This window comes from Peromyscus leucopus, chromosome 4 (assembly GCF_004664715.2).
Source record: "Peromyscus leucopus breed LL Stock chromosome 4, UCI_PerLeu_2.1, whole genome shotgun sequence".
In the NCBI taxonomy this organism is placed as follows: domain Eukaryota; kingdom Metazoa; phylum Chordata; class Mammalia; order Rodentia; family Cricetidae; genus Peromyscus; species Peromyscus leucopus.
The window spans coordinates 38,739,609-38,883,787 of record NC_051066.1 but is presented as its reverse complement, the minus strand read 5'-3'; the positions used below and the strand labels follow the sequence as shown (position 1 = coordinate 38,883,787).

The window sequence follows — 144,179 nt, the reverse complement described above, 5'->3', positions numbered from 1 at the left end:
CTCTCTCCTTGTCCCACCTACTTCCTGCCTGGTCACTGGCCATCAGTGTTTTATTTATATAGAGTAATATCCACAGCAGTACATTTTTTGCAAAAGGATTATGGCACCCAACGTGGGGCAAGAGTTTCCACCTAAAACCTGAGAAAAGATTCTAAAACGGAGCTAAAAACAGCTTCCTAATTGTCTCTCTCAAATGAGCAGCAGCTGCCCGTTTGAGTTACTGGCGGGTTCCTGGCATGTGTGCTCGATCTGCAGTATGGCGGGAATGAGGCCTTTGCAAGTGGCCCATTAAGCTGCGTGGTGGATTTAGCCTTTGCTAGTACAAAACAAAAAAGGTTTCTGGGCTACACGCTGCTTGGATAAAAGCATAGACTCATGATAGCTCCCAGAGCTGGCGGTAAACGTACCACCGCCATGTTGGGAAGCTGAGGTGGGCGGAGCCAGCATCCATAGCGCTGTTTCAGTCTTACAAATGCTGCAGTTTAAAACAATAGATTCACAATAAGACAGATTCAGATGGAACAAGACTTTAAATGCTTTACAATGTGTGTAAAAATGTACATAGGCTTGGAAGAGAGAGGAAAAGGAACATAGACAGTTATATAAAGAAATAGAAAGTTTTAAAATAATAAAGTCTTTAAAGAAAAGTAAAAGTAATATAAAAAATAAGCCATGTAAAGATGGATATCACACAGAGAGTCTGGATTATATTGTCTTTGGGATTTTTAACTGCAGAAAGACATTTGATTGTAAAGACTGCTCAGTTAAATCAATGTGTATATTTTAAAGGTATTTCAATTTTGAAATTTATGTCTAAGGATGTTTTGCTTTGGAAAGGAGACTCTGCTTTTGTTTCTACAGAAAGCCAGAGGCTATGGATTTGTTCCAGATTAAGATACATCAGGTTTGACCAGCCAAGACCACCTGAAAGGTCTCTGATGACACCATGGCCCAGATGATTCAACATCCAGAATTGTTTCAAGGCAACTGGCTCAGACGATACAGCCTCACGGACTACTCCATGATCCTTAAATATTCTTTGTGTTCCCATAAAATACAGCACCCCCCTCCAGCAGGAAGTAGTAAGAGAAGCTACGCCCAAATTCCCAAATATACCAAGCTGGCTTTGGAGATGTGTAAAAGTTAAAACCTTCCTTTTTAAAAAAAAAAAAAAAAAGAAAAGGGGAAGTGCTGTGGGATGATCTGTATGTCCTGTGGGAGCCCTTCTTGGGTTCTTTGTGGTGTTACCCAGCAGGTACGTATAGAGGATGATTAGGACCATGGGCCTGAGTGCAGGTGTTTGAGATTGGTCGTGGCTAGGCAGGAAGTATAGGCGGGACTAACAGAGGAGAAATAAAAAAAAGGACAGGAAGGCAGAAGGACTGGCTGCAGCCGCCGCCATGACCAGCAGCATGTGAAGATGCCGATAAGCCACCAGCCACATGGCGAGGTATAGATTTGTAGAAATGCGTTACTTTAAGATATAAGAACAGTTAACAAGAAGCCTGCCACGGCCATACAGTTTGTAAGCAATATAAGTCTCTGTGTTTACTTGGTTGGGTCTGAGCGGCTGTGGGACTGGCGGGTGACAGAGATTTGTCCTGACTGTGGGCAAGGCAGGAAAACTCTAGCTACAGGATTACTATGTGTAATTCCAATAAAAACAATTAACTTGACTACCAGACCTGTATATTTGTTCATGCAAAGATAATGCCACGTATTGCTGACACCCCACTTCTATCTCCAAAGCCAGCAAAGGTAGGCCAAGTTCTCATATCATATCACTGCTATCTCTAATTCTTTTTCTTACTTGAATCCCTAAGGATTCTTGGGATTACACTGAAGCCACCTATATAATGCAAGGAAGTTTCCCCATGCAAGTCTTTCCTTTAGCCCTCCCCCTTTTTCTTTTCAGTTTCTTTTGCCTTATAAGATAATATACTCCTGGGCTCCTAAAACATGGATTGTTTAAGGAAGCCATCATAACGTTACAGCACCAGTTAGTGGCACAGCTGCACAGAGAAAAAGACTTCATGATGTCTTAAATCACAGCAGGTTTTCTGCATATACTTAGTAGACTATCCTAGAATTCAAAGGAACTGTACAGAGATGGTGAGCTGTTTTAAATGGACATATTCTGGCAGTGTTGGTATTTAAGGCTTTTAAGTACATTGATGAGAAAATGAACTAAGTAATCCTCTTGCTGAGACAGGAAACAGGTTTCCAGGGTGACAGAAATGATACAAATTTTAAACTGAAGATGGTTAAATAAAAACTATAGAATCCTGTATTAGAGTTAGAAATATAGCCGGGCGGTGGTGGCGCACGCCTTTAATCCCAGCACTCGGAGGCAGAGGCAGGCGGATCTCTGTAAGTTCAAAGCCAGCCTGGGCTACCAAGTGAGTTCCAGGAAAAGGCGCAAAGCTACACAGAGAAACCCTGTCTCGAAAAACCAAAAAAAAAAAAAAAGAAGTATCAGTACAATTTGTAATGCATTTTACTTTATAATCTCATTACATATGTGTGCGCATGTATTTATGTTTATGTGTGCATAATTTCTTAGCAAAGTCCCTGAAAGGACCGGTCCAGTAGCAATAACTTTTAGAATCTAGATTGTAGTTTCTAATTTCCAATGAAGTTTGGCTCATTAGAAAATATGTGCTGGATGGGAAATGTGATTTAGACCCACCATTCAGAATTCAAGATGCAACTAAAATATCTTGTTATATAAGGAAGAAAATATGTTATCAAAGCCTGGTGACATTTGCACCAAAGAAATCTGGGTTTGGAGCTGGAGAAAGCTCAGGGGCAGAATGTCTGCCTACAGCTTGTGAGGCCTTGGGTTCAATCCTCCGTACCGACAATAAAATCAAGATTTACAATGAATTACAGTCATCACGGACCAAAGCTAAAATACTTTAATAACTCTAATAGATGGAAATACATCAAATATGTCTAAGTCTAGGCAGAAGAAAATACACCAGTGTTCACTTCATTATTTTAAACTGACAAATAAAGGGGAAGGATTAATTGAATGATTGATTCATCTTGTTGTAACCAAATAAGGATACCTTTTATAATTGTTTTAGTTAATAAATGAAAGATTGGTATCATTTTGAAAGATTAGATCTCATTTTGAAAAATCAAATGAACTTTTCTTGACAGTAAAAATCTTGGCTGATAGAGACAATAAAAACATCTCCTTTCACTGACAGAGACAGAGAATCAAGTATTATAGGAGGTACAATCACTGAAAAATTAGGGTCCTCTTTTTTTTTCCAGACAAGGTCTGACTCTGTAACACTGACTGGCCAGAAATTACTATTTTGATCTAGTTGGTCTCCAACACTCAGAGATTCACCAATCTCTGCCTCCTGAGTGAGTACTGAGGTGTGTGCCACCGTGCTCAGCCCCTAAAAAGCAGTCTTGTCACAAGAATCTAACCTGGTTCTAAGAAATGCCCTAAATCTTTTAGTGGGTAGATATGTGGGGGTGTTACAACAGTTTTACGTAGTATTTGAAATTTCTTAAAATGAAAATATTTTAAATTTAAATAAAAATGGGGAAAAGTCGGAGTATAATAGCTCACACCTGCAGTCCCAGCCCTGGTGAGGCAGGAGGATTTCCATGAGCTCCAGGCCAGTACAGGCTACAAGACCTTATGAAGGAAGAAAGAAAGAGAGATGTGAGGGAGGAGACAGACAGAAGAGATGATTTTTCAAAAGGAAGAAGTGTCTGGTGTGGTGGCACACACCTTAATGTCAGCGCACAGAAGGCTGAGGCAGGTGGATCTCTGCGTGTTCAAGACTGTTACGATCTACATAGCAAGTTCCTTGCCAGCCAGGAACTTGTGAGATCCTTTCTTAAAAAGGAAAAGCAGCAGTTAGAGAGATGGCTCAAGGATTAAAAGCACTTAATGCTCTTGCAGAAGACCAAGGTTTGGTTACTAGCACCCACATGACAGCTTACAACCATCTGTAACTCCAGTTCTAGGGGATCCGATACCCCTCTTCTGACCTCTGAGGCCTCTCCACACACTGTGCACTTACACATATGCAGACAAAGCTCATACATACAAAATAAAAGTAAACCTGCTTTTAAAAGTAGAAGGAATATAGCAAAAGGTAACAAAATTTCTTAATAATCCATGATCTTTTAATCCTTTTAAGCTGTGAGCATGCATATGTCAAGTATCTTTATTTTTTTTCCAGTTGTCTTTGATATTCTCCATCTTATTTAGTGAGACAGGGTCTCACTAAACCTGGAAGTCACCATTTCCTTTTAGCTGGGCTGGTTGGCTGAGGTGCACATGAGATCTTTTTGTAGCTGTCCCCACCCCCAATGCTGTGGTTTCAGATTCATGCTGAAGCACTGGCCTTCATGTGGGTGCCAAGAATCCAAAGTCACATCCCGATGCTTGTACAGCCATCACTGTACCCACTGAGCCATCCCCACAGCCCCTGTTCACAACTTTTAGCATATAAGAAAGGCTCCCATAAAATCTTTAAAACAAAAAGCTTACCACACAGAATCAGCATAACACCAGTACTATATAGAGTGCTGGAGTATCCTCCCATCTGCCAGAAAAGCAGGTTCAAACAGGTTCTTTGTTTTCAGGTTATTATTATAATCTTCATGCTAGGTCTATTGCCAGGACCAGAAAGAAAGAAAGAAAGAAAATGTGTATTTTAAACTATAGCAGAATCAGAATAAATAAGAATAACATTTAAAATGCTCTTTCTTGCTTCTTATCCTTTATTATAGCTAACTCAGTACAAACAAAGGTATCCAGATCTTCTGATACAATGTCTGGACAAAAGTCATCCTTTATCCTTGGGTGTCTGCAGTACTATTTTATTTTACAAAAAGGGTAAGTGGTGTAACAGAAAAGGAATGAAATAATGGTGAAATCTCCCAAGTTTCTTAAATACATAAGAAGTAAGCAGCTAAGATGCAGTAAGAAGATAGGAGTGGGAAGTTTATGACCCATGAAGTTGATACTGCAGAAGCCTGAATGGAAAGTTGAAAGGCTTTATGAGTAGGCCAGACTAGATAGATAGTGAGGCAATTAGAATCATTCATGCTGCCAAGGCATCAGGCCAACATGAATTACAACCCAAACGGAATGAAGCAGAATAGAAAATAGAAAAGCCTTTAATGAAAATGTTGGAGAACTCACAAGGGATGGGGAAAGTGCCAAATAACTGGAAGATGCCTAAGTAAACTAAAAGGTCTATTCTCCCATCAATGCATAAGGGATTTACAAGTTTAACTCTCATTGCTGTTAATAGGAATTCCATGTGTGATCCAAGGGTGTACTCATGGAGAAAATGCATCTATTAGTGTCTCGATTGGCCTCTCTTGAGCCAACACTGGCAAATGCTCCAAATTATGTGGTAGTTTGTGATAGGGACTAACGGGGTCCAGAATGAAAACCACCAATTTTGCTTCATCTTAAAGTAAAAGACAGTACAAGATCCTGTATCAGCAAATAATAAAGTATATCTACTCAGGTTTTCACAATATTCATTTTGAACAGTTCAAAAATTAATTTTCAGAAAATTAAAGTAAAAAGAAAAAAATCACAGGTTCTAATTCAATTGAAGAGATTGTTTTGGAAAATAAAGACTCATTTTTAATTCATTTACCACCTGAAAATAATCCTTTTGCTAACTTATTTAATCATAACCATTATTGTACTCAGACAGTATAGCAGATGCTTTCTAACATTCTACTTAATAATGACAATTAGTGTGAAGTATTTTCCCTATTTCACAGATAAGTATGTTATAACTAAAGACTCAAAAATACTCCCCTGAATCACTAAGCTTGAAAGTGACAAATTCAAATCGAGATCCATCTAACCTCAAAGCCCCATGATCTTTCCTGGGCATGAAACTGCCTACTATGAAATAGCAACCTTGATCCTCTATTGGATAATTTTAACGATATACTTCATATCTCAATCCAATACACATTTCATAAACAATGAACTTAATAAACTTAAATTTGCAAATTTTCAGACACAGAAAAATGTTTCCAAATAGTATACTTTCCAAAAAAAAAGAAAAAAGTATAGAATGATTTTGTAAAACAATTAAATATTTTTATTCATGATAATAAAGAACACCCACTGAGTCACTATGGGTATTCAAGGGCAATGACAATAGTCTGTGTTGGTTTGAAGATCTATTTCACTAAGTAGTCGTGCTGTCAAGCTGCCATCTAAAATCCAGGTTTATACCCCCAGACCCAGGCTGCTCTAGTCCTTGGTCAGAGAAGCTCCTCTTTGCACTGAACAGCAGTCAATGGAGAGATGCCTAACCGGTCTGGGAATAAGACACTGAACACTCAGCCCTAAACAAGACACCTATATCAACACTCCCCACCACCACCAAGGTTCAGAGAACATGATGGAAGAGTAGGCAAAAGGAAAATGTAAGAGCCAGAGGATGGAGAAGAGTGCTGTGAAATGTCTTCTGGACAAGACATGGCTGTCATACTCATGAACTCACAGTTATGGCTGCCAGCACAAGAGCTGCACAAGACCAAGTCAGTCAAAATTCAGGCTCAGAGAAGATCAATGATCTCCAGACCTTACTCCTTAATGGGGAGCTACTGGCAGCTGAGTTTGAGAAAAGAGAATCATTCTTTTGGGGGATGTACCACAGATAGGATTTTCATGCTCCCGTGGACAGCCCCATACCCATACATATATGAGCAACACTAACTGGACTTAGTGGGTTAAAAAAGAGACAGGAAGTTAGGAGGAGGATATGTAGGGAGATATGGGGGAAGATGAAGAGGTGTGTGGAAGCCCAGCTGGGAGACCAACTCCCACATTTTACCCCAGAGTTCTCTTGAGGAGTGAGGGATAAAAGATTTAGGTAGAAGGCTAAAGGAGAAAAAAAACACAGAGAGATCCTTATCCACCAGCCCCTTATGTCTCTTCTAAAGGGCTATTTATGAGAATGCCAAGGGGTGGAGCAAAAGACCTCTCCCTAGTTCAGCCACGTGTAGACCCTTCCAATCACCTAGAAACCATACACATGGTCAAGCAATCCTCTAATGCAGCTCTGCTGGGTAAAGCAAGCTCAGATCTCACTAGGAAACCCTTGTGGGCCTCCCCAGAGGTGAAACAATGGGTATATATGAACACACTTCATTGTATAAATGCATGAAATTCTCAAGAATAAAGAAAAACAAAAGCTGTTGAGTAAACAGTTATTGAATTTATCATGTGCCAAGAAATATATACTAAAGTCTATATAAAGACAAATAGTTTCCTGCTCTAGAAACGAATACATTCTAGTAGGAGAAACAGACATGATCAAATCATTAATACACAGTCTGGCTGGCAGTGGTGGCACACACCTCTAATCCCAGTACTCCGGAGAAAGAGGCAGAAAGATTTCTGGATTCAAGGCCAGCCTGATCTACAGAGTGATTTCGAGGACAGCCAGGGCTACCCAGAAAAACCCTGTCTCAGAACCACTCCCCGCCCAAAAAAAAAAAAAAGGTTCCGTCTGATACAAGATAGAGAAAGAGCAGCACACAAAATGTTGTGGAGCACAGGACACCTTTTCTCAGATGGATTCTTATATTAAGAATTTTTAATTTCCTAATTCATCATCTTTAAAACACATTTTATTAAAATCCTTCAACAAGAAGCTGGAGAGCTGGCTCAGTGGCTAAGAGCTTTATTGGCTCCTCCAGAGAGCCTGGGTTTAATTCCCAGTACCCAAAGGGCAGCTCACAACAATCTGTAACTCCAGTTCCAGGGATTCCGATGCCCTCTTCTGGCCTCTGTGGGCACTCAGCACACAGTTAATACACAGACATGCATGAAGATAAAACACCAGCATACAATTTAAAAAATAAAATACTTCAACAGAAATTACTGAAGACTCGGTAATATTTCATGTATAGTAGGGTCTTCCTTCCCCAAATCCCACTATGATAAATACACAGCATGAATCATTATACTAAAATTGTTGATAGAACTAAACTAAATTATTTACAAAGCCAAAAAGTTACTATCAGTGCCACATTTTGTTTTCTCCAAAACAAAATTATTTTTTATAGAAATCTCACTTAATCCAAAGTAATATAGGCTTTAGGACTCCTCAAATTATCCTAATTTCTTAAAAACCAGTTTGAACAGCTTCTATCAAATCATCTGCATTATTTTAGTTCAACCAAACAGCAAAACAATTTCTGAAGCCAGAGGTAGGTGCTGGATACTGCTTTCATTTGAGTTAATTAAAAGCATTTGATCCACTATGGTGCAATTCAGTGTAAGATCTTTAAAAGAATCGATTAGTCAGTGCAAGTTTCAGATAACACCTAATCTAAATGCCAGAGCTTGTGACTGGATTTTTATCAAGCTCTGGCTATTAATTATTGATTTAACTAACAGGAGAAAAGGTGGTTTTTATTTTCTATACTGGTACTTCAATAATAGACAAGCTATTATTAAAATCAGCATCAATTCCAATTGCAAAATATACCAAAACTTGTGTGAACACTAAGCAGAAATAGACTAATTAAGGGCATTTTAAATACCAAATGTTGAGAGACCTAGCAATGCCGATTCTTGGGAGAGAAGACATATAAATCTGATATACTGTTTCCTTAATGGCAGCTACTAGAATATTATAAATGAGAATGAAACAAATCCTACGGTCTTTTGGTAGATACATTTTGGTAGCCTCTTCTTGATGGGTTACTAGCAATCCTAGCCCTATGAATAAACCATCTATGCAATATGAGTTTAGAGGTACCAGATGGCTCCAAGCCCCAAATCTCTTCTTCCTACCCCAACACTGGCTAGTGGTTAGAATTATCTGAGGGTACTCTCAAACATCATTAATGCTGTACCTTCCTTTCCAACCAGTACTCGTTTAGTCTAGGTGTCTGTTTTGATGGTGGTGATGGTTATTGTTTAGTTGATGGATTGACTTTGGGTTACTCAGAAAGGAACAGAGACAAGATGCCATTTAGAAACTAAAGGCATAGTTTGTGAAAGCCCAGGGCAGCAAAGAGTTCCCACTGGGCCTCCAGTGGACTGCAAACCACAGCTTACCCAAACAGATGCTGACTCTAGAAGGAAAGGGAGCAGCACTTCTAGGGGAATTTTTCATTTTACCACCACCAACAGTGGTAAGTCCTGAAGATTTTATCTCACAAATAGGCTCAGTGAAGTTTTCCACAATACGGTGTAAAATAAATTCTCTAAGATAATTATTAAGGGTTAGAGAGATGGCTTAGTGGTTAAGATCACAGGCTGTTCTTCCAGGAGACCAGGATTCAATTCCCAGCACTCACATGGTAGCTCACGATGGGCTGGAGTGACAGTTACAGAAGATCTGACACCCTCTTCTGGTCACAGCAGGCACCAGACACACACATGATGCACAGACATACAGACAGGCAAAATATCCATACACATAAAATACAATAATAAAGAATTTTATTTTTTAAATGCAATAAAATAAGTATTGACACAGAAAAGCATTAGTTCTCTTTTATATTCTTATTTGCAAACTGAGACAACAAAATAAAAGATCCATTCATAAAAACACAAAAGTACATTTTTATTTACTTTTATTACTAATTTTATTATGCTGTTGTTAATTTCTGTAGTGCTGGGGACTGAATACACTAGTTCAAACACTGCACACTAGGAAAGAGTTCTACTCCTGAATTATACCCTAATCCCAGAACCAACATTTTTAAACTACTGGAGGAAGTTATTTCAATGTGTGTTTATATGTACTGAATTGAAATTATACAAGTAAATCCGCAAGGAAATAATTCTACTACTTTTTACAGGTCCTATTGATTTTTCATGCTCCTTAAGAAAACGAAGAGCAGACTTTCACTTTATGTCTGATAATAAGATACAGCACCTAAAGTAGAGGTTCAATTTTAAATAAAACCGCCTACCTCCTGCCTCCCTGCCTCGTGCACACTCCCTAGACCTCTGAGTTTACACACCCAGTGACCTCCTGCCTCCCTGCCTCGTGCACACTCCCTAGACCTCTGAGTTTACACACCCAGTGACCTCCTGCCCTCCCTGCCTCATGCACACTCCCTAGACCTCTGAGTTTACACACCCAGTGACTAGGTCTACCAGGTATTCTCTGTAAACATTTTTGTTATTTTATATATAAATAAGACACCAGAAAACAATAAAATATGTTCATTTTAGCAGTCTCATAGATGGTTTTCAACTAGTTACTAGATATATAAGTTTTGCAAACTTTGACTAATTCTGCAGATACTGTTCTTTCTTTAAAATGTGCTGTGATATTGGTAAAAATGACATTTCTCATTTAACATAACTATTTTATCAGATATAGTTTTTTCTGTTATACATAAAAAAAAACCTTATGAAAAAAATATTGATACCGATAACCCTGAACACAAGGTGGAACCACTCAGTTCAAAAGGAAACAAACACGGCTTCAATGGCTTTAGTGCTGAAACAGTTCCACCTACTGAAACGACACAGAGACACGAGAGACGAAGACGGAGGAAACACTGGCAGATCTACAAACAAAATGTTTTCCTGTTTTTCCATTTGGAAAAATAATGAACATTACACACCTGAAATAAAATTTTTTAGACAGCATCTCATTATGTACCCTGCCAGGCCTGGAACTCACTCTGTAAACCAGACTGGCCTCAAAATCACAGAGATTTGCCCGGCTCTGCTTCCCAGTGCTGGCATTAAGGGTGTGCACAGAAACACCCAGGGAAACTGTTTCTTTTCTTTTTTTTTTTTCCTCTGTATCGTTCCAATTTTATTTATTTTATTTATTTATTTACAAAAGCTACAGGTTTATTAACATAATATATTCTAATGCTTAGAAAAGTTTTAAACAAGTCATTCTAGAGCTCAAAGGAGAATTCACAACGTTCAGTTTTAACTAAGAAGGAAATGGTGACTGGGGACCCTGCATGGACGTCTTCAGAGTGAAGTCCCCGAGCTCATTTCGGGGGGAGGGAGGAGGGGGGCGCTGTGTTGATGCCATACTTCTTGAGAAGCTTCAGCTGCTCCTCCTTCTTCTTGGTTACCATCTTCTGGAATGCCCGGCTAGCATTATAATACACCACGAGGTATCTGTTACACACATTGAATCCGGATAGATGGTCACATGCATTCTTAGCATCAAAGATCCACATCGGCTCTTCCTCTGGTCTCAGGTGTATTCCCTAGTCTGATTTGACGAATAGACCCATATTTCTCGAATATATCATACATTTCTCCACTGTGATTTTGTATGGCAAATTCCTTATATACAAAATCCGATTTACTTCAGGTGGGAGGCGAATATTCGCCCTCTTGGCCGCTTGCATCGTCATCTTAGTGGTGAATCAGAGTTAAAAGCAAAGAATCCTCTTTTTAAAAAAACTACATCACTAAATGAATTAAACCTACACACTGAAGACCTACTGGGGATTTACTTTTCCCTGGAGTTCTTAATTCCAATTTGACTCCATTTTTTTCCTTCATTCTGATTTTTGTAATTATAATCCAAAGAGATCAGAATCAAGGAAAAAATGGAGTAGTGTTTTGCCTGAATGTATGTCTGTACACCACGGGCATGCCTGGTACCCAATGGAGACCAGAGGAGGGTGCCAGATACTCTGAATCTGGAGTTACAAATGGTTGTAAGCCGCTGTGTGGGTGCTGGGGATAAAACCTTAGGCTCCTGGAAGAGTGGTGAGTGTTCTCCGAGCCCTCTCTCCAGTCTCTGTCATGTATGTTGCATAACTGCCACTGACAGGCATCGTTTTAAAGGCAGACTTCCTAAACTCAAACCCGGGCCCATCTACTGCTTACTGTTTCTTTAGGAAAGTTGCTTACCTCCCTGTGCCTCAGTTCCTTCAACTACCAATGAAAATAGCAGTAACATGGACCTCACAAGATTGCTGATAATCAAATTAGTTGATATATGCTTAAGCAATTAGACCAGTGTCATACAAAAGCATTCAATGAGTATTTGTTATATTACCACTGTAATACTTTTAGTTTAAAAAAAAAAAATTCAGCTGATTTCCAAAACCTCCATAGCTTCTTTGATACCATTTTTGCTTATTTTTAAATGCATATTAGTTGGTTTATATTTACTTGATTTGAATTTCAAATACACTTTTTTGTCTTGGTTTTGGTTTGGTTTGGTTTGGTTTGGTTTGGTTTTTTTGGTTTTTCGAGACAGGATTTCTCTGTGTAACAGCACTAGCTATCCTGGAACTGGCTCTGTAGACCAGACTGGCCTCAAACTCACAGAGATCCTCTTGCCTCTGCCTCCCGGTGCTGGGATTAAAGGCATATGCCACCACACCTGGCTTCAAATCTATTTCTTAACAAATAAACCTAAATGAATTGGCTTAAGGTAAAATTTGAATGTATAAAACAGTTCAAAAAGAGTCAGATTTTAGCAAATTCAAAGTGCTATACAAATTCTAAAGGGTCATCTCTGTTTCTTCCCTCTCTACCCCAGCATATGCCTATATCTGGCAGCTTTATCCTTCTGAGACAAAATAACTCTTTACTGAAACTTTAAAACACTTTAATCAGAGCAGATTCCAGGTGGGCTCAGTGATGCAAGCCTCTAATTCCACTATTCAAATGACTGAGACACAAGGATCATGATTCAAGGCCAGCCTGATCTATGTGGCAAGACCATTTCTAAATACACACCCAGAGACTTCTCCCTCCGTACTAAAGTTTAGAGACAGTGTAGTGAAAAGAGTGTGGTATCAGGGAATGCAGATCTGGAGTAAAATTTTGCTTTCACTCACCAGCTGTTTAACTACAGGAAAGTTTGCTCAGTTTGAACTTTTGCAGCTCAACTGGGAAATGCAGCTGCTGCTCATCACGCATGGTTGTTACAGAAAAGTAGGTTGTACGCTTTATAAAGCATCAGTAACAATGTAACTCAAATCTGTAAGCTTTATAAAGCATCAGTAACAATGTAACTCAAATCATAGCTGCAGAGAGAGATAGGCACAGAAAATATGTGTCAGAATTATGTCACATGACCACAGCATTGAGGCAGAAATTGGATAAGGAGAAAAATGATAGGGAAAACTAAATTGGGGAGTTTGAATAGCTATTTGGAATTTGAAAATAATGGATGAATAATTCACTTAAAAATATTCTTGATACTCTTGGATTCTGATCTCTAAATTTACTACATAAAATACAGTTTTGAGTTGTATTTTGCTTTCATTGTAGATTTTGTGGTGAAGAATTAATTTCTTAAAGCCAACATTTACAATATTCTTATCAAACCCCTTCATTACAGATGGGCAGATGGTAATTACTATATAGAGGTAGTCCATAAAATTTCACAAAAATTCTCTTACTATTACCAACTAAGAAAGAATACATTATGACAAAATCAAATAAGAAATTACCTGTTTGCTTGTTTTGTGTAAATCCCTGAGATTTATTCCAGTGAGACCAGTAAGAAAAAAGAATGAAATTAAAAAGGCAAAAGGCCACAGTGTCATAAATGCTGTTAAAGTATTCGATAAAAGCTATCCACTTGAGGTTCATTGCAACACACTGGAAAATCATGATCCTCCCATATTTAGACACAAGTGATAGCAAGCTAAACACTCTGGAAAAGATGTGATACCATTATACAACACACAAGTTTATTTTATTATTGCTACCTTTGTGGCCTATAGCATTAGTACTAAATTTTGTTTTATGTACATGTTTTAATATTTGGAAATGCTCTGATTATTCTATCCTATATTGCAAGATGTCTGATAAAAGTCATCAAACAAGTCCTCAGCTTGGTACTAAAAACTAAATCTTAATTCTTCTAATATTTTTTAAACAAACAAACTAGCACATGAATCTTTTTTCCAGGATTTTTCTTTTCAAAATTTCTAAGTTCTTTCCAGTGGATATGTAAGATAAGGCACATATTGTCAAGAATAAGTTGTCAAAGTGAATATGAAATGTGCTTCTCAAAATATCATTTACACATTTACCAGATGGTAAAATAAACATGTAAATTGTTATCATGTATACACCAAGTTTGTATTAAAATTTTACACACCACAGGAAGGGTGTAAAAATTGTCACATATTGTATTACTTGTTCACTTAATAGTTTATTAGCATCTCATAAATATTTTCTTTAAGAAAAATATTATTTAAATGGTCAGAGAATTCATATGCTGCTAATCAGAGCCATATTAAGTTGCAAAAAATCCCTAAAAAATAAAAAAAAATCAATCTTTTTGTTTAGTTAAATACAAAAGAACATTGAAAATAAAATAAAATAGATTCATAAGGTATTTGTGAGATTCCAAATTATAAAGCTAATTAGAGCACAGCATGATGGCCAGACTTTAATCCTAGCACTGGGGATACAGAGGCAGGCATAATCTCTGAGTTTCAGGCCAGCCAAGGCTACATGGAGAAACCCTATCTCAAAAAAAAAAAAAAAAAAAAAAAGGAAGAAAGAAAAAAAAAGAAAGAAGAAAGCTATCAGCTTAATGAAACACAGACTTACATGAAGATTACCCAGAACATTTAAGGTTATAGAGAGCCCTAGTGTTAACAACTACTACAATAATTTGAAGTATTAAATATCAACAAAAATAAGAAAGAAGAAAGCTATTAGCTTAATGAAACACAGACTTACATTGAAGATTACCCAGAACATTCAAGGTTATAGAGAGCCCTAGTGTTAACAACTACTACAATAATTTGAAGTAATAAATACCAACAAAAATAAGAATATTAAATCTCTGTTAAGTTTCTATCTTTTTGTATCTAGGCTTATACTTCAAAAATTTGAGCATCAAAAATTTGATTGTGTGTGTGTGCATACACACATGCCTGTGTGCGTTCACGCATGCGCATGCCTGCCACATATGTAGATGCCTACAAAAGCGAGAGGAAAGTGTCCCTGGAGCTGGAGTCACAAGTGTTTACAAGTGTTTATGAGTTACCTAATTTGGTTGCTAAGGAGAGCTCCATTCCTCTGGAAGAACAGCCAAAACTCCTAACCACTGAGCAATCTCCGCAGCCCCTCAAAAGTGATATTTAATAAATAAAACTAGCATTAGTGGCACTAGTCATGTGTCACATGTCATCCTTAGTGGACAGATCTAATCAACAGCATGATTATAAAAGAATGGTATTATAAAAACTGACTATTTAAAACAGAACATCTTAGAATTACTATTTATCTTTTCTATCAGAATGAATATTTTGGTTCAGGAAAACCTAAAAGTCAGTAGCAGAGCCCAAGGCTTCTAGCAAGTGTAAAATTTCTTCGAAGCCATTTTTTTCATCCACAGAAGCAAGGCATGATGACACATACCCATAATCCCAGCACTTGGGAGGTAGAGGCAGAAGTTCAGGCCAGCTTTGGCTACATACCAACCTTAAGGCCAAGGTGGGCCACTTAAGACCCTATCTCCAATTTTTTTCATAGCCAAAGCATTCATGAATCACAAGTGGATTTTTCACAAGCCACAGAGGTAGCTGAATTTACTATTATGCTTACCCAGCTCAGATAAAGCAATAGATATATGGAAACAGACTACTGAAAGTGAAGTTCTGTACTCTTCAGCTAACAACCTGGAAAGTAAAGCCTTGCATCTTTTGAATTTTGTACATTAAATCCAGGCCTTACTACCTTCTTAGGATAAAAGAGAACATGGACTGATGCATTAGGCCGTACAGAGGTTTTCATCTGGTGTCTTCTAAGGCAGGCACCTGAAGCATATGTTTCTGTACTGTATTCCCCATAGTACACATGTAGGTGGATCAATATAAGGAGTCATTGGGGAAAAAAAAGACAGAGAAGTTCAGTGAACAGAAAACCAGGGTCTTACCCTGGCTTCCACAGAGTAGGTTCATACTTGTTTCATAGCTGCATACCAATGCATTCTGAAACAGTAATACTGTGAAAAATTTCCCAAGTCTGAAGAATCCTGTCTTCACTGGGAATGACAAACAAAAAATTCATGATCATTTTACTAGTGCCTCTTTCCTGTTTAATGTATCTTCGAAATGAATTCATCTCTGTTCATCAGCCACTTAGGAAATAATACATTATGTAGTAACAGAAAATAACTGCTATCTTAAAGGTTAAAAAAAGTAACATTTTTATTAAAAGCAAAACGTGAGGGGGTGTAGAGATGCAAGCCTATAAACCTAGCATTCAAAAGGCCAAGACAAGAGAACTCTAAGATCAAGGCTAGCCTGGCTATGCAGAAAAAAGAAAACTGTCTCACAAAATAAAAAATAAAAACAAAATATGTAATTAATAAGCTATAATTATATTTATGGCAATGTAACAGATTGCTTACAAACTGCAAGAACAGAGATGAGTCAACTATATGACGTGCTGTGGGATGTTCTGTATGCTGTGAATATGTGTTGCTCTGATTGGTTGATAAATAAAACACTGATTGGTCAGAAGCTAGGCAAGAAGTTTAGGTGGGATAAGCAGATAATGAGAATAATAATAAGCAGGGAGCAGCATGTAACGGCACACAGGTAAAACCATGGAACACATGGTGACATATGGATTAACAGAAATGGGCTGAGTTTAAGTGTAAGAGCTAGTCAGTAGTAAGCCTGAGCTAATGGCCGAGCAGTTTTAATTAATATAAGCCTCTGTGTGTTTACTTGGGTGTGAGTGGTTGCAGACCCTCTGGGTCACAGGAAAACTTCCAACTACAATGATGCCTTTTGATTAGTTTTTTTATAATCCTATCAAAAAATCTGAATAAATGATTTGCCATTCCTTTTTCTTATACACTGGTAGCATGACTAAACAGTGAAAAGAGATTTTTATATTTCTAATAGGTTGTTAAATAATATAACAATAGCATTTTGGATTTTTGGTTTTGGTGTGGTTTTGGGTTTGGGTTTGGGTTTTTGAGACAGGGTCTTACTCGGCAGTTTTTTGTCCTGGAACTCACTCTGTAGACCGGCCTCAAACTCACAAAGAGCCACCTGCCTCTGCCTCCAGAGTGCTGGAATTAAAGGCATGCACCACCATGCCCAGTTAGGCATTTGTATATTAAGTTCCAATATGCAAATGTTTTCATACACAAACTATACTAATATAATAAATGTTCAGTTATTAATAAAAATTACATTGCTCCTATATTCTACTTTCAAATTTTAGTTTGTTTTAAACTAAAAAGAATATGCACTCTTCCCAGATTCTTTTTTTTTTAAATGTGTATAGGAACATGCCTGATAAGTACAGAAGCTAGAAGAGGTCATCGGATCCCCTGGAACTGGAGTTACACACAGTTGTGAGCTGCCATGTGGCTACTGGGGACTGAACCTGGGTCCTCTACAAGAAAGAGCAACAGGTACTCTTAACTGCTGAGTCATCTCTCCGGCCCCATTCCTCTCAAATTCTTCAGAAAAATTAACAGTCTAGAAAGGCATCTCACATTATTCCTTCATGTTTTTCCTTATGTTAGCCCATCCCAGGATTACAAATTCCCAGTTATATGTTCCCTAGTTAGTAGATACCTCCCAATTTTAGATGCCAATTTCTAAATTTATCAATACTATAAAGATTTTAATTATGTCAAGACTGACATAACTGGAGCTGGTAAGAAAATGTAGAAGCAAGTCTTCATGTACTTACAGAGTAACTGCAAATGTGTACAGCTTACAGACCAGAATTACACTTTCAGAAACTTGTCCTATTGATAGCTAATACAAGAAAATGTGGATAAATAGACAAAGTATTGTTTTCACAGTAGCAAAACCCTAACAATAACTACAAGTACATAAAGAGCTAGTTATGGTAGGTATGATTTGTCCATACAGCAAATGGTAAAGATATTAAAAAGAATGAAATAGTGTGTACTAGCTGGAAATAGAGCTTAAATATATTAAGTAGAAAATGTAAGTTGTATAGGAAAACACACCATTTCTTAGAGTATATACTGAAAGTCATTTCAGCTTAGTCACAGTTATCTCTATTGATCAGAGTCCTTTTTTTCTTTTCTTTTTTTGTTTTGTTTTGTTTTGTTTTGTTTGAGACAGGGTTTCCTCTGTGTAGCTTTGCGCCTTTCCTGGAACTCACTCTGTAGTCCAGGCTGGCCTCGAACTCACAGAGATCCATCTGCCTCTGCCTCCCAAGTGCTGGGATTAAAGGCGTGCACCACCACTGCCCAGCTCCAGAGTCCCATTTTTTTTGTATTAGACTAGAACACAGGACCTTGTTAAGTGAGAGTATGTAAATTTCCAAGCCTTTCTAATCTTACCCTGTTTTTTGTCTCCTGACACATTCTGTTTTCTAAGCATCAACATTTTTTTCTTTTTTTATTCTTAAATATATGTTTATATGTAGGGGTATGTGCTGTGCCCATGGAGGCCAGGAGGAGCATCTGACCCCTTGGAACAGGAGTCACAAGCGGTTGTGAGTCACAAAGTGGGTGTTGGGAACTGAATCCACGTCCTCCTGAGGAGCAGTCAGTACTTTTAACTGCTGAGCCATCTCTCTAGCATTTCACTACTGAATTCTTAAGTACACTTTGTCTTCTCTGTCTTCCACACCTCACTTAGGACTTTTTCTCTATCAAAAGTCTCCATGATTCCCTCATCTGGACACAATCATACACGTCCTATGCTCCCAAGGGTTTTCTCACATGTGCTTCCAGAACTCATCACTTTACCATTTTCCATCTTGTTGAACAATGTTTCAGAAACCAGAGAAGAATGCATTCAATCCATCCTAAAGTCTCCACAGTGTCTTATCCATGTCTCAGTCATAGCAATCTGCAAAGGCTCACTAAATTAAATAGTAATCCAACCTACATGAGAAGTTCTTGCTGTTTTGGTTTGTACTGAATGGAGAAATCTCCTGTTTTTTATCGTTCTGTAAAGAGAAGCTACATTTTGTTTCTCTAAGTTGTGGAAACACCAGCAGTACAAGGAGAGGAAGAAAGTTCATCTCACCTATAATAAACCACACTAGAGCGCCACACTACCACCATTACCTGAACGAAAGAAGAAAAAACAATGGCGGGTGTAATGCTGTCCACTATTACTCCTCCCTCCGTGAGGAACCCACAAGAGGGGAAGGAGGCTGGTGGGACATTTAGTTTGAAGTCTGGCCAGGAAAGCCTCTGTACAACAGCAGAGAAATTCTGAGGTTTGCTTCGGGTGTTTGCATATTAAACAGTCCACCTTGGTGAGACATACTCATCAGGGCCTCGGAGGAAACTATCACAGTGTTGCTTCTGGTTTGCCAAAAAGAAACTAAAACCTTTTCATGTAATTATAGTTTAAACTGCAAAAAGAGCAAGCATAAATAAAACCCATTAGTCCAAAGATTTTATTTTAGAAATATTTGTATCTTCTCTCTTGCCAAATTGCATTCACTAATAAACAGATTTCATTTTTACCATAATTTCCCTTTTTTATTAACAAGTGAAACTAAGAAATAAAATAATCAAAAGATTGGCAGATGGAAAGAAGTGAGAAGTGATGTATACAGATAATTCAAAAACAGGAAATGCCTCAGTAATAAAAAACTTGACTTTATATAATTTCTAGGAATAATACTAAGTGAACAAACAAAAGAAGTATAATTTAGATGAAGTCTAAGAGTCTCAAATTCTAACACATTATTTTAAAGGATTGATATAATATGATTAGAATGATGAAATATAGCTTTAAAAATTAAACCCAAAATAAGGAATAAACTAAAAACTGTGCATTTGTTCTCTAATCCTTTTACCATTTTTCAATCTGGGAACACTTCTAAATTTAGGAGTGAGCTATAATAAGCCATGGTCACATGACTGCCTAGTTTCTTGAGCATTAATAAATACTTAATTCCAGCACAGATGACATGCTGCATTTGAGAAAAGTGGGTAGTAGAAATAAGAATCTAAGAAATAAGGATCAATAATATTAATTTCTCTTCCTGTTCCTTCTCTTAATTTTAAATCCTAGAAGCTGCAGGTCTGTGAACACTGCAGAAGCTTAGTTGAACATGACAAAAATCAAGTAGGGTACAGTGATGCACTCCGTAACCCTAGTCCTTGTCAGCCAGAAGCAGACGAGTGGCCATAGCATGGCCTTGGGGGGGGGGGTGTTCTCTCTCTCTCTCTCTCTCTCTCTCTCTCTCTCTCTCTCTCTCTCTCTCATACTTAATCAAGCCATTGTTTTTTTAGAGTTGCATTAAGGCATTTTAAGTCCTAAAGCTGGTAAAGCTTCATAATCTATATTATATTCTCAACAAATAAACATGCCTTATTTCATCCTATAATTATAACTCTCCCATATACAAATAGTATACAAAACACAGACACACATAATATAAACTTTTTACTAGGAAAAATAATATCAAATATCCCTCACTTTTAGGGCACTCTAAATCTGAACAAATAAAAAATGCAGGTTTCTATGGTATTTGTATAATAATATTTTGAATAAACTTCTCAAATATGTAAGTTATTGACTCTGTTCACTGGGTGATGGTCTCAAATGGATGTGACCATTAAAAGTAAATGACTTGGGAAAATGCCGTGAACTATAAGGCCATCTGAGTCAGTAAGCAGCTTGCATCTGCCCTGTACTGATGAGAAGAAATGTTCTCCCTGACATATGTAGAGGTGCTCCCTCTATAACGAATTAAAATCTGGTCTATAGCAGATATTGCCTAAACAGAATTCCCACTCTTAGAATTCTGCATGGCTCCATACAGTGGGGCTGTTCTGGATGTGTGGTGTCTATTATTTAGAGGATGACATCAGATGCCAAATAGAAAATACTTCCAGAACACTCTCTGATTTCATTTCTTTTTCCAGAGAAAAGGTGCTGTACAGCTGACTAGAGTCTCCACTTGCCATTCTGTTTTCTCAGACAGAGTTAAAGGAGGACAAAGATTTCTACACAGAAAGTGAGAAGACACTGTACTTTAGATCACTTTTCTCAAGAAGATAAACTGCTTCTTCTAAAAAAATGTCCATAATGATACATGATTTTAAAACAAAAAGAAAAAAGACAAAATTACTTGAAAATAGTTATTTAGGGCTGGAGAGCTGGGTCAGTGGAAAAGCCCTTGTTGCTCCCCCAGGGGACTTGGGTTTGATGCCCAACATCCACATAGTGCTTCGTGATCCTCTAGAAGTACAATCCCAGGGCCTCAACCTCCCTCTTCTGAACTCCAAGGGCACTAGGCACTAACATGATGTACATATATGCAGACAGTCAAGCACATAAAATCAAAGTAAATGTAAAAAATGTCATTTTAAAAAATGAAAATAGTTACTTTTAAGGGCTGGGGAATATATCTCTGTGACAGAGCACTTGGCTAACATCTGAGAGGCTCTGGATTCAATAGTCACACCACATGGAAAGAAAAGGTTTAAAGCAAATGATCATTCTTCAATCAGATTATTTTTACTTTCTAATTACTATTATACTAGTCCTTAGGTATGAGATTGTAATGGACAGATCCCATTTGCCACCTGACAAGTTAAAACCAAGCCATCAACCCTCCTTCTGACTATAAAGACGAGGTGGGGCCTGGGGCATGGAGGACACAGTTTAACCCCAGCACCCAGGAGCAGAGGCAGGCAGAGCTCTGTGAGTCCCAGGCCAGCCTAGGCCCCTGTCTCAAAACAAAAACCCTTAAGAAACATATATTTAAAAAGGTTAAAGATTCTAATGACAGAAAAGATAAAAAAGGACAATCTATCATTACATACTATCACCCTTTATGTCTTCATGTACTCAAGTAGACTGTTAAATAAGTCATTCACTCAATTTTTCTTACACAGTCCACCATTCTAGAAAAAAAAAATATATAGAAAGATACAATGCAAGAAAAGTGGGGACATGCTTGGCTGGTTAAATTAACAGTGTTGCTTTGTTTTTCAAATGTAAAGCCACTGTCCAAGAGAATCATGAAATACATTTTCTAGGTCATATCTAAAATTTTCTTTTCAACAAAATTAAAAGTAACTTTAAAATATTAAGGTAAATTTATGTGGTAAAGATAAATAATATTTTTTTGAAACTTTGCCTGTGTGTTTCAGTTTTAAAAACTTTGAAAGCCACTCTCTAGTAGTAACTCTATCCTAGCTCATAACATTTGAATTTGAACTCCATTAAAAAGTCAGAGATTGCTGGGCAGTGGTGACACACGCCTTTAATCCCAGCCAGCATTCGGGAGGCAGATGCAGGTGGATCTCTGAGTTCAACGGCAGCCTGGTCTATGGAGAGAGTTCCAGGACAGCCAGACTATGCAGAGAAACCTTGTCTCGGAGAAAAAAAGTCAGAAATCCACAAATAGACCAATTCATTACAGCTGAAATGCATTTGAAAGATTTCCTTTTACAATTGAAAATGGTGTAGATCATCATAAAGTGCCTTTTTTTTGTAGCCAGGCATGGTGGTGCACACCTCTAACCCCAAGAATTTGGGAAGTAAAGGGAGGCAGATCTCTGTGAGTTCAAAACCAGCCTGAGCTACAGAGTGAATTCCAGGCCATTCAGAGCTATATAGTGAGATACTATCTCAAAACAACAACAATAACAATACAATGTCTTACTTTATGTTCACTGTTTCTACAGCCCACTAAGAAACAAATTTCCTTGAACTCTATATTTTGAAACCAATTTAATATAAGTAACTTATATTCTAAATTTCCATGGCATAGACTATAAATTTTCAGTTGTATTATATGAATATTTCCTTAACATGGTAAATTTTCACCAGCTTCTTACTCAAATGGAGATTAAACTGTCTACAAATTAAGCAATAATAAATGTCAAGGCTTCTGATCCTAATTTGGAGGAGTAATTATTTTCACAAATAAGAGTTGTTGATTGTTCAAGAGTATTGTAGGCTCTGGTAGGAGGTCATAGTAATTTCTAAGGCAATAAAATAAAATAAGTAAAATGCATGTAGTAGCAAAATCCTCACTCACTTTTCTTGACCTTTTTTGTTATCATGCTGTGTGTGTGTGTGCGCGCGCGCGTGCATGCGCGCGCGCACCCCTTTTTATGACTATAGAAAAAGGACTAATAATGATATTATTTTAAAAGATATATATGTATGTATATATAAGTATGTATAATTGTATAGTCATGAAATCTCTTCCTTTTGGGCGGTGCATCTACTTCGTATTGCTGCCTTAGAGGGGCTAAATTAGCACAAAGAAAAATTAATTTTAAAAATTCATTTTAATCCTCATTATGTTAAGCTTGAGTTAAGAATAAAGAAAATGTGACCTTTATAATCAGAAGTTTTGAAGGAGGCCAAATAGGAAAAATGTAGACTATAAATTAAAATATCAGACCAAAAGAAAAATCATCAAGTAGATGAAGGCAATGAGTTGAAAAAGCACATGAAGAATAACACTTTAAAAATTAGCCATTTGTCACCACTTGGAAACCAAGGAAGGACAGGATCAATGAGGATGGGGCTAAAGAGTACTGCGTAAGATTTTAAATCGCCCTTTCCTAAGACCTCCTGAGGCCCACCACCACCAGCCAAGCCAACTGTCCTCAACAGAGCCGTAAAATAAATAAAAAGGACTATTTAAATAAAACAAGGAGAGTACTGCCAGATATTCTTCTTTATAGCTATGCTTCCATATCACTCAGGACATGACTAGTCAGTTTTCTTCTGGGAGACATATATGAGGCCATACACACTGAAAAGAAAACTTTTTAGAAACTTTTTTTAACGAATGGATGAATGAATGGGCAAGTAAGCAGAGCAAAGAAAGCCAGAAAAGAAAAGCTCGCACGAGAAAGTAAAGGAGTTACAAAATCTATGATATCAAGTCACAAAAGGGCTAATTATGACTTAAAATAGCTAGGAGAATAAGACTATATGGTAACGAGGCCTTTGCCTTTAATTACTAGTGCACTGGTGAACACATAAGAAAGATTGTAGTAGTGTCCATACAAATGAGGAAGCTGAATTGAAAAAGATCAAAGAAAGCATTGACAGATGAATCTTAAGTACAAAAGAGATCAGGGATAAATGCAGTGGCTCACATAGCTAAAGAGGTTCCATATAAAAAGAATCCAAACCAGTAACAGACAAAAACATTAGATAGTACTTTCACAAATACAAAGAGAAACCAGAACATGGAAAAGTGAATATACTGATGAAATGAATATACAAGTATATAGAGGAAAAGCATAATTTTTTAAGAATAGGAGGGGTTAAATAAAAGGACACAAACCATCTAATATTTGTCCCCATACTTTAAAACTGCTTTGGGGGAAAGTGTAAAAGTTCTAACCTTAAATAAGCAAACTGATGAGTCAGGACAGAGTTTATAAAGATTCAGGTTGAGGGTGGTAGCAAAAGAAAAAGAGAGTAGGTTCCAAAAAGAGTTGTTGGCAAGAGCTGCAGCAAGGGCAAACTGAGTGTCAGAGAGAGCGGAGGTGAGGAGGGAGGGACACGTTTGCTGAGAAGAAGTCAGTATGTTTCTTTGACTTTCTCCACAGGAACAAAGCAGAATGTGAGCATAAATTAAGAGAATGAATGCCAGAGGTGAATGAGCTGTAACAATTATTAACAATGCAGTCATTTTAAGAAATAGCAAATTAAGACAGAGGTAGAAAAAGATTTTATTTGAATAAAATATGTTGCATTCCATGTTAAGTAAACCGTGAAAGGATAAATTCTCATAGTTTTTGTTTTCTCAAAAGAAAGGTTCTGAGTAGTAGATATTGCTATTATTTGGTAAAACTGTATCCAAACTTATAATTTTTTATTCAAAACCACAAGAAGTTATAAAAACACAAGCCACTTTGGAAACACTTTAATTAGAAATACTGCTTTGTCTTCCATAAATTCCCAATCGAACAAGACATTTGAAATAACAGAAATATACATGATAACTGAACATTCTCAAAAAACGATTGTGCTAATTACAGATGGCCTAAATTTAATCTACATAAGGCCCATGTATATTTTATTCATTGAAGTTCACGAATATTAAGCTACTGTATATATGGTAGACTCATAAACAGAGAAATGAAATTTGGAATTTCATAAAGTAGTCCATAACTAACAGCATTACAAAGAGGGACAGGTGACTTTACTAATTCATACTGTAGATGCAATCAAGAAAATATTATCTCCTGTGCATAGCAAGAAATTCTGGAACTCTAGAAAGAATAACTTTTGTTGATAGAAGATGGCAAATGTCTGAATGTTCATGCGTATGCTTATCATAGTGAAAGAAGCTATTTAAAAAGCACAACTCAAATCTATCTGAGATAATGGGGTTTTCTATAAACTTTCCGAGGCAGATTTGCGTGTGCCCACAAATGATGTGCCCGATACAGTGTGCAGCGCAGTGCAGTGTTCTACTTGTTTGCAATGGTTTTATTTTTCGACTAGTTTTTATCACACTTGGCATGAACAAGGGAACATGTGCTTTGCTAAATTTGAACTTTTAAGATGAAACTGAATTAACTGAGAACCAAAAAATTGCTTCTGAATTTTTCTAAGATTGAAAATGCCTTTCTTTCGTGGTAGGAAGGGCAAAATAAATGACAAGCATATCCTGAAAGTTCAGATGTGCGTTAGGAAGGCCCTGTAGTTTCAGAACAGCACGGTTGGCTTTTTCCTTTTTTAGACACCTGAGAGTTAAGACTGGACTGAAACAGCTCTTCCACCCATACAGAACACTTTTTCTAGCAGAAGAAGTATACGAAACCTAAACTGATAATATAAATAATAAATCTGACATAAGCCAGATTTATTTTACAACCAGAAAGTTTAATTAATTTACCATTTCTTGAAACTTAGTATCTAACCATCAAAATCCAGATCCAACTGTTACCCTGAAACTTAATCCTGTGCTTTCCCCCTAATGACATTAACGATACTGGCTACAACAGTCAGAAGCATCTCTTCAGAGATGCCTTTCCATCCTACTCTCCATCAGCCTCCTCCTAGGAAAGTGTACCATGACACAAGTACAAATGCTTCTCTGTACACACAATGAAAGCTCTACCGTGCAGATAATTTTGAAGACTTGAAAGCCAAAACAATTTTAAAACAAAAACCGAAGCAGAAATGGCAGGATATGTTTAGAGGGATTCTAGTGACAAGCAACAGGCCAAACAACCGGGAAGAATCAGCTTGTGGCACAGCCTCATTGGACTAATAATGTCACAGTACGTTTATTAAATTAAATATTACCAGCAAGGGTCTTTTAAATGCCACGTTCCTAATACTAGATTATATATTTATTCCAGAGTTAGCATAGGAAGAAGGGGAGCTATCAGTAGAAGGTCTATTAAGCTATGCTTTCCACCCACCACCCACCCCCCGCCCCATTGGATTAATGGAACTATTCAAATCAAATTTTTCACGCCATGCCTTGAACACCACTGCAAACCATACTGTGGGTGTAAAATACACGCAAGGCAGATATAATCAGCTCAGATGAGACCAGTGACTTGTACACCATCAAGTTTACTTCATTGTGAACGCAGTGGGGGTTTCTTTCAAGTGTGACAGCCTAATACACAAGGCAAAGAAGGGAAACAGAAAGACACACAACTCTCAAAACTGTTGGTCTAAACTAAGTATAATGCAATTGCTGAACTCTTGCCTGTTTATCTTCTCAGAGAGACTCACATCCTCTTGATCTGGGAAAAGAAAATCTAACTTCGATGACTCTAGTAGTTCACAGAGATCTGAAGGGCTTAAAAGGTCTCAACTACCTTTAAAAAATGCTTATTTCATATTAGGCTACAATAGTACTCATTTGAATATTAAAATGAGCTACACAGTCGCTGCCATACTAAATGAATAATTTTAAAAATTGAATTGAGTGCTCTTCATACCTAAGCTTATCTATTGTTGCTGTTTCTTTCGAGGGAATCTAGACGTTTGTTTTAACTTTGGTCCTACCTTTTTTTTTCTACCCCTTGTCCAAAATGCCTGTGACTGCTCAGACGCAACCCTTGAGACCAAGCTGAATGTTTTTATAAAACTGCTTATGAACATACCTTGTCTGACAATTACTTGTTTTAAACTTTTTTAAGAATGTATATGGCCTCCCTTTAGTAAAGCTTTGTTCCTAGCCTGTATCCTAAACAGAAAATAAAATATCCTTTAAAACCTCAGTGCTAAAAGGATAAATAGCATCACCCCCAAAACAGATGAGTAGTCACCAAAGAACTATGAACAGTTGGATCTGTAAGAAAATATAACTTCAGGATACAAGGCTATTAAGTTCTCCATAGGCCCTAACTTCCTAATTGCTAACAGCTCCCGTCATTTCAGTTTTAAAAATCAGGAACAACACAATATGATTGGTGAAATAAATGGGTCTGGGAGCTCCCGCTGATACTTAAAAAAATAAATGAATAAATTAGCAAAATGCTGCTGCCAGCGGTCCTGAAGGCTATTTACTGAGTGCTGAGGCCTGGCTTTGCAGTAGCGGGCAGGAAAGCCTGAGGCGGGAGCCTGAGGCTGAGCCTCGGAGGCCTGTCCTCCCTGTCTGCCCCCAACCCCTTGGCCTGCACATCGAGGCCCAGGCCGAGTGGCTTGCACCAGGCCTCACTTAGGCCTGAGGCCTGAGCTCCGTGCGAGCCTCGGTCCCCGCTCTCGCAGGCCAGGCGCAGGCCAGGCGTGGGAAGGGAAGGCATCGGGCTGAGGCGGGTGGGTTAGGCCTGGGGCGGCGGCGCCTGCAGGGCCCAGCAGCAGCAGCAGCAGCAGCAGCCCTCGACGGCCTGTGCAAGCGGGCAAAGAGGCCGGAGCCCCGCAGGACGCGCGGCGCGGGTGGCCAGGGGCGGGAAGCGGACGAAGGAAGCCCGGGGTGACGCGCTCTGCTCTGCCCTCGGGTGGAAACACGCCTTGGAGGGGGCTGAGCGGGCGGGGAGGGGTCGCCAGGCCTCTGGGTCCTCCGGGAGAGCGGCCTGGGGCGGGACCTCCCGGGGCCCAAACTCGCCTCCGCTCCGCCCCGCCGCGGCCCCCTCGACACCCCGAGCCTTCTCCTCCCGAGGAGCCCGGCTGGGGCCGCCAGGGGACCGGGAAGCACGCAGCCTCCGAGAGGAGCGCGTGGCTGCAGATTTTACCTCACGCTGACTCAGTCCACACAGCAGATGGCGGAGCTGCGAGGGAAACGACCTCCCCAGTGTTTTTTGAAGCTTGCTAAGAGCAGCGAAAGCGCGGCTTTCGGCACGAGGCGCTCCGTTCCTGGGAAAGCTCTCCTCGGCTTCGAAAGGCTTCGCTGACGCACTTGACACCACTTCCCCGGGGCCTCCTCCCCGGGACCCGGGCCTGGGAGGCGGCGGGCGGGCGGGCCGGGCGGGCGGGCGGCGCGCTCCCGCGAGCGGGCCTCGGGTCCGAGGGGGGCTCGCGCAGCCCGCGGCCACGCGCCCCGGAGCCCTGGCCCCCCGCCCCGGGGGCGAGCGGGCGGGCGGGCGCTCCATCCACGCGGCCCGGGGCTGCACGTGCTGCGGCTGGGCCGGGCGCGGAGCGCAGCCCCGGGTGGGTGCATGGCCACGGGAACACACTGCTCCACTCCTCTCCCGCCACACACACCGGGTTTGGTACTTTGGGTCGTCGCCTTTACTTCGTAGGTGAGGAGAGGGGAAAGGAAAAACAAAGGAGAATCAGTCATCGTTTTGTTTTTCTTGTTTGTTTGGGTTTTTTTTTCCCTCTCTCTCTCTGTCTCTCTCTGTGGCACACAAGACTCCACGGAACGCCGTCTAGCGGCGGGATTATCCAGGGAAGGCACATCAGTGAAATCTCCCCCTCGACTTTTCATTTTACTTGGAATTTTGAAGCCTCTTTACATCTGTCACACCACCAAGGGGACACGGGACAAACTCTAGGTGCTGATAAATTTACTTCTGTCACCCCAGGCCAACTCAGACCAAAGGAGAGGGTGGAACCATCTCCTGCTCCTTTACGGAGAGTCACCCTGTCCTTGGAGACAAAAGTGCAGAAGTCGCCTCTATTAAAGACAGAATTGCAAACTTGCACATGAAATTCCTCATCGCCATTTGTTCTCAAGGGTAGGGACCTGGCCTGGGCAAAACTGCGGCGAGGATTCCACTATAGAAGAGGGAGTAGACGCCCACGGGCATGACCCCTCAACTACCTAGGCCCTCTCCAAGTTTTTAACTCAGTCCTTAAAATCCACCCTTCCACGAGTTGGTTCTGCGGGTCTTTTTCCACCCCACCAGGAAGAATACCTGAAGCCACTCTCTCTGGAAGTGTAGGCCCTTCGGGTGTTTGCATTTATAAAGATTCGCCAGTCACCTCCAAGGTCTCTTTGTAAAACCAGATTTCTCAGCACCCGCACTCAACTCCACAGTTTGTCTTGCTTTAAATTGCACCCAGCTCTCACCTAATGCCTCACAGGCTGCTGTGTGAAATTTAAAGAGATTCTTAACTCATCTAAAGACCCTCCTTTTCCTGTCACTTCAACTTCAGAGAGAATCAGAGCTAGGAGAAAGAAGGTGCGTATATTTTCCTAGGGGAAAAAAAATACAGCAGTAAAGAAAACTACACTCAGAGAATTAAATAATTGTAAATAAGAAAAAACAATCCTTAGTGGTGCTACCAAACAAGATTAAGGGGATGTAGGAGGTGGCTACTATTAAACTCCCAGAGCAGAGGGAAGGGGGCTAGGCTTGCTTAACCCTTCAAAGCCATAACCTAGAATAAGTATTTGCAAACTGTAAACTGCTCTCAAACACCGTAGTTAGCGTTTTACCAGGTTTATTTTACTTGTTATACACAGACGATACAAACGAGCAGAAAACAAAACGATTCTCAGTGGAGTGTGTACTTGTATAAATTATTCAATTCACAGACAAAACAAAACAAATATAAAAATCACAACATTTGATTTACAGAAGAGCCAAAGTATACACACGTTTAGACCCTGAATTCCTATTAGGAAAAATCCCCCGTGGACTGGAATCTAGATTGAATATTGTGTATGATGCATATTTCACATGGATTTTAAAGTACAAAAAAAGTATAAGTTTGCTACACAACATTAGAAATCCTACTAATCTATTTCCAGGGGGATTAATGCTCCTTATCAAATATAACAAGACTTGGGGGGAATCAGTCTTACTTGCAATAATGCTAGTGTTTTCCCAAGAAAGTCAAATTTCAGCTGTCTCTAAGTGGTGGGGGGAATCGTTTTCAAAACTAAAATGCAGTAAAATATACAACTCACACAGTTCATCTTCACTAGACTACACTATAGTTACCAACAAGTCAGTCATCTATATCATTAGATTATTCATTACAAAGATTTACAGCATATAAAGGTGGAGTGGGGGCTGAAAAGATATTCAGAAACAGTTTGTCAGCATATTTGGCACCTGCACAGACCAGTAATGGATTTGGCACTTTGGGGAAAAACAAATAAGGCAAAATAATATTGCTGATGTGGAGCTATTCCATTTAGAAGGAGGGGGGTGGGGGAAGACAACTCCAGTTAACTCTGCTTTGCAGGCAGGCATCATGCCGCTTGACTTGCCGAGGAGCGGACAACTAGCTTTTACAGGTGGTCAGGTGGGTTCTCCTTAGCTATGTTGCGTGCACTGGGGCACACAGTGGTTATATCATGCAATGAACTGAGAAGTGAGAGAGCCATCATTATGGAGTGCCTCGTGTTTCCAGAGCCTCTATCTTTAATATCTCACAAGAAAACAAAGAGGAGAGTGGGGAGAGAAAGAAAGAATGGAAGGAGGAAAAAAAAGAGGAATAAAAAGTTAAGCATGAACTGGTTTTGTGCCTTGACAATGAGAATAAAAACTAGCCATTCGTTACAATAAATTAACACTATATACAGTCATTTCACAGGCTTTGTTCTACTAAAATTATGAACATCCCTACCATCCATCCATCCATCCATCCATCCACTCGGGTATAAGAAAGGACGCGCTGGGTGGGTGCAGGTTCTAGAGTCAACATCCTATGGTTAATAGGGAGGCCAAGACAAGGCGGGTCGGGATCGCTGCTGCCTGACAGGACTGCCCAGGTCTCCTAAAGTTGAAGAGTTTCATTCCAAGAGAAAGGAGAAGGGGGGGGGGGGGGAGAGAGAGAAAAGAAAAAAAAAAAAAAAAAAAAGACGGGGAGGATCATAACTTCCCAGAAGAAAAGTTGGAAAACCACAAGGTTCACAGCCAGGTTCAAGATCGGTGCGCTAACTGCAGAGCTGGCTGTGGCAGAAAGAAAAGAGCAGAGTTAAAAAAAAAATCATAAAGGGAGACCTGCACTTCTCCCCTGGCAGACGGTCATCGAGGGTCAGGTGAAAGAGCGAGTGCGCAAGAGCGGGCCTGGGGAGGAGGACGTGGGGGGCAGAGCAGAGGGCCTTGTTGGGGGGGCGTGGGGGAGGTTAGGGGGGCGCGGGGCGCGGGCCGGGCGGCCTAGCTGTGCGAGTAGAAGCCGTAGTAGCCGCCTATGTCCTTGGCGCAGTTCTTCTCGCAGTCCCGCTGGGCCAGCACCTCGCTCTTGAGCGGGGACGAGCTCTCGGACACCGGCGTGTCGGCGGGCGAGATCCGCCTCCGCTTGGCCTGCTCGTAAATGCCCGAGTCGCTCGAGTCGATGGACTTGATGGAGGAGGGCGTCTCGATCCAGCTGGAGTCGGACAGGTCCTTGGGCTTGGCGTCCTCGGCGGCGGCGGCGGCGGCGGGCGCCAGGGGCGAGCGCTCGGCCGCCAGGCCCTCGGCCTCCTCGCCCAGGTAGGGGTTGGCGCCGGCCATGCGCGCGGCGGCCGCGGCGCTGTTGGGCCAGCAGGGCAGCACGGAGCCCGACTTGGCGCCGCAGTACTGCGGGGGGCTGCGCGCGCCCCAGCCCGAGGGGTCGGCGTAGTAGCCGAGCGGGCGGCCCGTGCAGCCCGCGGCCTGCAGCGGCAGCGCCTTGACGCCGGCCGCCGCGTACGACAGCAGCGTGGCCGCGTTGCCCGCGAAGTCCGTGGCCGTGTCGTAGGCCGAGGCCGCGAAGTCCAGCCGGTTGTTGGCCGGCGTCACGAACCAGCGCTGCGGCGACGGCGCGCCCGGGTCCTCGGCCTGCTGCGGGGACAGCAGCCCGTTGGTGTGCGGCACGCTGCGGTCCGTCCCCGGGCCCGGGCCCGCGCCGGCGCCCGGGTGGAAGCGGGCCTTGGCGTAGTTGCTCACGAACTGGTCCTGCAGGAAAGAGCCGGCCATGGCGTAGCGGGCGCCGGGCACGATCTGCGAGCGCGGAGAGTCGTTGGGCGAGGGGGTCAGGCGGTCCATGTCGCAGCCCGTGTAGATCCTGAGGGGAAGGGAGAAAGAGAGGAGAACCGAGGGGTGGCGCGGAGGTCCCTACATTAGGGTCCTGGAGGGAAAGCCACCTCTAGTCTTGCCCACCCCGCACACCGCACACCGCACACCGCACACCGTCCGTCTGGAAGTTGCGCTGGACACACAGGGTGCAGACAGCGGAAGATCACAGACCCGCACCCTCCCTACCCCACGATGGAATGGTCACAGTTGCCCTGCTGGAACCTGAGCCGGACACAAAGCAGAGTGAGGGTCTTCCATCTTCCCGCTAAGTGCACGGGGCCCAAGATGGGGCCTCAACCCACTGACCCAGCATTGCGCTCCCGATGTGACAGAGTTTTATGCAGGCACCGAGGTGCTATTTGCCCGTTGGGCCTTTCCTCTCTGGCGAATTTCTGAGTGAAATTTCTAAACAAGAGGCCCACTCTCTCCACCCTTTTAAGACCTCCTGTGTCCATTGGGTTGTTCAGACGATTTCTTTTCTTTTTCTAGGCAGTGTAAGAAATCTCCAGAGGGGAAAACCGCGTAGGGAGAGTGGGGACGGACATGTCCAGGTAATAACGTCAAAGGCTGACTTTGACTGGCCTCAGCGCCCCAGAGGATTGCCGCTGGAATCCTCTAAGGTACTTTTGTCTGCTGCCTCCCCCAGTGTACGCCCTTTATCTCGCAACGCTACCAATGCAAGGGGGGAAAAATAGAAATTACTGTTTGGAAGCAACACTCATTCATCAATAAAATTCTTTAGGAAAAAAAAAAGTGTACTTTAGTCTTCTCTACCCAGCTTTTGGTCCATTACTAAAAGCAAAAGAGGAGGAGAAAGACCCTTTGGGGGAAACTTACAGTTAACACCTTCCTCCAAGCAGCTAACCCTGCCTTACAGAGCTTAGATGTGCTATGCAGGCCACATGGGAATTATTTACATAAGCACAGGTAGATTTCTTTAGCCCACAACAATTCTCCTGGGAACTATTACTCCACTTTCCCGACGAGAAAACCGAGGCAAAGGAAAGTTAGAGATTGTGTGTACGGGAATTGTGTTAGATAAAATAAAGATTAACTTTAGGCCCTAGGCCTAGGTGATCTCATTAGAACTGAAGTTGGATGATGCTGTGTTTCTTCATACACATATAGACATACCTCACTGTGTATTTAGCTCACACATAAGTGTTTGCATCTTTAGTCAACACACTGTTTTTGAAGGGGTGCCTCAGTATTGTCAGATCTTAATCCTATGGGGAGAAAACTCCGCCGGGTGTGGCCAAGCAACCTTCTAGGATCCCTTGAACTCTCATACCCCACCCCACCCCATTGCTCTCTAATCAAACCAGGCCCAGATTACTAACCTTAAAGAGGAGAGTGTTAAATCTACTCAACTCCCTCTCATCCCCCAGAAACCCAGGGATTACTTTTATAATGGATAAGATTTCTACAACAAACTTGCAGTTTCAGAAAGGGAGGCCTTATCCAACAGAAGGCAGCCAGAGGACAGGCAGATGAGTTACTATGGCTGCTCCGGTGCATTCTGTTTACAAAATAAATAAACAAATAATACCCTCCTGAAATTTAATTCCAGCTTCATTTTTTTTAAAAAGCGGAGGGAGGCAGGAAGGGAACATAATTAGCAAGTTACAAATGTCTTCTGTTTGCCACCACAATATTCTTTAAAAGAAGAAAAAAGCAATCTGAAAAAGATACAGTTTAGATGCCCATCCAGGTCTCAAACACTTGGGATTACTGAATTGATTTGTGCAAAATAAATGCTTATGAACAGATGTTAACAGAATTAAAAGCTCAAAAATCTATACAACTCTCTTCCAACATCCCTAGTCTCTTGGGCCACTGTATTGGGCCCAACTTTTTTCATTTCTTGAAACCTGATGCAGCCAAGTTTTATTCTAGAGAATCGTGTTCATAATTTGGGGGGATTGCTTTGAATTGCTTTGGGGGGACACATAAGAAAGTTAGAGCCAGTAGATATCAATGACTTTCCCACTTGTTATAAAAACATTGAAAGGAGAGATAGTGTCTGGAGGTTGGGGCAAAGGAGCTCCTGTCTCTTCCTCCACACATTTGATCTGTTCCCAAAGACCACACTCTAGCTCTATCCCAAAGCCAGGAGATTAAAGTGCATATTTCCCTTTATCTTTTAGAGTCAGAGAAAAAAGTAGGTGAATCACCCAATCCCACTTTACATTTTGCTATATAACACTGTCTGAAAACTCTTAGGTTCTATAGTTCCTGAGTGAGCATTCCAGAACAAATCTAGAAAGAATTCAGTCTGTGCCTGCTGCTGCCCCAGATGACAGCCTTGCTCTGAGAAAGGCCTAGAGCTAGGTAAGGGGAGCCTGAAGAAAGGGAACCAGCACATTCAATTAAACCATAGATGCCAAAAGTAAGAGGAGACATTTTTCCTCTGAAGTTTATAAATAAGGTGCAACCACATCTCAGTGCTACCCAGAGCCTGTAATGACTGCAAGTTAAGTTCTGCTCATAAACTCGCCTGGCGAATGCACATTTTCATTCAGTCCATAGTAAACTTCACAGGAAATGCTCTCACACAAAACTTGGAAATGAGTAAATAAAAGTCACATATGCCAAGGAGACTGTAACGACTGCCAGAGCCACATGCACTTTCAGGCAGAATTGCCCCGGTTCAGACACAGCCGACCTGAGGTGAGCATCTGCAGCCACACATACAGCATGCACGGAGGAGAACCAGGGCAGCTTCCGCCGCCAGCCAGCCAACCCAGGGGCGGCCAGTAACTTTGGAATTTGAAAGAAAGCTAAAAATAAGTAAAGAAAACTTTTGACCAAAATCACACAAACAGCGAACCGCAAGGTCACCAGAGAGGGAACCAACATGACAAAGGAAGGGGAATCGCCAACAATTTTCTCACATACTTGACTTTGAAAATCCTTCAACACAACAATCGACCCTTAAGCTAGTGGCCAGTCCAACAGCTATCTGAGAAGGAACATGGAAAATTACTTACGTGTCATAATTATCTCGAAATCCTTTTGCAAAGGGGTTGTGGTCTATTTTTAGTTGTGTGATCTGGAAAAAGAGAAGGAACGGTGATTGTGGTCTCCACTTCTGCATGGGAAGGTTGTGTGTTTGAAACTATGTCACCTGTCCTTGACAGGGGCTTGGGTCTACTGAGTCATCAACAAGCCAAGGTTCTTTAGCAAAACTTTGAGAGACTAGCAGGAGAGGAAAAGCAAGAAGTATTGGGAAAGTTCCGAGAACTGGCTTAAAATGGGTAATACCGACTAGCACTTTGGTTAGCTCTCCTGTGTGCTAGAAGTTGATTCAAATAGTCATTGAAAAAATACTGATTACATGCAATGCACTGCTACAAAAGTGCTTAATGTCTTTAACTCTTCAGTGTTTTCAAGAGTTTAACCACAGGTATATATTTTTTTAAATGAGCCAATTCTGACTCTCAATTAAAAAAGAAAGAAAGCCCTGTAAACTGCATCTTAAAATTGGGTTGATTTGAAATAATTATTTCATTTCTATTTAACTTACATGACCAAACACACAACTTCTATACTTCTAGAGTCACATCAGCTACTAAAATCAGTTTTTGCAAACACGCAAATACTGCGAAAGTTCTAGTTTGTGCTAGCAAACTCCATTAGTCCCTGTAATTTGATTTAATTGGCGTTTTCTCATTGCATATCTACAAATATGTACACACTCTCCTTCCTGTTTTGAACTCTCAGAACAGTAATATCTTCTCATTTTAGCCACCAGTTCTGAGATTTTAGAAACAGTTTATTTTAGATTTCATAGCTTGCTAATAAAATGCACGGTGTAGAGCTGCCTGTTTCCTGAAAGGGAGATTTTTGAAAGGAAGAAAGCGCACGTTTTATCGTTCTAGTTTAAGGACCAAACTAAAGCTCCAAAAGGATCGGTCCTAGAATTCGTGGCCGCCGCTGGGGGGTGGAGGTGGGAGGGTAGCCCGGCTGGAAGCTCACCCGCAGAGCTTCCCCACCCGCTAGCTGTTTGGGGGAAGGGCCTGGCCGGCCTCTAGCACTATCCTAAGTGGTGCTGTAGGGCCAGCTGTGGCCAAGGCTAGTCTGCAGAGTGATGAAAGACTGGAGGGTAAGGGGTGCCACTTGCCCGAGCCCAGCCCCGAGCCTCCTTACATCGGTGTTCTGGTAGGCGGTGACAGCGATGAACTGAGTCTCCGGGAAAGTGAACGTCTGGACACGGCCAGGCTGGCTGGTGTCCTCGGTGCCGTCCTCGTTCACTTCTACCACGTGCAGACGGGGCTGGTACTTGTGAAGGGACTGTAAAACCACCATCTGTCCGGGGAAGAGAAAGGAGAGCTCCTTTGAACGCCTGCCTGTTCGCACCAGCCCCAGGGCTCGCTCTGCGCCGGGCTGGGCCAGCTGGAGCCTGCTGCCCCAGACTGGCTATGGGACTCGCCTCCCGGTGACTGGGTGGCCAGCACGCACCGCCCGAACCTCTGGGAGCCAAGATCCTCTGGGCACTGGGGAAGCCCGAATGCCAACCACCAGTCCCTTCCCCTAGTCCTCCTTAGAAGAGGAACAAAGATTTATTCACAACCTACAAATCTCAAATCTCGTTCGTTTATTTTTTCAAAATGAATCAGTATTTATGTTTGGATAGGTGAATTCCAGAACGAGGTCGGGCGGAAGGCAAAGAAAGCAACTTAATGGATTAAATATAATTTTGGGAGGTAGAAATTATTTTCGAAGTCTTCATTGATGGAAACAAATCCTACCCAGTTTTTCGTGTTGCTGTACACTAAAGAAGGGTGTGTGTGTGTGTGTGTGTGTGTGAGAGAGAGAGAGAGAGAGAGAGAGAGAGAGAGAGAGAGAGAGAGAGAGACTGACCTGCCCATTGTTGTTGGATGCTCCCTTGTTGTTGGTTAGTTTTAATTTTCCAAAAGAGATTTCTTGCCGCATCCAGTGAGCCCCAGTGTTGGGGGAATCCGGATGCATATAGACCCGGTTTCCTTGATTAAAAAAAAATAGCTTGTTTACATATGCTCTGGGCACTGCCCAGTCCCAACTCCTTAGCACATGAAACACACACACACACACACACACACACACACACACACACACACACACCACGCACACCCCTTACTACAAAGTAAAGCCCATTAGTTGTTTCTTTGGGGGGGGGGCATACTTTCTTCTATAAACTGGGGATTATTAAAATAGGTTTACTGTCCAGTCCCAACGCTGTACCACATAACACACACACACACACACACACACACACACACACACACACACTTTCACTGTGAGGACCATTAGCTGGGCCTTTTTTTTTTAAGCCGCGATTTCTTCCCATTAAGTGGGAATGATTAAAATAGCTTTTGCATAATCCTCCCCTTTCTTGCTGCTCAGTCTGTCCCCCTGTCCCTCTCTTCTTTAGGAAGTCATTGGCCGATCGTTTTAAAAGTCGCTCGAGCCAGTCCACAAAGGCTTTAATTAATCATTCTCACCTAAATAAGTGTCAAGAAAACGTGTTAATTGGAAGGACTTGCCTTGCACATTGGTGTCCGCTTTGCCACAAGGAACCCATTTGCCTCCTTGAAACCTCCAGTGATTGGGATCCGCCAAAATCACATCCACAAAAATATTGTAATGAGCGGTGGGATCGAGACCAGAAATATTAAAACTCAAAAAGGGAAACATGCGCCTGTTTAAATTAAGAAGGGAGAGAAAACAAAGAAAAAAAAAGAAAATAAATGTTAGAGATTAAATGCAAGAAGCGGGGCGCCAGATAGCCAAGCAAAACTTGTCCTCTCAGTGTGTCTGAACGAATATTTGCTGATCTAGAATAGGGTTAGTAGGAGACAGGAAGACGTAGGGCCGAAGTCGGGGAGAGAGCAGCGAGTGCTCTGCAGGTATCAGTGCTGGGGTGAAGAGCGGGGTTGGCGACCTGCTTCTCCACCTGTCGGCACAGGCCAGCCTTGACGAGTTGCTCTAACGCCTGGCAGCGGCCGCGGCTCCCGTCTTGCTGCAGCCACTGACTGGCTCTCCGACCGCACTGGTACAGCAGGCTCCCCGCCACCAACATCACCACGGTGGTTATTATCCCTGCCACTTTCCCCTTTTCCAAAACCAGCCAACTCCAGGGCGCACCCGAGCGCCTTTCCACTCCGTTCCCCGACCCCACATCGTCGCTGCCCGGCGGTCACAACTTGGGTGCTCCCGCCCAGGGTCACGCCTGGAACAGCGGCAGCCAAGAAAGTAGCATTACCTTCCCTGTTTAGTGATGATCATCTCCGTTTGATGCCGATGAAATTTCAGCCAAAGTGGCCTGTTGCACAGGTATACCTGCGCCTTGCCCGGCACCAACCCGGGCTGGGTGGAGGAGAACTGGTAGAACGGAGCTCCTTGGTAGGAGTGGCCGTACTGCTGTGGGTAGGGGTAGCCGGCCGTGGGGTAGCCTTGCGGCGAGGAGTTGGACAGCAGGCTGTTGTAAGCTCCGTTGGTGATAACCGGGTGGTGGGCCATGTAGCGACTGGGGCTGCCGATGGAGAAGGCGGGATGCGCCGGTCCGTGCTGGCCGGGGTACGGGAACATGGCACTGGGAGCAGTGGCCGCAGACTGTGGCTGGCTGGACTGAGAGAGGAGGTAACGATCTGCAGCAGAGCCATCGAAACTGTGACGAAGCTCAGAGACCCCGTCCAAGACAGGAGAGAGTTTACTTCTCTGGACGTCCCCTGGTGAGTCCTTGGAGTCAGGAAAATTGTCTGTATCTGACTGATTCGTCATCCCCCTGGTAATTTTTTTCAAAGGTGAACTTCTCTCCAGGTTGTCAGTGGTCGAGATAATGGGATGATCGTGCAAGACAAGCTCAGATCCGCCCGAATGTGGGTAGCTGCTGCTCACATTGAGAAATTTCTTGGAGAGCATGATAGAAGGAGAGAGGCAGTGCTCCAGCTGCATAGCTCTAGAACCTGAACGCTCGCCCTCCCGTCCCTGGTTTTTAAAGTCCTGTTTATCATAAACTAGGAATCCACAGACCCCTCACTAGACAGAAAGCACTTCAACCAGCAAATGCTTCTCAAAGGTTTGATTTACTTTTTTTTTTCCCTGGGAGAAGAGATTGGCCAATTGACACTATGCAGCAATCAGAAAAGGCTCACTTTTGATCTCGCTGCTTATGCAGCCGATGAAACGGCTCCTGCCATTGGTTAGCTGCTGACAGTAATTTAATTAGATAGACATTAATTAGGATAATCACCTGGCTCCTGGTCGCGACGATCATGGCAAATTGAAGGGGATGATTTTATTGTTGGCTTGGGGGGTGGGGGAAGTGTGTTGGTTTACGTGAGCTCTGTTATGTCACCTTTAAGCTTTGTGACCACTGCTTTAGGAAGATTCAAAGATGTGCAATTTACTAAACATTTCCTAACCCCCCCTCCGAGAGGAGGGGCGGAGGAGGGAATTCGATGATGTTAGGAGACTTTTCGAATCTGAATGAGCCAAATATTCAGTTGAATGTAACGATTTCAAGTGCAAAGTATACAAAGCGCGAGCCGGTGGCCTCTTCTCGCCCTGTAAAACTTCCAGAGTCTGTCTTTTCCAGTTAATACACAGAAGCACACACACCTGAGCCTGTGCTTTGTGGGTAGGTACTGCGTGTCCTTGACGCCCCCTCCCCCACCTTTAAACTACACGACTAAATAAATAAATAAACAAACCGCCGCCGCTGAAAGCCTCAGCGTTATGCTGGAGAGAGGAGAGTGGAGGCGAAGCAGCTCACCCACCCATCAACCCACCTCGGAAAGGTTCGGTTTCCGGCTGGGGTACAGAAACAGTGACAATCTATGATCTCCTTTTTAAGTTTTGAAATAATCATAAGCCGTCGCGCTGAAGTGCTTTATAATGTATTTGCAGTCATGTTTACTGGGTCGTTACTAAATATTTTATCAGCCAACTTGGTTGCAGATCATCTGAAGAGCAGCTAGCTGGGGGCGGGCGCCATGTATCCTTTGAGTCCCACCGCACTTCCTCCTTTCGGAGGCACTGGCTTGGTGACAGGTTCATAAGCCTCGCCAGGAAAAAGAGAGGGCTGAATCCCCAGTGCAAATGGGTTCGCTAGAAGCGTTGATCTGGGGAGACAGAGTGGAAGTGGTGTCAATGCAATGATCTTACTGAACTCGTGTGTGTGTGTGTGTGTGTGTGTGTGTGTGTGTGTGTGTGTGTGTGTGTGTGTGTGTGTTATGTTTACATAATCCAGAGGGAGAGAAAAAGAATCCATGCCAGTAATTTTGAAAGGAATAGAGAAAAGAATCGGTTTAAAGAGATTTTGGCACAAATAACACGAGGCCCCAACCAACTCGGGGGTGTAAGGGAAAAAGATCTCCTAGTACCTGCTCCACAGGAGGCCAGCATCGGTCCTCTAGCCCAGAGCACCTGAGATCTACAACCCCAGAGCTGCTGCGTGTGCCTCGCATAGCCAACCTGCTCTGTAGCTTTCCTCCCTGAAGGCGATAGGCTCAGGAATTCAAGCCAACCCCGGGCTTCGCTCAGCTCGGGCCAGCAAGGTGGTCAAGAGGCAGCGGTCTCCGGGAGACTAAGAGAGGGAGGGCCAGGCGACGATGCCAGGCTCGGACCCCAGAGGCTCACACTCCACCCGTGCCATACACAGGTGGGGCCTCTGCCTTCAGTCCAGCCTCCCGGAATACCCCAGCCAGAGCAGCAGAGTTCAGCGGTGGGAAGGTGGGGTGGGACTGGGGTATGGTCAGAGAAGAGTTAACAGATTGGGAATGTGGTGGCCTTTAGTGTGCAGCGAGCTTTAGTGTGCAGCGAGCGGCCAGTGCCGAGCCTGTGCGGCACCACTTCTCTGAAGCTGGCACTGCGGCTGCAAGAGGGCACCAGCTTCGGCCTCCAAAGGGCGCGGGGGCAAGGCCCAGCATTGGTGGCCATAGGCCGGACAGGTTGATGATCAGATGTCTCAGAATCAAGCAGAAGCAATTTTCTGGGAGAAAAATAATGCCGGACCCGTTTTCCCTTTGAAAGCAAACCTCAGCTCCTGGCCAGGAAGCTTCATAAACAGGCAGGATTTTAGCTGTTAGGCATTGGAGCACCGGGTTGGTGGTGGTGATGAATAGCTGTGATGATATCTGATGGTTTCCTTTCTTAATCTTTGCTGCTACTTTTGTCCCATTTAAGCTGCTTGTGCGTTCTTTGCATCTTTAGCTTCTGTCACCAAGTGCCTCTCCTCTCCCTCCTGATTCTCACCTCATCTTGCCCCCCCCCCCCCAGCATGACACAGAGCCTCAAGTACATATGAAAGGCTTTCCTACACACTTGTTTTTGGAAGCTTTTTGCCATTCCGGACACCTCCTAAAAATACTGGCTCTCAAAAACATAAGGAATGCCAACGTGACCATTGAAGAGTAAAGAGGGTAAAAAGGTACACGCATTCCCTGGTTTTTAAGGAACCGAACTTGGAGGTGAACAGGCACTGTGACCCACTTTCAATAATCAGCCCAAAATTCAGTGGTTCCTCACATAAAGGCTTTGCTCTGAAATCTGTGTACATTCACAAGGAAAATGAGGGCTCTCAACAGAAGTCTAGGGTGGGACTTGTACTGTATACATGAGCTTCGCAAACACTGGTCCAGGCAAGTCAGTTTCAATAGTGCGGAGTTACATCTCTACACTAATAACAAGGGGGGTTGTTACTAGATGAGCTTTAGCTCCTCACTACCTGTGTGTGTGTGTGTGGGGGGGGGTAATCTAGCTTGTGTTAAACAAGTTGGTTCAATGCCTAACTCTGCCTAGGGTATCAGGGTGGTGGTAAAATGGTTATTTATTACTAGACAAAGGTATTCGCTTATTTTGATCAACTTAAAAATACAAAAAAAAGAAAAGATTTTTGGTAAGAGGGATTGTGCTAAGGTTCTGAAACGGATACTGTTTCCAACAGGAAGCAGGCAGAAGGAAGTGGTATGTGGCTATTACAAATCAAAGTCCCCAAGATCAAAGAGCAAGACAGGGCAGTGTGAGCCTTCCTAGTCACAGCATTTAACTTAGGGTGTTTTCAGGAAACTAAGTGAAAATCAGGGAAACTCAACCTGAATGTTGAGTCCAGTCCTAGCAATGCTGAAGCTTTTTTTTTTTTTTTGAGGGCACACTATTTAAAACACAAACACACAACTAGTTCTCCAATGATATGTGAAAATTGTCATTAAACTTAATTATAAAGAGTGAAAACCCTGTATCTAAAAACAAAAAACATGCCAATAAGTGAATTAGTCAAAAGGGAAAATTCTACCCTCCATTTATTTTTATTTTAAATGATTAGATGCAATCCCAATAACTTAGTGTTGCAGTTAACAATATACTATCACTACATCCAAAAGAAGAAACTATAGGACAAGCAGAAAGTAACCAGTACTTATCATTCCACCAAGAAGGTAGATAGGGAGGAAGGAAGGAAGGAAGGAAGGAAGGAAGGGAGGAGGGAGGGAGGGAGGAGGGAGGGAGGAAGGAAGGAAGGAAGGAAGGAAGGAAGGAAGGAAGGTAGGTAGGTAATGGAAATTTAAGACACTCCTACCTTCAGTTTCTGATCATTTCAACAGCCGGTAAGTGCACAGACAGAGCTGCTAAATTAGGACAGTATTTGGATATACCATGCATGGCATTCATGACACCCCAGGTAGGTGAAGTCTAAAGTTACCCAATAGAACCCTCCTTTCACAAAGACTTAGAAACACTTGCACCATATTTTCACAAGGATACAACCTAGAATTAAATCTTTGTCTCCATACTGTTAGCTACTTGGGGTATTCGATAAACTGTTTTTCAGTAAGTATGTATTAACAAAGGGGGTATGACTATTTCTTTAGGTGAGAAGCTATGAGAACTGCCAATAATCAATACTATTTATATCAAACACTGGGTACTTTGAAGTTAATTCAGGAAAGAAAACAAAATTATTATTTATAAACTCATGATATTCAATTCACACTAGGATTTTTTTTAAACTTTCTATGATGGGTTACATGAAAATCTCATGGTGTTTCCAGCAGCCAATTTCTAGACAGTTTCAAAAGTGTTCATAGAATCTACTCTTCAAATTGTAATAGTTTAAAACAAAATTGCCCACCTTTTAAATGTACTTTTCTGAAATCCTGAAAGTGTAATATGTTAAGATATGAATATATAATGTTGGCTTGAAAGAAAGGTTTAAAAAAAAAAAAAAGCCCAGTATTTTATCTGGGTTACTCACTAATGGCAATCATTAATTTGTGAAGTTCTGTTATCACAGTGATGTTTTATGTGTTAGAAGATTTCAAAACGCAAAGAGAAACACAGCTTTGTGTGAGATTCCCAAAGCACTGTCAAATGCTCTTCTGTCACTTCCACCCAGTGCCAAAAAGACCTCGGGAGACATGGATTGTAAATGTAGTTTATTTTGTAAGCAACAATCAAAATATATTTGTGCTACTGATTTTTTCAAATAGTAAATGGGATCTTAACAAAATGTGTCCACTTTGATGTATTCCTGAATAACTTTGGAGTCTGCAGAGCCCTGACTAACTAAGCAGAAGCTGCCGCAGAACTGAGATGGAAGGTGGCTCAGGTGACTGGCAGGCCACCACATCACCTGCAGAGCGCCCGTGACTGTGAGCACTAGAACAATGAAGGAAAATACATTGAGAGTGTCACTGACAGCTCTCTACGTTGCTTTATTTAAACACAACAGTATCCAACATTGCTGCCAAACACTGGACAATATTTGAAGTCATAAGCACATCCACATGTTCTTCCAAATGACGTTTGGGATCCTAAAAGAAAAAAAAAAAGTAAAAGAAGAAAAAGATAGTTGTATTACCAGTAAACTTTTTTTCAAGAGCAGATTAAGTTAGTAATGATGTCTAAATTTACACATATTTTATCATTCAGCTTTTCCAATACATTGTTATGTTCTTGAGGTTTCTAAATTTGTTAAAAAGAAACTAAAAAATTACCCAATAAGACTGATTTGTACAATCAATGCTAGTTATAGATATGTACCAGATTTTCATAAAGGGTAACAGTTTGTAAAACTCACAATCACCTGATTTTAAAAAGGTCCATTTATGCATGTGTATGTGCCTGAGTAGTATGTGTACTCTGTCATTAACGTATTTTAATGTCTGATGATGCTTAAATAAAGCATCATGAATTCTGTAAAATCTTAGTATTTTCAGAAAATGATTCAGAAATATTCTTGGATCAAAAGGCACTGTAACTGAAAAATGTAAATATAATTTGGAATAATTCTAAAATGTTAAGAATGCTTCATCCAGTGATTCTGAGAAACTGTATCACTGGAACTTAAACAGGCATGACTATTAAACCTGATCAGATCCATTTTGAAATAAGTCAGGTTAAAGATGAAACTTAAAATTGCACTATAATTAAAAAAATTAAATATTTACTTATACTTATTTACTTTTACTTATGTTTAAGGACAAATAAGTTATTTCAGCTAAATTTGAAAGTTTAAAAGAAGATAAATATTACATGCAATAAATGATTTTAAAGTATTATTTTCTTACACATGTTTTAAAATACCCAAGATTCATAACTTTACACAAGTCTTCTTCCCTGGCTTGTGTAACTCTTTCTTAGCTCTGCTTTTCTTATCCATAATGTCCATACACTAATTTCTTACAACTGAGAGAACAATTCTACCAGTAAAACAAATGACTAGACTATAGTACTATTATTTAGGGGTTAACCCTGAACACATTTCAGGTGAAGGCACTAGAAAAGACCAGCAGAAGAAAAAAGAAAGCCTATCACCTAGTTACCACATTTAAAACATGGTACCTTGCTCAGGCCTGTAATCCCAGCACCTGGGGAAGCAGAGGCAGGAAATCTCTGCAACTTTGATGTCAGCCTGATTTACACAGTGAGTTCTAGGACACCAGGGCTACAGAGTGAGACCCTGTCTAAAACAAAACAAAAACCATGATTCTGATGATTTCTTTTTTCTTTTTTTTTCTTTTTTCTTTTTTGCTCTCTCTCTATAGACCAGGCTGGCCTCAAACTCAGAAATCCAGCTGCCTGGGTCTCCTGAGTGCTGGGATTAAAGGTGTACACCACCACAACCTGGTGATCCTGATGTTTTCTAAACTTCATCAATTACATGTTTTCCAGTTTCATTTTTAATTTAGTCCGTTCAGCTTCCTGTGGGCCATTAAAGAAAATATATAAAAATGATAGCCTCAGAAAGTAATTTATTTAGTGAGTTCTAGAAAGGGTAGTGCTCCCAAATGGTAATCTAACATATTAGGTGAAAATAAGCAGTAGAAAATGAAAACAAGGCTGATATCATACAAACTGGAAATGAAGATGAACTTTATTTTAGTTTGGTTTGAGGGTACTCATTTTTAAAATGTAATAATTAGAATGTACTCATATTTGTGTTCCTCCTTTATAATTTATGATAAAGTCAGACCTTTGCCCCTACTACTCTGCTGGATTAATTGGTTTTACAGTGAATCGGTAACTCATTTATCAGTTATCTACATTCCTTGTGGCAGCTGGGTGATTCTTAGAGATTTCCCATCCAAGAATGGTCCTGGCCCAAACCTACATAGCTTGTGAGATGTGATGGGATCAGAGCATATGGTAGGATGGCTGAAAGCAAAGACAGCTTAGTGTCTTGCATCTGAAATATCAAGATTCTGCCAACATCAGCAATATGATAACCATGTTCCATGAAATGGGGAAAAATGTAATCAACATTCTTTAGAAAAACAGTCTAATTAATCTGTAGATTCTTTTAATTGCTGGGTGTGTTCCCTCATCCTCTGATAACCAGGTTTAAATATATATTTCATCTTAGAAAAGCAAAAGAATCACTATTTAAACCCCTCTCACAGTGTAGTCAATAGAATCCTAAACTTTCTCAGGGTATCAGCTATGCAGTAACAAAATGGATCTTTAAAAAAGGTTACATATGAAGCAAATCTGCAGGGAATACTACCTACTTATTGACAAATATATCATTAAGAAAATGGTTATTAGTTAAATAAATCTACCATCCTTTTTATTTTACCTCATCTACAGTAAAATAATCTCAGGACTCAAGTGTCCTCTATTTTTAGTATACTATTTTCACTAAGGAGAGTAGGTAATAGGTAGAGATTTATGATTTATTCTCTACAGACAGCAAAGAGAATTTGATATCTAATAAATATAGTGGCCTTTAAATTTTACTATGTTTAAATGAAAGAAAAAAGATGTAGTATAAACAGACAAGAAAAAAATGATCGTCCCTAGTGTAGTCTGAGTGCTCCAAGAGCACGTTAGCATGTGACTGTCTAACCTATCACAGTCTCCTCACCTGCTTGCCAACATTCTTTATTGCCAGCTGTTCAGGTGTCATCTTATCTTCTTCTTCCACAGCCTGTGAATGAACACAAAGGACAGACTTCAAATTCTCTATCTGCTTTTCCCATAGAAGAACCACCACCAAAGCAAAGGTAATCCTAATTTTCATTCAGAGCAAACTTTCATTCAAACAATTTTTTTTTTTTTAAACACTCTTGTTAATCCAGAACAATCTTCAGGGTTACGAAACTATTACCACCATCATTTAGAAACACTTAAGAAATAAACAATACCGGACAATATCACACTGGATCACTAAATGGCATTAAAGAGATGGGGAGACAGGAGCCTGGGGTAGCCTCTTTGCTACTAAATTCCCCTTTTTCTCCTCCCACCAACCCACAATAGCTTCCCCCTTCAAGTTCCCATTTCTCCTTTATTTCTTTTACCAATCTAGCCTGTGTGTGTCTAGTACCTATTTAATATCATTAAGGATCAAAAGATCTGTTAAGTTTTGATCTAATACATGTCATCATAAGTTAATCTCTATACATCTTTAAATCTCTACAATATACATTAGGAAAAAAACTCACAATTCCATATGAAGTAACCTTAAGAAATAATTTCAAGTTATTTAACATAAAATTAATAACAGAAATCAAAAACCAAATGAACAGCACATGAAAATCATTTTCTGTAGAGTTAACTACAAACTCTTTGTGACTTTTCATAAGCTTTCTAGTAAAAAAACAAAACAACAACAACAACAAAAAACCCTCACAATAATTAGAACATTCAGGCTAGAATTGCAACCTTGCCATCTCAATAACAGCATCCCACAAACCTCTTCACAGAGCATTCCAACATGAAGAAGTCTGCGTTTAGAGAGTGAGGGTATATTAGAGCCTAAAGACAGAACCTGCACTTGGTGAACTTGTGGTCTATAATTTATTCATGGCATCTGATAAACAGAAGATGAAGAAACTTCATGATGATCAACCTCCAAAAATGCTACCAAAGCATTTGCCACAAAAGGGGTGAAACAGTAATGTCAGAAAACAGAAAACCTAAATCCCAGCGAGGATTAGATTTGGACACTCTAAACTTAATAATCTCACAGCTGCCAAATTTCTTCATGTGTGAACAATGAACATGTAGGAAATGCAATCATCAGACATTTCCCATAAACTGGGAAGTTTGGCTGTATTTCACACCTTCTTAATAGTTTTGTAAACAGAGAACTTGAAAATGAGCAAAGATGGCAAGTGTCTAATTTTATAAATGGACAAACTATCTAGAGAATTTTCGCCAGTAGAACCTGCCTAAAGAGAAAAGACGGTGACTATCTCTTGTGTCTGCTGGTTACTGGAGGGTTCTTATTTGTAACATATTAGGAATTACATTCAAATCTGAAAGCAGGAAAAGATAAAAGTCACAAACACTCCAACTAGAATTCCCCAGACAGAGAATATGTTCATTTTCGAAGTCAGATGTCACTCTATTAGTCTCCGCTAGTTATGAAAGTATTTCTAACTAGGAAATTGCTTTTCCTACTTTTCAAAGTCTTACAAAAATAGCACTGAAAGGCAATATAGTTTATCTTCCTAGATTACTTTCACAATTGTGACACTGTATTGCTGACTTGAAAGCATGTAAGCTGAATGGAACAATTCTCCTAAGTGTGTACTCCATCCCCATTCAATGCTAACTGTTCTACACACATGGCAACAACCGTACTTACTACAGTACTAGAAGGAGACAAGAGTTTTTGGAATTTGGCTCAAAATACCAATCCACATATAAATAATCATTAGAGAATATCTTGGATTAATGCAAGTATCAAAGATGCCAAATATACAAACATGAAAGTCAAAAGCACTTAAAGCTTTTTAATATTATTTGAAAGGACAAATAGGATATAAAAAGCACTGATAAAAATTTTAAAATCTTGTACAACATTTAACCACTTTACCAATTAGTTTTTCCATCCCCAATAATTAAAGAGAGTTCACAAACTCTTTGAGAAGTGCAGATGGTAAAAAGTACTCCCAGCCATGGGTGCCATCTGGGAGAGGAGGAGCAGCTGCAGATTCAGGCATACACTAAGGTTGCAAACCCCCACGACAGGAGATGTAAGCACATCCCTTCCAGTATAAGACAGACCAGGTCATGCCATCCAAGTCCTCAGGATTGTCTCCCTACCTAAGTTACCTAGATCTCATCTACCATCTGGGCAAGACCAGTCTGTCTTCACTCACAGTTCTAATCTGGCTAGTCCCCAGGAAAAATTAAGAAATGGTAGCAGCAGAAACAAATGAAATTCAGGCACAGGCAGTGTCCTCACTAGGGAACTTCTGTGTTTATGGCAACTTCTGTGATTTGGCTTCAAAATTTGCTTTTGCATTTGTGCTCTTCGGTTTACTCAACCAACAAAAAAGCACTGAAAATGTTTGTGGCTATTCACACTAGAAACGTTTTTAACAGTTTATCAACAAAGACCCCCAGATGGCTATCCCATCATGCACGGTCTGCACAGTTCTAAGAATTTCTTGGAATTTGGTCTGTTATGTGATCGTAATCCCCTCAAACGTACCCTCTATCTTAAAGAGACTTTTACTAAACCCATTAACATTGTTCTCTTTTTTTCTACTAATGATCAAAATTTTCAAATGAACAGTATCTCAAATTCCATCCTTATTTATCTTTTAATCTAGACAAACCTGGACCTTTGGCATGTCACTAGCATTCTTTGACAGATACCCACAGAACAACTCCAGTTTTCCGAACACCTGTACAATTAATTACTCCAACACCTGTTTTCTCTCCCGTCCCTTAACCACTGTTTTTAACATCTCTTATTCCATAAATACCTCTGAATAACCCTTTTTTCTTTACTGACATTCTTTTTTCATTCTAGAACATGCTAAAATTTCATTTAAGTACATGCGTTCAAACAACATCAATAGAGCAATTTATTTTTAATGTAACAAAAGACAAAAAAGCTGCTAGAATGGTATACACTATGTTTTCACCAGTAAACCACCTCTGTGTAACTGCTAAGTGTTTATTTCTTGTGATTTTTAAATTTATTTTTCATAGTGAATACAACTAAAACAACACTACGGATTACAGAGGTAGGAAGTCTAAATAAATGATTTTTACAAAATATATTTTGGAGAAAGCAAAATGAACAAACATGAAGCAATTTGTAAAACTTCCTAAGATAGAAGAGACTTGAATATAAAGGACAATAAAACTTCTGACTACTACCAACACTAAATTGCAGCGTATGTATGTGGGTATGTATGTATGTATGTATGTATGTGTCTCACTAAGTAGCTCTGGCTGCCCTGGAACTCACTATGTAGATAGATCAAGCTGGCCTCAAATTCACAGAGACCCACCTCCCTCTGCCTCCCAAATGATGGGATTAATGGCTTGTGCCAGCACTGCCCAACCTCATAGCAACATGTGTAACTAGGGAAACTCATGTCTTTAGATGGTATATCACCAATAGTAATAAAGGCAAATACATGATTTACCAGACAACCACAAACAGAGATAGATCCTTTGCAAAAAAAAAAGGGAATCCAATTTTAAAACATAATAAGATCGGCCGGGCGGTGGTGGCGCACGCCTTTAATCCCAGCACTCGGGAGGCAGAGGCAGGTGGATCTCTGTGAGTTCGAGGCCAGCCTGGTCTCCAAAGCGAGTTCCAGGAAAGGCGCAAAGCTACACAGAGAAACCCTGTCTCGGAAAAAAAAAAAAAAAAAAAAAAAAAACATAATAAGATCAAATAAGGGATATAAAATAAAGATCACATGAGTATGTAAACATTGGCATGTGTAATAGCAACTTGCAATTCAGCTTTTTGAAAGACATAGGGGGTTCTGGTAAGCCTAGGATGGTGGACGCATACCTTTGATCCTAGCATTTAGAAGGCAGAGGCAGGAGGTTCTCTGAAAGTTCAAGGCCAGCTTCCTCTAGATAGTAAGTCCCAGGCAGGGCTCTGTTGAGAGACTTTGCACACAAAAAAGGAAGAAGAAAAGGAAGGAAGGAGGGGAAGTGGGGGAGGGAGGGAGAAGAGGAGAGGGAGGGAGGGAGGGAGGGAGGGAGGAAGGAAGGAAGGAAGGAAGGAAGGAAGGAAGGAAGGAAGGAAGGAAGGAAGGAAGGAAGGAAGGAAAGTTTCTGGTAGTATCTGCTTAAGGCCAATATCCACTTTCCTTTCTTTTATAACATAACTGATTTTCCTACAGGCATCAATGATCTCAGCTACAAGACTACATTACATAGCTTTCTTTGCTGCCAGGTGTGCTCACTGGGCCGTGTTCTGCCAACGAGAGACACTCAGACTTGCTGGCTAGACTACACAAAGGCTCCTAGTAGGATTCATCCCTTTGGTTTTCCTTTTCTCCAGCTGTATCACACTTAGGTTTAGCAACTGCACTGTACCTTAAAATGACTTAAGAGATGGATGTCAATAAAGTGAAAGTAGAGCAGAAAGACAGAAGGAATCAGAATCTGAATCTCAAGTTTCAAACTGGCCTTAAAGTGTAAGAGACAGAACTTCATTTAAGCAATTACTATTTTGAGTTAACATGACATTAGAAGTTAAAAAAAAAAAAATCAGGAGTTACATTTAAGTGTAGAATTTCCTATCTCCTATCTTCAAGATGACAATGTTACTAAAACAATGTTGACATATGACATATATTTAAAATGAACATCACTTCCAAGGGACTGGAGAGATGACTCAGCTGTTAAAAGCCCTTCTAGTCTTCCAGAGGACTTTCAGTTCCCAGCACACACACAGTTCACAACCTTCTGTACCTCCAGATCCAGGGGATCTAATGCCCTCTTCTAGTCTTCTTGGGCATGCACATGGTAAACACACATACATGTAATGCACATTATGCATATACATACATACTCATACACATAAAATACAACTTGTAAAATATTATAGACTACTCCCTCCCACTGGTAGTATGTTTCATAAACTTTTAATACTGAAAGTTATGTCTAATGTCAGGTTTTGTTCTTTAATAAGGTGGAAACTTTTTCATGCTAAATACCAATTTTTCCTAATTCTTTTGACTATTGGCTTTAAAAAGCATTGTAACCACCTATAACATTCTTGACATAACTGTCCTTAAAGTTATCTCTTTATTCTCCTGGGTTCCTGTTTGATTGCAAATAATCTATCATATTACATTCAAATAATGATGATTTGACTCATTTTCCTCAATACTGACTGACATCTTGTTTTTCTTATCTAATTATATGAGCACAAAAATTTTCTACTTAGTAAATATACTGTAGCAAACCAAATATATTTAGTTTATATGAATTAATATAAAAATAACTCATCTAAAGAGTAAACTGTCAGGTCTTAGAATTTATAGAGCTATATGCATGCTTTAAAAGGCAAAATTTTTGTTTCAGTGTTGTGTTTTGTTTTGTTTCTCTCGAGACAAGGTTTCTCTGTGTAACAGCCCTGGCTATACTGGAATTTAGTCTGAATTTAAGGCTGGCCTCGAACTCACCGAGATTTGCCTGCCTCTTCTTGAGTGCTGGGATTAAAAGTGTGCACCACCACGCCTGGCTTCTGTTATTCTTAAAATGATCTTTTACAATACATTTTTTCACCTACAGGTTCACTTACAAATATGTAATGAAACATTAGCAGTTTTACAATCTAGTAGCAGCATTTTAGTCTCCACAGATAGGGGTTTGGAACACAATGCCGTGGTGCTACAGCTCAGTAATTAGAAAAACAAATGAGTAATAATCAAGCACAACTCCCATGTGGAATTCAGACCATAAGAATTTAATTATCTTCAAACTCTTTTTACTTTAGGACCTGACTGGCATCTAACAATAATTACCTTAGTTTAAAAAACCAACCAATTAAAAAGAATGCCATGAAGAACTGTGGTAGCACGGGCCTTTCCTTGTGTATTTTAAGTGTTACTATAAAAACCTCACCGTTTTCTTTCAATCATAGAGGGAATTACATTCCCAAATTGGACTCATCATATCACAGCTTACACACTGTTTTCATTTTTTAACTAAACCTTACAAGATTTTTAGTGCTACAGAGATTTTTTAAACTGTAATATAGGAAAAAAACTTCTATGGATGGGCAGCAGTAACCATAAATAGGTTATTTCCTGGCAGAAGGAAATATGAATTTACTTAAATGTAATGTTACAGAGAAATAACCATTCCTACAGTCTGCTGAATAACAACTTGTTCTAACTTTTTTTTAAACAATAAAAGGTTAACTATCTTAAATGATAAACTACTTCTTTCTCTCCGTATCATCCCCACAGCATGAAAGCAACACTAGGGGGAAAAAACAAACAACTCATTTACCGGGGGTTCCGGCTGAAATGTTATACTCTAAAGTATGCTCGTCAAAACCCAACCTAAGTGCTAGAATTAAGTTTTGAAGACCCATTACCTTTATTTCAAAGCTGAGTTCTTTCAAATGACTTGCTGTTTACATTTGGTGAAGCTTACATACTGTCTCTTATATAGTATTTTTTTTATATGCTACAGTACTTAAAAACAGAAATATTACTTTCTGGTATAACAATCATCAGTCTTTTGTTTTGTTTTTAGTTTTTTGAGACAGGGTTTCTATGTGTAGCCTCGACTGTCCTGGAACTCAAGGAGATTCACCTGCTTCAGCCTCCCAAGTGCTGGGGATTAAAGGTGTGCACCACCACTGACCAGCTTACAATAATCAGTCTTAACTATGACTCCTCAATCTTGAATTCCAGACTTTACCATTAATTTTCTTTTCTTTCCATTTGTTTGTTTTTCAAGATAGGGTTTCCCTGTGTAGCCCTGGCTGTCCTGTAACTTGCTCTGTAGACTAGGCTAGCCTCAAACTCAGAGATCCATATGCCTCTGCCTCCCCAGTGCTGGGATTAAAGGCAAGCACCACTACTGCTCAGCATTATTAATTTTTAATTCCACTTCAAAGTGTTTAAAAACTGTAGCTTTGGATTTTTATATATGTGTATCTTTGCGAGAGTAGAGATTGGGTATAGGCCATGGAACTAGACAGGGAGCTGTGAGAGAGAACACAGCAGGCAGTGGACAGGGAGGGGCATGAGAACACGTGACATCGAGTGGAAAGAGGGAACACTGCAGCGGCGGGGCACAGGAGGCTCGGGTACAGGAAGGGGAGAGTCCACCAAAACCAACTATGGATAAAATACCACAAGGAGACCTGTCATTTTCAATGTCCAGCTTTTACAAAATACACTTTCTTCATTCCTTTTTCTATCTACACTGAAAAGGTTACTGCTACCAACATACATCTTAATCACATAGGCAGGAAATGTTAAATTCATCAATTCTCCTCTTTTCACAGAATCCAACCAGTAATGCATTCCCACTGCACTACACAACACAGTTATGTAGTGTGACTCCCAATCAAATCTCCTCTTACTGTTCCTAAAGTCAGGCTCTAGTTACGCCATGCCTCTGATCGAAACTAACTCTGTAACTTCCTCCTATTCCTCATATACACTCTAGCCACATATACCGTTTCCTAAATATATCCTATGCCTTTTCTTTTTCCCAGCCTCTCCTACCACCAGCTTCAAGACTCTGAAAGCCATGATTTCATACTTTCTACTCCTGAGTTTGGGCTTTTTAGATTTCACATACTTGTGAGGAATTATCTTTATGTGTCTAGTTTATTCCATTTAACCATGTCTTCCAGGCTCACAGTGTTCCAACGACAGATTTCTTTCTTTTTAAAGATTGAACAGTACTGTACTGTGAACACACACACAGACACGTACACACAGATCATATATTCATTTGTTGCTGGACACTAGGTGACTCTGTGTCTTGGCAATTATGAATATTGGTCAGCAAGCCTGTCTCTACCTATGCAGCACTGGCATCAACAGAGCTTCCTTTCATGGGGTAGGATGTAACTCAGGCCTTTACAGACTGAGCCATCCCCCCAACCCAATAACCACATACATTTTACTATATAAATATTTTGAGGGGATTGTGCATAATGAACTTTTCAATGGCCCACATAAAGTCAGCCTCCCCTAGTCACTGCTCTTTCTCCACAGCTCTAACTATGAGGACTATGCTGTCTTTGTTTATGCTCTCTTACAGAAAGTAAGCTCTCTGGGCAGGAGGGACTTTTAATGTCTAACTTTTTAGCAGTGCCTTGCACATAGTAGGTTTTCAGTAAGTACTGATTGAATGAAAAGTGTAAAAGTTCATTAAATGAATTATATGTAGCAAAGAAAAAAATTCTTTTTTAATTTTTGGAGACAGGGTTTCTCTGTGTAGCCTTGGCTGTACTGGAACTCGCTTTGTAGACCAGGCTGGCCTCAAACTCAAAGATCTGCCTGCCTCTGCCTCCTCAGTGCTAGGATTAAAGGTGTATACCACCATGCCTGGCTTATTTTTTATTTATATGTATGTGTATTTACATGTGTATGCCATCTGTCAAATCCTCTGGAGCTGGAGTTATAGGCAGTAGTCAGCTACCTAACATGGGTGCTGGGAAGCACTCAGGTTCTAAGAACAGCAAGGTCTCTTAACTACTAAAACATCTTGCTAGCAACTCAGCAGCCTATGTGAAAAGAACCCAGTTGCCTTGTTTACATATTTTCTATGGCTGCATTTGCATAATGGTGGTAGGCTTTAGAAAGAGACTAGATTGCCTATACATCAAGTATTTATTTTCTAACCTACAAAACAGGTCTATTTTTAATTATTTATTTTATATAACTACTTGGTACCTAACTATATGCATTTTAAAGTTATGAAGAAAACAAATGATTTTTACCTTATTATAATTCTTGGCTAATTCCAACATCTCTTTTACCACTGATTCATTGTGTTTACAATGTTCACTGTAGTCTTGAAGTGTCAATCCTTCCATCCAACTCTTCTTATGCAAATTTAACAGCATCTAAAAACATAAGGAAAAGGAAATTATTTTCCTGCCTTAAAAATATTTCCTTTCCCTGTCTTGAGAAAAAAGCTTCACAAAAATTAATGAATTTAAATTTAATTTTATTCATTCAAATAAGCACCAACTGGAGATATCCTAAATTTATATTAATATATTAATACCTCAGTACTCCAAATCCATGCCCTTTGCCCCTGGTCCTGACCTCAGCTATTTTCATCTTTGTGTGACTTATACTCACTTGTCCTCTCTATTAGAGACAGGTGCCCTTCCTAATACACTGACTGAAAAAACCATCTCACAGTTTTAACAAGATCTTTCTTCCCTTGTCCTGCTATGTTGCTTTTATTGTGTCTATGAACATTTTTTTCTTTACTTTATCCGGTTATATTTATGATTCCCAGGGTCTAGCTAGATTCTAAAATATCTAACCACAGCAGGGAAAAAAAAGAGAAGAAAAGAATGAATCAAAGGATTCATTGAACTCTTGTATTACACACAGGTTCGCTATAAAAACTTAATATTGACTTGTTGACAGGATTGAAAAAACAAAACTAGGAAAAATATCACAGACATGTTCAATTTTCAAACATATCCATAAACTGGGCCTTGGCTACCAGCTAAGAATCTAAACAACTTAGTTCCCAAACTGGACTTAAGTTCAAACATGTAAAGAATGTATTTGTGTGCACATGCATATTTGGGGTGTTGGGGGGACAATCACACTATGTAGTCCAGGCTGGCTTCAAACTCACAAGCTTCCTGATTTGATTCAGTCACCCGAAAGGCGAGGACTACTCAGATGCCTTACAGATTTACAATTTTCTTTTCCTATGTCTATGTATTTTTTTGGGTGAGCACACATGCCACAGCATACACATGAAGGTCAGAGAAAAACTTGAAGGAGTCAGCCCTACCCCTCTACCACATGGGTCCCAGGTACTGAACTCTGATCACCATGTTTGGAATGAAGCACCTATGCCTGCTGAGCCATCTCACCTGCCTAAGTTCATTTGTGTGTGTGTGTGTGTGTGTGTGTGTGTGTGTGTGTGTGTGTCTCCGTCTCCCTGACTATCCTCCTTAATTTTTCATAAGACTTACTATGTTTTAAAAAATCTATTTATATGTAATTATGTGCATGTGCCTGGAGAGGGAGCTAGAGTTACAAGCAGTTGTAGCAGCCTGATGTGGCTGCTGGGAACCAAACTCTGGTCCTCTCTAAGGGCAGCACCATTGAACCATCTCTCTAGGCACAGTTCTGACAATTGTTAGATAATTTTCTTCAAAGTTATACTCAAGAATTTGCCTTCAATTAAGTACCACCACTGAATTAAAGTTACTTTTTTCTTTTGATAATTGAATACATTATGAAATGTGAGGAAAACATCACAGCAACAGACTGCTTGATGCTCTTGTGCCACTACAACCACAGTCGTCCATGTTAAGGGTCAGGATTACATTCCAGTGGCAGAGGACTTGTCTAGCACGTACAAGGCCCTGCCTTTAATCCGGACAACAGACAGGCAGACACTCCCAAGAAATATAAACAAAAGACCCCACAGTGTACTTTAAATTGCTCAATCACAAAAATCGCAGTATCTAACTTCTGGAATTATATGGTTTGCTCTTTTATTTTTCAATTACACTGCTTACAGGTTTGCAGCTACTTCGGATAGACGTGCAGAGTCTATTTTCTGCTAGAAAGTAAGTCACATGTCAAAATCACTATGAGGCTTCTTAAGATAAAAGTTCCCTCATCCCCTTCCTTCAGTCTCAGGGACAAGAACAAAATAGGTTAAACAGAAAACAAAAACAAAAACAGAATAAAACACACAAAACCAACCTCAGAATATTATGCCAGGTAATTCCAATTTCTTCGCCTACTTTCCATCTTCCCTACGTCCCAGCTGATCGCACCATAGGTTACAATCACCCGTACTCTACACCAGCCCATAACGGAATGATGAGAATAGGATTTTACCAACACAGTACTACAAGTGCCAGGCTATCCCTACCATGCCTGGACAAGGATTCCACTGGAACGCTCAGAAAAGGCTTGATGTTCAACATCCAGGTTAGCTGGATAAGGGCAATGGGGGGCTTTTGTTCTGAGAACAGATGAACTAAACAATAATATAAACAGAAGGGGCTAGAGAGATGGTTCTGCAGTGAAGAGCACATGCTACTCTTGCTGAGGACTCAAGTTCAGTTCCCAGCACACACATCTGGAGGCTTACAACCACAGGTGACTCCAGTTGCAAAAGATCCAACAGCCTCTTCTGACCTCTGAAGGCACTAGGCATGCAACTGGTACATAAATATATAAGCAGGCAAACACTCATAGACATAATTATAAAAACTAATTTTCTTTAAAAAGAAAAGGATTTTTCATTGACTTACCTTCTGTTCCAGTTCATTTTTTCGATAATTAATAGTGATGGAGTAATAATGTCTGTTTAATCCATGAATTAATGCCTATAGGAACAATTTTTAAATGATAAATTAATCTTTCACCTAATCAAATACAAATGTTTGAAACTGTTGACATATCTTCCACACCATCTTTATTTATTTAAAGACAAAGTCTCACTATGTAGCTCTGTCTGGCCTGAAACTCACTATGTACACTGGGCTGATCTTGAACTCACAGAGATCTGCCTGCCTCTGCCTTGGAGACCTGGGATTAGCGTCTGAATGACCACCATGTCCAGCTTAGTTGGTAAAAGCCCTTGCTACCAAGCCTGACAACCTGAGTTCAGTCTCTAAGACCACATGGTACAAGGAGAAAACCGACACATGAAGTCCCCACCCCACAACACAAAATAAGTAAAATGTAATCCATTTTTAAATAAAGTTATTATAAATACAGAGTAAATTAAAATATTTTCTCTGCTACAAGCTTAAGATAAAAGTTTAAAGGACTAGTGACAAATTCTTCAAAGCTTTGCCTTGCAGGAAGCCTAGAGCAAAAAAAAAAAAAGGTTGAACTCAATCTGTTACAAACCAATTACCCATAATTTATTGTCTTAATCTTGTGGTGTTTAGGAGGGAGTTTGCTATTTCAGAAGAAAAGTCTAAAACTCTGTAATGGTACATGTTTCTCCATCCACATTAATCTCGGGCTTCCTTTTTTGTTAACTCAATTTTCACTAATTCAAAGACTTGTGTCCAGGCAAGTCTCCAAATTAGCAATGAGGAAAGTAGGTAGGTGTCTATGTGTGTACTAATTTACATGCGTGCTCATGTATTTGTGTGCCCTTGCATGTAGAGACCTAAGGCCAACTTCAAGAGTCTTCCTTGACTACTCTCCACCGTAATTTTTTTTTTTTTTTTTTTGGTTTTTTCGAGACAGGGTTTCTCTGTGTAGCTTTGTGCCTTTCCTGGAACTCACTTGGTAGCCCAGGCTGGCCTCGAACTCACAGAGATCCACCTGCCTCTGCCTCCCGAGTGCTGGGATTAAAGGCGTGCGCCACCACCGCCCGGCTACTCCACCGTAATTTTTAAGACAAGCTTCAGTTACTAAACTTGGAGCTTATAGATTGTGCTCTGCTGGCTGTCGAACGTGCTCTTCTGGGATCTGCCTGCCCTAGCTCAGTGCTGGGGTTACAGATGCACACTGCCTGGCTTTTTACTTTACCTCATTTCTGTCAAGTGTCCACAGCACACACTCACCAACTGAGCCACCTGTTGAGACCCAGAAGCTTTTCTTTACTCCTTATCCACATTACTCACATTCTCAATTCAGTGACAAGAAATCAAAACCTCACTTATCAGAATTTATTTTCACTGTACTTAATCTCGAAGATAAATAGGCCAATCACAACAAAAACTTAAGCTATTTATAGGGGGGAAACCGAATAGTATTGCTCTGCTAAAGGAATGTACAACCAAATGATTCCCAACAAATTTCTGCTATACCCACAGGTCAGTGTCTCTCTCAACTATCATCAGAGAAGCTTTGTCTTGCAGAGGATGGGAACTAATACCAACACCTGGACAAATGGACAATGTGCAGAGTGAGAGACCTTGGAACACTCAGGGAACAACATGTACGAGGAGGTAGAAGGATTGTAAGAGCCAGAGGGGATGGAAGACACCAAGGAAGCAGTGTCTTCCAGACACCACAGGATTGACACACGCACATATGAACTCAAGACTGAGGCAGTACGTACAAGGGATGCACAGACCCAAGAGAGATAGGGTCCCAGTGCTGAGAGGGCAAAGTGTGCACAGGCTCCCATCCTAACCAAAAAGCTATCTCCACCTGACAACCACTTGCAAAGGAACTAGTTTTCCCAGTGAAAGCTCATTGGGCATACAAATCACACATAAATCAGGGCAGGCCCCATGCTCAGCAGTACATAACCAATTTAGTAGTCTGTTATTTGTCTCAGATTGCTTTGTTTGGGAATTTTTCTTTTTTAATCTTACAGGTCTTTTGCTTGTATATTATGGTTCCCAATTATGTGCTTTGTTTGTGTGAATGTGTGTTTCTTATGCTTTTTCTTTTCTCTTTTTTTTTCTTTTATTTATTTTTTTTGCCAGTTTTCTAAAGAGGGCTTGGAGCTGGGTGGGTGGGGAGGATCTGGAAGCAGATGGAAGAGGAGAAACAGTGATTAGAATATACTGTAGGAAAAAAATAATTATTTTCAATTAAAAAAGTGAAAATAACTATGTTATATACTGCTTAAGTATCTAACTCTCTAGCAACATAAGTTCAACTGTGGTTCACAACAATATTCAAGAAACCTACAAAAAAAACACCATTCGCCTCCTAAGACACAAAGGCATGGAATTATAATTTATAATTTTTAAACAACTGTAAAAAAAAATAAAAAAGATTTGGGGTTAACTGTAGGGAAATAAAGACAGAGATAATCAAATAACCAGCACTTTCTAATTAGGGTTTTTACAGTCTAAGTCTTAAAAGTGCTGAGACAGAGGGGCAGGGTAGGAAAGTGAGTATCTGATGATTGCCTTGCATGTGCTTTGCATCCCACACATTCTAATGCAACAATCTATGTGTACATGACAGATGAGTAAAAACAAGGACATGAACTCTTAATCTATCCTAATTAATAGCTAATAAAAGATAGCACTGAGGATTTGAGGCCAGATCACTGACTCCATACCCCATGTCCATTCTGATGTACTGTGCTACAACATAAGCTCTGGTAAGATTAAGGCTACATATTTTAAGAATAGTCTTATTTTAAAGATTTACTGGCACAAAACAAAAAAAAAAATCACTACATAAAAATCAAAATTTAAGTATTAAATTTAAAATTAAGTATTAAAACACTTGATATTTCCTGGGATAATTAGTCTCACATTACTAATATCTTCTATAAAAGTAACCTATAAAGACAATAGGAAGCAGTAGTAAATTTCAAATAGTTGGTATATGAAATTTAGCCACTAAGAGAACTTATTAAATCCTTATCCATTTTCAATAATTAATTACCAGAAGTAGTAGATCACCTTTCACTGAATAAAAATGCTGTACTGTACAGATGAGAAAGTGGAACTAATCAGGGATTCCTTAAACCTGAACTTACCCTTGCATGCATCAGGAGGTCTACCTTCTGGGTGGAGATTCAGGTAAGTATGGAAAGTTCTCAAAGTAAACACAGTCTGACTGGGGAGTGGAACTTGCTTTTCACTGTTCATCCTCCAAGGATCTTTGTGCAGTACACTAACTGCACTAACTAATCTACATGGTGCCAAAACTAACAATGGTTCTGACCAATAAACCCAGAGGCCAATCACCGAATTCACAGACAGGCCTACATTTTAAAGATTAATCACCAGTGCCAATGAAATAAACAACATGGAGTTTGGTGGCACTATTTGGTTTTCGATTTTATTAGATAAACATAGTAAAACTTACCACAAGCACCATGAAAGATGAGCAAGTGCATGATAAAACAAATACAGCTAACAATCTTCCAACTTTACTAACTCATCTACTTCACACCCCCAGGGTATTCATCCCAGATCGCAAACTCAAACAGAAGGAAGACTGTACATAGCAGTGGATTTCAACCTTCCTAATGTTGGACCTCTAATCCTGTTCCTCACGTTGTGGTGACCCCCAACCATAAAAATATTTTCTTTGCTACTTGATAACTGTAATTTTGCTACTGTTATGAACTGCAATGTAAATATCTGTGTTTTTGGATGGTCTTAGGTGACCCCCATGAAAGGGTCATTTGACTCCGCAAAGGTGTAACCTACAGGATGAGAACCACAGGTACAGATCCAGTGTATTTATGGTTAACCTCCATACATCATCTGCTGTAGACATAGCAGGTATTTTATCAATCAGTTTGCTGGGCATTACAGCACATGCTTGTAATCCCAGCACTCAAGTAGTTAAAGCAGAATTCTGGATTTGAGGCTACTCTGGGCTACCTGGAGCCAGGTCAGCCTGGATACATAATGAGACTGTCTCAAAACAAAACAAAGCATCACACAAGCCACATATGAATTGTGCCAAAATTTATTTAATTAAATTCCCAACTATAATATAAAAGAATGAGAAAACCTAGCAGTTCTTGCATAAATTAACTCAAGCAGCTCAGTTTTCTGGGCTCAGCTGCCTCATCTAGAAAATATTCCAGGGCCGTTATAATAGTTTCACTGCTGTTGTTTCACAACTGTGTTTTATAATTAGTGAAAATAATGTTTTCAAATACTTTATTGCAAAACGTAAGCACGCTGAGGGCTACACTTCAGAGATTGAAAGCCCAGTGCATGGATGGGGCACCAATGTTTACTAACTGTCCAAAAGGATGACACTCCAAAATCTAGTGTGATCACTTACGAACCTAAAGCACCAAAAAGCCAACAAGTTTTTAATGGGATACTTAAAAAATTCAATTGTTAAAATAAATACTGCCTTTTCTAAACTGAAAATAATAGTCAAGTGTTCCAGGTACAAACGAATGTAGTTTCTTGTGTTAGTACAGAAGCCAGTAGCACGGTTTTACGTATTACACTTTGTACTCCCTTAGAGCAATGGCTTTCCTGACAGTGAAAATAAAGTTGACCGTTAACTACTTCAATACTGCCATGAGCACTTAAAAACTATTTTCTTGGGGCTGAAGAGATGGCTCAGAGGTTAAGAGGACCTGTTATTTTTGCAGAGGACCAGGCTCAGTTCCCAGCATTCATATGGTGGTTCACAACCATACAAAACTACATACAGTTCCAAGGGATCTGATGCCCTCTTCCAACCTTCATGGGCACCAAGCATACATGTGGTTCACAAACATACATGCAGGCAAAACACTCACACATAAAATACATAAAACACACATAAAATATTGTTTTGTAAAAATATTGTTTTACTGTAGAAAGTTTTAAAAAATATAGATAAGGAAAACTCCATTATTTTACTACGTAGAGATAATCAAATCCAACATCTTGGTATAAACACATAGGTCCAAGTTTTAAACCATGGACTTACTAAACGGAGAACTTGTATATTCCGTAACTGTTACATCGTTGACAATGTGATCACAATATTCTCCTGCATCTCTAAGTACAATAGGCACACCAGCACTGTGGAACCATCAATGACTTCCAGAGTGTACAGTAGTGACTGCTGTCAGGCTCCGACCACTTACTTCTACGTTGTCTTGTTCCTCTTAACACAGCTAACTCTCCCTTCAAGATAAAGGCATGGAATTTCTGAAAGGTTTCTATTACCAACTTAAATATGTGACATACAGACATACAGACATTCAAATTCTATTATGGACTTTCTACCTAGCTTGTCTTACAAAATTACATTATTTTAAGGTGAGTCCCTTTTTGGCTTAATCCCATTTGAGAGCCTTAGTGTCAAAATTGTCTTAAAACTGTAAAGCACCCACATAGATGCCATTCTGATGGGCACTACATAAACTGTAAAATAAATATATTTACAGATCCTAATTGGGACGCAAGACAAATTTAAAATGATAGGAAAATGCCACTTTTTAACTAAGGCTTGAAAATTGTTTCAAAAGGTCCATTTTTAATTCCAGATAGAAGGCAGGATTAAATACTACCAAGTGGATTAGTACGGAAGAAACAGATTTCAATATCAATTCTGTCTTTTAAGTTAAAAGGCAGCGTTTTAATTTAAAAAAGGAAAATATGCAACAGGTAGCTGGCAACTTGCAATTAGTAAAAACTTCTGGCAGAAATATACCATGTAGTAATCACAATGATTCTAGATTGTGAGATGCAATTTAACCTTTTGTAGAAAATAATGAAGCAGGATGATGCTATGGGGGTGTATGAGAAAGGTCATTATCATGGGCTAAACAGACCCAATAATATATTCTCTTGGAACATGCAAGTATGGGCTTGTCTGTGCCCAATCAAAATCACTGGTAGCTTATTTCATACTCATTATTCTCTGTAGTTCCCCCAACTCGTTAAAAAAAAATTTTTTTCCAAAAGCAACATACCTCAGTTCTTTGAGACAAAACATTTCACTGTGATGAAGAGTTCAAGTGAATGACAACAGCAAAAGTGTCCAGAAACACAAAGTTACCAATGATAACCAAGGCTAGACCTTGGTGAACTGTTAACGCCACAACTCCCCAAAGACAACCTTGAGGCAAAACAAGGTTTCGGAGGGGGAATAGCAGTAGCTACTATAATGTCTTTGTCCTGAGTGTCCTATGCAATCAAACATGGTATTTTTGTCCTATTAATTAATCTTTAGAGAAATAATTACCTACACAGACACAGACTGTGCATTTAAAAACACATTTAACCTAATTTCTTACAGACAATAAAGGCTTGTATGTAAACAATGAAGCACGTGAACGGAACAAAGAAAACAAGAACCACTCAAATGGGTATGAAGGGTCTGAACAGCAAACAACTACTCTAGCAGTGGTTGACAGCACTACACAAAGAAAATACACACTTACCAAAGTAATGATTGTATGTGTCTTACAGAATTAACCAAACATGAGGATGAAGCAAAAAAAGGTAGAAAGACTTAAGCATTACCTAAGAACTGTTTCTTGTGACCTCTTAAAATACATTGCCTGTTTTTCCTCTACTTTTTTTTTTTTTTTGGCTCTGAAGACTGTTTAGAAACCAATATAGGTTAGCTAACTGTTCCCACCCGAGACTTCTACTGCCACCCGCCCCTGCCACTCTTCGATACTAACTAGATACAAGTGTAGACCAGGCTGGCCTCAAACTCACAGAGATCCACCTGCCTCTGCCTCCTGAGTGCTGGGATTGAAGGTGTGTACCGCCACCACCTGGCTCATCTTTTCTTGCTATATCAAGAAAAAAATTACACACACACACACACACACACACACACACACACACACACACACACACACGAGTTTTGTCCTTGTTATACAGGCTAAATTCACACTTACAGCCTCAAAAGAAGCTGGGATGTTCTTTTAAAACAATAACAATAAAAGACTGCTTATAAGAAAATTAAAATGATTAAGAATTAGATCTTCCAATGATGACAGCATATTTAAACATAAAATAGTTTTAACCCATTACCAATACAGTCGTTACCTGGATAGATGGCTTGTTTAAGTGACCCAGATTTGAAGTCGTTTGTCTTGGTTCATGTCCTAAGACCATCATATTAGCATTGATCAGTCTGAAGGCATCAATAACAACCTGTAAAACAAGGTGTCAAGTCAATTCTTTTTAAAAACAAGTCATGGTGCCAAGCAACAGTGGACAAGGCAAGATCAACTTGCATCTGTTTCTGGCCTATTTCCAGAAAATCATTTAATTATAATATTAATAAAAAGAACCTCCTGCTGATAGTGCCATCAGTATACCACCCTCTATCTTGTAATGTAAGGTGACACCAATTATTGTGATTTCCATGAAGCAGCAAAATATTAACTTAGCGTCTTTATTATTAAAAACACGTCATTACTAAGCATACATCAAATAACCTTCCTTGTTGTGCTTACTTGTTTCCTAAAATTTTCCTAGTCAAAATGAATGACAGGGAAAGAAAAACTGAAAGTGAGCACAAGCTAAGGGACTACATCTAAGACCCAGCCCTGTCACATCAATTACGCCATCACAGTACTTGAAATGACAACAAAATTGCAGCCAGCACGTCACTTGCCCATGTATTCTCTACTAGTCAGATACCCTTTACTTCTTCTGACTCTGAAATACTTTATATCTTGTCTGATGGCTTTAAACATCCAATCCACTACCAATCCACTACCAAGGTCACCCATGCTTTCAGACAGAAACAATATAACATGGTTCTAAGTTCACAGAAAAGAAACTGTAAAGACATATATTCTTTCATAACCCAGTATCATGTTAATTAGCTCTTACATCAAGAGATTAAGCAAGAATCAGCTATTTCTCACTATCATATTGCTGACATGCTTATAGTAACTTATAGTTCTTTCATTAAATTTGAAAGAACTTAAAAGAATGTGAAGTTTTAGGTAAAACCATGTGATACTAAGGCAGACTGCCTCTTTCCAAGACAATCTTGAAACAAGACTTGAAAATATAGCATTTCTTGATTTACTTTTAAAAGTATTAACAACCGAGACTATCAGTGTTTTATAAAAGTCACAATTACCTGGATTTGTTTTCAGTTATACAACTTGTTTCAGTACACTGAATTATTAAAAACTATTATTTTCAAGTTAGACCAACTGCAATATAATGAGGTATAAAAAGCTATCTTAAAGGCTTCTTAACCAAGCCTGGTAGTGCACCTCCCCCCCTTTATTTATTTATTTATTTATTTATTTATTTATTTATTTATTTATTTATTTTTGAGACAGGGTTTCTCTGTTTAGCTTTGGAGCCTGTCCTGGAACTCACTCTGCAGATCAGGCTGGCCTTGAACTCACAGAAATTGGCTTGCCTCTGCCTCCCAAGTGCTGGGGTTAAAGGCATGCGCCACCACCGCCTGTCGATAGTACATGCCTTTAATCCCAGCATTGTGGAGGAGGCAAAGGCAGGCAGATCTCTGAGAGGTTGAAGCCAGCCGGAGTTACATGGTGAGACCCTGCCTCACACAAAGAAATGTTTCTACCCACTGTGACAAGTCTAAAGGTTACAGTCACAGCAAACATAACATGACACCAACACATTAAACAAGACAGTATAAGGTCTCTGTATACTTCAGATGTCCTAATAGTGATAATAGTAAGTTTTAATGTTGCTTTCAATTCTTGTGGTCTGAATTGTTCCCAAAATTCGTTCCTTTTGCTTCAAAGCCAAGTATTTAATCATAACCCTACACAACTGTTTTTAACTATTAATGGTAGATATAAGACAGCAAATCATCAGTTTTGTTTCAACTGCTTTATGATTCCATTCTTGGAGTTCAGTAAAAATCATTTCTAGGAAAAAATTTTACAAACTATGGAAATTTCATATTATATCCCAATGAAAGGCTTACATACGTTTTTATACCAACTGCTTTCGAACTAAAACATTAGACAGCAATTTTCATGCAAAAATGTGTCATTTCTATGGAATATTATAAAAGCAGGTGTGAAATATCATAAAAGAAAATGAAAATGCCAGTTAGGTCATAATTAGGTAGGTACCATGATCTATTTTTAACCCTGAATTTTTTTTTAAAGTGAGTATTACAACAATGCTTTAAGAATTTAATGTTGTTCAACTAGTCAATTATGACCCATATGAAATGACATGTTCAGATTGGCAGTTCCTGAGCAACAATAGAAATGATTACACTAAGATTAAAGGAATTTTCTGCCATCGCTATAGCAACTGTCTTGAGGAAACTAACATGTTCAAAAACCTGCAGACCAAAATTAGATTTAGCATGCAATAAAAAAATAAATATGGCAATATATTCCACATTTTAATTTCTGTACAATTTTATAATTGCCTTTTCTGCTGTGAGAATAAGTGGATTTTGCCTTTAGAACAACCTATCAAAATAGACTCATTAATGTCCAGTACACTAATGAGCAATGGGTGAAGAAGGTGTTAATTATACCACAGTAAGATTCAAAAAAAAGCCCTAGTGAGAACTTAGAGGTGTGTTTAAGCTCAGGGCGTTTCCCCATGTTTGTGTATTTACAGAATGATGCAACAGAATGACAGCAAAGTGGTCACTCCACAGTTAGGAAAATAAATCCAACATGCAACATACTAAACAAAGAACCTCCAAGAATGAAGGCACAGAAGGGAGGCGGGGAAGAAGGAGTAATCCATTCTTAAAGCATTCTGCTGTTTTCATGGCTCACTTTGAATATGTATACATGAAACCAGTTTGTTTTGTGCACCTCAAAATTTTAAAAAAGAAACAAAGACTGCATCAAAATCACCTCCTCATAGCAACAATAACCTCCACACTGAAGGATGAAAAATAAAAAATTCCTGTCCATGTTGAAGCCCTGCAAACCCACTGAATCTCTATTTCCCAGCCTGACCAGTTAATTTTTTCTGGTACAAGTGCCTTGAGACTTTTCAGAGGTCACCGCAACAGTAGACAGCTTATAACAAAACCATTAGCAGTTTGGCTAGCTTAGGGAAACCTCTTACTTTCCTTTTTTTGTTTATTATCACTGCATGAATCTGCAGCATATGATAGTTTATAATTTCTCAGGCTTGTTAAATTCATGTTAAAGGTCTGTTTTCTTGTTGAATAAATTTTGTTCATATAATGCTGCCTATTTCATACACTCAGTCTTTAATAGCACCTTTGGTCTATGCGCAACTCACAGATCAAAACAGAGGACTAAAATAGGGGTTGATGATGCTATTTACATGTGTGATTCCTGCTGTCTTCTTGTTAGTAGCTTTAATATAATAGAAGACCTTGTCTGTTTTGTAATTAACACATCTTTACTGGAGAGATATTTGGAAGTGATTGCTGTGAATATACTGGTTAGTAAAATAAACACAATCACACACCACTTTCTGTTATCAGACAAATTTGTGAATTGTACACATTATACTCCAGATCAACAAACTGTGATATAACAGCCAAGTAGAAGACACATATTTATATAACCCTTTATTTTTCTGAAAATATGTATTCACTCTGACCTTGCAAATATAATTAGCTGTGGGATGTGCAGACTTCAGTACCATGGTTGCTTTACTAATTGCAACTCTTGGAAATAGATACTAAATATTTGGAAGCTGCCAATACAAAATAAAAACTGCATCTTTCTTGTACATCTGTCTTAGCTTACAAAAGCAAAATAGTTTTAAAAACAATACTGAGTTCCATGTTTATTCCAAGCACACCCAAGGGTCAAGGACCTATCATTTCATTTTAATGATGAATCTGGCTTAGGATTTAAGCTCTAATTATTTTCAAATTCATTTTAATCCATTTTTTTTTAACTTCTTCCATGAGTATACCACAGTTCATTCTACATGCTATTTTTTAACCCATGTTTCCCTAGGTCACTAAAAGAGCAGACTAAATTTCTAAAGCATCAAACTACAATCCCAATTTTTACATTCAAAGGAAGTTCTTTTTTCTTTAAGCAACACTCCACATAATTTAGTGAAAAGTATTTTACTGCAGATATACTCTGGCAGTGGTTCCTGCCAATGCCTCTCCTCCACCTCCTCTCATTGGAGCTTCCAGTGGCATTTCCAACATCACTTACACTGAAGTCAACGACCAATGGAAGTGTTTCAGAAACACACAGCAAAAGAAAGAACTGATATTAAAACATCTATAATGCATTCACTTTCTTGAGCTTAAAGAGTTAGGAGATGTAAATAATCAGGATCTTCCATAACTATACAGGTCAGCCTAAGACCTATACCTAGAAATAAATGAATAAATAAAAAAATAAGACTAAAATCGATGCTAAATACTTAAAAAAAAGAAAAAAGAAAGAAAGAAAAAGGAAGAAAGACACCCCAGTGAGCAGCAGGGTTACATATTTAAAGCATGTAACGCTAGTGACATACAGACCCATCTCTAAATCACTATGAAGATGAGAAGCATGAGGAGAAGGGCAGCACCACACCAAACACTGCTGCCTGGAAACAGCCTGTTATCGACTGCTTAGTTTGTTTCTAGATTCTTTAAAAATTAAGAATGAATGATGTGACCTGGGAAATACTGTGGAGGTTTGTGACCATTTTGTTACTTCTGCTGCTATGCACTGCCATGCGTCTATAAGATAAAAACATTTTCTGTCTCTTGTAAGCCCACAGCATAAAAAATTCAGAGATATCTTACTTTTTATGCCATTTCCAATGAAAAGCACTAAGAACTAAAACTGACTCATGCCAAATGCATATCACTGAATTGCTGTGATTTCTTGGTCTCAAGTTTGCAACATGGAAATTATTTATAAAATGTCAATTTTAGCTCTGGAAAAGAAATTCCTATGTGAATGTACAGTTCTTTCTTCATCCTCAGAGAATTGCTTACTGTAGCTACAGATCTGTACTACAATTTCAATATACTAGGGGAGAATAGGGATGGGGCAGAACTAGCATAATGTACTTTTCTGACAAGTGAAGACATGCATCAAAATTCAAAGAGTTAAATCCACAAGTTTCAAACATATATCCCTTAATGAAAACAAATCAATTTTTAGAAACTAGCATGGCAAAGGTAATTAGACATTTCTAGATCATGAAACATTGTGAAAAGAATATACTTAAGTCATAAAAGGAACTTTTTAGTGTATGCATATAGTCAGCATAGTATAGGAGTATGAGTGCCTACGTGTGAGCCAGACTCCTCTCAAAGTTAAAATTCTAGTCTATCACCTGCTAGCTAAGTTACCTAAGACAAGTTATTTAATGTCTCAATCTCCTTGTTTACTTATGAGGGATACTTCACAGAGTTGGTGATAAGATTAAATAATACATGTGTGCTTATCATTACAGTTCTTGTGAACTGTGGTACTCAGTGAGCTGTTCCTGTCAGATCTCTCTCTGTTTAATAGAGCCTGCTGTGGACAGCACAGCTGACTTCTAACTCCAGCTGCTGTACCTTCTTTCTAATCCACAGGATAGTCACACCAGGCAATACATCCCCTGGGCTACTCCCAGCCAGTGACTAAACACAACCATAATACAAGAATCTAGCCATCTCTGACAAAATAAAGACACCTCTGAAAACTATGACTCAACAACTCTCCATCAGCCTATGGTCAGGCTTTTCCTACCCTAAGCCAGTTTCCTATTTCCCAACCCAAGGTCAAATTTAACATCTGTCTGAAGGTCCATGCCTTTATTCATTACAAGTGTTTCTCCAAATCAATCTGTCACACGTCTAATTTCATTTTGGTATATGATCCCTGCAGCATCTAACCTGACATAGCTAACAAAAGAATAGTACTGCAAGAGTAAACAATGTGAAAAGTTTCCCTAAAAATCAAATCATAACTATAAATTTGCTATCCTAAGACACTTGGTATATGAAAAAAAATGAGAAATTGAGATAAATTTTAAGATTTTTTCCTTAAAAATAGAAAAAAAAGAACATCATTAAACAATGCTATCTTTAAAAAATATTTTTGTGATTATAATTACATTACATTTTTCCTCTTCCCTTTCCTCTTACCAAACCCTCCCATGAACACCCTCCACCTTTTGCTTCCTTTCAAATGGATGGCCTTTTCCTTTGATTGTTGTTACACACACGTATGTAGTGTAGGTATGTGTATAACGAAAATTGTCTAGACTCTTTACTCATGTATAATAGACGTTTCTCAACTCACAGGTGACAAATAGAACACTTAATATTGAGCTCCTTAGGGGACTTCTAATGAGCTTCAAGAGCCTATCACCTATATGTTGCTGGTCTGATACCAACTCACTCTGGTAGTTATAGTCAGCCTACACAAAATGAACAAGTGATTTTAGATCCTCTTCTAGCATACAAACCGTGGTAATAAAACTGATGTTCCTATTGATTAGTCCATATAAAGTAAAAGATGAAAAGTCCCTAGGTACTAAAAGACTAAAGTTTAAAAGTGTTAACATGGCAATGGGCAGGTAAAGTATCTATGTACATTTCTTGTACTATACTATCATCTTTAAAGAAAATCAAATCATAGCCTTCAAATTAGTATTTCTCAAAAAATAAATGTATTTAGCATGAAAAACATCAACTAAATTCCTACATATAATTTAACCATTTTAAATTTTGCTTATTATAGGTAGAAATTGTCTTTCCAAACCATCTCAATAATCAAAAAGTCAATTGTAACAGATAATAACCAAAATAACCTAAGTTTATAAATAAGGAAACTAAGGTTTACACAACTCAAGTAAATTAAATAAGATGGTATAGTTACAAGAGATAGAACTTTGATTTATACCTACTTATATGGACACTAAAGCAAGTACACTAGTCATTAGCAAGCTATTTAATATAATAACTACACTAACACAAAAACTAGAAAAGACTAAATTTCACTTACACAAAAGCAGGGTTTAAGGATTCAATATTGTGTATCTACTTCATAATAAAGACCACCAAAGTGCATAAAATAAATACATAACAAAATGAAGAACTCCAAGAATGTATTTTTGTGTACTGTTTTATGGGTGAAAAAAAGCTATCAATTATCTATTCAAAAACCCTCATCATTAGGTTTGACAATAAATACTCTCTTTTCCTTGCTACTGTTTAGTTTCAGTGCATGTAGCACTTTCAGAGCAAACCAAACTGAAAGTCTCACAGAACACCGTTTCATTCAGAATAAAAACTATACAATAAGTCTATTTGGAATGTAAAACATGGCATTAAACATTTATTACTCTGCTAACTAACAGCCTAACAATAACTGAGAAATGCCCCATGTTTTTGAAGAAAATTTACCTCTATAATCAACTCTTCTTAGGAAATTAAGTAACACATTAAACATTAAACCTCTCAAAACTAAGGCCTAGGTTCAGAAAAGCCCCCTAAACCTGACAGAAGAGCTAATGTCAACCACCTACAATATCTACCATCTTAAAAATTAACGTGATATTGCAGGAAAGAGTTCTTACTAAAGCCACAGTTTACCCACACAAAACTTATACTAAGGGTAAGAGACGAAGCTTTCTCTTTTCTGTGTCTCTAGTACATGCCAGGTACACAGTGTGAATGGCTGGAGATAATTAGATGATTAGGGAAGTAAAAGCATTCAATAAGCCAAAAGTCAATGATATTCTCATAGGTAATGGGACATTCATTGTCTTAAACTCTTTTTTCCTAAACTAATACATCTGATTTCAAAATAATTTTAAACATAATCACAGCACTGTAAATGAATAGCAAATACTAAAGCAAAATCAACTAGCTCAGTGATTGCATTATTAACACAAAAGCTTTAGCTTAAAATAAATGCTACTTCTATATAGTATTTATTCCCTTCCATGCCATTAAAATCTTGTTGGGAAATTTATAATTGTATCATCTGTATAAAGGCTTTGAGTTTTTCTCTTTACATACTTGTTTTTAAATGAGAAAAGGTAGAACTATTAATTAATTTGAAACTACCACCATTTTAAAATTAGTAAGAAATATTGTGAAAATTACATTTTCCCAATCCCTAAACATGGGGGGTGGGGGGGTTAAGACCTTAGAATAACCATTCTCTAATTCATTTTTCCTGTTTGTATTTATTTTCCAGAGCTCCATGTTTAGTAAAAGATCCCCTGTTTTAAATTCCAGTATCTGTGAAAGAATGAAAATAGACCCACGCCACCTAGTACAGCATTTCTACTCAGTCTTCCCACACGGCACAAGTGCTTCTTCTTTGGTGATGTCTTCATGACCCAGCCTCCAATGCTTAGCCCAGCTTAGCCTGCTTTGCTCAGTGCAGACTGTTTTCTAGTCTACTCTGCACTTACCATGTATGCTATCAAAGTTTACTTTTAGATATTGGCAAATATGGGATTCTGATGTGCAATTAGATCACTATTCCATTTTCAAAAGTTTATTGAATGTTTCTCATTAGATTAATAAACATGTTTCAAGAAAACCCAGCCACTGCTTAGACTAAATGGTCATTATTTAGTTTGCAGCAGAACACAGGCACTACACTGCAGCATCTATATATTCATTAACAGCGACCTAGTCAAAGAAAGTTAATTCTCTAAATCAATAATATTTTAAAGATATAACATGTAAGTGTATAAATGAGTTGCATAGCAGTTTTCAGATGCTGCTCAAAAGTAACCCTACAATAGACACATGAAAGAAGTGTAGCAGTATGACAGCTGAATCTACTTCTAAAGCAACTGGTCCGGATCAAGCCCCACTGCAGGCAGACTACACAGTAAGCTAGGCAAAAGGCCACCACTGTGCCATTTAAAGCTCTAAGTATAAAATATTTGGATATGTATACTTTACAAATAAACTGAAAACTAAAAACCAGGATCTTGAAACTATTTCACTAAATAGTTGAACTCAAGAGCTCACTGGTAATCTCTGAGTTTACTCTCCACTTACATTATGAATTCAAACAGCAAAGATTTTCTCTTCTATCACTTAAAAACATTGGTATTATATAATGCACTGAATGAGTGATACAGATTCATCATATAGTGCATTTTATTACGTATGGTGATCTTACTGTTTGGTCCTAGGGATGTCACCAAAGGTCCAAGGGAATAAACCTATCTAAACATAAAATTAATAGAACACTTACCACCTGGGGAAAAAGTCAATTCATACATAGTACCTACTATAAATGATATGAACTACTGTTTAGAATTTAGAGAAACACTGAAGTTCTCTTCCATGACTTAGGCCACAGGAACCTGAAGGAGTGATAACTTGGTCACACTTAACTTAAAAGGCTGGTGCTCACTTTAAACTCATAAGTTACTCTGGTTATAAATAATCCATAAAATTTAATATTGAAAAGCAAATAAAAAAGCTTAAGCGCTACATAATTTTATATTTATAGAGTTGGATTTCTATGTTTACTTTTACCAGTAATCAAAATAACAACAGTAACAGAAGTAAAGTCTATGTCTAGGATTAAGTCTAGGATTAAGTTATTATGCTAATATAGATACTATAGATATTAGAGTAAGTTATTACTTTAATATAGATATTATTCAATAAATTATACTATACTCAAGTCACACTAAATGAAAACTAAGCTTACTGGGAATGAACTAAGATGACAAAGAACGAAATCCATAATTATCTAAACTGCTCAATAACATAGATAATACTGCAATTTATAAAAATGAAAATATATAAGAAAGGTTTTAAAAGTAAGAACAAGAGTCCAACTTTAGTTATTTACATACAAACTGTCATTTTAACTCTTGATCTAATCACTGTTTTACTAAATATTTTGACAATTTTGATAATTCACATACCAGGAAGAGAAAGTACAATGCTATTCTTCATTCTTTATTCTTTATAAATTTATATTCTTAAGTATCATGATTTAACTAAAATAGTCCATCATGGATTTACTAGTGTTTAGTTTGATTTACACTGTCAAAAGGTCAAAAGCTCTTGACAGGTAAGAGTAATAAGTCACAACCAAACTCAGACGTCACAGAGATGGACGATATCCTGCCAAAACCCTCATCATTTCAGCTAACATAGTCATTTTATTTATTTTGAAAAAGTAGACAACACTGTCAAAACCTATGCTATAAGTACAGTTTTAACTGTAATTTTCATTGTAATATGAATTGCAGCTAACTAGAACTAGTGAGAATTCAGTATTACACAACACTTGGATGTAAGTTTTGAAGCTAAAACTGCTATTTAGAATTATACTTGAGAGATAGACCCTAATTATTGCTTGTAAATTACTGTGGTGGGAGCTTCACAAGTTTTAATTCTGTATTTCTAGAATAATAATGATTATTAAATTATGTTACTGAAAAGGCATCTTAAACATCAGAAAATTATTCTGTAGTTTAAATCATAAAGCTAGTAAACAATAAGGATTTTTAATTCCTTCATCAGTATTAAGTCACAACATACTAAGTAAAAGAGAAGGCAAATAAATTCAGATACAGGGATACAGCAAATAAATTCAGATATAGCAAACATTAGAAGTTATCTTAAATTGTTAGTCTGTCAGCTGGTATTATTATTGTTTTGGGGGACAGTTTTTGCCTTTGAAAAGCTACAAAAACATCTCATAGGATCATGCTTTAAAGAAGACCTCAATTTTTATACATTGTAATAATATGGTATCAAAACACATTCAATTTCAAATTTGTAACACAAAGAATCTGTGTTTTAACAATCACACTTAGTTTGTTTCAGCTGCTGAGTAGATGTAAATGTAATCCACACCACTATCAAACTCTAGGTCTAATAGATATCAAGCTAATATTTATTTCTAAGTGCTTTAAAAATTATTCGTAAAAGCTGCATAAAAAGGATTCCGTGAGTGTATTATGATTTTCCTTTAACAATGGAAGTACATGCTCAAACAAGACACCTCAGCAGTATTTTAGAGCAGTAACCACCTAGCCAATTTCTGTATGTTCTGTAGTTTTTCTAATCCACTCTCCCTGTGGTTGAGCAAAATCGAATTGCCTCTCACATTTGCAGACAGCTCTGTGAAGGTGATAATAGAGCTGCACCCTGCTGTCATGAGGCAGGAAATAGGAAAATGGCATATGGGGCTAGAAAGAAAGAACTAAGGGGAAAGAAAGAATGAAAGAACGAACAAAAAGAGAGAGAGAGAACTAAACAAGAACAAAAGAGATTTCAACAAAGAATAATATAACCCAATGTGCTCTGCAAGTTAAACCTCTTTTCAGAATCAGTCAGCATATTTAATCATTCATCTGTGTCCTCACTACAAATACATGAATGGTTGATTACCAAGTCTTTGGGCAAGTTTTCATTGTCTAAAATATTTGGAAAATACATCTTACATAGTGTCTGAAAAACAGAGCCCTTTAAATAAACATTTTTAAAATGTGTTATTTATTAAAATATTAATAATGTATAAAGCAGCAAATATATATTGTATTTTATATACAGCAATCCTATATGTATAATGTATACATAGAATTTTATACATATTTATGAAACATGGAAATGGGATATACAAAGCTTTTAGTATGGCTTAAAATTCAAATTCATAAATTTTTTTTAAGGATAAACATTCATTCATGATAATAGTAAACTAAAAATAAAACCGTACATAATTTGTTAAATTGCTAATAGCATGTCATATATTCATGGACTTGTATGATTTAAATAAAAAGCATTTGTGTATTAGTGTTTTATTAAGAATTCTTTCAAATACAAAGGATTTTTTTTTTACGTGTATGTGTATAAAAAGTGGCAGTATATGGCAAGCAAGTTAGAATTGACTCTACCTTTCCCTTTACACTCTGAATGGGATCCACAACCACTGCCACAGCTCTCTCCGACAAGGCTTCAAAGCTCTGCTGAGTGTTGATATCCACACCAGACAGCCAACAGCCAAAGCCAGGGTGACTGTGATACCAACCAACAACCATCTCAGGCCTGAAACAAAGAGGGCATTCAGACACTCAGAACACAACAAGTAATACACTGATGATATGAAGAGAAACAACACACTAACAGGGTATAAATTAAGAAAAGATGAAAAACATACAGGTGTGAAAAAGCACCATTAGGAACTCTGAAATCGGACACCATCTTCTCCAGAAAACATGGAAATGAGTAAGTGTGACAAAGGAGTGCTATCATTAAGAGAGGCACATTAGCAGTGGTAGATAAGGCTTTCAGTTTTTCACCTTGTTACCACACTTCCTCAGAGCCAGTTTTTAGCCTTTCAGCATTCAAGTAAATATCTCCTCTTTAACTCCTTAGCTCTGGGAGCTAGATTTTTCAGGCACAGAGTCCATTTGTTAACAATGGACACCAGGATCCACTGTTGTGAAAGGATTAAATATCAATTAAACCAGCAGTAGAACTAGGAACTCAGTCAAAAACCAATTTGCACTGCTCTGCTCAGCTGCTGAGCCTTTTGCTAACAGGAATTTTGAAGTTTTTTCCACAGTAGAAGAATCCGAGCAAGAGAACGACAACTATTGGGAGACTTAGTCTGAGGGACAAACACTTGGATTATACAGTCTTCAAAACTCATGTCTACAAACATTTATCAGAACGGCATTTGGCTGAAATTCTCAAACACAAAGAACATACCAGGTCTTTCAATTACAAGTAAAAAGAAAGTAATTCTAGACGCTAAACAGGGAGACATTATAGCCCAAGCCTATGACATGACAGCTGAGAATCTTAATAGAAGGCAGTTTTCTGCTTGGTAGATTTTCATTCAGGATGTCAACAGGCACCACATAGGCAGATCAACTACACTGATTCTTCCCCTTGGAATGATGCTCAAAAACTTTAAGGTACATTTCCAAAACTATTGCTCATTCATAAAAAATAATGTGTATAACACCTACCTTCCTGTTTGTTTCAGCATATCCAACATTTTGGCTTGGAATACTGGATCAACTGCTTCTACACTGACACCCTAGATTACGGAGAGAAAAAAAAAAGACTTTGTCTGGGAAACCTTGGGGGAAAGGAAACATACTATAAATGAACAACAACAAAAGTCTACCCCCAATTTTGTATTAAAATTTTATAGGTTTTGATACATGTATTTGATAGCTACTCAAGTCATTGAACTCTAAGACTTATACCCACAAAATTTCTAAAACTGTCAAGTACCAAACTGCTGTTAACTAATGACTGAGACAACATTCAGGGTGTCAAAGTTTATAGCTGTTACTATATCTCTATCTATTTCTGATTATATACATCATCAGAAGTACCAAACAGCTGACAAACTGATTTTTTTTAGTTACAACTACCTATGGCAAGCATACTTCCTAATACCATTTCAGCATCAGGAATGTAAATCTAATCCAAGTAAATAAGCCAGTTTAACATAAGCACTTCCTCCAACCAAACAAACATGAATTCCAATAAAGAGGCACCTTTGGAAAACAAGAATATTCACTCTGATGCTGAGCTAAGACTATCTTTTCAGAGTTTTGTTTTCATTATTTTAAAGAGGAGATGAAGAGAGAGAATGAAGAGAAGGAGAGGAAGGGTAGGATCCAGGGAGAAGGAGGGGAGATAAGGAAGAAGAAAGGGGGATGAATATGCAGACAGAAGCCTTTACAGAAGAGTCTACTGACTTGATTCTACTACACAGAGTGGCATAAGCATCAAAGCAGCCTATCGAACACTGCCAGACAAACATTACAGGGAATTATTGTCCTGATTACCTATCTATGTAGGGACCACCTGTAACAGAAATAAGTTCATTTCTATGTATTTTATATATTTTAAGATAAAGGAGATGTAATAGCAGACCAAGATTTAAATCTAAATATAAATTATGGATAATATAGTGCTTCTATATCCACAAACAAAAAGTATAATGGATATCCAGAAAGACAAAGAATTCCAATTTACCAAAAAAGGCAAAGCAAACAAATCCAACAACAACAAAAATAACAACAAAAAACCCAAGATGTATTACAGATTTTGCCATTGTTTTGTATTATTTTCAAATCTGTTGCATACTGTAGCATCTAGTCTACAGAAAATACTTGTTTCATGTGTGTGTGTATGCATGGCATCATTTAAATGCATGTAATCTGTTCCTTAGTATGTGAGGATTCTCAAACTGAGCAAGCAGCTTCACCTTATAAGCCTTGCCGGCCTTAACAAGAGCAGGGCCACAGCAGAGACACAGAAAACACACAGGTGAGAATGAATGGTAAATTCATGTTTGGAAAAACAGGTAGAATTAACACTGATAATTTCTGTTTTGAGACAATTGTCTCAATGTGGGAAAGAATGGCTTCAAAATGAATATCCAACACAAGGAAGATCTTGAATTCCTCATCTCCTCCCCTCACCTCTCCAGTGCGGGTACTCAAGGCATAAGCTACTGCATTGCCTTTGATTACTGAGGTTGGTTTTTTGTTTGTTTGTTGTTTTTTTCCCCCACTTTTTTTTTAAGTCCAGCAGGGCACAGTGGCACAAACCTTTAATCTCAGCATTCCAATGCAGAGTCAGGAAGATCTCTGTCAATTCAAAGGTGGCCTATACTAAGTAGAAAATTCCAGGCCAGCAAGGACTATATGGTGAGATCCACATCTCAAACAAATGAACAAAACAGCCTAAATGATGACTTTCTATAAAAATCTCCTTCAGTAAATAAAAGGCAAAATAAAGTTATCTCTAAAAAGAAGACATTTTAAACAGTGTAGAGTGCTTTCAAAAATCTACATTTCACTACTTACTTAACAGGTGAAAGTCATTCACCTCCCTACATAGCATATTAAAAAAAAAATCATAGACTTCAAAACAATGGAAACCTCACAGGAGGATTAATTTACATGAATTCAAATTTTATACAGTTTCTAAAAACTTTGATCAAATATTCAGAGTAATTAATATAGTACCCTACTTTGATAGCAACTAACTTTTAAATCCAGCTTGTCTGGCTCACTAAAGGAAAGAATAAGGGATTTAGTTCTAGCACCATTCAGTTTATAAAAGTCTGTGGTGTAGTTAAAGGACTGATTTAATTCAATACAAGATAAAATTCATACTATAAGTGTTACAATTGCTGCTTCCTACTACAAAATAAAAAACATAAAGAAATAAGAGTTATTTTTAATTATGAAAAGAGAAGAAAACCAAGACAAGCAGCAGCCAACATAAAGAAGTACTCACAGTTCCTGACTGTGGCATAGCAAACACATCAATCACTCTGACGGTGTAATCATCAACAAATTCGCCAAGCATGAGACCCATAACTTCCATAGGAACTCCAGCACGGCCATGCTTTAACATCTGTAGAGAGGAAGATACACAGACACAAAGCCCAGTGATTTGAGATCTTGACACACACACCCATGCTGCCAAATAACCTGTTTTGCTTCTGTGGAAGTAAAAGCCTATTTTGTAGATGTACCTGAAATAATGCTTACGCCTGAGGGAATTAAGGCGATAAATATGCCGAAGTAAAACAGCGACTACAAAGGAGGCTCCAAGCCAGTAACTCTACTCCTCACTTACCTTCAGCAATGCCAAGGAAGAGATATAGACTTGTTCTGCTGTGTCCACGGCAGGAGCATCTGTAGGTGGACCCTAGAAACAAGTTCATCAATTACTGTAACACACAGAATTAAAGTTACATGTGAAATAAACTTGATTCTTTTAAAAACATTCTAGAAAAAAATCAAGTATCTTTTTATTCAATTACAATACAAATAATCATGAAGACATCTACAATTATTAAGCATAAAGGTAAGAGTCAAAACTCAGTACCCTGACAACTTTCCAATGGGCATAAAGTTTACTTCCACAGTGCTCATCTACCTTGGCTACAAAATAATTATTGTCAATTACTGTAACATTTGTTACCACTATGTTACAATATGATATAATCTGAAGGCCAAATTCTATTGGACTAGCTTGACAAACTCAAGGCTCTTCTGAGCTTCTTCAGCTTTAGCTACAGACAGCATGCAGATTAGGGCTATGGGATGGATCACTTTGCAGATTCATAGATACAATGGGAGGAAGGTGGTAGAAGACTTCTAATCCCTAGGTGAAAGAGCTGTGAATGAACAGCATACTCTGCACTTCCTAATGAAGTTGTTCTCTTCTCCACACACAACAAATTTACAGCCATCACCTCAGGAGCGAACAAACTAGATAAGGTCAGGTAGGTGGCACAAAATACTTCCAATAACTGACCATTGCCTTTCATACTGTAACAGGCTAATGAACCAACTAAGTTTCTCCAAAAAGATCCTACTTATTCACAAAAAGAAACAAATCTCTATTGACTGTCACAATGAGCCTCACAGAGCAACTTGTGGTCTTTACCCTCAAGGTAACTTCACCCCAGCAGCTAGTAAACACAATTCCATGCCAAGCAGTAAACATCATTTAAAAAGTTTGTCTTTCTTTCTTTAATACTGAGACGTGTAGAACAGAGTTTCTAACTGTTATGACCCTTTTTACTTTTCTATACCATGTCAAATATGCTAACCACTCATCCCCTCTTGCTTTTATGCTTTTACTTGTTGAAATTAAATAACTGCTTCACTCATACTCCACTAACAGTCTACATATATTTCTATGTATACACCAAATTCTGTCACATTTGGGGCATTTAAAAATCTCCCAATGTTTACTGCAAGTATTAAGCATAGATGGTCCCAAGTGCAGACTCTTCATTTATCATTACTGAATGCAGCTTCGTTGTTTCTTTCAAATAGACTTTCAAAATGAAAACTAATTGGTAAGCCAAAATACTTTTTGTTTATATTATAAAAGTTTTAATAATCTAATTTCATTCACTTAGCAAAGAAACTTAGGAAAGATTAAGATATGGGGCTGGAGAGATGTCTCAGTGGTAAAGAATACTGGCTGCTCTTTCAGAGGACCCAGGCTTGAATTCCAGCACCCACATGACGGCTCACAACTGTTCGTAACTTAAGTTTCTGAGGATATCACATCCCCTCTATCCTCTACAGGCCCTGCACATATGTGGTGCACACACATACATGAAGGCAAACACTTCTATATATAAAATATAAATATTTAATAAAAATTTTAAAGACAGATTAAGAAAAAGTTGAAGACCATCAAGTCAGATGTGATGATACATTTGTGGAAGTTATACTTTAGCCTTAAGATAATAAAACACCACAGTCAAGTTATTTCTTGGACATAGAACAACTTTAAAAATTGTGTGTGTTATCTGTAGATACTGAAATAACCTTTTTCAATTTGCCAGAAAATAATTATTAAAAAAAAAGAGAGAGAGAGACCACATTTTTACCTAAATATATCACTGATAGAATCCAAAAACTATTTCAGTCATCAATGGAAGAAAACTGCCTTTGTTATGTGTTATATATAATCAGTACTTAGCAAAGTATCTAGCACATAGCAAGAACTCAGCAATACCTGCTGAAAAATAAATGAATCAATAAAAATGGTACAGAAAGTTAACCCTTTTGTTGGGTGTTGTCTGCAGGACAACAGTCAGTGATAGTTACTGTTTTGATCTCTCCTCTCCCTACCTCTCCTGAACTCCTCCCCACCCACAACAGGGTCTCTGCCACCCTTCCCTCTCCCACCTTCCCTCCCTTCCTGCAAAGTCCTGCTAACTGATCCAGGTTGGTTTCAAAGTCTTCAGTCTCCTGACCTCTCAGGTGTGGGCCACCTATTTTATCTCTTCATCATGTTAGCCAGAGAATAAAATTCCTTGGCATGGGGGTTGGAGCCCTGGCAAGAAGTGGGGATTGGTAGCAGTTAAATGTACAGTGAGACAGAAAAAAGAAGAGGTAGGAGAAAGTGGAATAAATATGAAGACTGTGAGAGCAGTGAGCATCTCATCTAGGCTATAATATTTCTACACACTCACCTGTTCTGAATAAAACTCAATGAGGCAATAGAGACCTCATTAAAGACCCTGCAAACTGAGTTCAGAGAGGAATGTAAAGACTTCAACAGCTAAACAACAAAGATTTAGCCCTCAAGAGAGGAAAAAATGTGAAATTATAGACAATCTACAACTAGTGTCTTTTGGTAAATAGTTCTGTAGACCAGCATACCAATAATTCAAAAAGTCACTGAAAATTGGAATAGCAAACACTGTAGAAAACCTCTGTCAATAAAATATGATTTTTCTTTGTAATAAAATACTGGAGGAAAGACAAGATTTAAAAAGTAAAAACTGAGGCCGGGCGTTGGTGGCGCACGCCTTTAATCCCAGCACTCGGGAGGCAGAGCCAGGCGGATCTCTGTGAGTTCGAGGCCAGCCTGGGCTACCAAGTGAGCTCCAGGAAAGGCGCAAAGCTACACAGAGAAACCCTGTCTCGAAAAACCAAAAAAAAAAAAAAAAAAAAGTAAAAACTGAAGTTACACAAGAAAAAACAGGGACAAAATAACATTATTGTAAGTTCCATACAATGACATAGAATACAATTTATTATCACTTACAAACGAAGAGGGATAGAGCTCAGTAGTGACTATTCTAGAAATACAGATGTGAAAGATGTTTGACCTTTAACTGCTTAAAACTTAAACCACTGTGTATGTACACCTTACCAAGTCAGTGGGGGAAAGGAAGGAAACACAAGACTGACTGTAGAGCAATGGAAGAAGCCGGGTGCTAAGGTGCACTCCAGCTTTGCTGAAGGCTGCCAGGGGATGCCTGGGGGTTCTAGGACAGCCAGCACATCATGGGGAAACCTGCTTTTTCTGTCTTTAAAAACAGGTTTGTTTAGTGCACTACAAGATAAGTGTACTGGACAGTAAAAAAGTTTCACCTACAACCACCCAATTTCAAGTCTTTAAAATACACACACACACTCAAAAACCAAAAAAAAAAATTTTTTTTTAAATACTAAATAATATAAGATGAATTAAACTGCTTTTAAACAAATACAATGATGAACAATATCCTGCTGTGGGATGTTCTGTATGTCCTGTGGGAGCCCGTTCTTGGATTCCTCGTGGCTTTATCCAGCAGGTCCGCATAGAGGATGATTAGGGCCTGAGTGCAGGTGTCTGAGATGGTTTGCACTTGGCTGTGCTGGGGGATGGTCTGTATGTCAAGTTGCTCTGATTGGTCAATAAATAAAACCTGATTGGCTGTGGCTAGGCAGGAAGTATAGGCGGGACTAACAGAGAGGAGAAAAGAAAGAACAGGAAGGCAGGAGTCACTGCCTGCAGCAGCCGCCAGGACAAGGAAGATGTAAAGTACCGACCGGTAAGCCACGAGCCATGTGGCAAGGTATAGATTTATGGAAATGGGTTAATTTAATATATAAGAACAAGAAGCATGCCACGGCCATACCGTTTGTAAGCAATATAAGTCTGTGTTTATTTGGTTGAGTCTGAGAGGCTGTGGGACTGGCAGGTGAGAGAGATTTGTCCTGACTCTGGGCCAGGCAGGAAAACTCTAGCTACAAAATCCTGTGTTTAAAAAGTACATGTACCTCCAAGTTGACTTAAAGTAGAAATTCTTGTATATGTTGCTTAAAGGTAATGACACAAAGACTAAGAAAATTAGTCAACAAAAAACTGACTTAGCTGAACGATTTAGAGGCAGGCATGTTCAGATTTCAGAACATCTACAGTCTAACCCAATTAAGCACCCAGAATCAAAAAATCCAAATTGCTACAAATCTCATTTTGGGGTGGGGATGGGGGTGAGGGATGCTTTACTATTTGTGACTTCAAAGCATTCTGAATATTGGGTCTGGGATGCACACCTTAATTAAGCCTGCAGGTTTCTGGAAAAGCCACAGTGGCTACTATGGCTCACCTGCTTGTGCTTCTTCACTGAAATAGAATAATACTATACAGTATTACATCATCTTTGTACTTTCCAAAATCAATTAAACAGTTGTATTTACATTTTGTTTTTCAGATCAAAAGTAGCATTGGCCCATTCCTCTTTGTTAACTTTATTAGGTTTTGATATCAATATGGAGGATTTATAAAATAATCTGGAAACGTCTGTAAGTTCTCCAGTTACAAAGTTTTCCTTTTTTATATCCTGTTCTGTGTATACATTAGAATTACCTAGCATTTCAAATTGAGAGAGTTCACTATTAAAACATCTGACTGTAGAGCAACTTTTAGAGCCAGCTGCTCTAGCTTTTCAATCAGTGTATGGAACCTAACTAAACTTCTATGCTATTTTGGACATTTCACTTCATTAGCTTTCCAAGTTGCCACCATAGAACTGAACATAATCTACCTTTTCTTTTTATCTAGCTTAATAGTGGAAGCACTGAAAATTAAATCTGGTCTCTATATCATGCTATAGTATTAACCAAGAGGATTAAGAGTTACATTAAAAAAGAAAACCAAAGCATGGCAAAAACTTTTCTAATAACGAATGTCTATGTGAGCAGAATTTGACAAGTACAAAACAATCAATAAAATAATATACAATTAAAAACATAACCTAAGGCTACACAGAGAAATACTGTCTTGAAAAACAAAAACAAAAATTTAATTTCTGATTAAGAGTTAAAAAGGAAAATAGTCTGGAAATTAGTTGCCTCATACTAGTTATGTCAAAAAAAAGTCATTACACAAACAAATTTTAAAAATTACTAAGCCCTCAGCAGAAACACAAGCAAAGAATATAGAGGCTAATTATATAAGAAATACAAAATGATATAAACATGAAAAGTGTCCAGCCTCCCTAGCTGACCTTCTTTAATTAAAGAAATACCAATTAACACATGAAGACAAGTTTTACAGTGTCCACTTTGGGAAGGGTAATGAAGAAAACACTGAGCAGTACTGGTGGTGATATCCACTGGTATAATCCATCAAAGGCAGCTGAACAATGTATAGCAAAAGCATTAGGGTTGTACAAACTTCATGACCTAGTTTTTCACTTCTAGAAATTATTTGAGTAAATAAAGATGTTTTCAGGAACTTGAATGTTGATAACGGTCTTTAAATAATGCAAATAAACCCAAGAACTTAACCTACAATTAAAGAACATAGCGGAAAGCATCATCCTCTGATGCCTTTAGTCATCTTAAAAAGCAATAAGCACAGGCTTAAAGCAAGTATCTTAAGCTGTTGCTATAGGAACAGGTTTCTCTATGTAGCTCTACCTGTCTTGGGAACTTACTACATGGGACCAGGCTGGCCTCAAACTCACAGAGATCCCCTGCCTCTGCCTTGAGTGCTGGGGCTTAAAGGAGTGTGCCATCAAGTCCAGCTATAGGAGATATTTTAATTTAGAATCTTGAAAGAAGTCTCCCTTAAAGGAGAGGGGAGGGGAGGGGAAAGAAAAGGGAGGAAAAAGAAAGAATAGGGAAGGGGAAGGGGGAGGGAGGGGGAGGGCTGGCCACAGGGAAAAAGGGTAATGCATATGAAACTACCATGACTCAGAGAATCATTTCACAAAATATATACATATCAAATCATCATACATATGTAGAACTTAAGACCATACAATTTTGTCAACTATAGCTCAATAAAGTTGAGGGAACAAAAATGAAAGCTACAAGGAGTGTAGCCACCAAATACACTGGCATGAAGGTAGATTCTCCAGGGCTGTGATGGAAGGAAAGTCAAAAAGTCATCAATCCATAAAGCAAAGAGGTAGGCTTAAGTGTTTTACTAGTGCAAAGTATTTTTAAGCACTCAAGGATGCAGATTTTTGGCCAGTTCTTGACTTTTAAGTAAGAGATTCCACTTTTTTTTTTTTTAAATGTGTGCTACCAAATCCCGCCAGAGAATCAGTTCTCTCTTTTTTTTTTTTTTTTTTGAGATTTATTTATTTGTTTGTTTATTATACAGTATTCTGCCTGCATGTGTCCGTGCAGGCCAGAAGAAGGCACCAGATCTCATTACAAGTGGTTTTGAGCCACCATGTGGTTGCTGGGAATTGAACTCAGGACCTCTGGAAGAGCAGTCGGTGCTCTTAACCACTGAGCCATCTCTCCAGCCCTGAGATTCCACTTTTAAAGAATCCTTTACTCACAGAATCTAGAGCTACACAGGACAAAAATCATGACACACATGAAATATTAAGAAAACCATGAGGATGTCTGGTAAAGAAAACTTTTAATTACCTGAAAAAAAAATCTGGCAGAATACAACTGTTAGACTAATAGTTCTCAGAGCACAAACTCTGAACTAGTCCCACTTGTATCACTTGGAAACTTGTCAGCAATACCCATTCTTACTTAATCACAAATGACGGGCACAGCCCAGAAATCAGGGTTCTAGAGAGGCCCTCCAGTGACTCTAAGTCCTGATGAAACTTGAGGACCATTGACTTTAGACTACATTGTGTACAGAACTATAAGCCAATGGGAAAAATTATCCAAGGTAGTAGACTGGGGTACACTATGAGAAAAATCTTGTGATAGCCCAAGATACATAGAAAATTAAAATGGATCCCCTATAACTACAGTTAATCAAGTCTGACTGTTCAGATTAAACATCTGATGGCTGATTAGATCAAACAGTACAGTAAGCTCTCTAACTATTGTTAAGGTAAATGTACACTTAATAGTGTACAGTAATGAAAAACAGGTATCCTCTTTCTGGTGCTTAATCAACAACACAGCTGTAAAATTATCAGCTCTACGTTGTGCCAACTCTTCCTGTGCACTCTACTGACCCTATGACAACTATTTACCAGCACATTAAGAATACAAAGCACGTTTTTAAAGAGGTTAAAGGTCAAGGTTCTTTAATAACTTCTGCAAGAATTGAAAGCACTGGAATTTCATAGAGTGGTAATCTAAGCAAGGAAGAAAACAAAAACAAAAACAAAAAAAACCCCAAACATCCAGAGCTAAAGAAAGCCAGTCTATATTTCATACGATTCCACTCAGAATAAACACACATATCTAGCAGTTCCAAAAAGTAAGGGGCACTTGAATGTTTTTTAAGGCTAAATATTAAAACTTAAAGGAATGCTTCCATCTAAAAATAGAATGTCAGGAGTGGTAGCACACTTGTAATCCCAGAACTTGGGAAGATGAGGCAGGAGGACTACTGCACAGTTGAGGCCAACCTGGCTACACAGTGAGGGCACAGGCAGCATGGATACCTAGCAAGACCATGTCTTAAACAAACAAAAATTATAAATTAGAACTTGATTTAATTAAAAAGTTCTGTAAATCCATGAATTAAATGTATCCCTCACAAAGATCAGAAACTGAAAAACTTTTGTTATTAAATCTGTAGTACTCAATTCCTACTGGCCACTTTGAAATTACTTAAATCTGACTTTTTAAAGTTTGTTTTAAAAGTGGGGGCAAGGGATCTACATCTGTAAGCTGAAGCATTATATGAGTCACCTGCCTAAATAACTGTAGGGTAAATAACTGATCCACAGGCAACATAACTAGCCTTTATTCAGACATGAACACCTACCCACCAATGATGTAAAACAATGCATTCTACAACAGCACAAAGCCTACCTTTGAATGATGAATAACACAGAAATTGCCACACATGTCTACAAATATTAAATATAGTTAAATTAAATGAAACATGGGTTTTCTGTTTTGTCTTGTTTTCTCCTCATTTAGAAGGTTACAAATCTGATCTAGCATAAAAAAGCTGTGACTTTTACTTAGGCAGCCCTTGTTGACTAAGTGCTAAAAAAAAAAAAGGCATTTGCCATTAAAACAGCATAAAACCATATCCTCAAAATGTTCCCTACTCAGGCCTTTGAACCAATTTGTTAACACTATTAGTTCTATTACTCCACCTTTCTCTTAGTGTGAACTGGTATCAATTATTTAGCCAATTTTATTATGTTGTTAAAATACCTGCTGATTAATCATGAACCAAAGTGTCACACAAAAGAAATGTAAAATAAATACTATCAGTGAATTGAAGCATGTCCCAAATATCTAAGAATATAAACTTACTTTGGGAAATGACACAAAACATTTCAAAACTGTTATTTTAGTATTAAAACGTTATAAAGACTTTTTTTATTATAACCATTTAAGGTGTATACTTGGTCTTGAATTTTAGAATTATCTTTAAAAGTCTGTTAAAATATATGTTTTTTTTTTAAGAGAAAGGAGACTTTATTAACAAATGAAGGTGATTATATTTTTAATACAAAACAAAACCTAAACTACAGTATGCTAAGCAGTTGACAGAAAATACTTTTAAATTTTATAGGCCTGAATTCTATTTTAAAATTCATAAATTTAGTAAAATTACCATCAGTTTCATCAATTAAAAACTGCTTAAAAATAAAAGCATAAAAGTAACACATGAATCCAAACATATACAATTAACTACCACTGTATTGTTCATCTCTTACCCAGCAAGGTAAAAAAGAACCTTTTAATACTTTAATTTTTGAGTATTAAACAACTAGTGTGAAAAACAAGCTGCATGTAAACTCTCTCTGCTGCCCGGCTTCAATGACTAGCTGAAGCAACCTGTTCTAGGAGGTGTTAATTGGCAAGAGGAGAGCAAGTCAGAAGCGTGCTCCCCACCGTCCTAACCCAGCAAGGCTAGGTCATTAAAGTGGAAATGAATTCTTTCATGTGGACTTAACCCTTTCACTACATGATTTCAGCTGTTTTCTCTCAATTAATTTTTAAAAAACTTGTTACTTTCTAGAGTTAAAATTGTTCCAAAAGAAGGGGGAGGAGTTCTTTGGCTGACAGTTCCAGTGACTACATTATTCAGAAAAGAACATAGCAAGTTAATTGCAATGTAATACTGCAACTCTCTCCTCAGATAAACATATAAACTAATTGTATTTGCTTATTTTAACACCAGAACAAAAATCTAGCATACAGTGTTTAGAAATAGCTCAGAATCATTTTAGTCCTAAGAAATTTCATTTACATTCAGGCTTGAGAATCCAACAACTATACAATTAATCACCTTAACAGTGAGATAAATTGCCCAAAAAATTGTCATTTTTTTTAATTTTTAATGTGCATATAAAATTCTCAATATAAAAATGCTTTGAAGCATGTGAGTTAATACACCTTTCTAATTATGTTTCATTATTCTGATAAGGTGCATTCACAGCATTTCCTGATGACTGGTTGCCAAAAAAAGCCAAAATTCCTTTTATGGCATGATCTCAGGTTTCCAGATGGCACATTAATTCTTTAAAAAGAGAGAAAGACAAAAAAGGGTAGAAAATAAGAATGGAAATGTCAAAATAATGATGCATTGCTTTTCAAATGTCACATTTATAAATACTAATATTCCCTATATTTTTATTTTAGGAATTAAAAAACTATATAGGCAAGATACTAAACATTATAAAGATTAATGTATAATGCTATATCTTGAATCTGAATAGTCTTGAAAGTACTGACTTTAATGAAAACAGTATCAGACTGAGAAGCAAACATTTGAAAACTTATACCTTATCTCTGACACTATTTGTGATAAATCGATAAAAAATTATCATTATGATGATAGAGATAAAATTTTACTCACTGTTGAAGTATCTCTGGAATCCTGAGTAACTATAATTAAAAATGTGCTTATTCATTAGAAGTTTAAAATGATAAAAAATGCAATGGTTCAAGGATGCAAAAACTGCAGAATACAACATATCCCTATACAATATTCTTTTTCTCTTTTGTACCTCCTGTCAAGCCCTCTAATTATCTGACAAACTCAGTTTCTTTTTGAGAACTTCCCCACCCTAAGCCTACTGAGCTTCTCCAACATAACAAACTAAGTGGTTCCTTGAGAGCCACTAATGTAAGAATAGAAGAAGTGCAGTGGGGAACAGGCAGTGGGGGAAAGCGCTATGCTAGCACGAGATGGGGGATGACACCATCACCTAGTCATAAAGAGATCTGATCAAAGTAGTGTTAAGAACTGGTGGCCCAGTGTCTGGTGCACAACTCTGACATTTCTTTCCCGTTAAGACCACCCTTTGACAGTCACTTTGAAACAATTTTCACCTACTTAAAAACGTGTGTGTATATATGTGTAAAATATGTCATGAATATCAGTCACAATAGACATCTATAAACTCTGTCTTACTAGAACAGACTAAATGCCCTCTGTTCCTACATGATAGGAAAGAACCTAGTAAAGTACAATGTTTGACTACCTTTAAAAGGAGTTCAAACTTTAGAATCCAAAAGAACTATAAACATTTGAGAGCAGCAAATTACGCTGTCTTTTATAACCCAAATAGAGGAGGAGGAAAGGCAGAATCTTGAATTCCCTACAACAGAATCCTGAGACATCAAAACGGTTCCACAACAGACACTGCAAGCAGTTAACAGAGGTCTCCACACACACACACACACACACACACACACACACACACACACACACACACACACACACACGTTTACATTCTTCTTATAGATTGATTTGTGTGTGTGCACACATGAGCAAGCCTGCACATACAGAACTCGGAGGACAACTTTCAGTAGTCAGTTCTCTCCTTCCACCACGGGCTTTGGGGATCAAATTCATTGTCAAGTTTAGTCACTTTTATCAGCTGAGCCATTTTGTTGGCTGGGCCCCATTTAAAAAATACTGTTCACCTGTTTATTTTAAATGTTTAAATTACAAAATGTAAACAGAATCAGTTACAAATGATCATTTTGTGAAGCATTTAAAACTCATTAGCTCACCTCCTAGTTACTCTAGGCAATTTTCTCACTCATACATACATGGATATAGAGAATACATGATTTTATTATTCATTCAATATCACAGGTTTAGGAGGCCCTCTGTCATGTGTGGCTACAAAAAGGTAGGCAATTCTCCACCTTTACAAAGTTTACAAAGTAGAAGGCACCCAAGAAACAATAAACTTAACACTGCAACACAGCAGAACGGAGACAAAAATAAAAGAGAGCAGGTAAATCATAATAACCATTTGATAGACCATCCCTTGTGCTAAGAACAGGGGACTACACAAGCCCTCCCCAAGCGGGGAAGGTACAGAAGGGAGCAGAGCAAAAGAAAGCAACACATGGCAGTGACCAGCCTATGCATTACTGTTCAGAGACTTTCAAACAACAGGAGTTGACTAAACTCTAGAAACGTAGATGTCAAACCTATTTAATTCTTCAACCTGAATGGATGCTTTTCCATTCAAACAAGGACTTTAAGAGGGGAGACCCTTTGGGGTTGGCAGTATGGCTCAGTCAATACAGTGCTTGCTCTGTGAACAAAAACCCAAATTTGATTCCCAGCACCCAGGAGGCGGAGACAGAGGACCCCTGGGGCTTACAGGCCAGTCCATGTGGCCTAATTCATGAGCTCCAGGCCAAAGGAGGCAGACGGCATTTCTGAGAATCACAGCCAAGGTTACCCCCTTACCTCCACTCATACACGCACACACGCACACAGGTAGACCTTCTGGGCTGGAGAGCTGGCTTACGAAGTACCTGCGCTTAGTCCCAGGAAGCCACATGGAGGAAAAAGAACCAACTCCAGCAAATTGTCCTCTGATCTCCACAAATGTGCCATGGTACAGGCGCGCGCGCATGCACACACACACACACACACACACACATAAAAAGGTAGACATTAAGGTAAACTTACTTGTACTTTGCATTTATAAGAAAAGTTTATTTTTTAATATAAATCAAATAATGTAAAACTGTCTAACACACATGAAAAAAAGAGGGTTTCTTACTCAAAGGATAAGATAACCATGTTCTCCCAAATAAAAACTATGTATGTCTTAGAATACAATGGGATTGATTTCATTATTGTGAAATCCAAGTATCCTTCTAGCTTATGGAATGTGTATAAAAACTACATCTGTCTTGTCTCAAATCTGGGTTTCCCTTTAAGATGCTATCCCCAGAATGTAATATTCTTTCAGCACATACTCTAAAAAACTGATTATCAAACATCCAAGCAACGGGCACCACTGGAAAGGGAGGCAGAGTAGAAGACTGGATTAGTTGCATCCCTGATCAAAGAAGCTGAAGGTTAAGGGGATGCTACTGTGATCAGCTGTTAGAAACAGCAGCCACAAGAGCCAGGCCCTGAAGGTGTTCAAATGAACACTGAAAACCTTGCCTGCCAGTGTGCAGTTTTTGCTTTGTATTTTAAAAATTTTATCATCATGTTTCTTTCTTTTTTAAATGTTATTTATCTCACCTAATGAAAGAAAAAGACAAAAGAAAGAACATGTAAGAAACAAGTGAATGTGGGCACACACACAGACTTAGAAAACCTGTGTGACAGACAGTATGACAAGCACTAGATATGTATATGATAAACTAATTAGATGTAGTGCTAATTCTTAAAATGTACTGTCTCCAAAACTACATATTATATTTACACACAAATACAAAATGAATATATAACACAGGTCTGGGGCCGAAATGACAGGAATGATGGTAAGCTTTAAGAATAATAAAAGCAAAGCAAGAGCTGGTGTTCAAAGAGCCGCTCCAGAAAACGAGCAATGAACATGTCAGTGGTTCTTAGTCCTGGTTACATTTCAAAACTGCTTGTCACTTAAAAGAATTCTGATGCCTGGGCCCAGCCTGAAACTCTGATATGACTGCTTTGGGGTGAGGTTCAGACATCTTTTTTTATTTTCTTTTTTCTGAGACAGGGTATCAGTGTGTAGCCCTGGCTGGCCTGGCACTCACTAAGTAGATCTGACCAACCTAGAATCCACAGAGATCTATGTGCCTCTGTTTTGCAAGTGCTGAGTTTAAATGCAAATGCTGGGTTTAAAGGCTTGTACCACCACACCATACCCAGCAAGTTTTTTTTTTTTTTTTTCTTTTCTTTTTTTTTTTGGTTTTTCGAGACAGGGTTTCTCTGTGTAGCTTTGCGCCTTTCCTAGAACTCACTTGGTAGCCCAGGCTGGCCTCGAACTCACAGAGATCCGCCTGGCTCTGCCTCCCGAGTGCTGGGATTAAAGGCGTGCGCCACCACCGCCCGGCTGCAAGTTTTTTTTTTTTAGACCCCAAGTGATTCCTGGTAAAAGACCACTGACCTAAATTTATAAAGCAAAGGACTACACTACTATCAGGTTAATAATAAAATCATTGGGGCAAGTTTGCCCAGGAAGCTGTCTTGAAATTTCAGAGGTTTAGAGCCAATTTCCAAACCTATCAAATTCTATATTATTGCAGATTTATTATAATTTTAACTCATAGTTTACAAACTTATAAAAGTACAAAGTAGGATGAGATTGGTCAGGTACAAAGACATTACATGTGGCAATTCTTGCTATGTATAAAATACTCCCAAGTCCTCTTGGGCACATAAAAGTAATCGCACTCCCCCCGACCTCTTAAAGTTAGATGTGAACAAGTTCCTGGCTCTAAGTTAAAGCAAAGCAGAAATGACCTGAATTGTATTGTTTGCAATGAGAACTTTCAAAGAGTGATAATGCTGTTATCTGGCAGCCTAGAATAATGATGGTATCAGAACAGAGAACACAGCTGAATCATCATACACAGTGTGGCTGAAAAGAAAGAAAACTTTGTCATGCTGAACCGTTAACATTTAGATGTTTGTAAATCATAACCTGACACACTGAAACAATAACTTCTGGGGGAAGAGAAAGAAAGCTACTTAAAAAGACTAGAAGGAAAATAAGTAGCAAATATTAATAATGAAAGTAAAAAAAAAAAAAAAAAGAACCTCGAGAGTATCTCACAGTCCTATATGAGATGACCAAAACAGCATGGGACAGTAAGGTAATTAAACCAGTGCAGGACAAAATGGCTCCTTTAAAATATAGGGCACTGCAACAGGTGCTCCAACTGTAAAACCTCCTGAATCAAGGAAGGAAGTAAAAAGCAAACCGTCTTTCCATCCCAGCATGCCTAGGCAAGGGAAAAGACCACTTGGCTTCCCAGTGGCTCTCCACTGCTCATCATTTTATTCAACCCCAAACGATTCTGTGGTCACACTCCCCCAAGGAAAGCGGCTCTCCTTGACCTTGTCCATGTATGAGACTCACTACACCTTGGCCAGGTGATCTGACTTACACTGAAGACAACTGACAACAGGGAAGACAAACTAAGGGCTAAACATAACTCATGTTGAAACACAGGAGTGGAGTCAGTTACACACTGTTTTCAAGGGTTCTTGCGTTGCTGACGGCAGGAGGTTTGCTGAGGGAGACTGGCAACAAGAACCACACAGTAACAAGCGACCCTCCGAATTAGCAATGGCAGCACTAGGAAGAAGCACAGTCATAACAGTTTGAGCACACTGGAGGACTGCTTATGTGGAGACAAGAAAATGGAGAGGTACAATATGGTTGCAGGTGGGGCTTGATTAGTTAGGTAAACAGCAAATCTATTAAGAGAAGGATGAAATACCTGTAGGCTGATCTCAAAACTCAAGAATCTGACTGACTACTTACCAAACCTGCAACAGAACACTCCAATAATTTACACAAACATATTCGTGTATACATGAAGCCCATTTTTATCTCACTTTAATGACCTTTTGTTCACTCTTACTCGAAATTACCTAAGACCATTGAATTGTCCTAAAGGCTGACATAAAACCCAAAGCTGAATTACCATAGCTTGTAATAGTAACATGGTATATAACCTTCAAGTGGATGCCTAGTCCCTGACCAAAAGGGACAATGTGAAGACTGTTCAAAAATATAAAAGCAGTTAGTATTTTCTGAAAAATTAAACATCATAGCATCTACTCATAATAGAATGATCATATTAAAACGCATGATAATGAATTCAATGTTAACTGCAGATAAATATTTTTAATAAGTATACCCTATGCAGCAATTGGAACATACCCATACTAAAAATGTTAGGTCAAGAGTAATGGTACATGCCTTTAATCCCAGCACTTCTGAGAGAGGAGTAGGCAGAGGCAGGCAGATCTGAGTCAGAGGCCAGTCTTGTTTAATAGTGAGTTCCAGGCCTGTCAGGACAACACAGTGAGACCCTGTCTCAAATTAATTAATTAATTGTTACTTGAAAATCAAAGTTAACCTGGACCTAGTATTTTTATTTGCTAAATTTAGCAAGTTTATCCCCAAATAACTGTAAGTACTTTTGTTCTAAGGCTCTGATTTGTTTTGCCTAGCTTAAGCCAGAGGCAACTTTGTATTACCAAACATATCAACACCTTTCTCAAAATGTGTTTGCTTCTTTGTCTTTAAAGAAGAAACAGCTTTAGCATGGTGGCACACACCTTTAATCTCAGGACTCTAGAGGCCAAGGCAGGTGGGTCTCTGTGAGTTCAAGTCCAGCCTGAGCTAATGAGTTCCAGGACAACTGGGATTATGTAGACAGACTTTGTCTCAAAAATAAACAGGTAGGTAGGTAGGTAGGTAGGTAGGTAGATAAGAAGCAACAGCTTTAACACTAAAGTACCTTCATGAAGCTTAAGCTCACATCCATAATTCACACTAAATTTATATTTCACTGGTAAAATTTCCACTCTTGTTATAAATTAGTATTTACATTGAAATAGCATCTCTCCAAACAACTAAAAAAATATCATTCACTAACTGGAACATAGAGCTTTTACTTTAAGCAAGAAAATATTCACATTTCAAAGCATGCCACCAATATAGCCTGCTGGGCTCTCAGATCCCCACTCTAGCCTTGCTAACTGTGTGCTTTAACTGTTCAAGATTCCTTCTCTCTTTCTACAATGTACACCACATCGTTAACTCTCCATTACACCAAACACTTGGAGCTCTACATTCACTCATCTTTAACTTGACACAGCATCTGAGTGAGGTGCTTTGCATGCTTCTATTGATATCTGGTAGGATGATTTAATAGAGAGGCCAACAATTTCAGAGAAGGCTAGATAAATTGAGAGAATTCTACACTAGAGGAAAATTATTAAATAGACATAGACACTCCCTTTCTCTCTGTCTCTGTCTCTCTCTCTAATGATGCTCAGTAAATAATTCTTTAATCTCTTTATAAATAAATACACTTTATCTTTTATTTTGATGCACTATCTCGTCCAAACATTTGGATGCTTCTGTGAGCCAGGCACACATGAAAATGTCAAAGATGATCCTTAGCTTGTGTGCTCTCCATTAAGAACTTTATGTCAGCTGGGCAGTGGTGGCACGCACCTTTAAAGGTGGATCTCTGTGAGTTCTGAGGCCAGCCTGGTCTACAGAGCAAGATCCAGGACAGGCACCAAAACTACACAGAGAAACCCTGTCTGGAAAAACAAAAAACAAAGGATATCCAAAAAATAAGACAAATGAGAAACTAGAAAGAAAAGTACTACATAACAAACCAAATAGGCAGCAGACTGGGGGCCTAGAGGCATTTACTGAAGATGTGACCTTTCTTAGGCCGGAGTAGAGAGCTGCCCTAGGAAAGCAGCCAGTGAGCTGTAAACAGAAAAGGAGCGAAGTGACAACACCCATCCACACTGTGAACAACACACACACACACACACACACACACACACACACACACACACACACAGTTTTAGACAACTTCTTTCCTTTGTTCTTGTAAACTTTACTATCAAATATATAAGGAATTAAAAATGTTCCTTCTCTAATAAATCACTATCTAGCTTACAAATTAAAAACTGCACTAGGGCAGCTTATCCTTCTCCCTTACTCTCGCAGTGACTCTACACCCAGATGCAGCAATTACTCTAATTTGGTGATTAGCATGCTTTAAAATTTTTTGTGGGGGGTTGTTTTGTTTCACCATCGGCTACATGCCCAGGCTGGTCTCAAACTCTTTATCCTCCTGCCTCAACCTCACAAGTGCTGGAATTACAGGCATGCATCAATTTATCCGGCTTTATCATCTACTTCCTTATTGTATATAGGCGATACAGTATGATTTTTTAATGTTTTAAAATTGTTTACTAAAGCATTCATTTAGAATATGTAATTTTTCAACTTGCTTTTCCTTTATAATGCCAGTATAAATTAATCACACTAATGTGAAGATCGTTCACGCATTTTTACTACTTTCAAATAATTCTGTTAAACACAACTATACATACCTTCTAGAGCTAAGACAACTAGGTTCATCTTGTTTGTTTGTTTACTATGACTAACAATGGCTCAGCAAACTAAAACCCGTGGGACAAACCAGCTATTTGACTTTCTTTTTCCTTTTCTCCCCTTCTGCACCACAGTTCACTGTTCGGTCCAGGGATGCTTCAAATTTGCTAGCCTCCTGTTCTGTTCTCTAGAGTACAAGGATTATAGGTGTGTGCCATCTGGGCCAGCTCCTGAATTTTCCATTTTTTTAACATACTGGAGATTGATTAATCTAGGCTCTCATCCATGCATGTGAAAAATTAAGATCATAACAGCAGCACAACTATATAGTTGTAAACATATCAATGACTTAATAATCACAATACTTACAAAAATGCCTCCAACATATTAAGTGTTCCACAAACCCTAAGTAAAGGAAACTCTAAATGTTATTCAGAGGAAAATAGGTTTCAAAATGTCAATGTAAATGGATCAATCTGTTTCTACTATTAGTACTATCACACATAAAATCTTGTCCTGTACATCAAATTTTAATTACACACATAATTATATAGGCCTCAATCTCACTTTGTTTATTCACTATCTCTAAGAAAAACAGCATTTTCTGTTCAACTGGATTCAATTAATTGTTTAGTTTAAGTGCATTCTCTTGTAATCTAAATAGTATTTTATTTTATTTTGGTTTTTCGAGACAGGGTTTCTCTGTGTAGCTTTGCACCTTTCCTGGAACTCGCCTTGTAGACCAGGCTATCCTTGAACTCACAGAGATCCGCCTACCTCTGCCTCCCAATAGTATTTTAACACCCATTTCTCTAAAGTTCAACTAGAAACTAGTTCAACTAGTCCTTCTAGAACAGCAATTCTCAATCTATGGGTAACAACTCCTTTGGGGGTCAAACGCCCCTTTCACCAGGGTCGCCTAAGACCATCAGAAAACACAAGATATTTACATTACATTTCATAACAGTAGCAAAAATTGCAGTTATGAAGTAGCAACGAAAATAATTTTATGGTTGGGGTCACCACAACTGTATTAAAGGGTTAAACTATATTAAAAGGTTGCAGCATTATGGAGGTTGAGAAATATTGTTCTAGAACATCTATTCCAACATCAATTTTTCCCATTAAAAAGTAAATGAGAGGGGTGGTGGTACTTGTCAGTGATCCCAGCACTCAAGGCTGAGGCACGAGAACCAGCTGTTCAAGGCCAGTGGCATCACCTTCTAACAAAAGAAGACCAAAAAAAAAAAAAAAAAGGAATACCAAGACCTGAATTTAGATTTCTATCCTCCCCTGCAAAGGATAAAACCATGGGAAACAACAGACAGTGACAAAGTAACTGGACAAGGCAAGGGAACAGCTGGGAATCAAATGGGATGAGCCCTCCCCACAGCCTTCCTAGTTGACTGAGACATTTCCCAGGTGAAGTGCAGGGTAGGGAATCCAGGCAATCTGGTGGGCTCTATGAGATGGAGTGAGACAGCCAAGATTCCTGGGAGACTGAAACAGGTGAGTTATCTTAACAAGCTAGGGCCATCAGTTTTGAGACTTCAGTTATGTACCAATCAGCACGTGTATGAAGAAGCACCAGTATAGAGAGTCATCCAAAAGAATTAGAGAGAAAAGCAAAACTCCCACAGCACCGGAAACAAGTGTTCTTTCTCTAATATACCAGGGGATAATACTGAAATTCACAAAGTAGATGGAAGGGCACTGCTCCAATGGAGAAAAAAATGAGCCCTAGAAAAGTCACTGCACAACTGAAACAAAGTTCAGTGACAGATCCTAACACTTACAGCTATATGACAAAAGGCTCAAGACAATTCAGTGGGGCAAAGAATGGTCTTTACTATAAACTGTGCTGAGACAACCAAATATATTTACATGAAAAAGCATACATTTAGACTCCCACCTTGCTTTAAGCAAAAATAGGTCACAGAACTAAATATTAAAATCAAAACTTTGGAGCTGGGCATGTGGTCTAGTAATCAAATACTTGCCTAGTATGTGTGAGGTCCTAGATTCAATGCCCAGGACTGGGGGTGAGGTGGGGAACAGAACAATTCCACTATTAAAGAACACCAACAAGTAAATATTAATAAGGTTTAAGTGATGCTCTTTTTTTTTTTTTTTTTTTTTTAAAGATTTATTATTTATTATGTATACAGTGTTCTGCCTGCAGGCCAGAAGAGGGCACCAGATCTCATTACAGATGGTTGTGAACCACCATGTGGGTGCTGGGAATTGAACTCAGGACCTCTGGAAGAGCAGCCAGTGCTCCCAACCTCTGAGCCACCTCTCCAGCCCAAGTGATGCTCTTTTTAAGAGGTTTGATATCTGTGGCAGTTTTATATGAGAATGGCCCCATGAGCTCATGTGTTTGCCTACTTGGTCTCCAGTTGGTGGAACTATTCGGAAAGAATTAGGACACATGGCTTTATTGGAGATGTGTCATTGTGGGTAGCCTTTGAAGTTTCAAAAAGACTCTGTGATTCCCAATGCTCTCTCTCTGCCTCCACTCTGCCATCATGGACTCAAACCCTCTGAAGCTGTAAGTCAAATCAAATACATTCTTGCCCAAGTTACCTTGGCCATAATGTTCTATCATAGCAATAGAAAAGTAACCAATACAATATCAAAACCAGAAATCAAGAAAATTTGCAATACTAGACTTCATTAAAAAAAGAAAGAAAGAAAAGCTTCATTAAAGCTTTTGTTCAAAGGTCACCACCAAGATGGAGAAAAGAAGAGTCACAGATTGGGAGAAAATACTTGAAATTATGTAAGGTGGTTGTACCTACAATGAAGACCTCTAAATTCAACAGTTTTATTTTTAAAAAATCTTTTTAAAAAGAAGGTAAAAATTTTCAGAAAGTAAAAACAAAAGCTTAGCTGTTAGAAAGGGTGGGAGGATTGGCTAATTGTTAAGATGGGCAACATATGTGCATCACAAAATGTTACATCCTTTAGGCAGAAAGAAAATGATGCTCAAGAGAAATATGGATCTTCACAAAGGAAAGAGCAACTGGAATTGAAAACTACATGGACAGATTTTCTTCCTTCCTTAAATCTTTTCATAAGGTAATGGACTACTGGGAAAAATAGCACAGTAGTTTTTTCAAAAATCAGCCACTCACTTTTGATTACATTTAAAAAAAAAACAAAACCCTAAATATACTGACTCAAACAAGTATGCCTTTAATGTTCATAGCAGCACATTCACACTAGCCAAGAGTAGGAGATAGCCCAACTATCCATAGTAGATGAATGGATAATCAGAATGTAGTGCACACAGACTGTCAGAACACGGTCCGGGAATGGAGCTGAACAAGGAGAATTCTGAGGGCTTATGAGAACACTCCAAGAAAACAAGAGTTTTGTGACCCTAGTTTCTTCAAAACACAGAATTGTTTTTGGAATGTATTTTCATGCCCAGGTGTAGCAGATAGGAGTGAGTTTACTTCAGATTACTCATTACTGCTTGCTGGTGTTATTCAATCACATGTTTAAACTATCCTTTAATGCCTCTATGGAAAAACATGTTTTTGCCACATGCAGTTTGTCCTTCTGATTGTATACAGCTTAACTCATGAGAACTTTACTGGGTGACCTTTCTTAACCCCCAGAGTATAAATGTCTGAGGCTCTGAATAAAGTTGACTATTGCACGAGACTTTAGTCTGCCTCGTTTATCGGCTCAATTCTCCCAGGTTCCACCACTTCTAGGGTGGTGACAACATATAATGAATTATTATTCTGCCCTGAAAGGGAATAAAAATTCTGAAACTTACAACATACACAAGAAATATGCCTCAGTCACAAAAGTAGTTAAAGTAGTTACATTCAAAAATAGGAAATACAATGGAAACTGACAGTGGGCAGAGGAAGAATGGTATACACAGTTGAAATGTAAAACGTCTCCCACATGGATAAGAACATTTGTCTCAGCTAGTCATTCCATTTGGAAAGCTGTGGACCCCTTTGGACATGGGGCCAAGCTGTCAGGAGAAGGGCCATATGGCAGGGCTAGAAAATAAAAGGTAGTCCTCATTCCAGCCTGAAGACTAAGCTTCCTGATCACAACAGATGTAACAAGCTCTGTCCTTGCATCTGACACCAAGGCAGGAGCCAGGAGCCACCATCACTGTCTGCCTTCCCAAGCAAGAAACGGTGAGCTAAAATAATTCCTCTTTCCCAAGTTGCTTCTGCTCAGGTACTTTGTCCCCAGCAAAATAATTAATGCAGAAAAAGGCAATTCTTATTTAATGGGTACAGGTTACAATTTAAGAAGATAAAAAGGTCCAGAGTGCTCTGTGGTGATAGTTGTAAGCAAGGTGACTGAGTTGGCTAGTTTTATTCAACTTGACACAAGCTGGGGCCATTAGCTGGGGGAGGTGCACCTATACTGACCTTTCCTCCCTAGACAATATAGTATGATGACTACTTTCATAGCATTTTCATTGTAGCAGATGTCACAAGTAATCTCAAAATGATTTAAATTATACAGGAGTCTATGCATAAATACTAATGGAAATACTGTGACCTGTGGGGGATTCTAAAACTTGTCTCTCGTGGATATCTAGGAAAACTACACACTTGTGAAAGCATCACTACAATCAAGATGCTGAGCATCCATCATGCAATGTGCTTATGCTCCTTAGTAATCTATTCTTGTGATCCTTTCACTGACAGACAACTTTCTACTGTGCTGTCATTAGACATTAGTTTTCTTTTTCTATGGTGTTAATAATGGAATCACATTGCACCTTTACTTGGCTTTTATTACTTAAAAGACGGTCCCTGACTTAGAGTAGTTCCACTGACAATGTTCTCAACCCTACTATATGTATTTACAATAATGGGTAGTCAGAAAAAAAAAAAAAAAACAATTTACACTTTAAATTTTGGTTCCCTAGGTTAGCTATGGTAACAGTCTTTGGACTGGTTATTGGTAGTGAGATAAAGCTCTCAGCCAGCCTCCTCATCATGACTATAACCAGGAGGGCAAACAGTGGATAATCTATATTGTACTCTGTTACTAAGCTCTGATGCCTGGCAGGATAATATGTTAAATGCATTTCTTTTTCTTTTTTTAATCAAAATAATAATTATAAATACTTATGAGATATGATGCTTTGATATATAGATGTATAATGTGTAATGATCATACTGTGATAACATATAGCAGTGTATGTGTATGTGTATGTGTGTGTTGAGCACACTCTCCTTTCTAGTATATTTATCATATAGCACATTATTAACTGTAGTCAAGGGAACACCAGAACTTACTTACTCTTCCATGCTGTAGGATAATGCTTTTGTACACTGGTTTAATAAGACGCTGATTGGCCAGTCGCCAGGCAGGAAGTATAGGCGGGATAAGCAGACAAGGAAGGCTGAGTCAGGAGAAGCCAGCCCGCCATCCAGAGAGCAGCATTTAATGGCACACAGGTAAAGCCATGGAAAATGTGGTGACATACAGATTAACAGAAATGGGCTGAGTTTAAGTGTAAGAGCTAGTCAGTGGTAGGCCTGAGCTAATGGCCAAGCAGTTTTAATTAATATAAGCCTCTGTGTGGTTACTTGGGTCTGAGCAGCTGCAGATCAGGCAGGACACAGGAAAACTTCCGGCTACACTTCCAGAACTGTAACATTTCACATATTGATCATTCTCTGCCCCCTCCCCTTTCCACTGCCCAGATTCTGGGAACCACTATTCTCTACTTCTATGAGATCAATTTTTTTCTCCTACATGTATGTAAAATCACATGTTATTTGTGTTTCTTTGCCTGGCTTATTTCATATAACTAGGTCTACCCTGTTGTTTCATCTTTTCCTACTGTTGGACATACATTATGTACATGCATCACATCCTTTTAAAGTTGTTCATCCACCGTTGGACACTCAGTTTGATTATATTTTGTTGTCCCCGTCCCCCCTCCCCCCCCCCGCCCCATCCCCTATCTGTAACAAGAGACTTGAAGTTAGGGGGTTTATAAAGAAAACAGATGTATTTGGCTTAAGCTGTGGAGCTCTAAGATCATGACACCAGTATCTGTTCTGGTTTGAAGACCTTATAGTAAATGTCATTAACATGATGGCAGGGTGCAAGAGAGCATCAACAAGCTAATGTGTGAAGAATATATGCATAAAGTCACTGGTACTAGGTGCTAGGCTGGCTTTAAAACAACTAAGTTTGATGGTCAACTAATCCAGTCTCAAGAGACTCAATTTATTCCCCAGAGCCCAGACATGTCTCTGAAGAGTATTGATTAGCTTTTGTTTTAAACATAGGAAACATTACTTCTTGGCCTTGTAACTAGGTCAAATGCAAATATGAGGAAATATAGGGAGACAAATAACTTGTACAAGCTACAAGTCTAGAGATACTATATAGATCAGGCTGGCCTCAAACTCAGAGATCTCCCTGCCTCTGCCTCCCATGTGCTGGGTCTAAATGTGTGCATCCCACTATGCCCAGCAAATGCACCTGTATTTATTCACTCTGAAAAACATATGACTATGGTTCAAAGTCAAGAGCAGTAGCAGCTATGAATGACAATTTACACTGCTAACCCTACCTAACACTCAGGTATAGCATATAAGATGACAACGCTTGGCAACAATCTGATTAATTCCTCCCAAACTAAAGTATCAATGAGGAATCAATGGTGTTAAGTACTTTATAATCAGAAAGCCTACATCTGAGGCTGCATCTTTATTGCTTAAAACTAAGACTCTTTTTTTTTTTTTTTTTGTGAATGGTGCTAATCATACCACATGGTACTGGTTAATGTAAGGCTTAAACGAGATAACATATGGAATACATTTGGTATAGAGCCTGGCACATAAGTGCTATTCCTCCTACTACTTCTAACAATAAACCTTTAATACTGAAGATTACTGGCGTCTACCAAAAAATAGCAAATCTAATTTCAATATAACATGTACACTTAAGAAATATGTACTAAATTCAGAAATAAAAGTTCGATACTTTGTTTTTCCCTGAACTGAGTTTAATACACAAATATGCTTTTTAGGTAGAGACTAAAAAAGATATGAAAACAAACAGAACACATTTCCCTCTTGCTCATACAAATACAGAGCATGTCTGAAACTGATTCTTAATGTGGATCCTTGGAAAACTTTAGGTTACTGATTTCAAACAAACACTTCATTTAAAAAATGTAATTTGAATATGTTTTATCTCTTTGTTTCTTCATGCTTATGCACACATGTCATGACATGCATGTAGAGGTCAGAGGATAACATGTGGGAATAGGTCCTATCATATGAATCTCAGTGACCAAACTTGGGTCAACAGACTCGGCAGCAAATGCCTTAATCTGATGAGTCACCTCGCCAACCTAAGTAAGTTGTTTCTAAAGTTAAACATTCAAATGACAGTGCTAAATGTTGGCAAGGAGGTTTTAATATAAGCTCACTGTGACCAAGGAATCAAGTTATAAATTTTAACTTTTTGAATACAATTCTAAGAGATTTGTTTCAAATAAGCAAAAATCATTGTAAATACTAAAGAGACAAACTATATCCAAACTCACAGAAATTTTAGGACCTGAAACTGCTTAGTCTAAATATTCTGAGTCTTTCTTTTCCTGCCCTCCAAAACAGAGCTCACTATGTAGCCCTGGCTGTCCTTGAACTCATAGACTGGCCTGCCTCTGTCTCCTGGAGTGCTGGGATTAAAGGTATGAGCCAGCACCGCCCAGCAGCTTTTTCATTTTCTTGAGTTCCACTGATAAGCCAAACACTATTCCAATACATTCAATTCTGTATCAGACTCTGCCTAATTTAACTACTGGCTGACAAACAAAGCACCACTAACAACATGAGGTGCACAGTTTTGCCAGTTGATACAAAAACTCTGCAACATGAACATAGTTTACACACAGCCACATGCAATTCAGGGAGGTCAGGTAAGTAAAAAAAAAAAAAAAAAAAAAAAAAATGCCATATTTGCAATCTGATGAGTTAGCTAAAGCCATCCAAAGGTTCCACATTCAACGTTGTCACAGTCTCCGGGCTTGTTTTATGTTTCTGTTATCAATAAAGTAAGTCACAGCAATGCTGTCATTACCATCTCTCACTTGAACCTCTAGCACCATTTGACAGATCCATTACATACATTAATACCTGCAAAGCAGATGCTACTGTATCTGTGGTGATTTTAATGAGATGTCCCCACAGCAGCGGGCAATTGAATATTTAGTACCCAGTTGGTGGTGGTATTTTGGGAGCTTGGGAGGTGTGGCCATGTTGGAGAAGGTATGTCACTAGGGGTGGGCTTTGAGGTTTCAAGGCCTGGTGCCGTCCCCAGTTTGCTCTTTTTGCTTCCCTATTGAGATGTTCTTCTCCAGTTACCATGTCTGCTGCACTGCTTGCTATCAGGCTGCTTATCCCTCTAGACTCATAGGCACAAACAAAACTTTCCTTTTATAAATTGCCTTGGTCATAGTGTTTTATCACAGCAACAGAAAAGCAACTAACAGTACCTGTTATAAATGAAGACGCTCAGACTCAGAGTGTTCAAGTTCACGTAAAGCCTAAACTCAAAGCCAAAGCCTGTGCTGTTTCTATCACACCACACTAAACCTATTGTGATTGAAACACAGCCATCCATTCTAGAAATTTTAGCTTCTGGAGATGTATATGTGTACCTCAAAGAGGGGCTTATTACAAATTTGTCTGTAAATAAAAGCATAGGAAATACCTGAAATGTGATAGGAAACAAGTGTCTGCCAATAGAAGACTGGCTAAATACATCATACTTCAAAAATAAAAGTAAAAAAAAAAGAAAAGAAAAGAAAAAAGAGCAACGTATGACTTAAAAAAAGCTTTAGAGCTAAAGATTTGGCTACATGGTAGAGCACTTGCCTAGCATTCACAAAACCCTGAGTCTGATCACCAGCACTCAGGTAAGGGAGAGATAGATAGATAGATAGATAGACAGACAGACAGACATGGAATGAAATAATCCCCAGGATAGACTATAAATAATACACTATCCAATACAGTAACCATTATCTCAAGAAGCTATTTAAACAATTAAAGTTCAATAAACATTTAGTTTTCAGTCATTATCAGTTACACCTCAAAGACGATAGCCATATGTAGCTAAAAGCTACAACACATTATTCCTATATATTTCTACCTTCCTTTCCATTTCATACACTTGATGAAAATTCCATCAGACACAACTTTTAGGCAGTATCTCTGAAAGGTTAAAAGAAACAGGTAACACAGTTGTTTCTAAAAAGAGCGGAGATAGTAGGGACATGCAGAATTCAACAAATATAACTTCTGCATTCTGCAATATATTATATACATTTGATATAGGTATATTTAAAAGTAATTATTTGCTTATATAAAAACATACAACAACAAAAACTTCCTGATTTATGCTAATTAGAAGTTCTCAGGCATAACAGAAATTAAGGAACAAAAACCACCTTATTGGTACTTCCTAGAAATACTGTCAAATATTACCTGCATATCATTAAACATTCACTTATTCAAAATATTGCTTGGGATGTGATGAAAACTACCACACAGCTCCTACTTCTGAGGAATTTAAGGGAAAGAAACAGAAAACCATATCAGAAGAAAAATGCTTAGAAAGCATTAGAGTGAGTGTTCAAAGGCACAAGGAAATGTCATATCTGGCAAAGAAAATCATAGGTCACACTATTGCATCTATTTCTCTCCCCCTTTTTTATACTTCTATTCACTACAGAGGTACACATAAAACCAACAGTCTTTCAGTTATGTTATAAAGCCATTTTTTTTTCAAATGTACTATTTGTTCAAAGTTATACTAAAGTTACTCGTTACAATGCTTCGATTTCCTCACCTACTAAGGGAAACCTACTAGTTAGTTAATGTTATTTATCTATTTAGTACTGGGCTTTTTTTTTTTTTTTTTTTAAACAGAGAAGCACTACCACCCAAACTTTCCAAAACCAAAAAGAAAATGCAACCTAGGGCTCCAAATTACAAGAGTTCATCATTTTCTCTCGTTCAAACTGTCTAAATGTGGGAGTTAGAGGCATGGAGATGGTGCCAATACATAAAAAAAAATCTACTTTGGGAGAATAAAAAAATTAAACCCAAATCACCTAGAAGCTCACACTGCATTCTCCTTCTCGTGCCTCTACCATGGATTTCAGTCCTTATTTAGATCTTGTCTCGCTTCAGAGCCCTGTCAACTACTCCCCAAATAAAAACACTCTCTCTACCAGTGACTCTGGCCATCTGTGCCAATATGAGCAGAGAGGTTGGTCACAGATTTCTTTCCTACACAAACTAGAGACCAGGAAGCTTATTCAAGCAGGGATCTGGCCTTATGAGGAAAGAAGAAAAGCCTAGCACAAGCCTCACACAGGACTGTTACTCAGATTCTAGTGTCTAAACACATTCCATAGGCATTTAAAGAATACACCTAAGGAAAGCTTCCTATAATATAGAAGGCCAAGCCATAAAGATATACAACCATGAGAAAGGACGTTTTATTTATAGAATTTATATTTCTAAGTTATTGAATAAATTTTAAAATGTAAGTTACCAATAAGTGATTTGAATCCTTACAAAATGTAAAGAACAGATGCCAAAGTCACTTCACACAAGTGCTGCATGAGAAATCTCAACACTTATGTGGCCTTAGGCTACTACACACTTCTATAAAGGAGACATTTGAAAATGAGCTTTTATTGGTAGGAAAGTACAAAGACACTTGCCAGTGTGCCAGCTCCATGGCCAACAGGCAGTGAGCACTGCCCGACTGCGCCAGTCAGATCACCAACCAACATGACTGTGAAGGCCATGAGAGAAGCTGTTACCACTGTGCTTTAAAAGCAGCACAGGCCAGAGCAGCAGATTAAGCAGAACTTTACATCAGTGGCAGGTCTCCCAAGTTCTCTGGATGCCACAGAATTCACAAGTGGGATCAGTGTGTTCTAAAAAAACATGGTGCTGCAGGAGGAAAAAAGGTTCCACAGCACCAAGCAGTGGAATACTTGAAACCTCGTCATCAAAGTGACAGTTTTCAAGTGCCATTTATGATGCCCTAGTCTGGAAACAGCCCAGCTAACCCATCTGATCAACAATTTCACAGATGGAAGCACTTGATGGCTAATTGGCAAGTCTATTATTCAAATAAAGCAGCTCCCTGTGCCTCTTTTTCACTGTACGAGTCAAGGTATAACCTAACGGTCACTGCATTAACATGAGAGGCTTCTTTCCCAGAAGAATTTTTTTAGTAAAACAACATATTTTGGCAATTAGTTCAGAGCAATAGTCCATTTGTGAGTAGTGAGGAAAATGGCTTTTTAGAAGTCAGAAATCTAAATCTTCTTTTAGAAGTTGTACTATTTGTAACTTCAACCTTTATCAACAAGCCCAGATACACATTATCACAGAAAATAAAATAAAAATTATTCTCATTGTTTAAATATTCCTAACACATGGATCAAGTATTTCATAGCAGAACGGCGAACAGCCCTCTCTTTTCCGTTCTAAGGACTTGCGTTCATTATTTTAGTTATGTGTATGTATGAGGCTATGTGCATGTGAATTCAGGTGCCCACGAAGGCCGGAGGCAACAGAAACCCCCAAAACTGGAGTTACAGGTGGTTTCGAGCAATCTGATGTGGGTATGGGGAACTAAACTCAGCTATCTACAAGAGCAGTAAGTGCTCTTAACCACCAAGTCCAAGAATAACCCTTTCAAACTCTTTATATTTTCTAAAAGTTTTAAAAAAAGAGTATATTACTCGTCTACATTTTGCAGTATAAATTATGAGTGCTTTGATTTTGTTAACTTTTGAAGCATATAAGCGGTAATAACAATATAGTTTACCTACCTAAGGAAACATTAATTATGGATATAGCAAAGGCTCTGGCATCTGAAAGACCTCTAGCTACACTTCCTATTAGTATGTGAATTAAACCTTAGTATGGAAATAAGACTGAACACATGAAAATCAGCACATGTACATGTAATGTTCTACTAGCCCTGTACTCACCTGATCCATCTCTATTGAGTATTAGATAGGAATCTTGACACAATGTTCAACATTTAAGTAGATTCTCTTTCAGGACCCACACACTTGCTCTAAATTCCATGAGCAATGACTCATACTCCGAGTACCTGATAGACTTCCTATGCAACTACAATTATTATAGTAGATAAACTAAGAGCCTCCAAATAGAGCACTGCAGCAAAACAGCAATAAAATATTCAAAGGCCCCTTTTAGTCTATGAAGTAGGAAATAGGACATGTGTACAGTGAGCAGAATCTGCAAGCAGGAAAGAGATCAGAAACAGGGAAGAGACTCGTACTAAAGTAAAACCAACTCCGGAGAGCGACAGTTATTATATAATGGGAGCAGAAGCAAGAACTTGCTTTTCTACACATAGAAAGAGGCACTTATCCACAGCTGGATTTTGTTGCTTCACTCTCTAGTATTTTTGGCAGTGCTAATGATCAATCTCAGGGAACTGTTCTGTCTGGGAAATGCTGTCACTGAGCTATACCCCAACCCTAACATATATGTTTCTTTCCGTGTGTGTGTGTGTGTGTGTGTGTGTGTGTGTGTGTGTGTGACTCATACCTGGTATGAATGCTGGTAAAACTGGGGCCCTCGAAGTAGGAAGAGCTCTTACCACCAAACATTCTCTCCAACCTCCCTGCCCAATTTTTTTTAATAAGCATTTTTCTTTCAACTATTCAAGCTCTAATGTTCACAATATAAAGAGATAAAGTGCTAATTAACTGGGAACCACCCTGCACAAGAATGTTCTTGGTTATAATATAAAGACAAGAATAAGAGAAAAGTAAGGTTCTCATAACCATTCATTTACTCTTTACTGTCCTTAACTGCTCAGCTCACTCTTTCCACAAGCCTTCTCTCTTGTAGAAGGAAAGCTTGTAAAATCACTGGTAGCAATTAAAAATGTAATAGTGGCCGGATGGTGATGGCGCATGCCTTTAATCCCAGCACTCGGGAGGCAGAGCCAGGCGGATTTCTATGAGTTCGAGGCCAGCCTGGGTTACCAAGTGAGTTCCAGGAAAGGCGCAAAGCTACACAGAGAAACCCTGTCTCAAAAAAAAAAAGTAATAGTGAAAGGCAGTCTTATGGAAAGCACTGCTCTGTTCAATGGCATGCTTCTGGAGCACTCAACCTGGACAGCATCCCACAAAAAAACATGAAGGTGTGAGGTGAAGGACAACTCCAGTCCTGCATGCCCAAGTTCTAGGTGGGTATGATGAACACAGAACTGTCTGAATGAGAATATGAAATGAAAACTTATAAATTCAATATGCAAATTTAAGATAGAAAGCCCAATGTGTTCCAGTAAATGGTTCAACAGGAAAACACATAGAAAAACATGGTAGCAGGTGCCTGTAAATCACAACACTTAGAAGGCTTAGGTGGAGAATCTTAAACCAGCCTAGACTATACAACGAGACCCTACTTCAAACAAAAAACAAACATACATAAAACAATATGAAGACAAAGAAGAAAACACAACTTGGATTTTTAAGATCATAACACCCCCCAATGCGGACTATTAAGATATACCACACCATCTGAGATTTTTGTATTAAACATAAGTATCTTCTTGGTTTTCCTTCTATCTCATAAAAAGATAACCAGATATACAGATCCATCATTTCACTGTTCCTCAGAATTATGATTCTATCTCATCAGAATCTGATATTCTTGATAAGTTTCAGTATAAATAAAAATATATCACATCTCTTACATTCCAAAGAACTCAAACAAATTGACTGTTATAATTTCATGTCAAAACTGAAATTTAATATCCACAAGTTTCCCTTCTAGAATGTTCATATAAAATAGCACAGATTAACTACAATGCCTCCAACAGGAATTTGTTTCTACTTATTTTTGAGTACCCTCAAGAGCACCACATTTTCATAGTTTGCTGTCTTTTCAGAATCACACTACAATGACTATGCTCTCATTAGTTTACTCTTGACTTGACCTTTTTTCTCCCTCAATACTTCATCAGATCAAGCACATTAAAAAAATGATTAGAAACTAGAGGAACTAGTTTAGAAAAAGATATGTAGTTTTACTTTGTTTCTGTAGTAAAATTACTATTATTTATAGTTAAGCAAAAAAATAAAACTATTAAAATAGCCCGACTTTTCTCTACTTATCAAAAAGAAAAAAGCCAAGTTAATCTAACAGTGTTTAGTAAGGTCCTTTTTAGTCTCTGGCCATAAATTCCTGATTGCACCTAATCTGATAAAGTTCTTTGTAAGTGTATGGGGCATCACATCAGACACTAAAAGAAAAGTTTTCAAAAAAGGTAAACAGATAAAAGGCACTTATCTGGATGAAAAACTATCAAACGGTAGAAACAATATAAACAAAGGAAACACATAAAAAGCCTTTTAAAAAGCCTGTTTATTTCATGATGCTACACACTAGTGCTGATAGCAAAATTCAAACTTTTATTTCAAATGTGACAGCTACAAACATTAAATTACACATGAAACTATGTTGGCTCATGCCATTATGCCACAGTATAATTTTTCTAGCAGGTAAAGGTTAAAACAAAAGATAATTATCTATAATTACTGTAAAACATCACTGCAGGATCTGCTTGTCTCTGCTTTCATTCTTACTTACCTATATTCTATCTTCAGAGTTCTTTCAAAACACTAACTCTAGCCAGGCATCAGAGTTACATGGGGAGGCAGGGGCAAGTGGATCTCTGAATTGGAGGCCACTCTGGTCTACAAAATAAGTACCAGGCCAGTCAGAGTCACATGATGAGACCCTTCCTCAAAAGAATTAAAAAAAAAATAAAGTAATAATAAAAGAAGTCATTTATGCCAGGCGGTGGTGATGCATGCCTTTAATCCCAGCACTCAGGAGGCAGAGGCAGGCGGATCTCTGTGAGTTCGAGGACAGCCTGGTCTACAAAGCGAGTTCCAAGAAAGGCGCAAAAGCTACACAGAGAAACCCTGTCTCGGAAAACCAAAAAAAAAAAAAGTCATTTAATGTTTTAGTATTGTTATATTTATTTTGCCTGAGGTTTTTTTGGTGGGTTTTTTGTTTTGCTTCGTTTTGTTTTTTCAATTTTTTCCCCCTGAGACAGGGGTTCTCTGTATAGCCTTAGCTGTCCTGGAACACGCTCTATAGACCAGGCTAGCATCGAACTCAGAAATCTGCCTACCTCTGCCTCCCGGAGTGCTGGAATTGAAGGTGTGCACCACCATGTCCAGCTTTGTTTATATATGTATATATATGTATATATATATATATTTTAATAACTTAATATATAAAACTGAAGTACCTTTTGTCTTCCTTCTCATGATTCATGTAGGGTACCTAAGTTGTACTATACAATACTATAGCCACTAAAGTTAAATAAAGTAAATTTAAACACAGTTTTTAAGTCAGTAATATGAGATGTTTCATGGTCTCAAAAGGCATGTAAGATTTTAAGTGAATATGAAGTCACTCCTAGGCTCCTCCCATCATATCTCAAGTGCTTAACTGACAGTGCAGATAGAGCGAACATTTCTAACACGCAGGATACTGTAAAGCCAACTATTTCCATACTTGGGTCTACGCCCTTGAAAAGGATTATTGCTTTTATGTTTTTACAGTCTACTGGGCATACATACAGATTCTAGCTCATTTTCACTGCTGCATAATATTGCCTCATATGTTTGCCCCAGATAGTCTATCAATATTCCAAGTGTTTCTTGATATACATGTGTAAGAATCTATAAAGTGAAAAAATTGTAATTGCTGAATCACGTAAGTTTGGGTGTTTTCAGCTTTACTAGATACTGTCAAATGCTCTCCAAAGTGACTTTAACCATTTTTAGTCCATATACAATGTGTTCATTTAACAGATAATTACTAGTTAATGTTCTAAGCCCTGGGCCACAACCCTTAACTAACTACTCCTACCGATAAACCACCACTCCCCCAATAAGGGGAAACAGCTTTTATGACAATTCTTTTCCCTCAAATTTTCACCAGCATACAGGCTTTTTTAAAAAATCAAAACTGCTAGGGATATCATCATAGCTGTGATAAACACTGTAACCAAAAAATTTATGAAAGAAAACATTTAATTTGGAGGCTCATGACTCCAGAGGGTTAGAGTCCGTGGCCATCATGACTGGATGCATGGAAGCAGGCCAGCAGGCATGGGCAATAATGGAGCAGTAACTGAGAGCTTATATGTTAAGGCAACCACTAGGAGGCAGAGAGAGAGAGCTAACTGGGAATGGCATGGGCTCTTGAAACCTCAAAGCCCATCCTCAGTGACATACCTCCTCCAATAAGGCCACACCTCATAATTTCTCCAAGCAGTTCCATGAACTGGGGACCAAGCATTGAACCTTTTGAGCCTATAGGGGCCATTCTCATTCAAACCACCACAGACGATGATACACAACTGAGATCCCAGGGCAAAGACACAGAAGCAGGAGGATAGTGAGTTCCAGACCAGCCTGAGCCACCTATTGCATTCAAGAAAACCTCAGAACTATAATGGCTTTGTCATTTCTCTCACTTAGTAATGCTAAGCATCTTTTCATATTGTTGTTGGCCATTCTTAACCTTAAAAATACAAAATGTATTCTTTTTCTCGTTTTTTTTTTTTTTTTGTCTTAAATGATTTGTCATTCTGCTAAATGTGCAGTAATTTTTTCTTTTTCCTCTACTGCTAGCCTTTAAATGTTAAGTCTGTCTTTCCCAAAAAGAATTAGTAAGTAATAAGGCTGGCTGTAGTACTAGTGGAGCACACCTCTAATACCAGCACACAGGAGGCAGAAGCAGGTAGCTCTCTATGAGTTTGAGGCCAGCCTGGTCTACATAGAGAGTTCCAGGGCAGCCAGGGCTACACAGAGAAACCCTGCCTCAAAATAAACAAACAAACAAATAAATAAATAAATCAGTAATTCTATCCTGAGACAGTCAATGTGTAATCCTAAGTTGTGGTACCCTATACTAAAGGTGTAAGGATATCAAAGTTTCTTTAAAAACAAAATGGCCTTTTAGGTCTAGCCTTGCTTCATTTAAAAATGTGTTTAGTAGTCATAGTGGCACACATCTTCGATACCAGTGCTCAGAAGGCAGAGGCAGGTGGATTTATGTAAATCAGAGGCCTACATGGTCTACATAGCAAGTTCCAGGCCAGTTCTAAGTATGCCCATCTTACAGCATATGCCAGAGGTACATTCCTTTTAGGATAAATAATATTCCATGGTGCAAATAAATATATGCCAACCCCATTTACCCATTCAACTGCTGGAGGACACTGAGTTGTTTCCATCTTTTGGCTGCTATATAAATTTGCTTTAAACACTGATATTCAAGTATGTTGTAGTCTTGCCAGCAATTCTTTGGTCCTATACTCAGAAATAGGACTGCTGTATCATAATGAAATTCTATCTTTAATTTTTGGAGGATCTACACATTGTTTTCTGTAACAGCTACACCATTTCATGCTCTCTCTCAGGGTACAAATGTTCTAATTCCCTATTCCTAACAATGCCTTGTTTGGTTTAGAATAACAGCCACCCAATAGGTATACTGTCTACAACTATAGATTTCCTATGTAGATGGTTCAATCTACCTAGTAAATACTTTGTGCACACTTAAGGATGGGATCCAATTTTCATTTCCCCAAATACTAAAAGCCACTTAATTCAACAGCCTTTCCTGACTAGGCCTTCTGTTTCCAGTAATACCACCTATATTATAAACCAAGTGCTCATACATACATAAATCTATTCTGGACAGCATCTTCAACAAATGATGGTCAAACTGGGTGGCTTTATGCAGAAGAATGAAAATAATACATCTCTCTCACCCTGCACAAAACTCAACTCCAAATACATCAAGGACCTCAATATAAGACAAGTTTCCCTGAAGCTGATTATGTTTAGAACAGAATGTGAGGTACAGTATTGAACTCACTGCCATAGGAAAAGAGGAAACCAACAGCACAGGCACTAAGAACAGTAATTAATAACTGGGACCTCATGAAGCTGAAAAGCTTCTTTACAGCAAAGGACACCAACATGCAGGTAAAGCAACAGCCTACAGAATGGGAAAAGATCTTAATCAATTCTATACCTGAAAGAGGGTTAGCATCTAGAATATATAAAGAAAAATGAACATCAAGAGACCAAATAACTTAATTAATAATGGGGTCCAGAGCAGAAAATTCTCTATCGATGAAACACAAATGGCTGAGAAACATTTAAAATGTTCAACATCCTTAGCCATGAGGAAAATGCAAATTAAAACTACTATCAGATTTCATCTAACCCTAGTCAGAATGACCAAGATCAATAAAATAAATGACAGCACATGGTGGTGAGAATGCAGGGAAAGGGGAACACTTATTCATTGCTGGTGGGAGTGCAAACTTGTACAGCTAATACGGAAATCAGTGTGGTGGTTCCTCAGGAAGCTGGGGATACATCTACTTCATGATCCAGCTACACTACTCTTGGGCATCCACCCAAAAGACTCTACATCCTATCAAAAAGGCACTTGCTCATCCATGTTCACTGCTGCTCTGTTCATAATAGCCATAAATTGGAAACAGCCTCAGTGTTCAGCAACTGATGAATGGATTAAAAAAAAATTATGAAATTTACAAGTAAATGGCTGCAAGTAGAAACAATCATCCTGAAGGAGGCAACCAGATCCAAAAGGACAAATATTGCAGATTTTCTCTTATATGTGGATGTTAGCTTTCAATATTTGTATTACAATCCTAATAACCACAGAGGTTAGATATAAAGTAAAGGACTAGGGGATAGGACAGCATCTCCCAAGGAAGGGGAAATAGAATAATATATAGTTATGACGAGACAAAGAGGGAACTAGAATAGGATTACATAGGGAGAGGAATGTGAGAAAAGGGGATCTTGGGGAGGGACGACTAACACCAAAGGCCATTTGAAACACCTACTACTGTAGAAGCTTCCTAATATATACATATACGAGAATAATCTGGATGGAGCCACCAAATAATAGGGGCAATAATGTTCCACATAAACATCTTATACAATAAAGTAAAACCTCCAATGCCAGGATTGGATCTTGATTCACTGGCCAAAGGGGTCACGAAAACCCCTAAACATCACAAGCTATTGTCAAGGCTATTGGTTGCTCTCTACAACCTGAAGATAAGGTCTACTACTAAAGACAATACTTACTTAATCATTAAAGACAGAGAACTTGTTGGGGATTTAGCACAGTGGTAGAGCACAAGCGCAAGGCCCTGGGTTCGGTCCTCAGCTCAAAAAAAAAAAAGTTCCGCATCTCACCAGGTGATTGCCAAGGACACACTAAGACAGAGAACTTGGTGCCTAACTAAAAGCTTCACCCCCACTAACTAGCACTCAGTGGGTACTAGAAGGTAGTCTGCATGCTCCCGAATGAGAAAGGTAATCATCAATATCACCCAAGTACCAACCCTGCTGACTAAAATAATGGCCATCCTACAAGATATACTGGTGCAATACTAGCACAAATCTCACAGGAGTGACCAACCACTTATTGCTTGGACTTCAGGATCAGCTTATGAGACAGAATTCATATCTAACAATGCTAAAGTGGTCAAGAACCTGAGACTAGATGTAGGTCATGAGCCTAGAGGAAAACCTAATATTATTTTGCTAAAGGAACGTAGCAATAAAATGACTCCTAATGACATGTTGCTACATGCATAAATCAATGCACTACTCAACCCACATCAGAGAAGCTTCTTGCAGAAGATGGGAATTAACACAGACAATTACAAAGAATGAGAGGTTTGGGAGCATTCAGTCCTAAACAGGATGTTTTCATCACACCCCTCCCTTTAAGGATCAGGGAGCTATGTGGAAGGGGAGTTCAGAAAGACTGAATGAGCCTGTGGTGGTCTGAAAGAAAATGGCCCCCCAAAAGGAGTGGTACTCTTAGGAGGTGTAGCCTTATAAAATAGTTGTGGTATTGTTGGAGAAAGTGTGTCACTATGGAGGCAGGCTTTGAGGTCTCATATATATGTTCAAGCCATACCTAGTGAAACAGACCACTTCCTGTTGCCTGTGGGATTAAGATGTAAGAACTCTTAGCTCCTTCTCTGGCACCATATCTGCCTACACGCTGCCTTACTTTCTGACATGACTAAATAATGGACTGAACCTCTGAACTGTAAGCAAGCCACCACAAGTAAATGTTTTCCTTTATAAGAGCTGTGTGGTCATGGTGTCTCTTCACAGCAATGGAATCCCTAACTAATACAGAGCCAGAGGCGATAAATGACTCCAAGCCTAATACTGGATTGGTAGGGAATAAGAAAACGATCAGCAGGCTGGAGAGGTGGCTCAGAGGTTAAGAGCACTAGCTGTTCTTCCAGAGGTCCCTAGTTCAATCCCCAGCAACCACATGGTGGCTCACAAAAATCTATAATGAGATCTGGTGCCTTCTGGCATGTAGACAGAACACTGTATGTGTAATAAATAAATCAATCCCCAACACCACAATTTAAAAAAAAACAATTAGCACTAAGTAAGAGCACAAAAAACATTCTGATGAAATACTGAATTATTTCCATATAAATAATCAGGTTAAGACTGAAAACAAATCTTGGCTATATAATTGGCTCTTTGAGTTCTCAGCACAAAACCTCAAAAGTCTTTGGGATTTCCTAAAGACAGTGTTTGCTATGGTAGTAACTGATTGTTTAATGACTCTTACATGGCCTCAGAGACCAAACAAGATCAACTATATGATTTAAATATGGGATCTTTGAGGGTGACCCATTTTGAGGAAGAGATAGGAGCTGAATATTAGGCTCAATTTTGGACAAAGGCTTAATCAACCAGCACAGGTGCTGAGATTCAATGAATGCCTTTACTTAGGGCCCACTGAAGCATGTGGAGCTTCCTAGCTGGTGAACACACGGACTTGCAAAACAGTGACACATTCTGATTACATAAAACACAGAAGCCCTGCTTTTAGATGATTCTCTTGATCTTTACCCATGACAACAAAACTCCTATAAGTAATTTCAGGTCTGTAAGTTTTTCTAGTAAAGTATCAAAGCTGAGGGGTCCTGAGGACTAGTGGGCCAAACTATGGGTGAGTTGGAAACACCTGCACTGTAGCTAGCCTCTAACATCATGGCAATTTTGTTGAGGACAAAGCCCATAATTTGTAGTCTGATGTTAACTCCTGGTTCTACTTTGAACTGCCCTGCAACATTCCCAACAGGAAGTGAGCAAGAGTAAAGTAAAATTTAAGAGAGAAATGAAAGAACTGATCATATAGTATTTGAAAAAAAGAGATAGCACAAAAAGGACTCCTCCACATTATTCTTCTAAAGAGAAGAATAATGCCATCTACCCAGAGAGAGGAAATACATGAAATAGTAGGTTCTTTAGTAACATATACTAAAGTTCCAACAAACAGACAAACCGAGGAGCCTAAGGCTAACTAATAAAAATCACAAACAAAAGAGGGCTCACTTAGCAAACACTGAGTTTTCCACAGTCAATGTAACTCAGTATGTGGCCACTATTTCATGTACAATTTTTCAGAGCAGATTTATAATATGAATAAATAACATATCTAATAATTAAGGAAAGTTATTTTGGTATTGAGATATGACTCAACCTTAAGAATTTCGCTAAGGCAATGTCTCATAATTTGCACATAAATTTGTAGTACCTCCATGACAGAGAGTGAATTACACAGATAAAGAAAATGAAGTCTCATGTTAAAACTGGCTCACGATAACGCATAAGAAATATTCCCAACGAACAAAAATAAATGAAAACTAAGTCTGCTTCAACACACAATCAAGAATCACAAAAAGCTGGCATCTTCTAAGTCTTTATCAGTGGCAAACCATGACAGGCCTAAGAGATCATGTAGGGTGCTTTTAAAACACAAAAAAAAAAATCATTAAGTCTCAAAACTGTGTTTCTCCCTCTAAATACAGTTTAATTTGAGCAAAAAAAAAAAAAAAAGATGAAATACTAATAGTAATATAGAAATGAGGGAAAGCTGGGAACTAAGAGACTAGAGTTATAGGAAGAGAATGACACCTAATAACCTTTCATTAATTAAGGGAATAGATAACCAGAACTAGAGTCAGAACTTAGAGGCAAAGTGCTGGGCGTGATGAACAGTGACAGAGCACGTGTGAGCCTGGACTTGAGTCTCAACACAACAAAAAGAAATACCTTTTCAGCTAGAGGCAAACAGACCTTCTAACAGAAACTTACCCAGAAATCACCTACCCAGGAGCACTGGACAAAGTAAATGATATTAAAACAATGGAAAAAGCATTTCATTTTAATTAACAGTATAAAAAGAAAGCACAAAAATATCAAACTTAAAGGAAAAATTAGCTATTATCAATTCACCACATATTAGTGTCATAATTACTAGCAGAAGTTTAGAGTTAAGACTGCATACTGAATCAATGGATTCATTTTCTGATCCATAAAAAGTATGCCATGTTATATTTTTCATGTGTAACAGTAAAAAGCTTGTATGATAAACTCAAAAATAGTATGTTTTAAGTTTCGGGGTATTTTTGTTGTCGTTTTATTTGAAAGGGCAACTTTATAAGTTCACATATCCCAACATTTTAAACCAAACAACTGAACAACAAAAAATTCTTATTACCAGGAGAAAAAGATAAAAATGTTTCCAATATTACTTCATGTTGCGATTCAGCCACTACCAGTAAGGGGTGCCCCTTACCAGAAAGCGGTCTGTTGGTTCTTTCTCTTGGGATAACTACATAAAAAGCTTGTTGCTTACACACTAAGAAACAGTCTGTATACTAACCTGGCCCAGTCCAGGCATACCTCCTCCAAGTCTAAGAAGTCTGTCCATATTTCTAGAAAACAGAAACAAAGGAAAACGTTCCTTAGCACAAAAGTGTTTACTCAATTGCTATCTATATAATTCACCTTCAGTCACTCAGTATGTCAAAAATATTGGTGGTAATTACAACACAACATCAGACTTCCTGTTAATTAACACCACATATTAATTCAAGAAGCTGTCTTCCATGCTAATTAACAGACCTTATTTCACTGCTTTGGTTTTGGGTTATCCCCAGTTTTAAAGACAAGCAATCTTAGCATACTTTCAAAACTTTGCTATCCTTAAGTTAATTATATTTTCTTATTGTTATCTAATAAAGCACCTGGATGGGGGGGAAGTGCCCGAATGCTTATCATATGTATGATTGAATTTCCTTCAATTTGCTCAGAGTGTACAAATAAAAATCTACACTTTTAAATTAAATTTTAACATCCTCATTAGTAAGTGCTGTGCTAATTAACTTACAGCTTGTCAGTTATCATCAAAACTACATGTGAAAGACATTGTGAGTGGATTACGGATCTCTGAATTAGCATCAAAGGCTTTTTAAAAATGAACTCATTATATTAAAAGAAAATACTATAGAGTAAACATTAAATGCATTAAGATAGTGTTCTAGAACCTACGCAGATACACTTATTTCAGATGCTGTAGAGATACACTTCCCTTCATAGCTGCTATCCTCAATCACAATTTCAGAGCTAATTATTACAACTTGGAGATATCAGTTTATCTTCAGCATCTGGAATAACTAAAGAAGATATTGATAAGCACAAGAAGCTCACAAAAGAAACAGAAAAGAAATGGCAGTTGTACTTGCATGGCCTTGGATACAGAATAAGGAATCAAATTATTCAAGAATAGCAGTGTAACTAAGTTTATAAAGATGAAAACAAAGCAACTTTTTTTTACTTAAAAACTACTACTGTGCCTTAAAGTTCATCTTCTTACTAAGTGTATACTTAGATCATCACAAATTATAATATAAACCAAGCATTAAGAGATTAGGAATTTTTGTTCACACTTTACCAATTAGAACTGTTACAAACTAAACCTCAATTAAATCATTACAATTCTGCCTAATTATGTTTGCTGAACCAGTTGGTAACAACTTAATCCAGTAATATTTAATAATCGTAACATCACAAACTTTATTCAAGTCTGCAAACAGAAAGGCACACAAATGACGAGGTCGAGGACACCTCACAAAGTGAGCACACTGGTTGATGAAGCCATCATCTACATCAAAAAGTCACAGCAAATGCCTCTGAAGCCCTTTCCAGTCCCTACCATTCCAGACAGGTGGGATTCTGGCTTGTCACGGTACAGAATAGTTCTGCTACTTTCCAATTGTATAAAAACAGAGCCACAGATTTTTTTTTGTCTGACTTTTTCTTTCACATAACACGTCTGTGAGATTCACAACAGATAAATTCATCTGTATAAATGAAAAGGCAAGAAAATTTGATATTTCAGACAAAATCTAATCTTCACAACCATACTTATCTGTCTAATTATAATTACAAGTAACAGCTCCATCAAGTTCCTCAAATAGTCCTTTCAGTACAATCCCTTTTAAACAATCTTGTAATTTTAAAATATTAAAGATACTTTCTCTAAAATGTATTTCTAAAGAAAAATTCTTCTGGACCACTTCAGGCTCACAAACTAAAGAAGCATGGGGGGGTGGTGGCAACATGCCCTTCAGAACACATACACAGCCTCATCCTAGGCAGAGTCAACCCCAGCTGTGTTGGTCTATCTACTTCCTCTGTGCTGCTTCTGATATTACAGACTCCAGATGCTGTGAATATACATGAGCGATGTGGGAGCAGAGGGAAAGAAAATCTGGCAGGTCAAACTTGTGTTTTTCACAAAATTAGATGTCTCAGCAAACAAGAAAAGATATTTAACAAATTAAAACTCTTAAGATGAACACGTTTTATAAAAATACTAACATTTGGAAATGAAATATATTGATAAATATTCTAAATCACACAACTTCTTAAAATCTGGTTATCACACATATTCATAATTTGATGCCTGTTATAAAATAATACATTTACATAGCATCTATCAGATCTTAAAACAACAGTTAAAGATAAAATACACTCTTAAACCTTACCTGGTCAGCAACTGTAACTCTTACGGTGCTGGGATTCAATTTGTTAAATTTGAAAAATTTCTTATTAACTCCAATTCTTGCTAATTCTGACAGGTATTTTTCACAAGTAGTCTTTTTTTCCCTCCTTTCTCTCCTAAAAAAGAAAGGTACTTAATTGAGAACCGAGAACATTTTATATCTTCCCCCCAAAGAATCTTTAAAAGAAGTAAAGTCCTGCAAATGAACTAGAAGTCAACATTCTCCCAATGCTGGACACTGGACCAGGGGCCTCATCCATGCTAGGCAAACACTCTTATACTGCCAGCTCTAAAACCAATTTTTAATAATGATTTCTTGAGAGCATGGACTTATTTAGCACCTATGTGGTTATTGGGCATAGAGATTACTCTGTTACACTGTGTTTATGTATTTCACCTTTGCCCCTGACTTTGAGGGCTGATATTTTATAGCTTTCAGTACCCCTTGGGATCTCTCAAAGAATAATATTTGCTTATGGTTTTAAAAATAGTAAGAATCACTTTATTATATAATCAGTATATAGGTTCAATACAAATTTTGACACTTGTACATAGAGGACCCTACTAGTGTTATTTGTCTTTTATCTTGAAAACTTCACCTCCATGATCCTTGCAATTAGTTCATCCTTTAATTATTCACAACTATGATGAAAATAATAAGAAAATGCAAAGTACTAAGAACTGTATAAAAGCAAGAGGGAAATAAATTGTAACAACACTATCATCCTTTAATTCCTACTGTGTTGCCCAAAGCACTGGATTATCTTTCAAAAATATGCAGGAGACCGAGTTTGAAAGCAGTCCAAGCTCTGCAGTAAGACCCTGTCAAAAACCAAAAGAAGCTCAGGCATAGTATCCCAGTACTTTGCCTCGAGACCACACCTTTAGGCGGTGGTGGCGCATGCCTTTGATCCCAGCGCTTGGGAGGCAGAGGCAGCTGGATCTCTGTGAGTTCGAGGCCAGCCTGGTCCACAGAGTGAGTTCCAGGAAAGGCACAAAGCTACACAGGGAAACCCTGTCTCGGGGGCATGCGCCACTCTCCCCCACCCCCGCAACCACCTGGCTAAAGTTTCATTCTTATTGCAGAATCCCAGGTGAATGCAAATCAGCAGACACTCTTGTCTCTATGACAGTAAAATCTAGGTCAAAAGTCAGAATATCAAGTTTGGTACTACTGACATCCAGAACCTTTAATTTTGCTGTGGGGGCTGTCCAATGTATTACAATGTGTTTAGCAGTAGCTTTGACCTGCACACACTAAATGTTAACAGAAATGACTAACATGTGACAATAAAAAAATGTCTCCAAACATCGCTAAATGTCCCTTGGAAGGGCAAAATCACTCTCAATTGAGAAACACTGCTATAAACAAAATCTGAGGCTATATATCTTGAGATGACAATATCCTAAGTAAATTTTTTCAAAACCAAGGAGTTCTGTAAACAACTTGGCAGTTGTTCAAAAATTTAAACACAGAATTACCATACAGCCCATCAATTCTATTCCTAGATATATGTCACAAAAATTTAAAATGGGTCTTTAAAATAAGACATGTACATTCATGTGAACAGCATTACTATTCAAGATAGTCAAAATGTGACAACAGTCCAAATGCCCATCACACAATGAATAAACAAATTATCATACATACATACAATAGGATACATGAAATATTACTTGGCTCTAAAAAGGAACAAAGTAATGATATGTCTTACAACTTGGCTGAACCTGAAAACATGAAAGGGCTGGAAATGTAGCCCAGCCACTGAGTGCTTGCCTTGGTATGTAAAAAATTCTGGGTTCAATCCCTAGCAAAAGAAAGGCATGGGGGGGGGGGGACCAGGAACCAGGCCTAAAATGCGGTGTGTCATGTGTGATGGTTTTAACTTCCAGAATGACATGACCTACAATCACACTGAGTTGAGAAGAGTCTCAGTAAGATTAACTAGATCAGGTTGGCCTACGTGCATGTCTGTGGGGGACTGTCTTGATTGCCTTAATTTATATGGAAAGACACAACCAGAAATTGAGCAATACCATTCCCTGGTTTTGGCCCCAGACTGTGTAAGAGCAGAGAAAGCTAGCTGAGCACAGAGGCATACACTCATTTCTGTTACTAACTGTTGATGTGAAGGGTCTACCTGCTCCAAATTCCTACCCTGACTTATCGGAAATGATGATGGACTGCAATCTGAATTTGTAAGATAAAAATAGTTCCTTTCTTGCCTAAATTGTTTTTTGGTCAGAGTGTTTTTGTTTCTGTTTTGTTTTTACATTTTATTTTATTAAAAAATCCTTTTTCATTTTATATACCAACCATAGTAACCCCTTCCCTCCCCTTCTTTTGCTCCTCCCTACTTACCCCCCCCCATCCACTCCTCATGGGGGTAAGGCCTCTCTTGGGTAGTCAGCACAGGCTGGCACACCAAGTTGGGGCAGGACCAAGCCCCACGCCCCCCACTGGATGAAGGCTGAGCAAGGCGTCCCACCATAGGGAATGGGTTCTAAAAAGCCAGTTCATGTACTATTATCAGGGTGTTTTTATCACAGCAATGGGGACATCATGTGATCCCACTTATATGAAATATACAATAAGTCTACTAGATGAAATGAAGACAACTGAAACATACAGCATTTCCATACATACTTGACTTTGGTTGGTTCCCCCACCCCATCCCATCACTCCTTTTCCAATGTACACCATTCCATTCCCAATATTCCCTTCCCACTTTCATGTCATGTTTGTTCCATTACCCTCCCCATCCCCTTCTGAAAGCTCTGTTTCCCCATCTAATAGGTCCCCATCTACTTTCTTGATCTTTACCCACTCCATCTCACATAAATACACATTTATAAAAATTAGAATATAGGATAAGCATATGAGATGGAACACATAGTTGTCTTTATGAGCCTGGGTGACCTCACTTAATGTACTGTTTTCCAGTTTCATCCATCTTGCAAACTTCACAATTTCCTAAAACTCCACTGTATGGGCCACTTTTCCATTGTCCATTCATTTGTTGGTGGACAGTGAGACCAGTTGCCTTTCCTTGCCATTGTCACCAGAGCGAATAAGTTTCCTTCCCTCCACATTCTCACCAGTGTTTGTTGTCGTTCTAATAGTCATTCAGCCTGAGATGAGATGGAATTTTAGAGTAATTTTACTTTGTTGTTTCCCTGGTGGCTGAAAACCTTTTAAAATAGCCACTGATCATTTGTGTTTCTTCTTTGGGGAACTCTTTTCAACTCATTAGCCCAGTTATTGACTGGCTACTTTTTTCTTAACAAACATTTATTTTATTTTATTTTATTTATGCATGTGTGTATGTGTGTGTACACTGTGTGTATGAGTCACTATTCTGCTGTTTAATTTTAGAAGTTCTTTATATATTCTAGATATTAACCCCCTGTCAGAAGTATAACTGGCAAAGATTTTCTCCCATTCTGCATGCTGTCTGTTCACTCTGCTGATAAGTCTTTTTTGTTCCTGTACAGAAGCTTTTTAATTTCATGTAATTCCATTTGTCAATTCTAACTGGTATTTGTAAATCTAAAAATAAAATGTTTTACAATTGAGGCAAATATGATGGCTCTCCTCCATTCAACAAAATCATGAGCTGTCAATGTTTTTAAAAGTATTACAAGTGGGAAAATGAAAAGCTCTGGAAATGGTTGGTAGTAATACAGTGATTCAACAAAGAAAATATACTAAACGCCGCAGAACTACACATCAAAAATAGTTAAAGTGATAAATCTTACTGTGTCTACTTTGTATGCACACACTCACAGTCCTACTAAAAGTGTGCTTACACTTTCAGGACTTTTTGGCAGCCCTAGAGATTCTTCCTAGGCGAGCAAGCATTCTATCACTGAACTATACCTCCATTTCCTACTGAACTTGTCTTCACAAGAAACATGTATGCCAAGTTCATGCACGGTCAATAGTGAGCAGCTAGTTAAACTCAAGGGATGTTGCCAATCTGAGCTACCTATACTTTCAAAATCAGAAAAATACAGAATAAGTACTTACATTTGCTACATCACACCTTATTAACATCTCAAATATAATTTTCAGCATCCCTTTATTTTCCTATCTTTAAGTTATTAGCAAGATGATCTAAAAGTGCAAGTAATAAAAACAGCCCACTGGGATGAGATAAATGATGATAACCACTTTTCTTAGTTATCATCCTGCAGCTATAGAGCCAGAAATGCAAACTGGCTCTAATACTCATTAGCAGTATGTTCCTCAGTCAGTTACCTTTCCTCCTCAAGCTCCTCATCCACAAAATGAAAAAAAAAGAGAACATCTGTCTCATATCGCTGTTTAGAAGAATAAATAAGTCAATACACACAGAAAACACTCAACACAATCACGGGCATATGATAAGCAAACAGGACTGCTACCTGCTGTGCCTCATCATCAGCACTCACCCTCCTACAAGAGCTACCCTTCCTTCTCACTTTGGAGCCACTTAGTGGGACTCAGAACACCAGCTATGTCTCAAAAATAAACTCATTCACACTGGAGACAGGGACATCCATTTTCAGAATTCAGCAAAGAGGGTCACAAGTTAAACTGTGCACCATAATATAAGAGAGAACACTTTTACAGGGTTTCTCTGTGTATCCCTGGCTGTCCTCAAACTCACACTGTAGACCAGGCTGGTCTCAGACAGAGATCCGACTGTCTCTGCCTCCTGAGTGTTGGGGTTAAAGGTGTGAGCTGCCACCACCACCTGGCTAAAAGGAAATACCTTCAATTCTCAGAAATAGAAGCAATGTAAAAGGTTCATAGATCAAAACTAAACTTACACCTATCAAAAAACTGAGGATTTAAGAGCCCAGTCATAATAGATTCACTTTGATATTTTCTTTAATTTATTTTTATGTATATGGGTGTTTTGCCTGCATGCATGTATGTGCACCACATGAATGCCTGGTACCCCCTGAGATCAGAAGAGGGTGTCAGATCCCCTGGAATTAGAGTTACAAATAGTTGTTAGCCGCCATGTGGGTGGTGAATCTGAGTCCTCTGCAAGAACAAGTGCTGTTAAGCACCGAGCCCTCTCTCCACCCTGATATGATAACTTTGCTTAACACATTTATTACCACAATATGATGTGTTTTACATACTCAATATAACATCACATACACAGCAACATTTAGAACCCTTACAGCAAAGACTAGAAAACAAAAATCTACTTGAAAGTTGAAAGCTCACCACTTAACCTCTCAGGGCAGTATCTTGACTAAAATGCAATAATTTTAGAACATGTACATGTTAGCTTTAAATCAGTTCTCAAATATTTACAGGCACTATATGAAACAATAGCTACATAAAAAGCAGATCCTTCAAAGTTGTATTAATTTGGATTTTTCAACCTTTCAAGCTTTTCTGAGGGATCTTAACATACCAAAAATGCATAAACTTCATATAAAATCACAAAGTGTTTAGTCATTCAGTTTTAACATTGTATCTCCTACTTCACTGGTTTACTTCCCATTCCTCTGTGTAAATATTAATATTTACTCCATATTTATGATCTCACTATATTTCTACTTCTTCAATTCTCTATTCTCTGATTAGTGGAAGGTAGGAACTTCTTCCTTACTTTTTTCCAGAATTAGAACCAGAAAAAGTGAAAATTTAATTCTTTAAAAGAATTTCTACCACCTTTAGGTTTTTTTTTAAGACAGGGTCTCACCACATGGCCCTGGGTGGCCTGGACCTTGCGATAGGCAAAGCTGGTCTCACACTTGGAGCAATCCTACCACCTCTGTTTCTTGAGTACTGGAATTACAAACATTTAAAAGCAAGATTGGAAGCCAGCAGCAAGGTGGCTTAGCAGGAAAGAGCTGCTGCCTAGCCTAGTGATTAGTCTGAGTCCCAGAACCACATGGTAGAAACGGTGAACTGACTGCTGCAGGCTGTCCACTCTTTCTCCCCTCCTCCAACCCCTTCTGTCTGTCTTTCTGTCTGTCTGTCTCTCTATCCCCCCTCTCTCTCTGTTTTGGTGAACCAATACTTTAAAAATTAGAAAACAAGATTCTACTCCAATCCCCACTTAGAAGACTAAGAATTTAGTCTTAGAAGAAATATAGCTTTCTACTGCATTGTCACTAATTAACATTTAAGCAAAATATTTGCAAGGTACTACCTTGTGCACTCAAAATTTAAGTATGCAACAGGAAAACATTAGTAATACAGAGTTAAGAATGGCTCTAGAACCAATCAACTCAGATTTGAATCTAGACTTCACCATGTACCCACTACATTATGTAGAACAAGCTACTTTCGTCTAGCACTAGACCCTAAAGTTCATCTACAAAAATATGTAACCTTGCCAAGTCTGTTGTCACAATTGATCGAAAGTGTCTATAATAGAGCCTGGAAGGAATATCCTAGGTACTCAATAAATGCTGTCACTGTTACAGTTCTCCTAAAACTAATAAAGACCATTCAACTTAATGCATTATTTGGCAGATGAGGATAACAAACTATCACAAAGCAAAGTATGAATTCTCCACTAGGCGCAGCAAGACTACGAAAAGTTCATCACAAGCAGACATGGTGTGAATACTCACTACTCAGATAAGGCTTCCCCAAGTAGACCCTGAATATCAAAACACTGCTGTAATACTGAAAACCAAAAAGGTTCAATTGCTTGTTTCTGATTTTCAAATGATTCTAAATCTATGTACTATACTAAGGTTTATATGGCAAGCATAAAAAGATGATGAATCCAGTCTTGAAGTCAAATTCCAGCTTTTTAACTAGACTAGCAATGCATTATTACCAAAGATCTCAGGAGGTGAGGCTGGGATGGATGTCACAAACCCAATAGGTGAGATTAAATAAAAGATCATGCCATCAAATTTTTCTTCTTTTGGCCAAGATATAATTCTGTTTTAGGCAAATCCAAGACAACTTTCAGTTCTTCACCAAGCATACCTTAACTATAGTTAATTATGAGCCACTGTATATCTTAATATCTATACATATACAACCTATACAATTTAAGTCAAATAATTTATTTGTATTATTTTTAATTTTGTCTGTGTGGGTGGGTGGGTATCTGCACATTTGTAAAGGTGCCTGAAGACACCTGCAGAGACAGGGTTACAATCCATTGTGAGCCACAGGCTATGGGTGCTGGGAACAGAACCTGGGTCCTCTGCAAGAGCAGTACATGCTCTCTTTTTTGAGACAGAGTTTCTCTGTGTAGCCCTAGCTGTCCTGGTACTTGCTCTGTAGACCAGACTGGCCTCTAACTCACAGAGACCTGCCTGCCTCTGCCTCCTGAGTGCTGGGATTAAAGATGTGCGCTACTGTGCACACTCTTAACCACTGAGCTGTCTCTCTAAATACAATTCAAACATTAAAAATGAACCATTTAGTGAGCTAACATGGCAAGAAGACCTCCATTCCATTAATTCTTGTCACTAACACTCTGTCACAGTTTCCATTTTCAACATAGTTAAGCAAGTGCTTGTCTTGTTGCTTTACTTACATTATGTCTGCAGCATTACAATCAACTTTTGGGCTGGGTGTTGAGGCACATTCCTATCATGTCAGCACTGAGGAGGCTGAGGTAGGAGGATCACACCAGTTAGAGGTTAGCCTGGGTTGTGTAGGGGGACACTGTCTCAAAAACAAACAAACAACAACAAAACACCACCACAAAAAAAAATTCCACATATCCTTATATCTGAAGTTAGAGAACAAGGTCTTTCTGTCCGTCCTTAAGGGCCTATAACCAGTTTGCACAGACTAGGCTGCTCCAAACTTCCGGAAATTGCCACGCCTTTTCCTCCCAAGTGCTGGGCGGGTTCACACTAGAACTGTATTTCTCTACTAATTTTAAAGCCTCTTATGGTAAATCTTTATTAGTGATTGGGTTTTTGTATTTTGCTGTGAGACAGGGACTCACTGTGTAGCTCTGTTGACCTGGAACTCATGTTGTAGACCAGGCTGGCCTTTAACTCAAAAAGGTAAGCTTGCCTCTGCCTCCCGAGAGCTGGGATTAAAAGTGTTCACCAACAAGTTACAATCCTTTTAATTGTCCTTTTAATTCCAATTTTTTTCCCACTGTGTGCTGAAGTGGAATTACAAACCTGTAATAGTAACATTTGGGAAACTAAGGCAGGACTGCGGAAGTTTAAGGCCAGCATGGTGTATATAATTAGCTCTAGACCAACCAGAAGTACAGAGAACTAGTCTTCAAATAAAGTAATAAGTAAGCAAACGGTCACAAAATTCTTAAGACTCCTTTGAAATGCTGACGTTATACTTTTGACAGACACTGAGCTCAATTCACAGGAAAACTGAGTTTCAATAACCCACAGCGGCGGTAGTTGATTTCTACTTTACTCAAAAAAGGAAATGTAACCCAATCCACAGACCAGCACTCAAATGGAACAATACTGCAACTAATGGCATGGCAGGAATGGCTAAACTTTATTTTGAAAATATTCAGGATTCAAAGCAATGCCTGCCTCCCTAAAGGTGAAGAAAACACGCGCCCTCTTGAAATTCGGTCCACCCTCTCTCCTTTGCCTCCTCAGACTGTATGCAAGTTTCTCAGCACGGGAGGAACTGAAGACGAACATAAACAGGCCACAAACAGGAGTCTGCTAGCGAATGGGGAAAAGGCTCCCAAGCTAGGGCGAAGCAGAAACGTTTGCAAGGAGATGACATCCAAACCTGACTCTGCCAGAGACCAAGGGATAAAGGAAGAGAGGACCAAGGGGGCCCGGTGCTCCCCATCAGGCCCGGGACTCCACGGGCAACCTGGCTGGGCAATGTGACTCAGGAAAGCCCGGGGCTTGCGGCGGCCTAGCGCGACCGGCTCCCGGACCTCCCCGGGCCCGCCTCGGGGTTCGGCTGAGGCCGTCGGGAGGGAGGTCGCGGTCTGCACCTTACCTGGCCTTGTGGCAACCCGGCGGCGAGAGCAGCGCCTCACACTCAACAAGGACCTGGCTCCGGGAACCGGCGATGAATCAGCCCGATTCCATTCAAAAGAGTCGCCCAGGCCTCTGCCGAGAAGTACTTCCGGGTTCCCGGCCCTCCTCGGCTTCCTTTCCCGCACCGCCAATTGGAGACCGCTGGGGAGTGGAGCGGGCTGGGGGGGCGGGGAGCGCACGGCGCACGCGCAGGCCGCGCTCGCCCCAGTCCCCGGCAGGCGGAAGTCGGGCGGGAAGCTCCGCCCTCCTGTTTTACTCGCGGCGCCCAGCCGACCTCACCGAGCTCTACCCGGTTTGGAAATTTTGGAGTTAACTTTGGATATTTTGGAGTTAGCGTTGGCTTTGTGGAGCCCAGAATCTCCTTGGTTCTGTCCTTCGCCATTGTGGCCCTCCTCAGAAAGTAAACACTTGAATTAAACTTATCTTGGTCACTCGAGAAGCAAAATCGGGAAAGGAAAAAAAAAAAAAAAAACGGGGGCGGGGGTCGCGATAAACAAGCAGTTTACCCCTTCTTGCCTTCACTGCCTAAAAAGGATGATGGATCTCAAGGAAAAGTGACGTTTTCCCAGTGTTCCTGCCTCTCAGGTTCAGCTGTTCACAGTATTGAAAAAATTACTTCTCTACATAATTATCAATAAACGACTTATTACCTTTTTTTAAAAAAAAATCTTTGCTCTACGTTAGATCTTCAAAAGGCAAAGTTACCCAAGAATTAATATTGTCAAGTTTCTATCACACCATGGGGCTAGATAGAGTTTCCAAGCTAGATAGAGTCACTCACCATGTTTACAGATTACTCCCACTTTCTCAAATATGCTAAAATTCATCTTTAAAACATTTCTAAACTTAAAAGACTAGGCATTCCTAAATCAAAAAAAAAAAAAAAAACAATGGATGAACGAAGAGAACAGATTACAGAATCATGCTACTTCAGTGAAACTCACAAGAAAGAAAAACTGAAAATATGGTTAAGAGTTCCTGGGCCTGGAGAGATAGCTCAGCGGTTAAGAGTTCACACTACAGCTGGAGATGAACCAAGTTCGTTTTCCAGCACCCAGGACAGGCGGCTCATACCAGCTTGAAACTCCAGCTCCACAGGATTTGACCTCTCTGGCATTTGAGTACACCACACATGGGTACGTATCCACATGCAGACATACACATACACATAATTTAAAATACATCTAAAAACAAAAAATTAAGACCTGGTCCTGCACTCGGGAAGCTGAGTAGGGAGTATTGGCATGAATATGAGTTCTACCTGAACCACATAGAAAGATCCTGTCTAAAAACAATGAAGATATTTCAGGGGCTGGAGAATTGGCTCAGCAGCTAAGAGCTCTCGAGGCTCTTCTCTAGTTTATTTTCCAGCATCCACAAAGGGCCTCTCACACACAGCTACTTGTAACTCCACCTCCAGAGGATCCAGCGACCTCTTCTGTCTTTCCAAGAGCACTGTGCACATGGCATGCACAGACGCACATACATATAAAATTTTAAACGATATTATTTAATCATAAAGCTCATCCACCTCTCAAACCTTCCCTGTCTTCCAACCCAACTTGGAACCTCTCTTCCCAATCTAGTCCACTTTGTGTTGCCCAACTAGTCTTGGGAATGTGTTTGAACCTACAAGGGTCACATAATTAAAGAAAACCAACTCTTCCTTTCCGCACAGCTATTAATAGCTCATTGGCTAATAGTGGGATTTGGTACCTACCTTCTCGAGCACCTCTGTGCTGGATTTTGTGTGGCTTGAGCTTGCTTAGATCTTGCTCATGCTGTCCCAACACTATGAGTTCTTGTGTGCAACTGTCCTGTTGTGTCTAAAAAACACTGTTTACTTGATGTTATCCACCCCCTCTGGTTCTTATAATCTCTCCATTCCCTCTTCTGAAAAGATCCCTGAGCTTTGGAAGAAGGGATGGGATATGAATGTATAATTTAGGACTGAGCACTCAACAGTCTCCTAGTCTCTGAACATTGACCCACTGAGAGGCTTTGTGTTAATTAGCATCTGCTACAAGAAGTTTCTCTGATTAGAGTTGAGATATGCTCTGATGTCTTGGTATAGAAATGTTACTAGGAGTCATTTTAATACTGTGTCCATTTATCAGAATAACAGTGCTGGGTTCTTTCTTAAGGCCTATGACACGTCTAGCCACAGTTCTCGGCCCCGTTAACAGTGCTAGGTAATGGTTCCATCTCATGGAGCAGACCTTAGATAGCAAGTCTTGGTTACTCTCCGAACATTTGTGCCACTATTGCATCAGTGGGCACATGTTGTCGGGGCAGCTGTGTTTGGAGTTTGCAAGGTTCAGAGCTGGGTGACACTGATGATTATTTTCCTCCTTTGGTAACATGCACTGCACTTTCTAGCATCGTGAAAGTTAGCCAATAGGGATAGAGCTTCTAGGTGAGCACCAGCTTGGTTTTTCTGTGTTCTTTGAGTCGGCAATAGGGTCAGACCATCAAGCTCTGGGGCATAGCCAAGGGTATTGGCAATAGCTTGTAAGCTTGGGGGTTGGTCTACATGACTCCATTGACCAAGAACTCAAAAAGAGGTAACAAATTGCCGGTACTGGGGTTTTTATTTACTCGACTGTGGTGTCAAGTTGGGGTACTGCCCCCCTCAATTGTAGGGTAATGCCATTAAACCTCTCATCATATATGTATTTATAAATATTTTAACAAGCTTCCATCTGTTTAGTAGGAAGATTAAAATTTTAAAGGTTTATTTTTATTATTTTTATTTATGTGTATGTAAATAAGTATGTGTGAATTGATACCACCTCTGTTCAAGTTCCTTCAGAGAATAAAAAAGGCCTTAGATCCCATGCAGCCAGAGTTACAGACAGTTGTGAGCCATTTGATATGGGTGCTGGGAACAGAAGTCATCTTTCGGAAGAGCAGCAAGTGCTCTTAACCACCAAGCCACCTTTCAAGTCCCTAAAACAGCATTTCAGATTTGTTCAAAAGCTAATGGAAACCATGTCTGAATAACTGGGGAAAGTAAGAGAAAAACATTACACCAAAAATTAGTAAGAAATAACTAGCCAGGCTTGGTGGCACACGCCTTTAAACCCAGCATTCAGGAGGCAGAGGCAGGTGGATCCCTGTGAGTTTGAGGGCAGCCTGGTCTACAGAGCAAGTTCCAGGACAGCTAGAACTTTTACACAGAGAAACCCTATCTTGGTAATAAAAAAGAAAGAAAGAGAGGGAGAGGGAGAAGGAGGGAGGAAGGACGGGAGGGAGGAGGGAGGGAAGGAGGGAGGGAGGGAGGGAAGGAAGGAAGGAAGGAAGGAAGGAAGGAAGGAAGGAAGGAAGGAAGGAAGGAAGGAAGGAAAGGAGACTAGCATGATGGTACACATCTTTAATCCCAGAACTTGAGAAGAAAGATGCAGGCAGATCTCTGTTAGTTCCAAGCCAGCCTGGTTAGCATAGTGAGTTCCAGGGCTACATGATGATACTCTGCTTAGAAATAATATTAAATAACAATAATTTAAAAACATAAATTCTGGAATTAAAAATACAATAACTAAAGTGAAAACTATATAGTGGGTCTTAATATCAGGTTTAAGCAGTGGAATAAAGAATTAGCAATTTCAGCATGGGTCACTGAGATTTGACAAACAGATGGAAAAAACAATGAAGAAATATGAACAGATCTTCAAGGACCTGTGGAATACAAGCAAGCATACGAACATATGTACAAGGGGAGCCTCAGAAGGAGAGAGAAAAGAAAATGGTGCTGTCATATTACTTGAAGAAATAATGACCCCCAAACTCTAAGTGTGATTTTAAAGAAAGCCCAATAATATACACATTAAAGAACCTTAACAGTATGAGCCAGAATAAAGGAGCCCATACCTTGATATATTAACAATATATTAAAAGTCAAAGGAAAACAGCCCCAAAAGTAATGAGAGAATTTATCTTCATATAATCTTAATAAGATTTTTGATAAGCCATAAAGACAAGACAATGAAGGAAATCATTGAAAGAAAAAGACCCAAAGAATTCTACATCCAGGATTATCATACTTCAAAACCAGAGGAGATATTAATACATTCCAAAAATGAGTGTACTAAAGAAAATAAACAGGATTTGCCAATAGAAAATCTTCTCAACAAGAAATACTAAAAAGAGTCCTTCAGCTTCAAATAAGAAGGCACTAAATACTCAAAACTACATGAAGGAATAAACATCTATAAAGATGATTACATAAGTAAATGTAGAAGAATATATATGTAACTCTTTACTGTATTTGATCTAAAGGACTGAGTAAAACAATTATAAATCATAGTGGATAGGAATATTTTATAAAAAGATGGAATTTGTCAACACAATCAAAGGAAGAGGAAGGACATGAAGTTATATAACACAAGGCTTTCATACAGTATTGAACTTAAGTAGATTTATCCAAACTAGGTAAATTAAATTATAGTTTCCAGAGCAAGCACTTAGAAAATGCTCAAATATCTGGAGCTAGAAAGATGGCCCAGTAGAGAAGAGCACTTGCTCAGTGACCATGAGAACTGGAGACCTCAGCACTTGCCTACCAACCCACCAGACATTCCTTATGCCCCCCTTCAACTGCTGCTCCAAGCAGGATGAGTATAAGAAGATTGCTGAGGCTTACAGGCTTTCTGCCTAGCTAAAAGGAAAGCCCCAGGTTCAAGAAAAGACCCTGCCTTAGAGGGACAGGTGGAGAGTGACACCTGACATCCTCTTCTGGCTCCTGTGCACACACATGCAAGTGCGTGTGTGCGCACACACACACACATACACACACACACACACACATATAAACACACACAATAAATTAATAAATAAAATTTTTAAAAAAATTCTCAAATATGTGTGTGTATTTATAATCAAAGGACAAGATTGTTAATGTATACTTAAGGCAAGGTGTGGTGGATGTATTATTACTTTTATCATTGCTGTAAATAAATACCTGATAAGAATCAACATATGGGAGAAAGGGTTTGTTTTGGTCACGCCCACTGTGGTAGTTTGAATGTAATTGGCCCCCACAAGTTCATAGGGAGTGACACTATTAGGAGGTGTGGCCTTGTTGGAGTAGGTGTGGCCTTGTTGGAGGAAATGTGTCACGGTGAGGGTGGGCTTTGAGGTCTCCTGTGCTTGATCAAGCTATGCCCAATGTCACATTTCACTTCCTGTTGCCTGCAGATCAAGATGTAGAACTCTCAGCTCCTTCTCCAGCACCATGTCTGTCTGCATGCTGCCATGTCTCCCTATGATGATAATGGACTAAACTACTGAAACTGTAAGTCAGCCCCAATTAAGTGTTTTCCTTTGTAAGAGTTGCTATGGTGTTTCTTCACAGCAATAGAACCCTAACTAAGACACCCACTGTCATAACTTTCCCACAATTCCATTAACAATGAGGAAGGAGAAAGAAACAGAGAGAGAGAGAGACACAGAGAGAGAGAGACAGAGAGAGAGAGAGAAATGTAGGTGTTCAGCTCATTTTCTCCTTTTTATTTAGTCTCAGATCACAGCTCATAGAATGATGCCATCTACATTTAGGTTGGGCCTTCCCTGCCCAGTTAAACTTCTCTGGAGACACACACACACACACACACACACACACACACACACACACACACACACACGTTTCCAGAGGTGTGTTTCCATAGTGATTTTTAAATATAGCCAAGCTCACAATAAAGATTAAACATCACCGTAATCCTGTAATCCCAGCACTGTGGATGGAGACGGAGACTGGAGAACTGCCATGATTTTGTGGTCAACCTAGTCTACATATCAAGTTCAAGACCAGCCAGGGCTATAGCATAAGATATTTTTTCAAAAGTAGAAAGGGAGAAGCAGAGGCAGGAGGATAATACTAAAGCTAACAGCAATGAAGGAGTACAGAAACAAACAAAGACTGTAATGAAACAAGCAGCTGCCCTTGGGAGGCTGGGGATGGAATCTATACTATTTAGGCTTACAAGTCCCTTTGGATCTGCCCTCTCCCTGGTTATGTCGTTGCCTTCTCTTTGCTACTGCTCTTCCTTTGTTCACTCCCATGACAGCTTTAGAGCTTTGGTATATTCTCTTCCCTCCAACTAGAGCACTCCGCTGTTTCCTCCCCCCCCCCCCCCCCACTCCCCACCACACTAACTTTTCACTTAGCTAATCTCAAGTCTGAAAAGTTCAGCAGGATGGTTCTTCTTACTGTGCTCTTTCCAAGTCCCACACCCATGGTTTCTGCTGTTTGATGGATGCTTGTCTTCTTTGTACTGGGAAGCTTCATGAGAATAGGTAATGGGATTATATCACTAGCAATCCATGGAGCCTGCTTAACGATCAAAGGAATTTATTTGGCGGTTAACTCACAAGACAGAATAAAGGAATTTGTTGCAGGATCTTGGAAGGGTGAGGCGTGGTCCAACTCAGTTCTCTGCCTTAGTCCGTACCAGCATCCAAAACCACAAGGTAGTGAAGAGAGGGAGAGAGAGAGAGAGAGAGAGAGAGAGAGAGAGAGAGAGAGAGAGAGAACTTGCATCCCAGGTCTTAAGGGTCCCCCAGTGGCCATGCCCCAGGGGCATGTACCTCAAGGTCATAGGCTGGTGTAACAGCTACCTTCTACCTCACTAGGGGCAGTTCAAACAGCTACCCACTACAAAAAGGTCCATGTCTGTCTTCTTCATCATCATCCTTTTAAGTAACACCCAAGCCAGGAGAACTTTTCAATAGATAGTCACTGTATTTGTTGCATAAATCATAATGGAAGCTGGGCAGTAGTGGCGCATGCCTTTAATCCCAGCACTTGGGAGGCAGAGCCAGGCGGATCTCTGTGAGTCCAAGGCCAGTCTGGTCTACAGAGCGAGATCCAGGAAAGGCACAAAGCTACACAGAGAAACCCTGTCTCGAAAAACAACAACAACAAAAAAAAAAAAATCATAAAGGGATATTTAAAGAATGTTCTTTTTAATGACCCAGTGATTAATAGCACTTAATGGCTGCCTTTTCTTTCTTTTTTTTTTTTTGTTTTTTTTTTTTTTGTTTTTCGAGACAGGGTTTCTCTGTGTAGCTTTGCGCCTTTCCTGGAACTCACTTGGTAGCCCAGGCTGGCCTCGAACTCAGAGATCCGCCTGGCTCTGCCTCCCGAGTGCTGGGATTAAAGGCGTGCGCCACCACCGCCCGGCTCAAATGGCTGCCTTTTCAAAGGACCCAACACCCATATGATTGCCCCCAATCATTTGATGTTCTCTTCTAGTCTCCTTGGGCACTAGGCATACATGTGGGGCACAGACATGTATGTAGTTGAAACACTTATACACATTAAAAAAAAAAAAAACCTTAAAACTTTAAAAATATTAATAACTCTCTTTAAAGTTTCTTGTCTGTTGGCAAAAATGTGTGTATTAAGGGCTTATTAAAAATTAGGAAGGAAGCCCTGTAGCAGAGCACCAGTGGCGAGCACCTTTAAGCCCTGCACTTGGGAGGTAGAGGTAGGTGGATCTCTGTGAGTTCAAGGCTGGCCTGGTCTACAGAGCGAGTTCCAGGACAGGCTCTAAAGCTACATAGAGAAACCCTATATCAAATAAATTAATTAATTAATTAATTAATTAATTAATAAAAATAAAACACAAGAAAACAAAAAAATTTCCAAATATATTCCATCTATCAGGGATAAATTTTATATTGAAAGACAAAAAGGATGGAAAATGTGTTAAGCAAACAGTAATTTAAAAGGCACAACATTTTTTTTAGACCTTCTTTTATTTCTTTCTTTTTCTTATTTAGAGAGGGTCTCACCATGTAGTCTAGGCTGGCCTTTAACTTGCTTATAGTTCAGACTGGCCTCAAGCTCAGAATCTTCCTGCTTCAGCTCCTGAGCACTGAGATTGCAAGTATATTGATCACATTTGGCTTGTGTTAGCATTTAAAAAAATTAACTTAAAAGATAATTACTTTGCCAGGATGGCAAGTGTACCTATCATCCTAATACTCAGGAGGCAGAGACAAAAGAATCCTGAGTTCAAGGCTAGTGAAAAGAAAATTATATGCAACAAAATGGATACATTTCTAAAACATTGTAGTGAGGAGTCCATACTATAAAACATCACTTTAAATTCTAAAACAAACCACACATGCACGCTGGGCATGGTGGCGCATGCCTTTAATCCCAGCACTTAGGAGGCAGAGGCAAGCCAATTTCTGTGAGTTCGAGGCCAGCCTGGTTTACAAATGAAAGTTCCAGGATAGGCTCCAAAGCTACACAGAGAAACCCTGTCTCCAAAAACCATGAAAACACACACACACACACACACACACACACACATACACACACACACACACATATGCACACATACATGTACACTTGTATTATATTGACAGAAAATTAGTTGCCTTGGTGGTACACAGTGAATTTAGGTAGAATTCACTGGGTAAGAGCATAATAGAATTTTTTTGAGTTGTTATTAGTGTTCTATGTATTTATTGTTATAGTGGTTTGTCAAGATTCATCGAACTGTACATTGAAATTTAAATCCTTTTTTATGCCTTTAGGATCTTCAAACTCATAACTCTTCTTATCTCTTGTTCTTCCTCTCATTTCTACCCTCACACTGCATTTCTACCCTCACACTGCATCCTGCATATTAGAGTGGGGAGTGATCAGTCAATACCAACTTGGATAATCCTAACGCATAACCCTATTGATGAGCCTTGATTTACTTATCTACATTGCATCTAAAGCTTTTTAAAAGCAGAAAAGATGCCCTGACCACAGTAGCTACTAAAATTAACATCAAATGCTAAATATATTTATCCGACTACTCTATCCTTGTAGCTGAAATATTCCTGTGTCCTGACCTGCTGGCATTCAGGACAAATCTCCCCCACTAGTGCCCCCCAAGTAAACACACAGAGACTTATATTACTTATAAATTGTATGGCCGTGGCAGGCTTCTTGCTATCTAGTTCTTATATCTTAAATTAACCCATTTCTATTAATCTATAAGTTGCCACGTGGCTTGTGGCTTTACATCTTACTTCTTATGGCAGAGGCGGCTGGCAGCATCTCCTGACCCAGCCTTCCTCTTCCCTCAATTCTCCTCTCTCTTGTCCCTCCTATACTTCCTGCCTGACTACTGGCCAATCAGCACTTTATTTATTAACCAATCAGAGCAACACATTCATAGCATACAGATATCCACAGCATATCCTACTGCAAAGAAGACTTGAAAAGACTGAGAACACTTAAGACCAAGAAAAAATTCCTCTTGAGATAATAAATTCTTTAAAAGTAAACAACAAAACCTATATTGCTACATATCTGATAGGAATATTACACACTAAGGTTAACACATACATCTTTTAGGTTAGGCCCAATGTGGTTTTAAGAACACTGTCACATAAAGAATTATGTTTAATATGCTTCTTAAAACTTGTAAGTTGCTGAAAGTTCACATCACTAAGTGTGTAGTGCACTCTGTGTTTTGTCGGAGAGGAACTTTTCTGCCCATTTGCTGTTCTCTGAACTCGGCCTGTCTATTGGATGAATGCAAGGCTGAGCTATTACCATCACTACATGCACATTCAAAGCCTTAAAATGCACCCACACATTGCCTTTATAATAAAACCCCTTCCTGTTTCTAAAGAGCTTGACAGCCACCTGCTATCAAATACAAGGTCTGATGGTGTGCCTAATAAGTTACAATAGTAAATTTTTCATTAACCCAGCTTTACAATTATGAATGTTTAAAAAGGGACTGTTGCCATTTAATTTTTAAGAAATGCTTGGGAATAATTTAAGGAATACTTTCTGTTCAAAATTCAAAATTGGTTTTAATTGTTATACCTAATTATAGTTTTTTGAGTTATGCAGTTTGTATTATAAATAAATATAGATCCAGCACAAGGAAAAGAAAAAAAATAGGAAAATATTTACATTTTAAAGTACAGTGAATTAATTTAATGTATAAAGCCAATAGAATAATTGTTACTTTTGCCAGATGGTATTTTACATTTTGATAAAAAGATATATTCTTAATCATATATGTCAAGGAAAAGCGACCATATGTTGTTAAACACTTCCAATTTGTCATTTAATTTAAAAGGCACTTACTGATATTGCCATAATTTTTTGATGATGTGGTATAAGTATTCTTGATGTCAATTAAATTTAATCTTTCAAAGTAATTTTTTTAGTTTCCTTCAACTGTTTGAGCAAATAATTCAATGAAGAATTGTCTTAACATCTTCTAAGAAAAAAAGACATTCTATAGAGTACAATTCTGAATCTACAGTATATATTCAAGTTACTAGTGGGTGAGAATATTTCTGCTTGCAAGAGCCTCTAGAACTTTATTTCTTGTGTTCTAGAAAACAAGCAGAATGGACAGAGTAACTAAAATGATTCATATTCACTTGCCTTACATGGAGGAACCCAGGATAGTCTAAAGATCATTTTTTAAAGTAGTGTTTATATTACAAAACAGTTTTCCAGTTTATAAAAAGGTTTTTAATGAAAAAGACATTATGAGTGGCACAGAAAATATCACTTAACCTATATGGTACAGAATTGGGCACCTGGCATGAGGTAATTATTAAAGCAAACATTCTCTGGGCCTTTATTTCCTCTGCCTTTTCCAAAAAGGAATTGATGGGTCTTCTTCCCCTACCATCCTCTCTCCCTGTCTCTTCTCATCCTATAGGGCTCTATGGAACGTTTCTCTGGGGAACAGGGTCTTAGTTATCATGCACATGCAAGTTTCTGTTGTCAGGAATTTTCATTGCTTTATGACTCAATCATTATATTTTTCAGTTGATGGATATTTGAGTACTTTTCTATTACTTGCTACTATGAGCTTTTCTGAATATTCTAAGCATCCTCTGTTGTATCTCACCAAAAGATCTCATGAATATACCTACAAGTAAAACTGGTAGATCATAATGTGTGTTATAGTATTATATATATTTGTGGTGGCTTGAATGAAAATGGCCCCCGAGGCCCATTAGGAGGTGTGGTCTTGTTGGGGTAGGTGTGGCCTTATTGGAGGAAATATGTCCTTGGAAGGCAGGTTTTGAGTTCTCAGAAGCTCAAACCAGGCCTAGTGGCTCAATTTCTCTTCCTGCTGCCTGTGGATCAAGAGGCAGAACTCTCAACTTCTTCTCCAGCACCATGTCTGCCTTTGCACTTCCATGCCTCCCATCATGATGACAATGAGCTCAACTTCTGAAACTATAAGCTGGCCCCAATTAAATGTTGTCCTTTATAAGAGCTGCCATGGTCATGGTGTCTCTTCACAGCAATAGAAACCCTAACTAAGATGATATTAATATACTATTACATATTACTTATACATAATAATATGTGTTTTAGTAGATATATCAAATTTATACTGAGTATACTTATTTATGTATATATTAGAAAAATATGTAAATAACATATCAGACCTATGATTTCATGGCCATTATCAAAGGCAGTGCTTTTTTAGTTTTTTACTTTAAAAATTTTAAAGTAAGCAATGATAAAGGGAGTTAAAAATGTTAAAAAGAAAACGTGGTAATGGTGCATACATAACCAAAATTTAGGAAATACTAAACAATGATTTTGAGTGTGGGCAAATCAGATTTCATAAATGGACTCCATCACTGCCAATTCCTGTGAATTTGAGCAAGTTACTTGCTTGGCTGAACTGATTTATACATTAGTTGCTTTATTAGACTTTGTGTTAGTAAAGACCAAAATGGTAATGGCTTAAACAAAGGCTGACACTTCCACCTTTCACATATGAAAGTCTGAAATAGTTCAAGGTGGTGAGGATCAAGGTGACATAATTCTTTTATCTTCTTACACTATAGAATGTGAAAAGGGGAGACAGATGATGTGTTGTTTTTGTTTTTTGTTTGTTTGTTTGTTTGTTTGTTTGTTTTTTTGTTTTTTGTTTTTTTTGAGACAGGGTTTCTCTGAGTAGCTTTGTGCCTTTCCTGGAACTTGCTTTGTAGACCAGGCTGGCCTCGAACTCACAGAGATCCGCCTGCCTCTGGGATTAAAGGCGTGCGCCGCCGCCGCTGCCGCCGCCGCCGCCGCCACCGCCGCCGCCGCCGCCACCCGGCCCAGATGATGTATTAAAGA

The 144,179-nt window shown here is 38.8% G+C and overlaps 3 protein-coding genes, 1 long non-coding RNA gene and 1 pseudogene across 4 annotated transcripts; 1 reads left to right on the top strand and 4 right to left on the bottom strand.

Moving 5' to 3' along the window:
* Positions 1 to 10,907: 10,907 nt before the first annotated feature.
* LOC114691409 lies at positions 10,908 to 11,573 on the bottom strand (annotated as a pseudogene).
* Positions 11,574 to 27,683: 16,110 nt separating this feature from the next.
* LOC114702068 (myristoylated alanine-rich C-kinase substrate-like) lies at positions 27,684 to 28,451 on the bottom strand. Its single transcript, XM_028882375.1, has one exon. It carries the CDS (start codon positions 28,449 to 28,451, stop codon positions 27,684 to 27,686), a length of 768 nt encoding a protein of 255 aa, XP_028738208.1.
* A 2,924-nt stretch (positions 28,452 to 31,375) lies between these two features.
* Tbr1 (T-box brain transcription factor 1) lies at positions 31,376 to 40,482 on the bottom strand. The gene is made up of 6 exons (XM_028866957.2): positions 38,539 to 40,482; positions 37,820 to 37,974; positions 37,158 to 37,279; positions 36,444 to 36,602; positions 35,285 to 35,346; positions 31,376 to 32,283 (listed from the first exon to the last, which is right to left on the bottom strand). The coding sequence occupies exons 1-6, from the start codon at positions 39,228 to 39,230 to the stop codon at positions 31,416 to 31,418; spliced, it is 2,058 nt and encodes a 685-aa protein (XP_028722790.1). The 5' UTR covers positions 39,231 to 40,482; the 3' UTR covers positions 31,376 to 31,415.
* On the top strand, positions 38,920 to 61,699 carry LOC119087841. The gene is made up of 3 exons (XR_005091325.1): positions 38,920 to 39,007; positions 46,701 to 46,777; positions 61,571 to 61,699. It is a non-coding gene; the product is annotated as an uncharacterized LOC119087841 (long non-coding RNA).
* Positions 43,692 to 132,201, bottom strand: Psmd14 (proteasome 26S subunit, non-ATPase 14). Its single transcript, XM_028867050.2, has 12 exons — positions 132,018 to 132,201; positions 123,075 to 123,207; positions 120,908 to 120,959; positions 80,612 to 80,683; positions 80,267 to 80,386; positions 77,971 to 78,041; positions 76,891 to 77,041; positions 65,140 to 65,247; positions 57,988 to 58,062; positions 55,462 to 55,587; positions 46,639 to 46,701; positions 43,692 to 44,086 (listed from the first exon to the last, which is right to left on the bottom strand). The coding sequence occupies exons 3-12, from the start codon at positions 120,953 to 120,955 to the stop codon at positions 43,988 to 43,990; spliced, it is 933 nt and encodes a 310-aa protein (XP_028722883.1). The 5' UTR covers positions 120,956 to 120,959; positions 123,075 to 123,207; positions 132,018 to 132,201; the 3' UTR covers positions 43,692 to 43,987.
* Between the last annotated feature and the right edge of the window lie 11,978 nt (positions 132,202 to 144,179).

Coding starts and splice junctions, on each gene's coding strand:
- LOC114702068 (XM_028882375.1), bottom strand. CDS start 28,451: ATGGAGCGCCCGCCCGCCCGCTCGCCCCCGGGGCGGGGGGCCAGGGCT.
- Tbr1 (XM_028866957.2), bottom strand. CDS start 39,230: ATGCAGCTGGAGCACTGCCTCTCTCCTTCTATCATGCTCTCCAAGAAA. Junction 37,280..37,819: donor AGCGGACACCAATGTGCAAG/GCAAGTCCTTCC, acceptor TTTTTAATCAAG/GAAACCGGGTCTATATGCAT. Junction 36,603..37,157: donor CATCCAACAACAATGGGCAG/GTCAGTCTCTCT, acceptor TTCCCCGGACAG/ATGGTGGTTTTACAGTCCCT.
- Psmd14 (XM_028867050.2), bottom strand. CDS start 120,955: ATGGACAGACTTCTTAGACTTGGAGGAGGTATGCCTGGACTGGGCCAG. Junction 78,042..80,266: donor CTATGCCACAGTCAGGAACT/GTGAGTACTTCT, acceptor TCCGTAATCTAG/GGTGTCAGTGTAGAAGCAGT. Junction 55,588..57,987: donor AAAATGAACTGGAACAGAAG/GTAAGTCAATGA, acceptor TTATGTTTTTAG/ATGCTGTTAAATTTGCATAA.